We start from the raw sequence: 144,179 nt of genomic DNA on the forward strand, positions 1-144,179 counted from the left end.
CACCTACATCAATTAGGAAATGCATGCATTGAGAGGTTTGATGGGACTTTTCAAATCTCAGGGTGTTTAAGTCATTTTTTTTTTTAATCAGATAATACTTGTAATGAAACAAAAGACAAACATTTGTAGGTTGCAAGTCTCAGATCCTGTTTATTTATAAAGCAATAAATATTAGAATCACAAATAAATTGCACGGGTGTGTAAACAAACTGTACAATGACTGAAGAGTTCAGGAAGGGTTGACAGAAGACTTCAAGAAGCATATCATCATCATCCTGAGTGGGAAGTAAATTGAGGGAAAAAGTGCTTAGAAGCACTTGCGGTGGACAATGGATGGACCAGCTTCGTCGTACTCCTGTTTACTGATCCACATTTGCTGGAAGGTGGACAGGGATGCTAGAATGGAGCCACCAATCCAGACAGAGTACTTGCGCTCAGGTGGGGCAATGATCTAGAATGAAAAAAAGCAACAAAACCCTCATTTAACTGTTACGTTTCTGAACAATCACAGCACCAATGTAACAAAACAATAGGTATTTCCTTAAGTAAACAAAAAACTTTTCTATAATAGAATTGATTTTCAGCAGCTGGTACAATAGATGTAATATTCCTTAACAAATTCTATAACCATGTTTTCTTCTTTTCAAACATTTCCTTCTAACCAATATAATTATTCTGATTAAGTGGAATTTCTCCTCATTTTTCCACTAGCTGTTGATCTTACTCTTGAGTTGTTCCTATATCCCAATTTAACAATGTGGACATTTTCTCCATCTTTATCCACATTTTATAGTACAGAGTCAAGCTCCTTACCTTGATCTTCATAGTGCTAGGAGCAAGTGCAGTGATTTCTTTCTGCATGCGATCAGCAATGCCAGGGTACATCGTCGTACCACCTGAGAGGACGTTGTTGGCATACAAGTCCTTACGAATATCAATATCACACTTCATGATACTGTTGTAGGTAGTTTCATGAATACCAGCAGATTCCATACCTTGAGGAAAAAGAATAAAGTAGGTCAGTCAATTAGACAAGAGGTCTTCATGAAAAGAAATCTTGGCATTTCTCCTCATCATTAATATGAACTTCTATGATCTTTTTGTTGCAAAATTATTTAGTGATCATTAAGTGTTATAGAAAAACATACAAAATAGTATTACAGAACTAGCTTAGAAAATTCAAATTATTTGTTAGAAAAGGAAATAATCATAATGCATGTGCAAAGGAAAGATACTCAAAATATACAGTAAGAAGAAGTAGACACACAAGATAAACTCACTAGTATATGGCAAGGGGAGAAAGCTATATAGAAGAGAAAACATGAGGATCAGATTATGTCAGTCTCACAAAAAGCACTAGTTGAATATAATAAAGACAGCAATAAAGACAATGAAAATAGTTGAAGTAGAAGTAAAGAAGACAACAGTAACTTCATTTCACTTTCAGCCTACTCAAAATACAGTCTATACTGTTCATAAACATCAAGGCAAGACATTACCAAGACGGGGAACAAGATATTAGTACTTGGTGGTAAGAAAAAAAGAAACCAGAAGCAAGTGTTTGTAGGTCGCATTCCAATTTCAACAGGTGCTTCCTGAAAAGACTGACACTAGATCCACAGTAAGATGTCAGCTGATGAACAACAGCAGTATTGCTCAGGACTAGGAGTACAAGCATTTGCAATCTCTGTCAGCTGCACTCACAAACAGCAAAGCTTACTGTCTTGACCGTGACAATGTTTAATTACAGTGCATATAAATATACACTCACCTTCATTCCATTTTAGTCTCCTTCCAGACACTTCTTCATGGAGTCAGATACTGTTCTAAGTGTAAGCCTTACAAATACAGCATTGAAAGCTATTCTCGCCATCAGTGACACAGAATCATAGAATGTCTCAAGTTGGAAGGGACCCATAAGGGTCACTGAGTTTGACTCCCTAATGATGGTATTCTAACTGCTCATCTTATCACTAAAAAATTGTGACCTTCAAACCTGATCTAAACTTGCAACAAGAGCCCAGAGCTCAGCTAATTACCAGTTGAGCTCACATCAACCACAGCTTACAAGAACTAGAGGATCTAACCCATTATTTATTTATGTTTGATTTCATGCCAAATTTAGATAAGCAGGAAGAGGAGCGGGACACCTTCTAGATCTTCTGATTCATTTATACCTCCTACAGAAAGGAGAATTTCCTGGGAACACTTACCAATAAAGGATGGCTGGAATAAGGTTTCAGGGCAGCGGAAACGTTCGTTACCAATTGTGATCACTTGACCATCAGGCAATTCATAGCTCTTTTCCAGAGAGGAGGAAGAGGCAGCAGTGGCCATTTCATTCTCAAAGTCCAGAGCAACATAGCACAACTTCTCCTTGATATCACGAACAATCTCACGTTCAGCTGCAGATAGATGGGAAATAAATCAAGGTTTGGATAAGCAAAATACTAGAGGAAGAAGATGGGCCAAGAGAAACATGAGGATTTTCACAGAAGGGCAAAGCTGAAGGACTGACCTGTTGTCACAAAGGAATAGCCACGCTCCGTAAGGATCTTCATGAGGTAGTCAGTCAGATCCCTGCCAGCCAGATCAAGACGCATGATAGCATGAGGCAAAGCGTAACCTTCATAAATAGGTACATTGTGGGTGACACCATCACCAGAGTCAAGAACAATACCTGGGAGAGAAATGTCAGACACGAATTGGAATCACCTAGAAAATGTTTAGAGCCTTTAGGCACAGTAAGCAGCAACAGACATCACAAAATATAGTATTTTTCAGGCAGCATAATGTAGCATCATTCATAAAGATCTTTCACATTCCTTCCACCTTTGCTTGCCTGGGCATTCCTGTTTGGTGTGACTGTTCTCATAAAACAATTGTTCTGTACATATTGTAAGCTAATCCATAGGAGCAGTAACTACATCTTCAACAGTGATTGTCTTGATCTGATAATGGGCATCTTTTGGGCCCAGTTTAAACTCTTAAACTGGCATAATACTTGTATAACTGCAGTATCTTCACAGGACTGTCTCCTCATTCGCGTCATGACAAGTGGCAAGAGACTTCAGTTACGCACTGCCCCTCCAAAAGCAATGCACACAGGTCCACATTGCCCATGGACTACTTTGTATGGGCTTTTCTGCTACTGTTATCATTAATGACTATAAACTAAAAATGCCTAGATCTCTGTAAATTTGAATGACTTATGGTTGGTTTTCTTCCCACTTGGAATGGGAAGGAAGGAGAGTTCCTGAAAAGAAATATTTAAATAATGGTTATTTGTTTATTTTACCTGTTGTACGACCAGAGGCGTACAGGGACAGGACGGCCTGGATTGCCACGTACATAGCAGGTACGTTGAAGGTCTCAAACATTATCTGGGTCATCTTTTCACGATTAGCTTTAGGGTTCAGGGGGGCCTCTGTGAGCAAGGTAGGGTGTTCCTCAGGGGCCACACGGAGTTCATTGTAGAAAGTGTGGTGCCAGATCTTTTCCATGTCATCCCAGTTGGTGATGATGCCATGTTCAATGGGATATTTCAAAGTGAGGATACCTCTTTTGCTCTGAGCTTCATCACCCACATAGGAATCTTTTTGACCCATACCAACCATAACACCCTAAGAAGAAAATACAGAAAAGCATTATTTGAGGGAGACATCACAGTGCCCAAACAATTACAGTATCACAGGCAACTATGCTATTTTCAAGAAAGTCACCAGCAGTCACACCACTAAAAGGTTGTTTGGGAAAAGAAATGAACATTATTAAAATAGTAAGTCAACAGAATTTGAAGTTTACTCATAAAATCCGTTTTCCTTTAACCAGCTGAAAGGCTTTCCTCCCTTTTTTTAATGGATGTCATATTTTCAACTACTTCTTTCTGGTTCAAAAGTTGATTGAAAATAAACTGCACAATATCAGGAGCAGGAAAAGACACAGAGACATACAAAAAGAGTTTATAAATGAGAAGGTACAGAGGGAAATTTGCCTTCTAGTGAAGGAAGATACTCCATATTACTATGGCGCCTCAGCAACACTTTATTCATGACAGCAAAATACAAATCACAAACACCTGGAAATGTGTCACTCGTACTACTGCATGAAGTAAGCAGAGGGAAGGGCAGGTCGTTTGGGGCAGGACAGAAGAACAAAGGAGGGAAGGGGCTAGTGGAGGCGACTCCTTGAAAAAGGGGGAAGGCTCTGTCCTGCCGCGGTCCTGCCTCCGTATTTACCTGGTGCCTCGGGCGGCCGACGATGGATGGGAACACGGCCCTGGGGGCATCATCTCCGGCAAAGCCCGCCTTGACCAGCCCCGAGCCGTTGTCGCACACCAGTGCGGTGGTTTCCTCGTCGTCACACATCTTCGGAGAGAGGCACGGACCTGAAAAACAGCGTGGTGGAGCGTCCAGACCCCCGCGGACAGCCCCTCTGCGCCCTCCCGCCCGCCATCCCTGGGGACACGGGCGGTGGCGGCGGCGCACCGACGGCGGGCGGCTGGAGCGGGGAATGCAGCTCGTCCCGGGAGGGTGCTCGATGGATCAGCCACGCTCGTGGGCAGGGCTTTAGACGGGATCCGTCCGCCGCTTCGGACGGATCAGCTTCGTCCCAGCTTGCAGGACGCTCAGTAGGGCACCATTAGAGGTGCCCTCGGGCAGCGGGTTTACACGGGAGGAAAATCTTTTGAAACCGGGTGGATCGGTCCTGCCCATAGCGCTTCACCGGCGGCGGGGCATCGTGCCCCGTCGGGCCGCGGCGGCTGGCGGGGGGCGGCCGGTGCCGCCGGCAGAAGTAGTGCTAAGCCGGGAGGTGCACAGGCGGAGGAGAGGCGGTACCTGCACCATCGGCATCCGCCGCCCGCCGGTGTGTCCCGTCCCATCCCATCCCATCCCTGCCCGCCGCACTACTCACCAGATCAGCACCGGCGGCGGGGGGACTGCGGAGGAGAGCCTGGATGCCGGCCCTGCGGAGACGCCCCAATTTATACGGGCCGAGGGGCCGCGCCGGCTGGTCCGCCGCGGGACGGGGCAGCCACCTTCTCCTTATTTGGTCGGCTCCGCGCCACTGAGCGGCCGCGCAGCCATGAATGGAGCCCGGCCAGCCCGGCCGCACAGCCCATGTAAGGCAGGCGCGGGGCAGCGCGCCCCCGGCCCGCCGCATGGCCAAATAGGGAGCCCCGCGCACCCCTCGGGGGCAGCGCCGACGGGGCGGGGGGCGGTCAGGGCCCCGCTCGGCTGGGCTCGGCTCCCGCGACCCGGGGTGTCAACGCCCGGAAACGCGGCGCATGCCGGTGGAGCCGGTGTGTCCGGGCGAGGGCAGGGGGACTCGTACGGTGCTGCCGCTGCTGTCCGGTACTGCCCGCCCCGGTGCGCGGTTTTCCACCGAAAACCAGCCGGGCGGGGCTGCTGTTCAGCCAGCGCCCCATGGGATTGCTTTGGCACCAAAAACTGAGGTTCTCCCACTGCGTGGGGGCAGCATCTGCGGCCCGTGCTGCCGTAGGACGGAGCAGCGCACACTCAGGCTCTTTCAAACTTTGAGGGCCACGTGCAGCAAAAATCCTGCTTGTCTCTGCTTTTGGATGACACCAGTAGCACCAAACGGGATCTGCTCATTTATGTCAATATGCACACACTTAAACTCCCCGGTTTTGCTCTTTTAATAAGAACTGTATTAGTAATGCGTGGTGATATGTATGGGATGGAGGATGAGAGATAGGAATAGCTTGAACAAAAACCAGCTATGATATTAATGTAATGTGGCAGTTGTTTTCCTGCTCGGTTGTTGAAACATCCACATTGATAATTTGTTCGAGCAGTGGAACCTAGAAATCCACGTATCTTCAGGATTTTCTTTTCTTTTTCTTTCGTTTTTTTTTTTTTTTTTGTAAGTTAAAATTAGAAAGACTGGAGAGGCATCCCTTGAGTGGGCTTGGCCTGGCATGTGAATGCAGAGATGTCCATGTGTGTCCCCAAGGAACTGCATTATAATACATAGTGCAGTGTCCTTCAGGAGCTCAGCGTATAAACTGCCCAACGTCTGCCTGTGTAAGGCATAGCAGGGGAAAAAGAACTGAGGTTTGGAACAGAAGGGAAGGGTGGGATGTACAGGTCAAGAGGGGAACACTCGGTAAGCTGGATCAACAGCTTAAGCTCTAGTTTGTTAGATGACAGCCATCACACGGTTATATACATCTTCAACGAGGTGGAACAAAAGAGGTTGTGAATGTAACCCAGCCTCAGTTTGGAGGCTTTCGGGGGTGTTCATGTAAGAGCTGTCCTTGCACTGTGGTTCGGCTCTGACAAAGGGGGCCAGAACTGGAAGTCGCCGACTACTCATTTCTAAACTGTATCCAAAGGGGGCGTCAGAGACCCTTCACCTTTTAATTTCTTCTGAAATTGGAGATAGCGGTATCGGTTTCCTCGTTTCTAGCACAATTACTGAACTGGTTAGCTCCACCCCAGCCCCAGTTTATCTGGACGTTGTGCCCGATTATAAGCTCAACTCTGAGCCAGATGTAGCAACAAATTTCTTGGCCATTGACAGCTCCTGCTTTTCTTTAAATGCCTTGAGGAGACACAACCAGTTTCAGGTGAGAGACTGTGTGTAAAGGTGTGTGTATGTATATTTCATACGTGTGGTTATGAAATATTTATATTTATATTATTTATATTTATATTTACATTTATATATTTAATATATAAAAATATGCACATATATTATAGACGCATGTATGTATCTGTGTGTATATATATACGTATTACATTTTTTTCTTAGCTACCTGGGAAAGGAAGGTGAAATACAGTGACATCAAAAGGTCGAAGCAGAGAAAGATGGTGCTTCAGTGCCCCTGCTTTGGACAAATTTTAGCTCTTTTTTTTCCTGGTATTGATAAATACATTACCATATGCTGTTTTCAATTGAAAAAAAAAGTCAGCATTTTTTACTCCATGGTAAGTTGCCATACATAATTTAAATCTGCTTCTTTTTTTCCCTAGAACATCTTTGCTGCAGAACCATCTAATGTGAGGGATTGGCCAGATTCTCCGGCACTAGAGATTAGTTTTCAGTGTTATCTCAGCTGTTCCTCAGCTCAGAGGTGTTACAGTATTTACATAGAAGCCTGCTGCTGATAGCTGCATTGAATTCCTCCCCAATCAGACCCTCCCTGTCACATCCTACATTCCCTTTGGCTAGAGAGGCAGATGCTGCTGGAACTGAGACAGAGCCAGCTCTCGCTGCAAAATCTACACAAAACAGACTGTATTTTCTTGCTTACTTCATAACAAAATATTGGCTTTCTTTTTCCTCGAGTTTTAAATTTCCAGGACTCACATCTAGGATCCTGTTAGACATGAGAGTTTATCAATCCACACACACCCCTGGTACATTGCAAGGTCAAATGAAAAGGGCACCACACAATGTATGTAAACCCCAAATTACATCTGTTTCCTCATAGCAATTTGAAAAGTACCCAGCTAATGTTATCCCTTCAGCCAAAATTATTCTGCTTTCTGCATTAAAATGATATTACAGCCTCAAATAAGCCGAACAAGCAAAGAAAGAAGCAAAACGCTACTGAAATATGTTATGCAATGTTGTCTAGAGGAAAAATACTCTAGCGTCTGACTGGCCAGTGTCCCTGCATGATGTGTACATTTCTCATGACTTAGCTATTGGGAGTGACCCCAGAGACAAAGGAAGTGCAGGCAGTATGAAGAGCAGAGATCTGCAGTGGACATGATCTGCGTGTGCCCCAGAACAGCCTGAACACACAGGAGCATGTAGACTCTGTGTGTACACAGTATTAATGGGGTAGCAAAATAATTTATATATGTGTGGCATATGCACATTGGCAAAACTGGATATCAACCAACAAAACACTGCTGTGACTGCAGCCAAAATCAGAACATGAGTGCTTGCCTCTGCGTGGCTAAAATGTGGATTAAAAAAAGACACTGTGATCTTATGATGCCCAGAAATCCTCACAACTACTACTCAGCTTTTAAATGAAAAAACATTCAGTTTAAAAATAAAGCCTTGATTCTTCAAAACCCATAAAGCATAGAACACTTGTTACCACAGACCTTAGATTATTTGCGGTAGTTAACATTCCATTCAGAAATGAAAATGTGTAGGATCAGGTGCTCTCTGTATTTTTTTTTTTTTTTATCCTTTCAGATTATTCTTTTATTATGTGTACATGTTCCAATAAAAACAATAAACTTCTCATAATGCACCAAACCACTGCATGTACAGTATACCCTTACCTAGCAGGTCTTAAAGCAGACAACTGCTCACTTAAAATCTTCTATTTCTAAACCCAATGAATTATGACATATAAAATCTGTCTTAACACAGAGTCAAATGTTACCTCTCTTAAGCCTCGGGCCAGCATAATCTTCAGAAGAAATCTTATTTTTTCAAGAATAAGAAGCAAATGCCACTCTGACAGGTTTTCTTTTGTCCCACAGCAGCTGTTTGGAGCTATAAGGGCTTTAGAAATATAAGCAGCGTTGCAGCAGAGTCGTATTGATGGGCAGGAGTCTTGATGAGATGGGAATGCCAAACATACAATGTCTGATGAATATCACTGTCACGAACAAGTCACTGTCACAAAGGAGTCATACATGGTTATCTATGTCTGTTGTAGTTATGTATCTGTCTCCGTGTGCATGCAGACATACAAAGAGAAGCCAGAAAGGACAGATCTGCAGTCACCACCAACCTGAAGTTATTCCCTATGAAAAGCTCTATTATGCTTTTCCAATTAGATTTTGAGCCTCCCAAGTGAGAAATCTTTCTCCTGTTCTGCCAGAAGACAGCTTCCCAATTTAATAAACACGCTGTCAGGAAAACTTCTCCAGAGAATTCATCAGGTATTTCCCTTTCTTAATTATGTCTCATTCAGCCTAGTAATAGCCCATGTTTCGTACTTAATACATTCCTTGTCTTCTCAGCATCTAAACTCTTCACATAGCTGCAGGCTGTTATCATCTCTCTGCGTCTTTCTCTCACTCACTCATGTACTGCTGCACATCTATAATTAACCTAAAACATCTTAAGTGTGCACTGAAACGGTGGAATCATGAAGTGGGCACTGGGAGTTAGAGGTGCAGCTAAAACGTCTTGTTATGAAGCTGAATTAGGCACAGGCAACGTAAATGGAGGAGGTGAGAGGCAGCAAAAACAAATATGTGCTTCTCAGTCTCTGAGTCTCCAGAATCGTTATTTGCCACATGCCACTTTTACAAAGAAAGGCTGCGACTCTCACTCCCATTACACTCACTCTGCAACAGAAAGAGGGCTCAGAGAGTGCTGGGAGAGCCTGAAAGTACTGTGCCTGCACAGGAGGAACGTCTGGCTTCCAGAAGTGCTGTGCATCTCTTGCAAGCCAGAGCACGGCAGGCATGACAGGGTAGGACTCCGGCATTCCATACTGTGAAGATTACAGTCTGTTCTGAAATAAAAGGCAGCTCAGGGAAACTGCTTCAATTTAGGCTCCTCAGGCAGTCTTATGCACTGAGGGATATGGAGTAGTTCAAGAGGACAGAAATAAGTCCTGAGTACTTCAGCTGTTGCCAGCATGTATCTAGTTGCCAGTCCTGTGCAGTGAGACATACCTGCCGTACATTAGAAAGCTGATTGACAGTATTTCAGTCTCATTTCTACTGTTGCTTTAGGGTTTTTTCCCAGTTAGAAAACACATAAGACCTAAACACCAGAAAAGGTGGAACATGAAAAACGTCTTTGTGTATGCTTTTTCAGTAACACACGATCATCATTTGATACTTGATGAGTCTCTGGCTGCTAATACAGTATCAATAAATAACAATTCCAAAAGCATAATCGCTAGATGTACCAAAGATGGTATGACATTGTCTTATATTAGGTATAATTTAAAAAATAGTGCTTAAGGCTAAATTCTGCCCAGTTAAATTAAATTTGTGATTATTTTCATTTAAATTATATTTCCTTCTTGCATGTGACTGTAAAAAGCTCAGATTTGCAGAATGGTTACCCAGGAAGCGTAATGAAATGACATGGGATTTCAGCATATATTTCATTAGTATATAAATTATCTAGATTAATACCTAGATACTTAAACATGACAAAGGAGAATAGTGAGAGAGAAAGAATGCAAGATAGACTCAGAAATTTGCAGCCAAAGGCACTTCCTCGCCCTGATTTATGTCTCACTCCAGTTTCAGTTTCCTCCAAGCTCACTGCACTCTTGTTTCTTTGCCATAGATTCTACATCTGACATGTTCTATAGAAAGAGATAAGGACTTCATAGTCAATCTATGTACTGTTTTTCAAATTTAGCATCACAATTGCTACCAAACCAGTGCCGTGAGCAGATGACTATCCATTACGAATGGTGGTGTTTCTAGTACACTTCTGTAACCTTTCAGTTTAGTCTAGTTCTCTGTAAGTCCTACTGCAAGGTCTCTGAATCACAACCATCTGTGGTAATTCATGTCAAAGAAGTTTGTAAGAACTATTCAGAATGTTTCATTCTAGGAATTAATCTTTTCCGTTCTTTACTGCTTCTAATGTCCCCCTCTTCATCAAGTTCCCTTACTTTTATGTTACTATCACTTTCAGACTATCCTCTGTTTCATCACCTTCCTTCTGTTGTAATTCCCATCTTTGTCTTCCTCACTACATAAGTGAGTTCTCCAGTGCTATATTCTCCAGTATGCATAGATGGTTGTTTGCAGCCACTTATATACAAAATCAATAGACACCAACTCTGTGAAAAGGAATCAAACTGCTGAAGAGTTTTCCAGAGAAACAAGAAACATACCAATTTTTTTCCCCAACTAGCATACAGTTGTAGGAAGATGAAATCTAATACTATATTTTGTCATTACCAGCCGGTCTTCTTGTTTATACTCCACCACATTACTTCAACCTTACCAATGTGCATGAGCAGAAGTCTACCACAATGAGTAGGGTTCAATAATTTGAAACAAAAGGAACCTGAATCTACCAGCTGCTGCAAAGCAAAGCACTGTGTGAGTTTCCAGATTGTTTTTCAGCTGCCTTTTATTTTTCAGAATCAGAGACATATGTCTCATAATTACGAGAAAAGCAACAATGAAGCAGTCTATTTTAATTACATTCTAGCTAAGGAATTAACTTCTAATAAAGGAAGCCATCAAATACTGGCTTTTCTGTTAACCTCTGTACATGAATTCTCTTTTATTGCCTGTTAAAGCGGGAGGACCTACATTTCTTAATCTGTAAAGACTAAGCAGAGAGGGAAGTACTGCTTTACAGATGAGAAGCTAAGGTTCAGCAGAATGAACTGACTGAAGTTACACTGGAAATTAGCAGTTTATGTCAGAATTGAAGCCTACTTCTGAAGACTAGTTTCAGCTGTTGAACGAGAAGCATGCTATTGTTCCAAGTGTGAGTACATAAGGCTGTCTAAATCTGTGGTGTACCCAGAAACAGCTTGCTTTGCCACAATTGATAGATATATCCTTCCAAAGAAACATCATTTATAAGACCAATGGATTATACTGCTGCTATTAGGAACACAAAGATATTTGATGAGTCTCATAAAAATGTGATGATTCCAACCTACAATTTTGCAAAATTTTGTAAGATGATTTAGATAAAAGCATCTCAGTTATTAATAAAGGATGTAGCTTGACTATGATATATGGAGAAAACATTGCAGTAAGTGAATTCAAGAGCAGAACTGGAGGATGCTTGATACAAAGATGTTTAAAAGTAAAATTTAAATTAGCATTTTGTATAAAGCTGTTCAACATGCCCTGCAAAGAAATAGCAAACAGCAACAATTTATCCTTCCATTTAAAACATGTCTAAGACATAATTAAAATTTCTGTTTATTGTCATTCTTTCTGTAAAAAATGGCCAGAGAGAAAATGTCCTGAACTTGGGAACAATGATTCATTGCAGGTGGGAATTTGAATCATTACAAAAACCTGGAAAACTTCTTAAAAAGAGGGTTAAAATTGAAAGGTTAAATGCATATTTAAGGAACAGGTAATCTACCTAAAATCTCAGTGATTCAAGATCAGAGGAAGTACCAGATGGCATCAGTAAAATCTCATTGGTAAAAGTTCATAGTTTAAGTCAACTGGGAAAGATGTTGCTAAAACACAGAGTTTTAGTCTGTTGCCTTAAGCATAGTAGATGTTCAGGGGAAAAAAAGGTCAATTTGATGGTTCATAAAGCAATTATTTTCCCATAAAATTCTTCTAAAATAATACAAAAAACACAACCAAAGACAGTCACCACAAAGAAATTCTAGATGTTTTCCTACTTTGCAAAATAGTATCAAAAATATCAAGCCACGTATTTACCCTCAGAGAAATTACTCTCATGATAAGCAACTGTTTCCCATTGCACAATGTCTTGTGTAGACCAAGGTACTGGATAGACACTTGACAAAGCTTGACATGCAGAAAAATTCAAATACAGCATACTGCCTTTCAGAATGAGAAAAAATGGCCCTCAAACAAGGAACTCAGTAAAAATCAGTAAAAAATAAAAGTTACATGCTGAGTGAGGTTGCTAAGTCTCAGATCAGCCATCCTGTGCAGAGAATAGGGGCACGCAGATGGGCTGGCATTGACATTATCCTCCAATAGAGATAGTGAGTGAGGACCAACATTTCTAAGGATTCAGACTATATTAAGGCTGACTGACAGACTAAAGTCAAAAATAACCATGTTTATTTAACTTTGTTTAACCACATGAGATTTGGAGACTGTATCTGTCAGGGCCGTGACTGTCCCCTCCTGCCTTCTCTGGGGCTCTCCCAACCCTGTCTGGCCCAGGACCCCATGTTACACCCCCAGGGCCATCAGCCCCTGCTCCAGTGACACCCAGACTCCGGCTGCCCATGGGCTGAGGTCTACCTGTCCCAGTCTCCACGGCCCTTCCCAGCCATCTAGGGGCTACGTTTGAGCCTGTTTCGCCTCACCAGCCATGTTCCTGACCCCCATCTGAATCTTGACATCTCAGCCCAGCCTTGTCACTATGCACCTGTTGCCTAACCATGGATCTGAACCCTGTTCTGTAGATTGACTTCCCGGATTGGCATCAGACCTGCCTCACCACCATGGTGGTGCCTTTTGATCTGGACTCTTGCTTGGACTTGGCTACCATCTCCAGACCTGTCCTGCTTGCCTCACTTGGGCACTGTGGGACTGGGAACTGGCCGGTGGGACCCCTGCCCTGCGCTACCTGCTGTGTTATCCCTCATGGGATCGCTGTCCGCTGTAGAGAGGCCACACCAAGAGCCTTCCTGCTGATCCTGCTGGCTGCACCACCCATTCATTGTTACTCTTTGCTTTTCTAGCCAATATATTACTTGCCTCTGCTCCATACACCACCATTCAAGGAGGCTTTACGTGGGCATTGGGTTAAAAAAAGAAAAGCAGATACCCAGGACACCTTCAGCCAAGTAGAGCTAGTAGATTGCAGAATCATGTTTCACCTCGTGTTTTCTCCTCTTTTGCTTTTTCATACCCAGAGGTCCACATGCAGCAGAATGAGGAAGAATTCATCTGCTAAATCTTCAAAGGCATTACGGTGCTTGAGATGCTAAGAGCTGAATAGAGCATTAAACTTGTATCTCACATCCCAGCAGAGTACTCTGACCTCTAATCTGTAATAAAAAAGAGAAGGAATATCCTCCTCTACCTCCACCTCTTTTTTCATGCCCAGGTGGCACGTAAAAAGGAACCTGACACAAGAAACAATAACGAGTACATCCTATTTAGCTTCTCAGGAAGAAAAGATGCTGACAATTTCTACAAGGATTTCGGGTTCTGGCTCCCAAGTGAACAGAGTACCTACCTCCTAGCTTCTCCAGTTCAAGCACACTAACTCCAGAAAGGAATGAGGTTTCAGATACATTGCAGGATTTAATGTTTCCTATATATTAGCTCTAAATGTCTTATCATTATTTTAGCATTTTATGTCATGTTCCAGTGCCTAAATAATCTTATGTATTTTAGGTGGAACTTACACACCTATGCTAATCCCATGCCAATTCTCTGGATTCCTGTCTGAGTGACAGGCAACTAAGTATTAGGTACTGCAGCACCTCCAGCCTTCCTTACATTTAGAACACTACACATATTTTTTTAAAGCAGCAATTAAAATCCATGGTGCTTTCAAAAAATACACCATTTTAAAAGTAAAGATCTTTAATACAGAATCTCTTGAGAAATGTAAATTGTGTCAAACCCTTTGGAAACAGAAAGAAACTACTTTGTCTTCTGCAGGACTCATCCGCACTGTTTCCTTTTTCTCGCATTGATGGGCAAGCTGGTTCCCAGTGAAGACCCTATGACAGTCAAGGTAAAACTATCTAAATGGCTGCTGTAAGAATTGAACTGTTGCACCTATAATACTGTAGGGAATTCTAAGTACCCAAGTGCAAGAAAAATGGGAGTTAACTACAGCAAGTTCAGAAAGATTATTCTATGTTTCATAGAAAATCCTTAGAAGAAAGCTTAAGGAGTTGATACAAACTGCACCAAAATACTTAATAAACTTTCATTGACTTTATAGGCTTTGGAATAAGCACAGGAAGAGTTGTCTATGTGTATTGCTTTCCTATGAAATTAAGGAGGACACAACTATCTATAGTTAAATAGAAGACATAAATACCCAAGGATAAAGAAATATTTATTTGGTGGAACTATAACTAGCAAATTTACTTTGGCCTTTAATTATGAGTCACTGTGTAACTTACAAACCTGTTAATTCAGGTTGTCATCTTCGAAGGATACTGCAGGAGTTCAAACCACAGCAAGAACTGGACTATTCACATTAAACTAAGTGATTGAAATATTTTGTTGATTTTATTTCAATAGTACCAAGAAGCAGGCGACATTCCATACAAGCATAAAATAAATTCAGGATTAAATAAATAATAGGATAAAAACTGAAAATTATTATGTCTAAGCATATTCTGAAAATTAGGTCAGTTGGGCTGGAAGCATACAAACTAGGTAAGCCCTTAAAGCTTTAGACATTAAGAGAAAAAGCTAGAATATGCATTGTAATTAGTCTTATGCTATTGAACAACCTGCATCTATCCTAAAGTCGGTAGTTTTCTAGCTCTTTAAAGGCCTTTCAGCTTGATATAACTAAGTTGTTCATATTTATTAGTGAATTTTAAACTCCAAAAATTCCTATGAGGCTTTTATACACAAAGCAATGAGGTACAGATTAATTGACTTAATGATAAAAAGGAAATTAAAAAATGCATCTTAGAAGTACCACTGCAGTCTTTTAAGCATCAGTTCAGTAGTTGCCAAATTTTCCACTTATAACCCCACTCCTACTGGTGTTTTGGGGCATGCGATTTTACAGATTAATATAACAAGACCAAATAGTTGTCATGATGAAGAAATTGCTTTGCTCAGCCAGATTCTCCAGGCTGATCTGCTTGAAAGCTGTAGAAAGTTCTGCTGGTTTCAGCAAAGTTATACCCAGCTGAAGCCACAGAGGAGTGAGATTCTGAGCTCAATTATTAACAACAAGGAAATGAAATCCAGAAGGCTTACCTTTAGGAAAAATATCTATGCAGTATTCAAATGAAAAGAAAAAAAGACAATCTTGGAATTCAAATAAGCATAGAAACACAAGTGGGTTGAAAATCACAACTTTAAATAAATTTTTGTTTTGCCTCCTGCTTCTGGAACTGTTAGGAAAATGCAGTTAAACATAAAGATGTCACCACTGCCAAAACAACTAATATGATGTCATAGGTAGATTAGTTACTTAACCCAGGAAAAAGTCATGTGGGATAGGTGAACTCTAAAAAGAAGAAAAGATCTAAGTCCTATGTAGTACCACAAAAATCTGAGTCAGGGAAAGGAATGTTACAAAGGTGGCTGTTGGGTAGATATGTCTGCAATTAGAATTTCAATAAAGCTAAACACAAGGTTATTGCTTTTGAATATTCATGAGTTTGAATGCCCTTTTATTCATAATGCATATCATTGATATGATCATAACAGCATATTTATACATCAGGCTTTGTCAATTCTTATCTATTTGTCATGCATCACCACTCTTACAGAGCATGAAAGAAAAATTTTAAAGTATTACAAAACTACATCTTATTTAGGAACATTCTCTATATTCATTGTGGGAGATTCTAGATATTTTTTCTGTTCCTGTCATTACAGAATAGAAGAAAAAAGTGCAGCAGTGCTTCTCATCCTAAAGTACCTGGCACCATTCAGAATCAAGCCCTCCTATGACCAACAGGACATAATTTCTCACTGTAGAATTACACACTAACAATACAGACCAAAATAGTTTCTAATACTAGCACAGAACTGTGTAAGAAATTATGTTAGAATGAAGTTAAAAGAACTTTTGTTACAGCATTAATAATGAAGGAAGCTTAGACTGGTTTAAAACATAACAGGAATTCTTTCTATCTAGCAGCAGAATTGTATATGGGCTTGCGTAAAAGGGTGACCAATTTGTAAATGTATTTCATTGTTTACTTTCAAAGGATGGGCAAAAAATACACAAGTAAGAAAATAGAGAAGAGGAAGATTAACTGGAGAAATTATTGTTTCAACGAAGTTTATTGCTGTGCTAGCTTTTCTGGAGCTGTTACAAAATCTGCTTCTTCTATCAGTTATGGAAAAAATAACAACAAAGTACGCTTATAGAACTCTGGTGCTCTGTGGAAGAAGCATGTTTGGGGGTACTGATGCTTGTTTTGGGAATATCTACAACAGTGTTTTCCAAGTGGGGTGCATGAACCCCAGGGGCTGCACAGGACAATTCATTGGGGTGGAGGAGGAAAATATTTTTTGTAGCATTAATAAATAAAATAAAAAAAAATATACTTTTAAAATAGTGTTTCTTGCATCTTTATCTCATTCTAATTTCTATCTTTGTGTATAACATACAGAATGTGTTAGTACAGTAGTAGCTGTATATAATTTATACATTAATAAATACACATACATTGGGGGTACCTGTTCAAAAATTTTTTACTGATAGGATGCACAATCAAAAGATTTTGGAGACCACCAGTCCAGGATACTTACTGCTGAAGGTCAGTAATAAAAATAGGATGCAGTCCAATATCTTATCTAGGTGGCTGATCAAGTGAACTTAATAACATAAGGTTTAACAAACAAAAAACACAACAGCCCCTTAAGACATACTCAGCACAAGGAATTCTAAAACAGTTAACGTCAGGCGGAAAATCAACTTTATAAATACAAAAGGAAATTCGACAAAATAAAGTAGATAAAGGGGAAGGTAGAAAACACAATGAAGGAATATAAAACCAATAAATGAAATCCTAAATCAAATAAAGATCAAAAAATCTCACAGAAAACATAAGAGGACGTAAATTATGATGAATTTAATAAATTTGAGCAATCACCTACCAATTTCTAATTTGAGAGATATGGGGAGCGTAGACCAACTGAGAGATGCTCATAGAAATCACTTGGCATTTAACTCCCAGTGTATCTCTCACAAATCCTTCTGGGACCTAGGGTCACGCACACAGCCCTGACACAACAGGTCCTCTGTGGTACCAACCAGATATGTAATAGAAGCAAAATGAAGAGCAAAACCACTAATGCACCAGTACACCCAGAATGTAGCTGTGAGGCTTAAGCAGTAACTAAAAAATATTTGTACATTTCAGGCTCCATTTTACCAGCTTCCAATTGCTGTTGGAAGTCACACAGTAACTTTTGTCACTGAAAAGATAATGTAGTTATAACATTGATTTCAGAAAGCTTATTTCTGTGCAGAAGAAAAAGTTACCACAGACAGGTATTTCAAAAACAGCTTTCAACAAAATCTGATTTTTCAGAAGTTTGTTTCAATTCCATTTGATTATTGTGGAGCTTTAAGAGAGGGAGAAAAAAGAAAATATCCATGTCATTCTGTTTGTGCTGAATAAGTAAAAAAGAAGTATTTTTTTGTTCCAGCACTTAGAAGGCTCCCTACAGGGAGTCTGTCACGTGAACCACATGCTAGTTTTCGGGTTTGAGTTTGTGTACATTTATTTCTGTTATTTTCCATATCCAGAACACATACTGTGGTCAATCTAAATCTCATTTTTCCACCTTCTGTATTAACATGCATGAGAGATGAATGTTTAATGCCTAAGTTTTAGCTGTCTGCTCTGCCCGAGCAGAATTCACAGCTCCTGAGTTCAGTGTTAATTCACAGGGGAAGTTAAATGTTTCAGAGAACAGAATCAGCAAAAAAACCCCAACCAGTGAATCACCTCAATCAGCATTGTGTTTCCTCTGATCCTACGCTCTAAAATATTAAACGTCTATGTACCATCACCTAATTCAGCAGAAGATGATGCTTGATGGTTGAGGCCAAATGAGGACAATGGTCTTTCTGAAATTCCATTTGTCTCCAAAGCTTAGATGCTCTCTCTTACCAGCTAGATTCACACACTTTCTAAGGGCACAAGCCCCTTGCTATTCTCATTGAAAGAAACAAAAACTCCTTCAGTTATGGCCAACTTTATTTTACAATGCCTTTTTAATAGCAGCAGCTTATTGGTAAAATAGCACATGTAATCTTCCTGTATTCCTACTGTGGTAGACATATCCCTACCTCCCAGAACAAAGTTACAGGCAGTCCAAGGCAGGAGCTCCTACAAGAAAAAGTGTGGCTAGATATAGACAAGATTGAATCTCTTGCTACTCCCTAATGATTAGGTGCTTACTCGAAATGAGAGGTATTTTGGGGCTGTTTCTCCACCTGTTCTTCCCTTTCAGAATGAGTAACTGTTGTCTATAAATTCTGTAAACTGTCTGTGGAGCTTGTTGTCTAAGCTGTAGGCTAGAGAAGACGGACTCTGATTTCCTCCGGGATTTTGCTGTAGCCTTCTTTACCACAGAGTTTCCCAAGGGTCCTACAGAACAAGATGATATCTGCATATGAGAAGCTCTGGAATATATTTGATGATATTAAAAACCAAAGCATCACACCCAGAACATATCCCTGTAGCACCCAGAATGACGCCAAGATCCCTGCTAAAGAAAACATGTGCAGTCATTTAATATCTAGTTAATCATTAGAGGACCATTCCTGACTTTGGGTACTTGACTTTGCATGATACAACTTGCACAAACATCTCAGGGAGGTTAAAACCCAGAAAGCTGAAATTCAGTAGGACAGCATATAGCATCATAATGCCACTCTATTTCCCCAGTAAAGTAAACTGCTCTTCACAGGAAATTAACACAAATGAGATGCTAATGCACAAGACTTCTAAAGTCTATTGCAAAGGAACTAAAGAGGCACTGACACATCTACATGAAAAAATACACACTGAAAGGACATCAGATCAGAATTTAACTTTTCTTATTACTCTGCAATGTGCACTGTAGATTAAAAGATTCACAAACGCCAATTTCCAGTTCAGTGTCCACTCTTCGCAAGTGTCTTAATCAGAACCAGGAAGTGCATTCCACCTCTAAACAGTATCTGCAACTATTTAATTAGATTTTGGCACTGAGCTCAAGATCTGAGGGGTGCGCACATAGCTACTTACTCCAAGTACATGGTATTATTACTCATTTTGAAAACAGTAGCCACAACTTTTATCGTATATTTTAGAACACAAACCTCTGGATTGTTAAGGTTTCTTAAACACGATCAAGAGAAATGTACATAGTTAAAAACTTAAAGTCTGTTTTGAACTGAAAAATTAAGATTAACAGAGCAGCATACAGTTGAATGCTTGTCTGATGCAGGGTTGTCTCCATTGCTTAACATTGGCGCTTGCCGTCGCGCACATTCTGAGCATGCTGCCTCCCCAAACATGCACCCTTCAGCAACACTTCGCTTAATTCATCTAGTCCTATCAAAGTAGTGAGAGGAGTGAGAGGGCACACAAGGCCATGCCTATAGGCCAGCCAAGAAACACTAGCACAATGAGCCAAAATAATCTCCATACTAAGCAGTTGCAGTCTGCCATCTGAAACCCAGTGACATGGAAAAGAAGGGTTAACTTTGACTGCAAGTCTATACAGAGATAGATAGATAGAACTCTGTTTGAAAATTTTATTTTTGGGGAAAAAAAGATATTTTCAGCCAAGAAAAATCTGTTTCCTGTATTTTAACAGAAGTTGAATGTAACAAATACCAAGTCACACATGCCTCCTGGAAAATTTCCCAAAGAAGATGGAAATATTAGATTCACTTTAATGAGTAATTTCCTAGGCTAGGATGACCTGGATGCAAATTTTTTACATAGATTTACAAAGTTGCAATGTTCCTTCAATACATGACAAAATATGGCTACAGATGAAGAATACAGTTTATATTTGGAATATAATACATGAAGAAAATCTCAAGGTCCAGAGTATGGCTAGTCCAATAAATCTGCAGAACTCCTCATGTTGTCAACAGGCAACTTAAGAAGGACATCTCCCATTGCTTATTCTCTGGCTTAATGAGAACGGGTTGCACACAACTAGTATCAGGTTAATTGAGTTTACATATCTGCTGGTCCTTTTCATTATCACCTACTCCCTGTGCTGGGCTTTGAGACTACGTGCTTTATTTAACAGATCCATCAAGCCTATTATCCAGCAAGACTATTAACAGTTATCTCCCCAATGACTGGGATGTGTTGAGAGCTGTCAGAGCATTTTATTTCCGCCTTGTTCATTCTTTCAGCAGTCTGGAAAATTGCAAATATACTTGTATGTATGAAAATGCTACACAATCCAGAGCACAACCTGGCATTTTCTGCTAGCCTTGTGAGATGTCCAGCAGATAAATAAACCAAGAAAAATCAAACAATGGAAAAATAAATTGATCCTACTGAAATACCGAAACAGTTCTTATTTTTCATAATTTGTAATCGAAATTACATGGTAAAAATAAAAATTGCTGAGGAATTTCTTTTAAAATTAAAAACTGTTTACTATGCGCACCTTCGTTATCAAAGGACTGCTGTTAACCAGCCCTGTACAGAAGGTAATAAAGTGGTCGAGCATCAAGGAGAGAAAAAGAGAAGTTAGGGTAGTAAAAAGCAGTGTTACTTAGGCTAATGAGCAATCCCTGTGGGTGGCACAGTATTACTGAGTTAAACAGGTTGCTCTAATTCAGACCCTAATAAAATATATGAACATGACAGCAGGCACTGCTTTAAAATCATGGCAGAGTAAACAATGTCATGAAAAACAACTAACTCTGGGTCTATGGGCAGCCTAACCAGTTCCATTTCTTCCACCAACTTCAGTTTACAAAACATTTAAAATATGACCAAAAAGAATGTTTTCTTGAACAATGTAATTCTACCAAAGTAGTGTTTCTCATGGACTAATTTCATACCAAACACACTAATATTTCATACTAACTAACACTGCTTTCAATGTCCCTGTTCAGAAAACAAGACTATAGGAGGGCTCAGGGAAAGGGTGGTGTGGATTTATTAGCTCAATTTATGCTGCTTTATGTGTACTGAAAAGTACAGAAATTGCTCAATTATTAGTAAATCAGAAAAATATACTGAAAAAACCCTTACCGTTACATCACAACTTTATGGCTTTTCAAACGATCAGATTTTCTCTGCTAGGCATTCACCAAAGCAGGAAAGCAAGGTGAATGTTGTTCAACAAAAGCCCTTATCTCCTCTTTCATTGCCTGAACACGACCAGCCACACTGCACCAACATACAGACATGCCCACAGCTACAGATGTGCCCTCAGGCTTTGGGTGGGCTGCAAGGAAGGGAGGGATTGCTGCAACCAGCAAACGTGTCTCAGGAACTGAGCACCCTCAGCCAGGCGCTGACTCACATTCACACCTGTAAAACTGCAACTGTGGGAGAAACTGTCTTTGTGCTGGCTCGTGTAATCACAACAGGGTGGCTGGGCTGGCTGGAGCCGCCAGGCAAGGACAGAAGTGTGCTGAAGTCACCAGCATCAGCTGGAGACTGCATATCCCAAGGGGAGCTGCCGGCTGCCCTGGTAAAGCGTGGAATGTCACCTGTGCTGCGGAGCTGAAGATGCAGCTTCCAGCCCTAGCCGTGATTTTGGCAGCTGCATTTTAGTTGATATGGTAAGTATCTCCTCATCTCAAGCACAAAAACCATGAGGCAGGGAAACTAAAGACAGACACTAATGCACGTGCATGTCATGTTTTGATTAGTAAAATCTTCTGGAGGAGAGACCTAGACTATCCTAGAGATATTAAAAATGTGTCTTCCCCTTCCTTCCATGACAGGGATAGAGAAATAAGGATGGCTAAAAAAGTTTTACAGCTATCTTTCAGAAAACTCTGCTGTGCCCACTGGAAAAGAGTGCATTTTGGAACAGGCATACGATAGAAACAGCACAGAACCAAACAGGAAGGAAAATGTGTCCCCATACCCCTATGGGAAGGTTTCTTTTTGTATCGGTTACACAAGCACTTCAGATACTCCACAAACCCTGCAATTTCCTTCATTTTGTCTTTTCCATCTTTTTGTTAGAAAAGGAATTTTCACTGTATTTTTCTGCTACCACATTGGGTAATTCTTTTAAAAAGGCAGCTTACAAATGCTGTTGTATAGGCAACTTTATAATTCAACTTTTTATGCTTCAGAAAACTCAGGTAAAATCCACTTAAGCTACGTCAAATCACAGCAGAGTGAAATGCTGGAAGATATTCTAAGTAACTTGTTACCTAGATATCTCAAAGAATATGTCTTGATTTGAGCATTTAGTTTAACAAAACATCTTAAGATAAATACATGGTGATCTGAATTATGTCAAAATTATGTCTGAGTCATGTCAACATTTTCTTCACAGTGTATATGAAAAAGTGGGTTTTTTTCATAAATTTTTTCAGCACTGAAGTTGCTAAACAAATATTATGGTTGTAAATGTAAGTATACAGATGTCATGATATTCACAGTTAGAATGCTGTTCGCGAGCCTGACAGCTTGCCAGCTGAAATTTTAAACACCCAGTCAACTTAAGCAGAAGAATTAATTCAAATAAAGCAGCTGCTCAGGACATAGCTAAACAGTGGCAATATATTTCAGTCTTGACTTTGCTGCCCAGGCCCTTAACATTCAGTTGCAGATGGTTATCTTTTTTAAATCCATTAGAAAACAAACAGGCTAGTCTTCACCCTGAACATGTACTCACTGAAATAATATTGCATATTAGTGCTCAATTTCTGATAGCCTTTCATAAGACTACTTAAATACCTAGTTAAAACTGTCTTCAAACATCTCAGTTGTCAATGGATTCAAGATGTCCTAAATCTGGCTTCAAGTTAGAACATGACAAGGAAGTAGTGTCTTTGTTGTTCTATTGAATTACTTCCCTATTTTAAGCAGATTTTACTAGAATATCTAAAATATTGATGGTCCACAATATCAGTGTGGATATCTGGAAGACAGAGGGTAGGGAAAGATTCCCACTAAGGCTTTTCTGGTTGACTTAAGGAAGAGAGCTTTGCTCTGCAGACATGAGTGTGATAAGGGTCACAAAGACAGTTGCTTCCCTCCCTTCTCAGAGGAGAATGGCAGCCTAAGGTGGACACAGGTACCAATTGGGAAAACAGTTGACCAAAGCAGATGTATTTATATTTCACTTAAAAAATCTCGCTAGAAGAAACATGGAACTATTTTTACATTCATAAATTAAAGCTGAAACACTGAGGTATGTATTTAGCTTACTGCTACACGTTACTGGTTATATCCTCATAATTTGCTCATGGCCTAATATGCTTATTGCACCCCTGACCTAATGGCCCCACCAGTTTCTACCTATTGCCTTCCAGGTCCCAGTTACCCACAGTTACACAATCGTTATATGAAAGTTTGGATAGCAATTTTCAGGACAGCTTTATATTTGTATGTATGGAAATCTGGCATTTTTAGCCACGGTCTAGGACGAATAAGATACAAATTCTTGACCCTAACCCTCATCAGCTTGGGTAGAACATGCTGTCCTGCAATACTCTCCTGTGCTGGTAGAGTTCAGAAACCTATGAGAGGGATTGCCTTCTCCTCCATGGTACAGGAGCAATAGCAATAACTCTCATCAGCTCTTTATTCCACTGTATTCATCTTGGAACACTCTAAGTCATCTTTTCTAAATTTAATAAAATAAATCCAAATAGAATAACTTTAAATCTGCAGGACAAACCCTTTTTGTAAATATTAGATGCCAAACCAGCACTTAAAGGGCATTACATTGTTTAAATTGAAAGGCTTTTCCTATATTCCCATAGGGAGAAAGCGTGAGTATATATTCATTCCTAGTTCTGTATATTGAAAAAACATTTTAAGTCCTGGTTAAAACTATTAGATTACAGAATACACTTCACCTTATATTAAGTAAAACAGCAGGTTTCATACTGGCAAAATTAAGCACGTCACATTTGTGATTATAAGAAGACATTCTCTTAAGAATCAACTTTCTCTATATAAATGTACTACTACACAAGATGTGCTTGTTTATTTCCACTGACATTTGTGTTTCTATAAATGAAGTTTAAAACACTAAACGTGCTGTGTTTGCCCATTTTTTCATTCCAATTTCAAATGATTGTTTCAGCTTAGAGTTACAGAAGGTGCTGTGCATAGGACTGGGCACCAAGATGAGTCACGAACTGCAGCTGTCCTCAGCGCATCACATAGCTCAGACTGACAGAACCCTGGTGAGTGAGCACTGCAGGGAGAAATCTGGGACAACTGCCCCATCAGTGAAGTATCTGTGTATAAAGGAGAAAGATTAGTTCATAGTACATTAGAGATCAAATGAGATAAAGAATGAAGCCTGTGAAACTAATGAGCTACTCAGGAGCATTTCTTAGCCCTGAGTAAGACTAGCGGGTGCCTAAAACATGGTCGGTCTATACAAGGAAAGAAATAGTATGTTACTACATCCCATACCAGGATAGGAAAGCAAGACATTGAGGACAACTTAAATAGCATGAACTTCATAAAGACTATAGTGAATCATTCACTTCTGTGCCCAGGTTGGTCATTTTTCAAAACTGGAACTCAAGTGGTACTGCAGGAAGTACCACTTCCTTTCAACATCCAAACATACTTGATCAGAGCTGCTCAGAATTTCAAGTTTTCATTTCATCTGAAATTGCAAATTTTCAGATTTCCTGAGGTTTGGAACAAAAAATAAAAAAAAAAATCAGAATTTTTAAACACTCTGAAATACTTTGGGGTTTTTGGTGTGGGTTTCTGATTTTTTTTTTTTTTTTTTTGGGAATACTGTACCTTTTACTTCCTGTTTTATTACTTGACTTTTTAATAATGTATGATTTATGTAACGGAAAAGTGCGTTACTAAAGCTAAGTGCTTGAACAGTTTTATTTGTTTGTTGTTTTTAAATTTGATACCGAAGTGCAACACTTTTAACTAACATTTTTGGAAAAGCATTGCTTTGGGAAAATTATCATCAACTCTACAATCACATTATTTCCTAGAACACCCCACACAAAAGTTTCTTAATTCCCTCACTTGTTTTCTGTTCTGTAAATCCCTAGTTTATCTCTTAAGGTTAATGTAAATCACATTAATTACACCATTTTAGATACAATGTTATAATAAATAGAACTGACCAGGAGGCCATGCTTTCTGGCCTTCCACTCCACATGATTTTCTACTACTACACACTGACAGAGATGACAAAATCCAGACCAACACACTGTAGGGTATCAGTAAAAGCTGGTCTGCAAAATAAGAACTATTTCCTAGAAGGTGGATATGTAATGTTCTCCTCTAGTATCTGTATGAAAGTACAAAATCGCTAGTAGACACTTCAGTTTCAATAAAGATTTCTATCAGTCAAAGAATAGTAGTTCTAAGTATATCTTGTTTGATAAGCAAACCCATTATCTCTTCTCATCTTTAGTCATTATTAGGTTTTAATTCAGAGCTATCCAGAGGCAATGTTTGGATATGCATGAGTTCTGTTTAAAGTTAGGTCATGTTTACAGACATTACAATACAGGAGTTACTTATTTAGCTCTGATCATGTCTCCAGAGGTCGTGACAGGCAGCGAGACAATTCTGCAGTTGAGTTTTTCTTCTTCCCAATGAGTCTTGTTTCAGTGTTCTTGCATGTGTCCTCAGCACAGAAGGACTATGGTGAGGTGCTTTCTCCCCTCTCTGACTCAGCACGCAAAACATGTGGTATGTCTCATTTTAGAAAACACAGCATTGCCCAACAGGACATCGCTGCTGCCAAAAACCACTCTGAAAAAACAGGGCAAGTCTATACTGCTGTGGATTAAGGTTTGAAACAGAACTTTAGTGCCTCTGTACTGAGCTTCTCTCTATTCACTTCTGCTGCCCCTGAACTACTTCCTTTACAGTAGTTAAGGTATGTTATGTCCCTAATGACTGTCCCATCTAAAAATAAGTGCTCTTGACACACAAGAGATGTCAGGCCAGCACAGCAGGATGCTGAAGCGTCTCTAGATGCGTAGCAGGGCTTCTCTTACACTGGGTTGCAGCAGTTTAGGAATTCACACTTGATAAATGCAATAAGGGCAGCTTCTTTTTATCTCTTGCAAACAGTGCCAGGACTGATATATTTCTGACCCTTATTTGGCTCTCCAGCTTATTCTTTTATGCTGTTCTCCCGAATCATAAAATTCTAACGTTTCATTAGGCAGACATGCACTGTAGTTGTATATGCTTTTCCATTGACATCTATAGATGAACTATGTAACTGGCAGCTGGCTCAACTTTTTGCTTAGGTCTACATTTTCTTAAGATACTTATGCAGAAATATACTGTTTGTTCTGATAATGTTTCTCAAGCAGAGAGATAATGCTTGAACTCTGGATAGTTTCTTACCTATAGCTGAAATAACTCTTCAGCTTTTATTTTTGTCTTGTTTTCTAGACATAATGGTACAGCAACAGACTTCTCTGCATTACACTTAAGCAATGCTGTTACTTGATTCAAAGATCCTTGTCCTTGCTCTTCTTTTTTTTTTCAAGGTGAGTGAAAATCATAACGGAAGATAAATGAAACTTACTATTTTTCTTAATAGCACATATTACCTTATCCCTGATATGGGCTAGATTAAAGCCCTGCCAGAGCAAGGCCCAGAGAAATAGCCTGTGCTTGTTACCTACCAAAGGAATGGGAAAAGATCACTTTCTCATTACAGTAGTAGTATTTAGTCTCCCAAAATATTACTATTTACAAACTGGGAGTGAGTAGCATTGCAGGTATCATTTATCCTCTTTTCTTGCATTCTCTTCACCATAGTAATTTTGTAAATGCCTGTGTTGGCAAGGAGAATTTTATTTTGGAAGTTTGAGTACTGTGCTTTTTCAGAAATCTCCCAGAAGCTATGAAAATACATGGACTTACAGAGGATGCTTAGCTAAAAGTCTTTCTTAAAAGTTCTTTTTCAACTTGCAATGGAAACAGCATGCTTTTAAAATGTGTTGATCAGTACTATAGCACATAAACATTACACAGTTGAAGGGCTTTTTTTGACAGGTACCTAAGCAACCAGTCCTCTGAGAAAAAGGATTTTAACAGAACTATGTTTGAGAAACCACATAGAAAAGGAAGCACTAAGGGCCATAAAAACAATCTCCAAAACTCCCCCTAAAACATTCATTTTCTATTGATTGTTTGTACTGGGAGGATTACAATGTTTGGCAAAGGGAAACTACACTGCCAGATGTCTTAATGACATTCACAGCTTGTTCACTGCTGTGGGTTGTGATTCATTTGATCACTAGGATGTTTGCTTTTGTCTGCTTGTTCTACAAGATTTTAAGTGTTACACAATTCTATTGAAACAAGAATTAGACGACGTCATGTTTATCCAGTATGTGGTCAACACCTCCTCTAGGTCATCTCTTTTTAAAGAATTCTGTGATTTCGGAGCATATAACAGGTTTCTTGCCGTCGGCAAAGCCATTCTGTCAGGAAAAATTAACTTCTACTCCTAATGAAAATACTTTTCAGGATTCATATCCTTTTATGTCCCAGGAAACTACTTTGGTAGAAAAGACAAAGTTCAAAGACGAACAAAGTTCAGCTTTGTTCAAAGAGAAAAATCATCATGATGATTTTGGTAATCATCAAAGTTCATTACCAAAAATTAAAAATATAGCTGAAAAGCTTTGGGGGTAAACGCCCCAAGCCCCCAACACTGCACTCCAAATCAAAGCCTCAAGAAACTTCCAGCCACTGCTACAAAAACAACATGATTTTCCAGATTTTTGGAAATGTATTCTCCTAATGCTACAATGTCCCTAAAAAAAAAGCAAAGTTCAGCATACATAAGATGGCAACAAGGATAATGAACCACTTGCTCAGCTCAAGCTGCCTCAACAAAACCATCCATCTCTTTTACAGGTGGTGCTTGGTCTCTCAGAAAACTGCATATTAAGGCTGTTCATGCTTTTGCAATTGCTTGCAGTTCAATTGTCTCTTCCTGCACCTTAGCCAAAACCAACCTTCATTACAACTCCTCTCACCATTTTAGGGCAACATTGAAGTCTGGGATGACTCTATACTTGGCTGTTGTTCTATGAGGACTGAGCCTAAAGTGACCACATACACCAGAGACCTGCACACGGAACAATCGCCACACAGGCAGGCGTGTTCACAGTTCACTGCAAACTGTGCACAACTCAAAAAGGTCTCTGCAGCTCCTTTTGACTTTGGGTACTTCTGTCCCAATTACTGATAGAATCTCTTGTCAGTTACATTATTCATTTTATAAAAAGAGCTCCAGAATACTTTTCCAATTCCTAAAATATTACAGCACAATAAATGATTGTCAGACTCAAATATTTACAGAAAATAGGCTGGAAAACAAAGATGACAACCCTCAGATGAGTTAGACCCTTACGGCCTGAAGGCCCTGTATTATTTGACCCTGCATGAACACATGAATGCTACTGCATGAAACTTAACACCCAGGTGTTCAACACTGTAATATTTGTTCTCCCAAGGTGATTTGGTAATAAGTAGTACACCTCCTTCCAATCAAAACAACCAATGAAAGAACACGCATTCTGCTCAAATGATTAGTTTTCTTGCTTGAGAAAACTCCATTTCAGCAAATGAAAACAGTAAGAGAACACTGTGTAGCTACAGCAAGTATTAGGATTTGTTACTCCTGAGCTCCCTTTAACTGAGTGGGGAGAATGATTTCAGTATACGGCAGATCTGTTTCAAGGAGCTTGGCTTACATTTCACTTTACACCATTTCTTTTTTCCTTATTATACTATGAAAATATTAACAAAACTAACTTCAATGCTATCAATAAAAGCTTATAAAGTTAATTATTCTCTAGTCAATTTATTGAGAAAGTCCTTCTGGCAGCTTCACAACTGCAGCACCAAGCATTTTCCCTTTGCCAGCAATAAAAGGTGTTCCTATGGCTATTGCTTTGTTTGAAAATCCACTTGGAAATCCAAAAGTCTCTTTGAACCACTGAATAATTTGCCAAGTTGGCAGATATTCTTAATGAACCTGGGAAAAACCTCTCTCTGATTACTTTATGAAAGATGTACACTCAGAAGCTGCCCTAGAAAAACCACTCAACCATGATGTCATTAGTATCAATATTGTATGTTTTGCAAATCCTGCATTCAGGGAATTACTTTAATTTTTCTTCCTCTTGTGGCTTTATCCTGGGCAATTACTGTGTCCTGTTACAGCAAGAGAAATTTATTTCAAAACAGTAACTTAAAAACAGTGCTATTGAAAAGCTGCATCCTTACTTCATCTATCAATTACAAATAGCATCAGAAGTCAACGATGAGAAATTGCTGCAAGTACCTGAGCCTTATGAAATTTTGAGAATCTGCTAAGGTCACAATTCAATAAAACTTTTGAACATTTTAAAGTCCCACAGTAATTCACGCTTCTCATTGACATACTATTAAATATCTTACTACACTTGAGCCTATACCTAAAATACCACCTCATTGTATATGAGCACAGCTCTGCGCAAGGAATTCTCCATTATAAAGTATTAAGGAAACTATAGCGTGTCTGACTAATACTGAATATACTTAAATCAGTGAGATTTAATGGACAACTCAGTGCCTGAATTAAAGGTCAAATAGTCAAAACTGGTAGAGAGAGCATCTTTACTGAACAGCTTATGAGAAGGAAATTGTGTATCATTTGAGGCCATTAAACAAGTTACATTACTGATACTGACAAGAACTCAGTAGAATATTTGCCAAACATTTTGCTTGTCCACAAAGTGAAAAGTATACCAAACAGGTCACATTACACAAGCAGAAATTTAAAAAAGTCAGTGTAAAAATAGCATTTTATTCCTAACTGCCTTTTCCCTCATCTGTTTTCCAAAACATGTAGAGGACAAACATCCCGTGAATCACTTTTCGGTCTCGTTCTCGGGTTCACTGTCTCCACTATCACTGTCTCTTCCGGGGTGTTCTGGCATTGTTCGATGTTCATCCACTTCGGCCACTTTCAATTCTCCTTCCTTTATCATTTCTTCTCCTGCCTTATTTTCTTCTTCTGCTGCATCTTCTTGCATGTCTTGCACTTCACCTTCTACCTCAAACTCTTGAGTTTGAGTAGTTTCTGGTTCTTCGACCATGGCAGGTGGGGGCAGTAAACGCTACATGTTTAAAAAAGATAAAGGATTTTCAGGTTTTAGAAATGCATCTATTTTGGCATCTATTCCTACTTTAGCTTGAACTGTTCACCTTGTAGTTAGGATTTTGCATTAGATAACAAGTGAACAACAAAGACTTAAAATCTAGAATCCCTTACCACCTGTAGGCACTTAACTCCTATATGAAAAGAAAAAAACCCCACAACAGTCTTATTAGACATATTTTTTGCCTGAAAGAGGGTGTTAAAAAATCAGTACTTCCAATTAAAGGCTGTCAAACACAGTATCCCAAACAACCAGACAAGTAATATGCTTATGGTAAATCCCTACTTGGAGCAACAAGCACATTCCTACCGTAATCTCATCTATTACCATTTCAAACTCCTAGATATGTTTAACTTGCTTTTTGAGGCCATTCACAGGCCTGTCTTCAACAACTCATTCCAGTAATTTCCCACTGAAACATCTTCTAAAATGCTATGTGAACATTATCCGTACTTATATAAGTTTCACCAACAGCTGTAAATGTGGAACAACACAAGTTCCAGTAACACTTAAAGCAATGCTTAGATATTTTTTCACATCATACATCCAGAAAAGTAATTTAACAAATTCAAAGTGTTTTGCTTGCAACCAAAAAAGTAGCTGGCAAAATATTATAAGCAGCAATGGTAGCTGTATTACAGATTTTGGAAAAAAAGTAATACCAAGAATACAGTTAGCTGAAGAGTATGGATGACGGCTATACAACTCCAGGCTGTAGAGAAACCCTCAAACTTCTTGCAACCTTACATTATTTAATGACAAGATGGGTATTTCCTCTGAATACTGTAAAGCATTTCAATGAAATGAAAGCTCAATAAACCTCCTATGGATGATTGTTTAGTTTTGTTTTCCTTAAAGGCAACTTAGCTTCACATGACAAATTAAGTGTTTAATTACAGTGAAGCCTTATCTTCAATTAGATGACACTAATATTACAAAGTTCTGACAAGCATAGGCAAATCTTTGAAGCAATTATGACTATCAGCAGATACATGAAAAGCATTTTTTATAGAATCTGAAGTTATCATACTGGTTTCTATAATCCATCTGTTCACAGAAAAAGTGTATTTCAAAACCAAAGCTCTTCTATGATCCTGATACAAACTCAGACTTCTTCTGTGATTCAGTTAGACGCATGTTGTGCTTCGTGACTACTACTGTTAAGTCTAGTGTAAAAGAAAAGGAAAAATACCATGTTGTACTATATAGGGTAAAAGAAATTTAATACCTGCATTTTCTTTCCTTTTTTTTTTTTTTTTTTTGTTCCCTTTTTGGCTTCTCCTGCAAGGAGAATGTGATTCATTGCTGCAGTAGGAAAGCTGCAGTTTTGTAACCAATTTTAGCTAGCAATGGACAAAATTAGGATTCTAAAAAGTATAACTGGTATTAGCACAGGACTGGGTCCATATTTGGATTAAGGTGTCGAGCAAACCCATCTTTTAGTAAAATTTAGAGACTATGATCTGCTTTTCAGGACCTTGTTGGTTTTGACAGGCTATTAACTTGCATCTGAATGTGACCAACTGCACAGTACACTGAATCTTCATCACATAAAATCTGCATGGTTGAAAGATCTCTAACTATATTAGACAAACTGGCTCCAAAACAGATCTCGTCATGTCATAGGGCTGGGTTTCTAACAGATCAGTGTGAGCTTTCACTACTTTAAAAATATACAGTTACAAGAAGAAGAGATTTTAGTAGTGTCACTCCTCTTTCTCTATCCCCTTTTCTTTACAGCAGACATAATTAGAGCACTTCCCGAAAATAGTAAGTATCCTGTCCATTGGGCAAAGGCTTTTTCTGGGTAGCAAAATGCCTCAAATCTGTCTGAAGCTATGCTTCTCAGAAGAGGGGGGAAAAAAAATAAAATTCAAGATTCACTGGATAAGAACTGCAGAGAAAAAGAAATTTACCATCCGAAAACCTGATATTGAGTTAAAAGAGAAGATTTGGTTCTGATCTCATTACACTGTTCTGTATTAGATTAAATAGCCAGTGGAAGAAGGAAGAGGAGGTGACAGAGAAACATCCTTGTATTAAAGTACCAAATCTAGATCTCACAGACAAGAACCTTGGACTAATCTATTCAAGGACTCAGACCCATGCTCACATTCTCTTCCCACAGCCAGCTAATACAAAGTGAGTAGTGTCCTTTCGCATCAGTTTTCTTACTTTTGGAAATCCTTCAGAAGAGCAAAAACCAACAAGGCTGGTTTTGGGGTTTTTTTTTTTTTTGGTACTTCAGAGTACCATGAAAGAATAAATTGCAGGCAATATAATCATGATAAACCCCAGACATTAAGTGAAAGTTGATGCAGTAGAGGGCTATCATTTAAGACTTCTCCCTTTCTGTTTACTATGAACTCCCTCTAGGCATCTACAGATCCAAGTATGCCAACTAAAGGCAGCTTTCTGCTTAGTATACTATCTAAACTACCTTAAAGCTCTGCTAAAGGTAAAGCTTTGAGCATACGACAAGGTGTTTCTGGCTGGTTCTCAATTCTGCTTCAGGGATTAAACACTGACAAAAAAAGGTATAGAAGTGAGAACGCTATACACTCCAGGCTTGTCATGAAATCCCCTATTACAAAACATCATGGCACCATGCAGTGGTGCTATAATACCACTAGCTGCACTTACATGAAACATAACACACAAGTTTACTTCAAATAAATACTGGACAGGCTAATTCTTTAGTATTAACGAGGAATTTTTAGGCGCTGACAGAGGCATGTCCAGCACTCAGCATCAATTACTTACTGGTTTTGAGGCCTTAAATTGGGGCTTAGATTACTAAAAGATACAGATCTTGCTACTGCAAGATTTTAAAATACCTCAGTGTTGTCTCTGCTAGTCATAAAACCTTTTTGAATTTTAAACATAACAGGAACAGACTCAAACCTCAACAGCGTCTCGTCACTTACTAAAAATCAATTTTATTTTAAATGCACACCTTCTGAGAGTTAAAAGGTCCTTACCTGTTGATAGTGGCGTGTACTTTGTATCATGTGCATATACATATTGTACACAAAGTTAGCCATTTGTGGCATGTTCTTAATAACATGTATTTGGTGAGATGGTCTTTCTCCATTCTAAAAAGGGGAAAAAAAGGTAGACGGTCAGCAAGCAAAGCAAAACAACCATTATTCAAAAGTTAGTTAACTATGTTAGAAAACATAAACCCCCAAAATTTAAATAATGCTTTATAAAGAAAGAAAAAAATAGCTGAATTCTTTGGAAAGATAGGAAGCATAGGTCTTACTCTTTTCATTAATCATGGATTAATCATGACACTGCACCCCAACAAAGCTATGTCAAAAGGAAAGGCTGGGTTCTGATGCTTACTCCATAATCCATTTTGGACTTGAGTCATTTAGCATATTAAATGCCAAATAGCTGACAATCAGATTAGGACTTAGCTTACTTGTCCACCACAGTCCAGCTCCTTCTTGCTCACCCTCACTGACGATGCACACTACATTCTTTGTTGCACAGTGGACCTGGAAGTTTCAATCGAAGGCCTCCCTCCCAAACTTGTCAATAACACTTAAGACCAGGGAAAGATCTGTAACTGAATTTGAGGTTCACACAGGCACTCCTTAAAGCTCCAGGAAGCAAAGCAGATTTTCTTCTATTTCTTCATTCAGTGTCCTGCTCTTTGTGTCCTGTGCTTAGATGCTTAATCCAAACCTTTCCTTAAAGATCTAATGCAGTATTAAAAATGACATTTTCGTACTTATGAACCTAGCTCAGCGACAAAACTGTTTTGCAATTCTGGACCAAATTAAAAAAAAAAAAAAAAAAAAAAAGTTAACTAGTTATCCTGAGTTACTCAGTCAAACATAATCTTACCTCTTTCAATGAGAAATTATTAGCTTTGTGTTATTTTTGAGAAATAAGATCATTTCGTAACAAGACCAAAATTATGTAACACACTAAAAACCTATTTATCACAAGAGAAAAATACAGAATCACTTAGGCACAATTTAGGAAAAAGTAGTCACAGTTATATTGATAACTACATTTTGTGGAAAAACCAATTAAAACCAGCCTGTGTGTACTATGACAAAAGGTAACTCTAGGGACATGATTATCAAAGAGGCACTGGTTTAGCAAAGAAGCAGTCTCACCTCTTGTAGCCCACTTAAAAAGTAGGCAAACACACACACCCCCATTACAGATCACAAAATTCAGAGCAGCTGTTCCTACCTGTCTTGCTGTTGGAAAACATTCTGTGGGAATGATATGGAGGTGAAGTGGTCGAGCTGTGAGTTGGCTGAAAGCTGGAGTTAGCTCAAAACAGTTCTGAAACAGCGATACCCTTGCAAAGATATAAAGCCCAAGCCTGGCTCTTGACATGGCAACAACTAAACGTCGGACATCCCTTCAGAAAACAAAAAAAAAAATCAATCATGTTCTTTTTCACTGATGACATAGTTGCAATAAAAATAACTAGAAGTATACAGAAGCCTTAATTAAAGGAAATATAAAATCAGCTCCTAAAATACTACTTCATTTTTTTCCCTATATTCTGTTTCAATAACTACCAAATCCTAGAAACATATAGAACCGTGTGTGTTTGTATATGTATGTATGTGTGTGTACCAGTTTACTGTACTGGTAATAGGAAAGGGTGATATAAAAAAAAAAAACCACCCTTTACTATTTCCCTAGACTTCACAGGTTAAGATTTACATTAAACACAAATCACAATAGCATTTCTGCATCTCTGAATGAGTAAACATGAGTTTGATAACTCATCTAACTACTGCTGATTAGACAAGTCTTCCTCCACTCCACCCCAATACTGAAGTGTTAACATTTTAAACTACACATAATAATGCAACTTATGAAGTGATCAAACACTTCTGATACAAAACAAATTAAAAGCTCACTTACAAGGAAGAATCCATGAGAAAATTTAAGCCTGCATTTGTTTGGCAAGTATTACATTCCTATCGTTCTACTAGGGTGAAACCAAGTTCAGCCTATCAGCAGTAATATAAACTAATTATAGTATAAGAGCCATTACTAAAGGATAAAGTGGTTGTGAAGAGGGTACCAGGCAGTTATAAAAGAAAGTATGTCTGAACTTCATTCAATGCATAGCATTAAACTTCATTTCTACTACATACTCAAATAATTGAACACCTTTATATGATGTATTATAAGCGATCTTTCTGATAAACATGTAGTTTAATGACACTACAAGAATATCTTCTTACATACCTAAGGTGGCCTACAGCTTTGGTACGCACTAGTGAAAGGAGAATATAATCATTTTGTTGACCTTGGAATCTGTCCACAGTTGTTACCTAGAGAATCAAAAACCAAGAAAAAACCTCCATAGGTTAAATTTTGCCATTTCAATTAAAATGTGACACCAAAATTTTAACATCAACTTTGGACTGACATTGCAATAAATGGGAAGAGAAAAGAAAATACTTTAACTCTGTTTTAGCTGGCCACTAACCAAACATCATCAGCCTGTTCTTTCTGGGAAATGTTGGGAGGAACTTTTGTCTGACTATTTCTTCTACATTTTTGTTCAACTCAGATAGGTAACAGTGGAATGCCAATACCAAAAGATTGTGAAAAGCCATCAGTTTTATAATACAGAGTTTAAACCTTCAGAATTAGCACCAGACTTTTACATATATATAATTTTTGTTTCATCACATTTGTCATCATATGTTTTATCAAATCATTTCCACTCTGGGTGGATTTTCTTAAAGTTGTGGGTTTGGGAATTTGTGGGTTTTGAGAACAAAATAACTGGCAAAAGAGTTATTCTGTCTCAGGTAGTCTGTAGCCTTTCCAACTTCATGGACTTCACTATGTATGTCAAATTATAAACAGGCAGAAACAAGGCCGCTACTCTACAAAATTCAATAGAATGTAGGTTAATAAATGTGTAGTTACCAGGGAATACTTGCACAGAAATCTGTGAATCTATTAAATTAGTCTGCTGTATAATATGACAATTTAAAACCAAACAAACCAGAACCACTGCAATGACCAGTATATTTTCAAAGTCACCTTGTTTGGACGTCCAATCAGTGGATTATTTCCACACCGCTGATTAATGACATCACGGATCAGATGTTTCTGTCCATTGTATGTTGTCAGGATACTTATCCTGTCCGCAGGATAACCAAGCAGGCACATATACATGAAAAGTGCCACAACATACTCAGCTTCACCAAGATTCTTAAAAAAAAAAAGGAGGGGTTACTCAACCTGTTAGGTTGGAAAGAATAATATCTATGACATTATCACGTATTTAGAGAAAAATCTCAGTGCTGAAATGTCTCTAGATCTGATGCTTCAAAATGGCTTTTATTAAGTGAGCAAAGAATAAAAGAACCACAAGTAGGTTTAATAACTTCATTCCTTTTGAGAGAACTGCTGAAAATACCTACATCAATATTATTGTTAGTCATTGATTGACACTTTCCAGTATTTACTCAGAAACTCCCAGTTATTTCAACAAGTTTAAATTCTAAGTATTTAATAATCCTTTAATATAATAATAATTGTTTAAAAATTTAAATCATATTTAGGGACTATAAAATATTTACACATTTCTATCTAAATGCATTTATATACTTATAGCTGTCAACGCAGAAGAACTGCCAACTTAACCGTATTACGCAGCTCAACCAATACAGTATTTCTTTTCTTCCTTCTTAAAAGGTCACATGCCAAAACTCCACATTATCTAAAACTGTGAAATTATTATTTGTTAAAAAATATTAGAAGATGGTAATCTACAGATACCTGTATTGAAATACAAGGGTTTAAAAAACACTTAGCACCAACACAACATCATTTCAAGTAAGCATGCAAAATAACTGCAATGACTCACTCTCTGGTAAGCTGAAAGTAAGAACTAGTTGAACTAGAATAACTAAACTCCTTTCAACTATTAATTAGGAGACAGACATCTAGATTATCAGACCCAATTATTTCTACTGCAGGCCAAACCTATTCAATTTCAAATGACCAGTTGTTATTTCACGTTTTGTATATTGCAATTTTTTCTGTGCCATTACTTATAATGAACAATGTTTGTCCCAAACCATCACTCTACTGTCTATTTGAAACGGGCCAAAACTTCCTGACTGAAGTTATTCATAGCCTGTTTAAATCCATCTTCTGTCAACAAAAATAATCTTTCATGTTAAAAAGTTGTTCTCAATTACTGACATTTATTCCTACTCTATTTATACTGGGAATCTTATCCCCACTTGGCGTATGTTTGACTAGGCTATTTTTTCTTATTAACTGGGCTCTGCATTACTTGGAAAATGCAGTTGCCAGGCATATCAAACACCTGTGGGTGTAAAACTATTCTACAAATTTTAATCCTCTTTAAGTCTGGAAAGAAATGTCCAAATTCACAAAGAGAAATTATACATGGCTGCAATCTTACCTCATGAAAAAAACTGTCACCAACATACTCTGCTAATATCTCTCAATCCTCAAGACCACAAAAACCCCCCAAAGTCCCTCTCCCCCAAAAATACCTCCCAAAAACCTGTAGGAAGTATTAGAAGAGTCTGCTCATGAAAGTGCTGTTGTAACGATAAAGGTGTCAGTGTTCTTGCATGAGTGTTCCCAGTCTTCTTTGGCCCAGGGGTGGTCTAAACCAGTGCTCAGACTCTCAATTATCAGAATCCCATTTTTAAGGCACTAACTCCAGTTGCTCCTGTTCCACAGGACAACTTTTTAACACTTGTACATTATAGTGTTAAAAATAAATATAGCATAAAAAACAAAATAAAAAGAAACTCTCCCCTCCAAACAACTCTGCCTTCACTCTAGAAGTTAGATAAAGTGGATTATGACTCACCACTGCTTTCTTCACTAACAGCACACTAGTTTGTATTATAAAAAAGTGGGAGGAACCCAAGCAAAACATATGGATACCTTTCATATCTTTAAAAAAAATACATTAACATAACTCAATGATCTTCACAGGGAATAAATGACCATGAGTATTATAATCTTAAAGCATACTGTTTGCTTTTCACAATATTAAGCAAAATTTAAGGTGTTAATTCCATGTTAATTCCAAACTTTGATCCTTCATGTACAGAGGAAATGCTACTACACTATCATGGCAGTACAGCTGAATCACAGCAGTATTTAATTTGCTATAGGCCAAAACAATGTTTTGTAATGAATTATACACCAAATCTCACTCCTCCCAAAACACCGAGAAAACACAGAACTCAAGCAAAGTCATTCACTCTGAGCAAAAAGCAAAACATAATACATAATCATTTTCAACATACAAAATCCATTAAAAGGAGAAAAAGAATCATGCATACGCATGACTCAATATCTGAGAACATTAATTAAAACATCAATTTACTGTATTTTGACAGTCTGTCTTCATGGCAAATTTAATAAGCCATATCTAGATTAAATAAAGTATACATGCAGTATTCCTGTCACCTGATAGAAATAAGGATTGGGTTCAGACTCTCCCACACCATTGAAGTCTTCCACATTTATAAGCTGGAAGTCATACAAAAATCCAGCATTGGCTGTTCTGAACTCTGGCAGGAGCTGCACGTGAGGCAGGTTACCCAGGTTCTTGTAACGCCAGTTGTACAGGTTACATAAACTGTTCAAAAACACAGAGACAAATCCCCAATAGTTAAACCAGGTTCATGAATTCATTCAACACAATTCAGATGCACACACCCCCTTGCTTTCACCATTAATATTTCTGTAGGTTTTCAATTAAAAAAATAATTTTGCTGGACAGCTATGCGTACATAAATGAATGTATGGATACAAACTATCCAGCTATATTCAGTTTTTTAACTCTGGTTATGTCTCACAGAAAGCTTCAGATTTCACTTCAGTGCAGCACACTCAGCCTTAAGACTGTTCTACTTGATCAGACTTACACTCAAGGGTACACATTTTGCAAATAAATCTAGTAGGAATTTTCATGGGTAACAAAACTTAAGGAATATTAATGCTTCTTCACAAAAGGAAAGGAGTAAGAGAAAAAGGATTTTCTGCATTATCCATTGTAAAGTTTCTTACTGCAAAAAGAAATTTATTTTCTTATTTTGTATATTGCCATATATTAACATGGGACATGAAGGGAAGCAACTGATATCTACTCAATTCTGAATCAGCTCTGGTATTTATAGAGACAGTAATATAACCAAAATGCCTCATTCACAAACGCACAACAAAATCCAGACCAGATAAAGTAGCAGTTAGTTCATGGGAAGCTACCTATGATCTGAAAAGACAAAGCATAGGAAGGTATGGAAAAAATCCTAGATGATGAAATGGTTTATGAAGTGACAGAATTCTACTTTCTCTTCTCTAAGAAATTTGCTGAGATGTTGCAAAATAGCAGATGGAAAATAAACTTCATTTATCATTATATTCAGCTATAATTTGCATTTGTAAAATCAGACTGACCTGTTTTTCGTGACTAGAGAATAATATTCTACCACCTCCAACAATTCCTACATGAAAAAAATTAAGTTCTCCTTCATTTTATACGAAAAATAAAAAAAAAAAAAAAAAAAAAAAAATTTTTTCAGGATTCAAAATTAAACTTAGAGTAGCAAGATTTTATAGTAATTTTCTCTTTGGTTTTATTTTACCTCCTTACTATGACACCACAAATATGCACTTTACACAATAAATAAAACACCTACATTATCACAGTAAAGTGACAAATACATGGATAAAAAAAGAAAAGAGTTATCTTACTAGAGAGATGCTGTATCTCTTTAAATATATAAAAAAAGGCTCAACACCTGTGTGGACAACGTGATTATCTTCAATCAAAGCTGAAGCTATGCTGAAACAGTACAAGAAAAGCACCCTTTTGCAGAATTTAAGGGACATAGAATTATTCAACTCTAAATAAATAATATCTTTATTTGGCCTTGAATACATTAAATATATTAGTTCAGAAAAGGAAGCTTCTGAAGTTTCAGCTGTAAAAAAACCAAAACCCCATAACAAAATTTGACTACTAAAATTCCTTTAAATATAATTTTCATTAAAGTACTCGTACAATAGCAGAGTACTACTATATTACAAAACAAGGAAAATAAACCTGACTGTATTTTAGCAAAGTAAAATCCACCTTCCTAGTCTAAGCTGAAACAAATGGAACAAATACAGTTTTTCAAACTAACAATAAAAACAAAGTTTCCAAAAGCATATGTGTACTTTTTCTATTTTTATTTTTGTACTTTCTCATAGGATAGACATGACATTTTCTATGTCTCACCTTGCTCTTGCTCTTCCCTGGGCATCCAAATCAACAGTCGGCACTCCAACACGAACAAATCGTGTAAAAAGAGACTGCTCCATGTTGGAGTATTTTTGAAAAGCCATGTTCTTAATGACTGGTGGCAGCTGATGATGGTCACCAATCATAATCCACCGCTTCAAACGACTGAATCCATCCTGGGGGTTCTAGAATTGAACAATTACACAATTGTAACTATTACATTGTAACTGAGGTACTCAATTACAACACATTAACAGTCAAATTGGCTTAGTCTAAGCCCTAAATTTCAACATTTGTTCTTAAGCTACACTGATCTGCAGTCATTTTAAAGACTTAGCTCCCTTCCAATCTACTGCCAGAAAAAGTAGTAGTGTTTTAAATAAACTCGCTTCTTATAAAGCGGCAGGTAAGTTTATCTACTAAAATCAGTAGAGAAACATCAGTATAAATATCATATTGTGTTGTTTTAAAAGCCAAAGGTAACATGTTGTCAGAAAACAAAAGGAAAAAAAAAAAAAGGCACAATTATATAGAAGTTATAGTAAAAAAATCTGATTTCTACATAGTAGCGTTACCCTACAACAGTCCTTTAAATTTTTTTTTTCATTCTGAGATAGCAAATATGAACTGCCTGAAGCATCTGAAACAGTTTTAGTGCTCACCCATCTGAGGCACAAATTGAACCTGCCTTTCAAGTGTCTCTGTAGTTTACATGCTTCACCTGTTTACCTCTGGAATTCCCACATGGCCTCTTCAACGACCAGAATGAGCCTCTAATTAAATCCCCACCCTGGCCCTTGGACTGAATGCTCTTCAGTATGTTTGGTATATCTCTTTCCAGTTCCTCATCATCCTTTGTGTACCGAAGTTACACACTGACAGAGCTCATGAAAGAACATTGTAACATAGGGACAAAAAGGGAACAGATGTGTAGAACTGGAATTCTGAAATGTCCATCTGCAAGTTTTACAATTCAGACCCTCATTTCTTACACAGTTCTGTGATATTTCCCTTTCCCCATTGGAGCACTACTCAAGAGGAAGCCCAAAGTTCCTTTTCTTGCCATCCTGAAAAGAAATGAAGCCCTCTCTGATAAGAGAGTAAGGAAGGAAAACTGAATTCTGGACTGTCCATCTCATCAAGCCTGAAGATGCCTTAGTAAGAAAGTAAGTGGATAGAAATTATTTTCAGTGGCATGGGAAAAGATTTCTTTTTTTTCCCCTCCCAAAAGGCTACTGCTTTGGAGAAGACCAATTATTCTATATAATTATTCTTCTCTGATCAGCTATTTCAACCTCAAAGAGCTCTCCAAAGAACTCTGTTTTTAAAAATTTCTTAGTCTGAATTGTAAGTGCAAGAAATCAAGTACTGCTCTGTAAGTCTAGTTCTTCGGGTTTTGTTAAAAAAAAATAAAAACCAGCTCAATTTTCAAGGTCCATTTTGATAGCTCTTGTAAATAAGGTCACAGAATAACCCACACAATATGACTCTGATGAAATGGTCAGCTTATGCATTGTTCGTGTACACTATTTCCCCTCACCAGCCTGATGCATCTGGTTATTCAATGTTCATTCAACCATTTGAAAAACACTCTAAGATGCTTATTTGACTAAATATAATAATTTCATAATCAATGAAAACCATGGTAAAAGCCACACAGAATTTTCTCATTACAAGCACTGCAGTACGACTTTGTGTTACAATTTGTCGGAAGCCTCACTCCAGTGGTTTGCTCTCCAAACACCCAAACAAGATGGAGAAGTATGTGTTTCTGTTCAGAGTTCAGGCAGTATTTGGGGTTTAGGGGGTGAATTAGCCACCTACCTGCTCAGAATTATCAAAACTATCAGTCTCTAAACACATCAAGGTGTAAAATACTACATTAATATCCCTAAAACCTAAAATCCTACAGAGTTAAACAGCAACTGAGAACAGGAGTTGGGCTTTAAGAGCAACTTAGATACGCACATTTTTTTGTGCACTAGGCCCATACTGAGGTACTTCCCTGCAACTGTATTCTAATATCCATTGGAACAGAGCAAAATTATGAGATACAATTACAATTATACCAAGTATTTCATGGAGTTTCTATCACGGCTTTTTCAATACACATTTTCTTTTAGAAAGAAAATCAAAAAGCTTGGATGTGGTTTTCTTAGAAGACTTAATTTATTGCTTTTCAATGAAAGTATCTGCTCCAGGCAAAGCTTCTGAAACAAAACTTAATTTTAGAATACGAGTAAATGCAGACTATGTATTTTTCAGAAAGCCACTAGAGTAAGAATCAAATCAATAGTCGAGACTGTCTTCAGTTTTACTGACTTTCCACACATCAACTTGATTCGCAGCTACAGTTTGCACAGAGGTCCTGCGGGAGGCCATACTTCCAGAGGTGAAATTTTATCTCTCAGTGATCTGAGATTACAGAGATAGAGCCACAGATGTGCAAGAAGCACATTTACTTACTTACTAAATCTTCTAGCTCTTAAAAGAGGAGTTGCTAAAAGCAACCACAGATAATCTTTCCTGGAGACACAAAAAATGACAAGAAAGTCAACGTGTCTTGAGTTCACAATGATCAGCACAAATGTTTCTAAGGAAAGATACTCAACTTCAGAAGTAACAGTGTCGGCCCTCTATTACAACAATCCCTTACATTACAGAGCTGTTGCTACCTGGCTTCTTAAAGACTACACTATAAATATCCCCTGTCTCATGTTACCTCCAGTTTCCTTCTTTCCTTCCCTGCATTAGCAGTACCTTTCCAGCTGCAAGACTTTCATTCAACTGTATCACATCTGCATTCCTTTATCTACTAATTGCTTGCTTGCCAAACACAGTACAAGCTGCAGTTGATTCCAGGCTAAATATTTACCAATTAACCAGATAAAAGGTACATTATTATTGGGAAAAAGAAGTAGTAGAACCAGTAATCACTTATTTTCTTTCTGTGGAGTTGTAACATCAATTAGAAGGTCTCCTCTCTACTTGGCTCCAAGTTTTCCTTGAAGTTCTCAGTGCTTGGTATCTCTCTCTGTTAATCCTGACTGAAACTGACCAAACACCACAAACAGATGGGATGATACAGAGCAATTATGTAAGCCTTATGCTCTTGGGAAACAAAACCCTTATTTATATTTTAACAATTTTTACAATCAGAAATAATCACTATTAAATGAGAAAGAATATAACAAAGCCAGGACATACTTTACATAAAATATCTTCACTTTTTTATTTTCAAAACAAAAGCCTGCTATCCTACTATTTAGTCAATAAAACCAAGATATCTAGAACTATTAGCTTACTCCATATCATCAAAACTCAAGGATAAACAACTAATGTAGACCAAACTGAAAGTTCTTACTGTCCACTCAAATGGCAAATACCGGTCCTAGGTTACTTTCTGCACAAGATATTTTCCTTTAAATATTATGTGTTGTTCAAGAACACAGACTTTCATTTAACATTTTTTGTAATATATTTTATGATTCAGGTCTAACCTGCAGCAGGAGAGGTATAAAGGTTTCTATCTCCAGAATCTGAGCAGACTCTTCCATTAAGATGTTGTCATACTGAGGGAAAAAACCAAAACAAAACAAGAGATATGTCCATCAACCAAGTAATACAAATTAATAATTTTATTCAGCCTACCAAAAGAAAACATCAACTACCCATTTGATTTTTGAGAGGTGGAACAGTTACAGCAGGATTTTACCCTTATAGGCAAAATATCATTATTACCAAAAATCAATGTCAGAGGGTGAAATCCTACCACATCAATAGCAGATCTATCTGTACCAACCAATCAGGGCTTACATCTAGAAGGAATCCATGACTGAATCATATGACATGCTTCCCACAGGCCACAACCCATCCAGAAAAGCTTTCTGCAGTGGAGCAAACTATTTTGGTACGCTTGCACTGAAGCAGAAAAAGAGTGCTTTTGTGACCCAATACAGGGCATTATCAGAAAAAAAAAAAATACTAAAAATTATTGGTGGTTGGCTATTGTGAGATACAAGTCTGTACTAAATTATTACCTATGGCTAATACTGCAGAGTGAGAACAGCATTGCATAGTACCTTTTCATCAGATTGTTCATTTTTTAGGTGAAGTTATAAAGGCCACAGTTTTTTTCCTGAATTCTGCCTTTATTTTATTACTCAATCATACCACTGCGGATCATCATCTACACTATTAAGCATTTTTGTATATACAGTAACTTACAAGTGATCTCATTTTTTACTTGAAGAAGTTAAACTTGTCTTCAGTAAAATTAAAAGTTGAAACATACTGGTAAAAAAACGCAACTCAAAATAACCTAGTTGCTTAGATTTAGTACAGACAAAACAAAAAAAATCATTACTTTGAAACCTAATTCAACCAGGTCGTGTCGTTTCAGAGCAGCATGAGTACAAGTCATAGCAATGATTTTTGCTTCTTTCACCAACAGGTATTTGGATCTATCCAGGCCACTGCGGAGAAGTTCAAATGCTCTGAATTCCTATGCAAGAGAAGAAAACCGTGAAAGACAGAATACAAAAAATTGTTCCTTATAAAATGTATTTACTTCAACTATCTGGCCACCTTCTTAATATAATTAGGCAAGAAAGTTCTGAAGGTATCTACTGTTAGCAATCCCATCTTGAATAATATTTTAATGCTAAACTTGGAAACCACAGTATTTCAAAAAACAATCTTTTAAAAACAGAAACAATTCTGCAACCTGTGTGCATATACAAATTTGCAGACAATTATTCAACCAATTCTGAGGAACCCTCTCAGAATCCCCCAAAGTTTTGTTGTACTATATCTTCTTGTTTTCCATCGTAACACCACATCAAATTCAGTATTAGAAAGACCATTTAAGTTAATATGACTAAATGATACACAGATCACCTTTACCCAAACTTTTAAAAGCCTCTAAAGCAATTCTGCGAAAAATAGAAGATAATCCATTTAAGCTACTTCTAGGTTATCTGATTAAAGACAACTCACTGTAAACACAAAAACCCTGTGAGGATCAGAGGAGCAGTGATAGGCAAACCAATCCTAGTAACCTAATCAATGAAAACGGAACACCCAAAATGCCTGCTTCCTAAGATCAAAATAAAACAAATTAGACCCTTGTACCTGCTGTGAAACATGCCAGTATTACCCAAAGGTGGAAATTCTCACCTTAGCAGCTAATAAAGCTGCCTAGAGTGATATACTCCTTGTAGGATATAGGGCAAAGGAGAATTTTGGAACTGTGTAAAGTTTTTTTGTAGGATTAGCCAGACCCACCTACCTTTAATAGTTACATGTCTTACCTCAAGCTGAGTGAATATTTTCTTAACATGTCTAAAACACCCTTCTGCAATTTCCATATCTTCTTCATAGGATTTGCCTTTGAAAACTGGTTGAGGAGCATTTGCAAAATACTGGTGAAAAGGAAAGAAACTGGAGACATCTGTAACATCTGGCACTTTTCCACCCTTAACTTTCACTTTGCTGATATACTCCTCCCAACGAGACATAACCTATGACAAACAAAAGTGTCACATTGACATGTTTTAATATCAAAGTTGTTGGCAAGGTGTAGTCTTGCATACACGGTATTAAGAAAAATTATCACAAAAGCAAGGTATGTCTAAATTAGCACTTGAGCTTGTATCAGGACGATGGTTTTGAAGCTGTGGTGGGTTGACTTGACTTGGGGAAAATTGATTTGATTTATTTCCAATTAAAAATGGAGTACAATGGTGAGAAACAGACAGAACCAAAACCACCTTTCTTCTCCACCCCCTCTTTCTTCCCAGGTTCAATTTCACTCATGTTTGTAGCACTGCATCTTTGCCACCTCACACTTTTCCACTGCTCTGACACGGACTTTCTACAGGCTGCGGCTTCAGGGCATATCCACCTGCTCTAGCATGGGGTCCTCACTGGCTGTGGTGTAGCTATCTGCTCGGACACAGTCCTCCATGGCCTGGAAGGGGACAACCTGCTTCACCATGGTCCTCTCCATGAGCTATGGGGGAACCTCTGCTCCTGCTCCTCCTTTTCCTTCTGACCTTGGTGTGTGTGGTTGTTTCCCACATCCCCACTCTGCCCCAGGTGCTGCCCAGTGGTTTTTTACCTTTTCTCATAGATGTTTTTACAGAGGCACCACCAGTGTCACTGATGGGCTCAGTTTCACCCAGCAGCGGGCCCATTTGAGCTGGCTATGTCCGGCATTGGTCAGCCCCTGGCCTCTTCTCAGAGATTATACCTGCAGACCCCATCTATTAAAATCTTGCACATAAACCCAATACAGAAGCAATTTCCTTATTACCTCCACTTACAGTACTTTGGTTGAAATACCAAGTGGGACTCCTCTTGGAGGAAACTGAACCAAAAGATGAGCTCTACCAGTGCTCCTAGCACACTCCAACACCTAATGTCCATTTAATGTTTAGGCCCATGCTACAGCTAGCCCCGAATAACTTCAGTAAAAACATACACAGTGTACGCATCTGATCCTAAGTACCACTCTATAAGTCTGCTTAAGCCACACTAACTGCTAACGTAGACCATGTCACTGAAAAATACATGCAAGGGAAATCAAGGATATACAACATACAGAAAATCTCTGGGTTTTATACTGCGCATCTAATTTCATGCTGGTATTTAATGCTATAAACGCATTCTAAAGCAGGACCATCAAGTTAACTGCTCTAATGGTTGTCCAAAATGTAAAGCAGACCACATAGTTTTCCATCTGAAGGAGAAACTTCAGGTTAAAATCTTTGCCAGCAGGCATGAACAACAGCACTGCTAGCCTTTTAATTGGTGAGTCATCATGCAGGAGTTAAAACAATAGCAATACAAGTAACTAATGCTGCAATTACAGCTTTAGCTGTTATTGTATTTTAAGCCACCAAAGAAAATGCGGTTTGTTTTTTTCAGGCTCAATTTTGAAAATTCACTCAAATTTTTTACAAACTGTTTCATAACACATTGAGGTCATACAGTCTCTGTAGGATTTCAGTCCTTACTTGGTATAAGAAAAAGTGCCCAGCTGTTTCACAAGTGTAAGAAACATCGCCTGGGACTCCAAGACTCTCTTGCAATCGCCCAACTTCCCGTAGAAGTTCAAGTCTTCGAGCCAGCACATAATTAACTCTTCCATACCTACAAAATGGATTAAACAACATAATTTGTATTTAAATGTAGCTAATTCAAACCGGTTTATTTTAAGTATCACAAGAGTTCACACACCAAACACCATCCACCCACCCCCAAAAAAGACAACCCACAAGTTTGGAACTACCTGGTTCCAAACACCAAGAATACGCTACATGCTGACTATTTCTATCAGTTGAGTCCTAACAATTTACAAAGCCATGCAAGAGCCATTACTGTAAAGTTCCTTTTATCCTATCACTTCAACAAAAGCTTCGTAAGTGTTAGTAAAACATTCTTGTGACGCATCTGTAAAGTAGAAAAAACATTACTTACAGCGTACTGTTTAGGAGCTACCAGTCCACTACATGTTACATAAACACAACCAAGTTATACAAGTCTATGGACCTTCATAAATAGAATCGATACCCAGAGTTTCAGTATGGCAAGGTTGAATTCCTTTGGCAATATACAAAATGTCTTGTAGTAACACTTCGCCCACCAGGGCTAATAGACAGGTCTGCATGCACACATAGGATACGTACATACCTGACATACCCTATGCTCATAGCTGCCTGATGATTAACTTTTATGACTTTTATTATTAGTTTGTAACCTATTCCTTCCATTCTTCCTCCTCTTACAAAATTCAAGGCCAGTTTTTTTTCCTTTATAAATCAATTTCCTTATTCCATGCATTCTCCCCCTCCCAGAAGCAGTACAACAACAACAAAAAAATAATATAAGAATCACATTTTCTAAAAAAGAAAACAGATTAAAAAAGGGTATCAACAGGTGATATTAAAGAAATGAGAGGAACAGGACACTTTCTCTTAAAAATGCATACACAGTTAAAAGCTCAAATAAAAACATGTCAGTATGACACTTTTGTGAATAAAGGTTAACTTTTAACTTATTAAGCTTACTAGTAATAAAACATGCTTTCTGCACAGAAAAAAACCCAACAGACATAATCCCTGGTAATCACAATGGGTTCTATTGTCTTATTTAGAAGGGTGAGAGTAGTTAAAGCTGGAGATTTGCATTTACTAAGAAACAAGTAACTATGATATTGTTGACAACTGGAACAAAACAAGTTCCTTGGGCACTGTGACAGTTTAAGATCCTTAGAATACTAAATAGTTTTTTCATCTTCAACAAACCCAATCCATTACAATTACAAGTGACTGCAAGCAGTTGTTTGGGGTTTTTTTCCCCTCACACTTCCAATGTCCTCTTATTTCTCCCAACTGAAGTCATATGTTCTCTTTTACGACACCCTCATTCATTGCTACAAAATTTTCTTTAGTTGTGATTCCCTTTGTGTTTAAGTGACAGTACCAGTTTAATCGGCTCCTGTCCACCTTATGTTCTTATACCCCTGTCCTGCTTTGCTGTGCCGGCAGAAGGAGCAAAAAAGGAACACTAAGCTTGCAAGCAGTAGAAATTCCTTAGGCAGTATTGTGACCTCTAAAGCAGTCCGACTCAGAAAAACCATGAAATCAGAAGCAAACAAACAAAACAAACAAAAGGCATATGAGAAATAAACTCCTCTTCTCACAGTAGTGCAGCCCACCTTCATGTATCTTGCTCAACCCTTATCCTCCCTCCCAAACTGCCAGAACCCTTAGAACTTGCAGTAATGCCCCACAGGTCTGGAGTTACCTTGAAAAGAATGAAAACAGACAATATAGAGTGCCTCAAAGAAAACTCTTTTTAATGATGAGCACTACTGCTCAAGGAATATACTAAAGTCTGGATATTACTAAATAAATATCTGCCATGCCATCGTTTCACTAAGATTTTGGCTATCAGATTTCTGGAATAATTTGAGCATGTTAAAGCATTCAAATTTATTAAAAAAAGATCACAAGGTATTTATTTTGCTAAATGAAACTCAACTATGCACATGTGCGTAGCTTCTAGTCACTATATATAATTTTTACTACAGCTTTTGAAGTCAAAGTATTGCTATAATAATCCAGTACTGGACAGTTCAGTTATTTCCAGTGCATGACCATTATACCCCCGCTTACATTTATGAATGTATGTAATCCTACGGACGTCAATTGGACTAACACATAACAAACATACTAATATTTACAAGAACAGGTTCTTAAGTCTTTAAGTCTTTGGACTGACAGAGTTGATAGCTTTCCTTATGTAGGTTTTCTTCAAAATGTGTTACCAATGAAATAAGTGACTGCATTTAAGCGATATTCTGAAGAATTAAAACCAGAACATTTAATTTCATGTTCATATTTATTAATGCAATATTCACCATGCCAGTAGAAGTGATATATTTGTACAAAAAATTGGCAAGTGCAGAAACGTACCTTTCTCTCACAAAACAGATTAATCCTATAAAGTGTGTATGGGCCCAAAAGATATTGAACTACCTTTACTTAAGCAGTTTATTTTGTGAACAAGCAACGGCCTGATTCTGCCTTTGGATTCTCAAAGGGAACACAGTTTCGCTACTAAATAATAACCAAAATTACTTAACCCTGTATTGAAAGCAGGTGCACTCTGCATTACTGGGATCCAATCATATTACAAGAAAGGCAAAACTTGTCAAGCAGAGCTCCTTGCTCATTTACAAGGGAGGTAGAATGGATTCAGGACATACATCTTGCTACAATGTTTATGTAAATGAGTTTATCATCAGCACCTCCTTTCTCACCTGCTGAAATCTTTCTCTGTCTCTAATTCCTCTTCTCCATGACCCAGACGCAGAAGGTGGCGCTCATCAATGTCTAGAGCCATGATTTTTTCAAACAGCTGGTTCAAGGCCTAAAGATTGACAAGAACAGGAGAAAAGGTAGTTTTTAGAAGTTCAGAGGCTCTTGCAGGGGAAAACTAAATAATTACTGGTAAGCCAGCTAGGAAATAATGCCTATTTTGGGATAAATGGAAGCAAAAGCAAACATGAAATTAATACTGAAATTAGAGCTCTTAATCTTGACAACAGGGAAATTAGCCTACCAAAACTCTTGTATATGCATGCTTCATAACAATTAAATTTGATTTTACATTTTTAAAACAATTTTAAAATTTCATTCTATCCTGTAATTAATTTACCTGCTAAAGCTATCAGTTTTGTAAACTGTCTCAAGAGGAACACTTTGCAAACATTGATCTTGTTACACGACTAAACCATTTAACTTTTACTGTACATGAGACAAGCATGATCTGGTACTGACTGGGAGGTGCTGTGACTATTCCACATGGGTAAGTAAATTTTGCTGAACCAAACTGTAAGGTGTGTTATATCTCTTGCCTTAAACTCTTTGATAAACTCCTCTTAAACTCATCTCTGCCTTAAACAGCTTAATATAAACTGTCCAATTCAGTGTATTCCAAAGGAGTAAGTTTGCAAGCACTGGACCATCAGGTTATGAAACTAACAACAAATATGAGCAAGCTCCACTTGTACTTCAAGTCAGGACTACAAACCTGAAATTCAAAAAAATTAATTTCACATTGTGAAACTGGCAAGATCACATACAAGCAAACTCAAGTTTTCCTTGTTAAAAGACAATTGTAATCCAAACCTACTGATCTCAATACCTGCTGGTTTTCACTTTAATTACAGGAAAATTTCATACATGACTGACACTTTACCTGATTAGAGTGAGTAACTATAAGAGTTCTTTGTTCTGGGAAATTATGATAAAGATTGGATATTATCTGAACTGCTACATCAGTTTTTCCAGTACCAGGTGGACCCACTACCTAAAATCAAACCAAAACAAAAAATTAAAACCGAAAACACACAATTCATCAGAATATCACAGAATAAAGAAATATAGCCAGCTGGGAAGAAAACAGAATGATCTCACAGGACACTGACATCATACATTAAGGACAACAAAAAAATCTTCTGTTTCATGTACAATTGCTTGCTGGCTTCTATGATCTTCAAGAACATGTATACACAACATGAAAGACTTAGGCTAATGATGATTCCTGGCTAAAAGGAATACAGTAATCCAGCAACTAATTTCTGGCTTTTGTGAACTTCAAGAACAAATACAATATATCATAAAAGACTGAATTCAGATCAGTTAGGGAGTTTCCTGCCTAAGAGGAATATAGTAACCCAGCATCTGAAGCACTATTCTGTTTTGCAACCCATGAAAACAGACCTCAGAGAAAAAAAGGCTGTTTAGCCTCAGGACAGGATAAACATAGGGGAAACTGTGGGGAAAATAAAATAAATAAAATTAAAAAAGCACACAATTGAAAAATAATAAGGTGAGGCAGATAAAAAGAACAGGGGAAGAAAAAAAATAAGTCCATTCTTTTTATATACTCAAAAATCTACAACTCATGATCTAGAAGTGATACTGACAGTTAATGTTTTTATAGGCTCAATTATACCAACATTAAAAAATTGACACCTGAGACATTTTAAAGGTATCAAAGCATTACAGAGCATCTCAACGTAATTTGTTCAGCATTAAGAAACACAAAATAGCAGGTTTCATATGTCTTCACACAAAATCAGAAATTGCTTTGAAATCACACTTTAAGGAATCTCACTGATCTCAGGATTCAAAAGCAAGTAGGACTGTACTTCTCAAAAATATTGCACAGAAATACATGACATAATGAAACAAAATAAAACATAGGCCTGTATCACATAACTGTTTTCTCAGTCTGCCTTCTCTCTTCTGCCTGCAAAATAGTGGGTGATGTGAAAAAAAAAAAAAAAAAATTAAAAAAATTCAGAAATACATCCTCATAACCAAAAAGCCAATTTTGCCATTTGTTTTCCCTTGTGACCTCTAACTTCTTAAAACAGCACCAAATGCAGTTTTAGCAAAAAAGTCCAAATTATATAATGACTCTTGTCTCAAGTATTTAGGAAAGTTGATGGAGTACCAGGCACAGGAAGTTACTTTTCTTCTTTAAAGCCCTCCAAAAGTGAGGTAGATGGTAGTTTATAATGCATTATACACTTGCATTTGAAGGCCATTAATGGATCAAAATATATTAAATGATACTAATAACAGCATGCAATGATATGTAAAACTTCAATAAGACAAAAATAAAAATGAGGGGACTTGGAGACCTCTCTAGTATTTTGTATGTTAATTATATACTACAAAATGGTAATTAAGATTTTAATTTCCCAGTCTTCTCTCCTATTAACAATACTACTGATATAAAACAATACTCCTATACATTGGCATGGGTATTCTTGGACAAACACTTCAATTATGTAGAACCCAGCAGATCAAATTATTCCAAAATACCCCTTCCAACACTGTTTAATAACCAAATTTAAAGCATTTATCATGGTGGTATTTTCACAGCATTAAAAAAAAAAAAAAAAAAAAAAGGCTCTCATTTCTAAATAGTCCTTAAAGGTGATATTCTATTAACAACCAGAAAGTTCTGCTGTGTTATACTAGAAAACATATCATACTCAAAAACACTGCCAAGAATTGATACAAATTCCCTTTGACTTGCATCTTTTGTGTGCTAGCTTCAAGGACTATAAGTAGTCATAAAACATAAGGAGGAAGGGGACAAGGAAGAGTACGATACTAATGAATACCAATACAAAATCTAAAAATTGGCATTACTGCCGATATAGATCAAGAAGAAATTAAAAGCACCAGAGAGAAGTTATTCAAACATTCCACTGCACCACTACAAGGACAAACTGTACTCCATTGTGAGACTTGTAGTCAAATTCTAACTTAGAGCAGTAAATCTTAAACACCTTTGCAGAAATTCACTGATCAGAAATTATTTTCATAACAAATCTACAGCTTTGCTTTGGTTTGTAACTTCTTAGTTCTAGAATTCAGTAGGATATAAAGGACTGCACATGAGACAAGACAGCAGAAAAAAGCTCCCTGAAGACAACTGAATGAATTTCATTTCCTTTAATGGAGACAGATGAAACTAAAAATGACGCAAGTAATCTAAACCAGCCAAAAATGACAGACATGCCAAAAACTTTGCAGTCCAAAAGTAGCAATCCAACCACTGAAAAAGTAAACTCAGTTGTTGTAGAAAGTCTTCAGCTACTGAAACACAGGATACAGTTACACATCAAGTATGTTTCTGTATGATTTTGTGAAGATGGGAGGATGTTGAACATTTATATGTTATTTTTTTCATATTTTAAAACTATTACTAGAAGTGACCTTAGCAAGGCTATAGAAATAGGCATTACTGGTATTTCAATGCATGTACCTAAAGCCAGAATAAAATAAGTAAGAGCATAAAATCCTTAAAGATATTCTTACCATAGTCAGCCCAGGCTGCATTCCCGCACGTATAGCTTCAATCTGAGTATGGGTAAATTGAATAGTATTGCTGTAACAAAGCAAAACAAGATCAGAGAATTGACAGATTTTGCCAATTGTTTTGGTAAGAGCAATTGTTTTTACCGAGTTTGATTTAATTTAATTGGCTACACGTCTCTCCAGAACTGTATTGCTTGCAAACTTATATATAAGTTAAACCAACATTACAACTATCTTCTTTATAGACATGACAAATTTGCAATTTTGAAGCAAGACAGTAAATCATATTGTCCACATGACAACAAAATCATCCCACCTAAAAGGCTGTCTGTCTTTAGTTTCTGTCATTTCCTGAGAATGCTGTAAAATTCTTTAGGTATGATTCTCCTAGTATTCGAAGACCTGACACAATACTAAAAGACAGTATTTCTCATTGTTCTTCAAGTGAATTTTTAAACAGAGAAATGACAACAAATAGTTTGATTTAAATGTGAAACAAAACGGTCTCATATTCAAGTATTCCTGAAAATTAACTATTATGCACATTTTACCATTTGTAAATAAGTTCTCATCTACTGATTACCGTTTTGGCTGATTATATGGATATGGTCCCCTGTTTGGAATGACATGAGGCTCTACAATCAGTGTTTTAGCTTCTTCAGGTTTTTCTTCATTCCCATCCTCTTCTTTTCTTTTCTTTCCTTTACCTCCCATGATTGGGAAAGTTATCCTGCAACAAATAATTTAAGGCTATGCTTCAGCACATTCGGTACGATACCATACTGTCTTAGAACTTTATACAAAAAGATTTTTATCTCCATAAAGACAAACTCTCACACAATAGGGAAAAAAGAGTTGCAAATGTGGATAAGGAAAGAAATGACAAATAAATCGATGAAGCAGATTTTAAGAAAACATATTTGACAAGAAGTATGTCAAAAGTCTTCTTTACATAGCTTGACAAGCCAGGAGCAGTGCTGAGAGCCAGCTGGAAAAATCACTGAAGGCAAAGAAATCAAAAATGAAAATGGAAGGGGCAGGAGTGAAGTTTTAATAGAAAGTCACTGGCACTGTCTGTTCAGCAGTAGTAACTTGATTTTGTTCTAGAACCGATGCTTTCATCAAACACAAGATACATCCATGTTCTCAACTGCTCCAACACATGAAGCCTTTTATCCTCCCTTTTCAATATTTTTATAGCCTTCTGCATCATATGTCACCAAGCTTCTCCAATTTGGAAACAAATCATAGTGAATTCCAATGGCTATCCAATTATCTCCAGACAACGATGCAGACATCTTTAACAGCAATAATCTCTTTGTCTCTTTACAGGACAAATGCAGCAGTAGGAAGACCAATAGCTCTTTATAAACAGGAGTATCTGTATTTTAACCTATGAACTGAAAATGAATACTAGTTCATCACGGTAAATGGTGTGTGCTATCCTGTCTTAATACCTTCATACTATTTTTATAAAATTATATAGTGTTAGTACCTTCACTGCACATATTCTACATGCAGTGTTTCAAAAACAGCATGGAAGATTACCTTCCTGTTTTTCAAGGTTCAATTTAGCCATAACAGCTAACTGGTGCAGGGGGGAAAGTCATCTTTTCCCTCGCCAGTCAAATCTACTCATTTAAAAGGAAATGTATTTCAATTGTCATTGAAGTATATGAGGAGGTCCACCAGGAGGGATGGAACACTCAAGTCTAAAAATGCTGGACAACAGCAACACTGAAACAAAATATGTAAATTTCATTTAGCAGGCATACAGGTAGGCATCCTATTTCAGAAAGTATTTCTAAATAGAATAAGCAATATTGGATTTCAGACTCAATTCTTTAATTGAATTGTCTCCAAAAGCTGAAGTTTTAACTGATACTGAAATTGCTGTTCTTCGCTTGCTTTAATGAAACACGTTAAGTAAGCTATGTAATTTAAAAATCTTCAGGCTGAACTTGAAGAAGTTAGATAGCATAATGCAGAAGTGAATGCTATGTCTCTTCATTTTATCTCATACTGTTGCCTTTCCTATATATTCAATCAATGCTCTGATGCATTTTTATACAGAGCAGAAGCTGGTCCTGAGCCTAACTGTAGGTACAGCTAACCCTGTTATATAACTACTTCAATTTTGATATTAACATTTTTCTTAAAATAAAGCACCTCCCTTCAACCACTGAACTCAACTCCACCTAACACCACACTTCTGCAAGAATACCAGACCAGAAGAACTTGAAATTCTGAGATCACCTGAAGGGGGGCATTTGCAGAACTGGATTGTCAACAGTCACTTTAATATTGTATCCAGGAAAGCTAGCTTTTAAGTGATCAATGGACAGGAAAGTGTCATTAAAATCCAGAGTTGCGATCTGATTTGGCATTTTTGAATAGTGTGCGCTACTTGGGTCTCCATATCCGAGAATGATGTCATGCAGCCAGTCAGGAACCACACAATCTGTGTTCATTAAATTCCTAATAGTCTCCAGAACAGCCTGCGAATTAGAAAAATGGTTAAAACATGATTGGAGAGATTGACTTCTTACTAAGAAAACAAGACATAATGACATGAAGACTAATCAAGTCTATTCTAAAATGCTTGTATATAACAGTCTTTACCCGAGAGGTGTTTGCTTAAATTGAGTATAGAATATATATGCAAAAAACCATCAGTGTCAAAACATGTGTTCTCCAAATATTCGACTATTCTGTTAGTAAAGAGGACCATAGACATTAGTAAAATTTTCATTCCAGTACACTCAGAGGAGGGAGAGGGAAGAAAAAGACATAGAAGACCCTCATGCAGCTTAAGATTTCTCTATCAACCCTGTAAATTTCATCCTGGAGCCAAGTTAAGTTTCTCTCTAAATTAATTTTTCTACTCACTTGTGGTTATGTCAATATTTTCTTTCCTTTCCCCCTCCCATGAAAACACCAGACCCTGGACTTGCACAGAGGATGTGTATTTCAACTAAGACATAGCTGAACTTTAGTTTTCCTGTTAAAGGGCTACTTTAGTGGCAAGTCTTCAACAAGAAATCTTACTTGAAAGTTAGTATTAGGACATCACACATCTGCTCTTCAACAGAAGAGACAGAAGATGGGAGACCTTTGCTGATTTCCATATCCTCCAACTTACCCCGCCATCAAACATGGACACAGATGGCAAACATAGGGCATCAGCAGTCCATAACAGGATATAACACAGATTTTCCAAATGCTGATCTTGTAAAGAATAATCAGCCAAAACAAAGAATGGAATTTTATTCTCATAGTCTAAATTTACATATCCAGCTCCAAAGAGTAGCATTGTCTGCCCTTTTACTGCTAGCGTTGTATTATTCAGGAATCAAAGTGATCATTATTCCTGCTTAAACGGTCAACCTCTATAAAGGGTATTTTTATCCAGCTGAAGTTAGAAAGATTTGCAAATAACATTGAATTCTTGCACCTAAATTGATAATAATGTGCTAAATCTGGAAATATCTTAGTATGTCTTGAAAAAGTAATACATGAGACTTAAGTAAAAGTCAGCATAGAATGGTTTGCATTGTGATTTGCCTGTGAATTTGCTGTAAGGACACAGTACACTCACATCTAACAGCAATTCTGAGCAAACTTAAGTATTGACTTTCCTTCTGAGTACACAAAAGTGCATACATATGTGAATAAAATCACATCTACACTACTAGCACACCAACTGGCTTTGGCAGAGGGCACTTGTGCTTATATTATAAAATGAACCTGCCAGACATACAACATTTAAGTTTTTTTATTTTGGTTGGTTGGGGTTTTTGCTTTTTTTGGGGGGGGAGTGTGGGTAATGTAAAGTTATAAAGGACTCTTTATGAAGCACTTCCAATATACCAATCCAGAGATGGATGGCACCGAAATGCTTTGTGCAGACCAAAAGCTACTGTTTCACACCAGAGGCATCTTTCCAGATACAGAAAAGTCTAAGTCTTTATGCCTCCCTCTTTATCCAGCTGCAAAGAACATGCTGCAGAATCCTTTACAATGAAAATCACCTCAATTACGCGACGCATGATTTTAAGGCAGTTTGTCATTCATGTTGCATTTTCATAATGGAAAACTCAAGGAACATTAAAGATTCAGAGGTCTAAGCAGCAAAGAAACTGAGCATGCATACAAGAAATATTTTCAGGGAAAAAAAGCACCATTCACTCTACAAAGCTCCAGTTCGCATACAATCTCTATAAGGACTATCAAATATATCAGTGCTGAAAATCTCATCTTACACCGTCCAAAGCCCAGTACAAATCCAATGATGCTCCCAAAAGGTAACAGGTTTCTCCGATTTCCACCTTTTGACTAGCTACTCCTCCTTTTCCTGCAGTCCACTATCACATTAGGTAACAAAAATGTTCCACATACTCCCTTAACCCAAAAAGCCAAATAAAATTAATCTGTAGGCTACCTGTTAATAGACTGAAATGATAAACCACTCAAGTGAAGTAGGAGTGGTCTGCTTTTCAGTTACTTCAATGCTTCTCTGAAAGGGGAAGTTACCACCAGCTGACGTGCTCTAACCTCCTGAAGTGATCAGATGCCACCCAAAAAGCCTACCTATATGCACCTAAAATAAATGTCTCAGTATTGCTGGCATATTCAGACAAACTCTTACCCTAAGAGTTAATGAGCAAGCATCTTACCTTGAAATTGTTTTCTTTTGGCTTTCTTCTCATTATTATATTAAATGTCTCATAAACATCTTCTGCTCCATTCTGGATTGTATTGGTCATGTCCTGTTGATACTGGTTTGGGTCCAGAAATACTCTGTATGTTCTGCAATCCCCTTTAAGTCTTGGTTTGGGGTCAGGTCCTGCCCATAATGAAACAGTAAGAAAAGAATTTGAATTAGTGCTAAAAGCAGATTATCATTCAAAAAAGTGATTCCTAAAATGAAATTTAGAAAATTCATATGATGAAACTCATTTCTTCATGGCATTACAAACATTCTTATTTCATGTTTTCATCCCATTTCTAACAGAATTTTTAATTATAAGCTATTTTATTCCTAAAACTGAAATGCACTGAATTTATTTAATTAATCTAATTACATCAGATTTTACCAGAGGAAACTAGTTAACCTTTCTACAGCTGCTTATGGAATTGCTTTGCTTTTTTCAAGTGGGTAATGAATTCAATGAGCACTGGTTAAAGGAGAAGCAAGTCAACGACTAGGCTGTTATAAAAAAGGAAAAAAAAAAAAAAAAGGAAAAAGAAGATATTTCAAACAGGTTTTGGTACATCTTACCTTCTTCAATAACACGTCCTTTCTCATCCAACATGCCCTGGATTTCACAGCCTCTGACATACACCAGGCCAATTTGCTCAACAAAAGGTTGTCGTCGGTCAAACTTGGTGCCATAAGGTTGTGTGGGACGTACCGTGATTAAAAAGCAGACATCATGTTTACGCAGACCTGATTCCAAAAAGGACCATTCAGTGATTTGATCAAATACCGTTTCCTTTCTCTACTCCTTTATACATACAGACACACACACATATATATACAGACACACACAATAGAATCCACAAAAATTTAAGTAAAACCGCACCTGTTTAAAAAAGAATGCGTTCTGTTTCAACATATGCCTTTAACTTAGAGGATACAAAACCACAGGACACTCTCATCTTTTCCACTATTCCTGCACACTAATCTCAGATATGAGAAGGAGAAATTGACTGCTTTTTTCATTACAACAGACTCATCTTGAAATAATCTCAGTCAGGTTACACACAACCTAGGTATTTTCAGTCTTACCTCAAGTGCATCATTAATCTTTTATTCTCATTCCTTTTTTTTTTTTCTCATACCTCTTTTTTTTTTTTTTTTTTTTAATGACAATTTAAGTGCAGTGCCTAGAACTGGGCAGAAAATCCTAAACAAAGTTTAGTTATCTACTTAGAAAGGTAAAAGATCACTTAACCAAGTTACTTGTCTTCCAGGCTACACTCCAGTTTATAAATCCCAATATGACTTGGTTGAGTGTTTTTATTTTTCTCCTCAGCAGTAACATGTTGTTGTGGAGCCACATTTGCTTCTGAGCAACTAAGACCTCAGACTCTTTCCATTCTGCAGAGCTACTGCCTAACAGGTCATTCCTACAACATGCATTTGTGCAGTGACTTGTTCTTGCATAAGTTTAGTATGTTAATATTCATCGCTGTGAACTACACCCTACTTTTAAAATGCAGTTTCTCCAATTCACTAACATAAACACTAATTCTTTTCTCCAGTATACCTACAGAGTCACACAGGTCCAAGACACCTTCAAAATTTAGTAAAAACATGCTGTATTTTTCATACAAGAGAAATAATTTCTCATAACACACAGGATATTATCCAACCCAAAGCAGCTTCATCAAGACCCTGTTATGCCAGGCAACAATTCATGAATTCTTCACCTAGTTTTAATTAAGTTAAAGCATTACTGCTTTTGAGATCACAGAGGCTGTTCTAGTATTTAAGAAGCTAGGTGTGCCACTGTATAGCTACCTTCAGTATGGTGAAGTCTGCTGCCATCCTCCTAGGTCTTCTACTTTAATAGAAATCTACATTCCCAAACTTGTATCTGCTTATTTATGATATGCTCCAGCTTTAGCATTTGTGTATGTGACCTGTAATCACACTATGCAGCCACAGCACATTTAATAGGTTTCTCTAACAAAAGAGAAGGGACTGACATTTACTGATAATCCAAGTACAAGTACGTGCTTCTATGCCACTTGCCAACACAGGCAATTAAAGTTCAATTCCTCAAGCAAAAGAATTGTCAGCTGTGTACACTTCTAAACAACGGTATTTGGTACTAACAGTACAGTCATCATTTCCTAACGACAGTCAAATATACTGAAAACTACTAAAATGCACTGGTTTGAATTTAATCACAATCTGTGCTCTCTGCCTGAATATGAGACAGGTATCACATTCCCCACTATCTTTCCAATATGACATTAATAGCATGCATATTAATTTAAAATGCTAACTTACTTTTCCACATTCCCTGTAAAGGGCAGAATTTTCCACTAACAAACTGAATGACATCAGTCTGAAATAGGAAACATTCTGTTTCCAATGAACATGTAAATACTTTAATAATGTCAATACAATCTTCATTTTAGGAAAGTATAAACTTCTTAGACTCAGAATTTGAGCAACTAACTTTTAAACACTGTGTAAAGATTGGCAAATCTGCATCTCTGATTAAAATAACCTGTCTTGCAAATAAGACTACATCAAAGTGTACTTTGACGAGCACCTATTTCGATCACTTTATTTCAAAGAACTTAAGTACCTTCCCATTCATCTTTGATGTTATCTCGGACATTCAGATTAATGGTAACATCTGCTCGTACTCGCATGGGCCAGTTTTCACCAATATTGGGCTTTGCCACCTCCACCACTGTGAAAGAGACAATGGGCTGGGCCATCCTAGCCCATCCACCAAAGACCACACCTCCATATTCCGATAACCTGTAACAAACAACAAAAAACCCAAAAATAGAAATTTTAAGTGATTATCTGATAACAGATTCAGTTCTTTTTCTAAACTGTGAAAAAGTTTACCTCACAGTCAGCTCTAAGACAAAAGTAGAAGTCTTAATTTTACATGCTACTGATGTAGATTCACGTAATCCTGCATTTTAGAACTGAAGCATAACATGAACTGACTTATTCTTATTTTTCAAGAAACGAAGTCAACTTATGCTGGCATTATAAAAAAAAAAATGTACTGAGTATGAGAGATATGGCACCAAATGATCCCTTGAAAACTAAAGAGGATCAAAATGTGGCAGATGGCAAATTCAAGACTACTTAGTAACACCTCTCATAAACCAGAAATGTTGGTGGTAAGGTTCCAGATTTTGTAATGTCAGCCAAGGCTTAGTACTTTTGCGAAACTAACTCATCTGCCTTAACACAACAAAGGTTGGTTGTTCGCATCCAACATACTGTCTTAACACATCTACAGGGATGCATATCAACGCACTCCTATAAAATCATCCCAAAGGATTGCAAAACCTTATGGATGAAGTAGTATCTGTGTAATAATTTTAAACACATTTGTTACTATGTATTTAGTATACACACAATATAAATTACTCATTTTCAAATGCACTTTGATTACAATTGAAGCTGAATTACTGGTTTGCATCAGTAATAAATATTACCATGGTTTCATCCTACTGACACTATCTTCAATGTCCTGTCTGATCTCGTAGGTAGACTCTAAGCGGAAAAGATTGAAGTTCCTCAGCAGATAATCATGGAGAGTCAGAAACTGTAGATTCAGTTTGGGAAGTGCAAGACAGCCTAAGGGGGTAAAGGTAGAAGGGAAGAGGTATTTGATGGATAAAGTACATAAATTAATATATTTGTTCTAAGAATTCATACCTACGTTATTGTATAACTGCCATAATTGTTATCCTGGGAGATTCTAAGAACTACCCCCTTTTATAAATACAGGCCCCTAAAAAGCACACATTTTTCAGGTTTTCTTGAAATGAACCTGCACAAAATCAAAGTAATTTTCATCCTTCTGGCAGTAATGCAGTGAACTATATAAAGAGTGAATCCTTCCCTGTATTCAGACAGCAGAACTGAATTTATAAAAATCAAATGCAGGGCAAAGTAACAGTACTTTGGGAATGCAACAATTAAGCCAGCATTAAATGATAATGAAAAAGGTTCATGAATAAAACCCATGCATTATCCAACAATTTCCCAACTCCAATCATTTATGTTTATTAGAAGCTACAAAAACCATTAATGTACAAAAAAGTTTTAAGTCAAGAAATCAGTTTTTAACACACAACTTTCCTCACAAGTTTCTGTTACTGATCATAGATTTTTATTTTTTTTTTTTTTTTTACCGAGAATGAAAACATGGGAAGATTAGATCTAACTAAACAAGGAGTATTAAAATTCCTAGACAGGTCCTAAAGCTTGCACACCTTTAGGATAGTCTTAGATGCAAATTTTCCATAATAAAAATTCTTACATGTTACTCATTTAACACTACCAGACTAATGTTCCAGCTTCACATCTATGCTTAAGACCTATGAAAACATCAGGCTTTTGTAACTTGCAATGTTATCCTTGAAACCTTTCACTGGTATATGTACTACATATTGGCTTTCACGTGCGCTGAGATACGATGGCAGTGAAGACGGTAGAACATGGCAATTTCTATTCTAGAAAGCCTCATGGTGATAAAATACTTCATTTCCCAACACCAAGTAACAAACCCAGTCCAGAAAGCTAGTTACACGCACAAAGGGCAGGGCTTGCAGCAACACGTCTTTAAGGCTGCACAGCATTTATCAGACAGATTTTCCTTCCCTCATTTTTTAGAAGAAAACAGAAATGACAGCATATGTTACCCAGATTAGAAGCAAATAAATGTCTTTGTGTAAACACAGGCCTTTGGATTTCTCTTAAGCTCCACTATGAATTTGCTAACAATTTCACCTCAGAGTTCCCGATTCACAAGTCAAAAAAGTTAACCTCACTCCAAGATACTGGAAGATGCCACAGTACTGCATGTAAGTTCCAAAGACAGAATGAACGTAGACATCTGAACTGCTTTTTTTTGCAGCACCTACTGTCCTCTTCAGCATTTACTGAACTACTAATCATACCTTCTCCAGAATAATATTCAGTTGGTACAATATTTTCATCCCAAATGATCTTCTCTGTGGGATAGAGAGGCATCTGGTTGAGTTGCTGAATTTGAGATATTCGTCGCTCATGACGGGAAACCTAAAGAAAGGATGCATTTTAAACTTCCGTAAGTCAAAAAGGGAAAATAAAGCTATTTTTGAAACATGCACATTGATACATACAACTGCTGGTGGTTACTTGCCAATTTCTCTCTTTTAATACATTTAGGTTTGTTTTGATTTTGGGTTTTTTTTGTTTGTTTGGGTTTGGTCTGGGTTTTTTTTGTTGTTGTTGTTTTGGGATTTTTTTGTTTTGTTTTTTTTAATAAAATATAACTAAATACAAACAGTGACGTCAGAAGATGGACACACACATAGTCCAACTATTGGTCACAGTACTAGAGTCAACCAATCATCTGGCTACTCAGCAGACGCAAAATGACAGAAGAGAACTGAAAATCCTCAGTCAAGGATTAGCAGAGAATCGACTTCAAATAAAATGTATCTGCCTTTCCATTAAGCATGTCATCAATAGTTAAGGCTATTAACTCACACTGCTCATTCAGCAACAAGTAGTCTTAATTCCCTTTTTGGAAGAAAAAAAAAAAAAGAAATCCGAACAAGTATTTCTCCATGGCGTCCATAAACGTCATGTCTAAAGCTTAGGAAATTAAGTGAACGATTTTTAAAGAAATTAACAACCACAAAAAAGCCTATGAAAAAGATTTTTAAAAACAGCTATGCCATTCTAACACTGATATCAAGAGTAGAATCCCACAGTAATATTGTTATGCACTGAATATCCAAATAACCGTGATGTACCAAAATGGTACTTCCAATGGGCTCAAGGAATCAAATAGGTACCGAGTATCTAGATCTACTTTAGCCGACTTTTTATTTCTAAAGGAGACAAACAGGTTATTAGATAAACTTTTCCAGAAGAATTAAACCGTTTCCAAGATTCTGGTGTCTGTCAATACCTTTACAACTACACCAAACACACACGTACTAGTTTCTCAGGAAAACTACCTTTATAAATAAGCACTTTCAAATGCTTCATTTATATGGTTTTAAACCCCATTTTAGTATTACTGCTGTAACACTGCTGTGGTTCATAGGTGGTTCAGCTAAAGGTCCTAAATGGCTACTTTACCACAGTGTAGTTGCTAGATTTAGCTGTCTTGAGTTTGCAAAAGAAAAAATGCAAGCAATATTAATTATGTTTTTACCAGCAGCTCCAGCAGAAACTCCTTTTCATAGCTTGAGTCTTCCCCTTCTGGAAGAGATGGCAGCAGGCAGAGGTATGATGCCACCTGGTGAAGAACGTTTGAGCTGCACAGCAGAAGGAAAAACAGAAGTTTGGGCCATGTGCAATAAAACCAGAGAGAGCATGTACCATAGTTTTCTTTTTTCTTAAAAAAAAAAAAACCCAAAAATTCAACTATTAATTTCAAAGACCGCCAATTACAGATGAGTATTTTAAGTGAAGTTTGAGACTATTTAAAATATTTATTTTTGGAATTCTTACAAAGTGATCTAGAGCACTTCCATGGGTGAAGTATGTTCAGCCACAGATATAAGCTGAACCACTCACCCACAATAAACACAGCAAGATGTATTTTTTATTGTTTCAAGATGTGTACTTGAAGGCAGAACTAAACAACAGAGCACACATTGCCTTTTTTCAAAATACAGACTGTTATCCTTTTAATCACAGCATAACAATACAGCACAGTTAATACGGTGACACACTTTTATAATCTCTGTTGTAGTTTTTGTACAGAACAGAGTAAAAAAAGCTAAATTAAAAAAGTTGGAGGTTAACTACTCTAAGTTAATTACTACTACAGTTACTTTAAGCAGCTAGCTATTTTCCAGAAAGTTAGGGTCTTCTCACATTCATTAGAAAAAAAGGAAAATAAAGGTATTTTTCTTATACTGGAATTCTAGTACTTTGCTACTAGTGGACATAAACTCTCCCCGTCTCCCTATTTCAGCAGATGTAAAGGCACCATGGGAAGTCAGAAAGACCTGAGAAGTCAGAAAGACAAAAGGCTAGCAATTTGTTGAATTAAAACATACTGAGAACAAAGAATTGCAGTTTCATGTTAAATTTCATTTTGGTAACTTACCTAAGGGGTCCAAATAACTTCACCAGTGAATCACGAGTATCCACTGCAGCTACATTTGAGAGTGCAAAGTCATATAACTCCGGGAAATGTGCAAACGCTGCTCTCTACAAAAGAGCCAGGCCCCAAAACAGAATGTAAGCATATTAATGAAACAATAACAATCTAAATATTAATAAAAAAGCATAGCTTATGACTCATAACACATAGCACCCTGTGGGTCCTACTAGGATAGAAATAAAAAGCAGGGGAAATCTCCATTTTTCTTAGTTAGCACCACCTATTTGTTACCCCTGTGCTTCTGACGCTATCCTTTTTTATACACCCTCCTATCACCATTTGTTCTGTCCTTAAAATAAAACATAACGGGCAGGCAACTAAATAAAACAAGGACTGCGTTGTTTAATTTTTTTGTTAAAATCGATGGGGGAAATTCTGAAAAGTGTAGCTATCTTTGTATGACTACAAGTGATGTGAATTTTTGTCTGTTACGTACAAGGGACCTCTACTGCTACCACCATATGTATGTACTGATCTTGAAGAAATGGTGCCACCTACTGCATAATCATAAGTTCCTACAACACTTAATTTTCCATTCTGAATGGATTTAATGGCAGCAGTTCACCTCGACAATATCAAATCAAAAGTGGTGGTGTTCTGCTAGAGCATATTATTTAGTCATAGTCACACACATAATATTGAAATGTTAAGTGTATTCAATATGGTACAGAAAGTCAAGTTAAAATTATTCCTGTAACTCAATAGGAAAAATAAGGGGTTTGCTTTGGATATTAAATTAATGCCTATTCCAGACACAAATTGGACTAAAACAACAAAACCAAATCCTTCCCCTCCCATAAGTGCTTCCCTGTCTGCCTACCTGTAGAGAAGTAATTCTGTCATAGTGAATTGTTGTCATCTCATTCTCTGTCAAAGCATTTCCAGTCTGATCATTGATTTCAAAGCCAGTGTAGAATTTAAGCATATCTAAAAGCTGAGACATCATCCATATAAATTAGTGGATTAAGAATAAGAGACACCCTACCACAAACAAAAACACAATTTAAGAGGACAAAGCTGGCCACCATGCACAAACAAGGGCTCCTCAAAGTTCTAGAAGAAATGGACTAAGGAGTTGTGTCTACGTTTTATACTTGGCTGATACACAAAATAATGTTGTTTAGGTATCTCATCTACAAGCCACAGAAATTACAGCACTGCCTACAACCAATGCATTTTCTTTTACATACTAGGACTTGAAACTGAAACTAATCACACTAAGGTGATCTAGCCAGAGGTTCACTGAGACACTGAACCCCACTTATGGCTTGCTGCTACCAAAGAAGAGCGAGGTCTTGCTCCCTTCTGCCCTCTCTGATGCAAGCTCTGGAATTCATCCTACCTTTCAATGAAATTATTTAACTTGGGAGAAGAAAATTATTCAGATCTGCTGCTGGTTCGTGTTCCATCAGTACTGACCCTCAGAGAAACTGAACAAATGCCAGAGACTGGGGACACCAAGCAGCAGGAAAAGCAGCTGAGATGCAGGAAATGGGACAGATCTTCAGATCCTGCCACAAAAAACAATATACTGTCTATGGACTGAGTAAACTGAAGGACAGTAGTGAAAAGACAAAGGCACTGCTAGGTAGAACAGTCTAAGGTCAGAATGAAGCACAGAAGAATGCACTGGTGACAACTTCTTCAACATGTGGGGTAAAGCATGCCAGAAGCTGCACTGTTTTCTAGGTGGCACTTTTAAGAACTGTTCAAAAACTGAACCAGAAATGTAAGAGCAGTCACACACATAGGTACAGTTAGGAAAGAACTACTGTCCGAAGGATTTAAATCAACGTGTTGTTTGCATCCATCAGAAAAACCTGTCTTAACAAATACAAAACAAAACAATTGAAGGATTTAGAGCTACATCAGAATTAAAAAGTTATTTTCAACAACTTTGTATTTCACCTGGCAGAAGAGATGACCTTCCTTCTCTCTTTTAGCAAGACTGGACAGGTAACAGTGAACAACAAGGTGGGAGTCATCCAACACTGTATTAAACCAGCGCCGTGTGGGAAGCAAAGCCTGTGGTAAACAACCTCACATTAATACAAGCAACTCTTCAAAATGCAAGAAATTGTGGTTCCTCATGATTTTCCATTTCAAGAAGGCATACCAAGATGGATTGCTGCACAGCTATTTACGTATGTAATACCCTACAGAGGTTTTCATATTAAAGAAGCAAGACACTGATTTTATGCAGGTAGGCTACTATCAACACAACTTTTTGTATGACTAGGAGCATGGCACAAACTTGCCATTAGTGAGATTGCATCCTGCCAGTAATAAAAGTAAATTAAAGCAATCGTTCTACTACTGAGTGTCTACTTAATGACTGTGCGTTACAAAAGGTATGTCAAACTCTGAAACATTATTTTAAACATTTATTTTCTATACTCATTCATTTTAAACTTGTCTTTCTCAAGACTACAAACTTTAGGTTACGTATAAGGAAGAAGTTCTTCACTGTGAGGGTGGTGAGGCACTGGAATGGGTTGCCCAAGGAAGTTGTGAATGCTCCATCCCTGGCAGTGTTCAAGACCAGGTTGGATGGAGTTTTGGATGACATGGTTTAGTGCGAGGTGTCCCTGCCCATGGCAGGGGCGTTGGAACTAGATGATCTTAAGGTTCTTTCCAACCCTAACTATTCTATGATTCTATGAAACCGTGTTTCTTCTAAATATTGTATGGTATCTTCTTTGTAAGATACTCAAACTAGATCTCATATTTTTTCAAGTCTTAATTAAAAACCTACAAAAGATTTTCGTAAACGAAACAGAGATCATTTCTTCTCCATGTAAATAGCTTAAGCTGCTCTATGTAGCAGCTGTTCAACAGCATACAGCAGTACACCTCAACAACTCTAGTTGTTCTCAGTGGAATCTACAGACTGAATTTAGAAAGGGAAAAAGTATCAACATGGTGTTTAGAACTAAGACAAAGAAAATGAAAGAATATGTAGTAGAAAATGTTAAATTATAATAATTATTATAATAATTATAATAAAATTATAATTATTATAATTTTTATTATAATATTATAATTATATAATTATATAATAATTATAAAAATATTTGCACAATAATTATAAATAAATGCACAATAATTATTAAAAAAACCCAAAACCCCACACTCAAAAAATCATAAGAACTTTCCATGGATTCATTCTTTTCGAATTATCAAATCACCGAATTTTTATGGCAGTCTATATACAGTAATATGAATATTCTGAAAAAAGCATAGGTAAAAGAGTCCATTAACACAGTACATGCTACCAAGGAAAAAAAGACTTGGATTTATAGCTAATTTCTCATTTGCTTGTTCCAGTCACTTAAAGAGGCTTCATAAACTGCCTGAATTCTAACCTTCCTGAAATACCTAGTGAGAACCAACATTAAATGTACTGCCTGTAAGCACTTTGGCTAACAGCCAGACTAAAGTTTAACTTCAAATACGTATTTTGTCTTAGGAGAATACACTATATCCATAAGACAACAAGCTCTAATTTAAAGAATTCATTCTATTGCAACTACAAGCACAGGCAACTTCAGTGATTTAGCAGAGGACAGTTAGCCTGTATGAGTTGAAGATCAAGCCATTTTACAATTCCCTACTCTTACTGTTTCAGAAAAGTCTTATTTCAGAATGTCTTCTAAATCTCAATTTATTTTAAACAAATTGCTACTCATGATAAATTCTAAATCAATGCATTTTAGTTTTAATTCTGGAGCTGCGAAGCTTAGAATTGTCCCACTTTTTCAGCACCTGCTTAAAAATTTCACAAAACCTTGCTTGTCCTCCTGTTATTCTGTAACAAACCTAGGTCATCAGAAATGTTACTTTTAAATATTGAATTCCAGTCAAATAGAAACAGATAGCCTTTCAGAACTAGTGATGCTGGGATTATGCCCTACAACACAAGAGGTACTTTTAAGTGACATGTTGCACACTGAGAAGAATACTTCTGGGTTATTGCCAGCAGATTAAAGTGTCACACAATTTCATCAATTGACAGAATTATTACCATTACTCCAATTAATGAAGTCCTCTTTGCTGAGCAATTCAGGATCCCAGCTTTCTCTTAACAGTTCATCTGGTTTATAAACCTTACTAGTCAGTTCCCAATGTGGATGCACTGTTAAAACCTTCTATTTACAGATGGAAAACCACTATTAAGCAACCATATGCACAACTGAGACACAACCACCTGCTAGTTGGAATAAGGCTGTAAAAATTACTTTATGCATTTAAAACCTGGAACACCAGAACACCTGGAAACAGGTTGAAACAATTCAATAACTCACCTCAAGATCTAGCATGAGTTCAATGAATCTCTCACAATAATGAACTTTGTCCATAGAAATAGGACCTAGATAGAAAAAACTGGTTTTTTTGCAATTGATCCACACATTTGAACTAGAACTATTCTTTAAAAATGTAATAAATGCTACTAATATATCATAATATACTAATGCAACTTTTAACAAGATTAAAAAGTTAATTAGCACATTCTTCTCTTTCTGAAACAATCCTTTCTTTCATTGCAAACCAGAAAAATTTTGGATACAAGAAAGTAATGGAACCACAGTTTCAGGAGTGATTTTAACCACTCTGAAAAAAACCACCAATGTGACATACAAAATGCACACTTCCGCTAGATGCCAATGGCCTGCTAAGCTTCTTAAGAAATTTTAACTCTGCGTACTCAAAATACCTATTTAAAAGCCATAATCACAGTGTGTGCAAAAGGCCTTGACAATATTCAAAGATACTCAGTGGTGACTGCTGAGGAGCCTTTAAAATCACATCAAAACACAAATGAAATCTGCTTTAATGAATATGTATTTCCAAAACCTCCAAATCACTGTTCATATAAATCTTCCTAAAATGGGTCTTGCATAATTAGAAAAACAGAGGGGATAGGTATACTTTCTGAGGAAGCTACAATACACAATTTCCCCATACAGCTCAGTTAAAAGCTGAAGTTTGCTAAGACTTTAAGAGCAAAAGCAGAACTCTAGGAAGTGATTTTACCCAAATTGTGCTGTGCTTAGAGCATAATAAGCCTTTTTTGTCAAAAGGCTAACACCTTCCTGTACAAATGCTTTTCCTTTCTAAATCAGGCATATAATTTTGCCTGTCACAATGACTTATAAATCAAGAGCAGTCAAATTTTACAGAATTTCAACTTCACTCAGGCATTTGTTCTTACCATAAATCAAGAGTAGTAACAGAACAGAGCCTTATTATATGCATTTATACCACCTGTTTAACAAAGCATCTAAGCACGTATGAGATGTTTTAATGCTGTAAGAAGGCTGTAAACACACAACAAAGAATTTTAGTGCCCAGAAATATTTTTTTTATTAAGTCCATATGGACCAGAAGAGGTTTAAAGTAGCTTTCTGCTGTTTAATTTTTAAAGCATATACAGATGCGAATACTAATTTTGACATGATATTCATGCTGACAGGCATGGATTTCACTAAAACCCTATCCAGAGAAGGTCTCCAACCTCAGCTTGGTATCCTTAGGAGTAGCTGCTTCAGCAACAGCAAAGAATTTAAGACAGATTACCAGACAGCAAAGCAACATAAGAACCACAGTTACCTGAGACAGGTATTGACTTCAGCACAGAAATAAATTTCTGGATGAGCTGTGAAAGAAATCTTCTCTCCTGATACGCTCTAAAATCAGATACATGACAAAAGCATTAATATTCCTTAAATGCAGACTAGAAGTACATTGTATCTTTCACTAACACAAAGTCAGCTGCTTTGAAATTTATGTAACAGTAGCAGGTTGCTTTGAAACACATATAATATGTTTAGATTGTACCTTTTCTCTCTGCACTCAGGCAGACAGATTAGCAGTCTACACTTCTAGGCACAGAACTGATTAACAACCCATGCTTCTACTGAGCCAAAGAGAAGTATGTCACCACCTACACCTTACCAGATTGTAACACAAAAGTATTGGAACATTTACCTTTGGTGAGATACTCATAAATTTATTCAAATACTTGCATAAGCTATATGCTTAAAAGCTAAATATTTGCTAAAGGTCATGAAAAAATATGAGTACCTACATGAATATTCTTTTATGGCTTTCACCCTATAGCTCTAAGATTTGGTATCACAAATTCACTGATCAAATAAAATATTAAGTTCTATAACAGTATTTTGCATAGAGACCACATACGATTAATCCCTATGTGCCATCATCATAGTTGTTTCTAAAAAAAAAAGCCCCGCATTTTTTAATTGAAACAATTTATTTTAGCTGAAACACAATGAATGCATTAAGGGCTTTCAATTTATCAGGAAAAAAGGCTTCTGTAACATACCGCATTCTTGCCTCCTCATCCATTTTCTCATCATTTTTCTTAATTAGATTCCAGAATTTTCTTAGTTTTGGTGTCTTTTTCAGCTCTTGCTCCAGTCGTTTCTGAAATGTTACAATGTTATTCAGTCACGAAGAATCCTTGTTTTCATGAGAGATAAAAATACAATCCAGTCTTCTTATTAAAAGAAAAAATATACAACAAGAATAAATGGCTGTCTCAGATAAACTAAGTATTTCTGTAAAGCAAGAATGTAATTCTGCTAGAGAGTAGCTATGGCAGGATGTCAGCTCCATTCCATAGCCCATGTGATTTCATGGCCTTGTCTACAAATTATAGCTTGAAGAAGCTATAAGCAACACAGCTTAGTTTTATGAAAAATTACATAATTAATAATTACATTGAAATTAGCAATAAACAAGAAAGATAATTCTACCAAGCACACAAATATATAATTCCATGGCAAAGCAGGCAGCTTTAACTAATCAGACTTCCACAACCGTATTCCATAAGAAGTCACTTTATAGGACTTGAATAAATGCCTAGGAGATTGCTTTTCCAGTTTACAGTGTTATGCTTACAGGTTGTAGAGCCATCCACATCAGTAAGGAAATGAGCTGCTGCACCTGAGCTCTGATCAAATCCACTTCCTGTTAGAAAGTCACAGACAAAATATTTTTTTAAATTCTTTTGTTTTCTGAAGTGCCTGTCTTACAAAATACCCCAATGTATATTACCATCTGACAAAACCAAGTACATTATTGCATTAGATTTCACAATTTCCTAACAGGAAACTGCACAATAGCCCTACCCAGTAACACTTATAACTGTTGAAGACTTTTGCATTTTGGGTTCTTTTCATGGATTCTGTCAGTTCTCAATACTTGAGGAGGAACCCCTTTCAGGTTAGTATTTTTTGCATAGAAGACAATGAGAACTGATGTTCCTTCTTCAGCCATTTCTTTTTCTTGAACTGAGCTGTCTTACTGTGCTTTTTCTGTTTTCATGCTATTTTCTCTCCTGAAGCCTTTATTTATCAAGCTTCTCCCACTTCATCTCCACTCTTCCCATCATCCGAGATAACTAATTTTCTCTGTAATTCATGTAATTTCAACTGTCTTTTCAAATGTTTTCTCTCCAACTCTGCCTGTGAGCTGGAACCATAAAGCCAGAGTCAAAAAGACAGGTAAAAGCCCTCTGGTACCATCTTTTCCTTAAACAGGAATTTTGCTTCATCTGTCTTATAAGAAGGGATTGCTCAAACTAAACTGCTACTAACACTGAATAGCATAAACACATTGGAAACATTACGGTTACTTTTAACATACCAAACTGTTGAAGCAGTGATCAAGGAAAAGCAGCAGGACTGTCTGTTCTTGCAGAGAGTATTCACTGTCGTTTTCGACCAGGGATGCTTCCAGTATGCATTTGAAAAAGAAGGGAAAGTGTTCTGGCTTTTTTTGGAATGTCTAGAAATAGAACAGGAAGTTGATTTTGAGTCAGGTTGATACAAATCATTTCACTCTTCATTCACGTAACATAGCTTAAGTTCTCTAAATCCATTTAAATCTATAAAAGGAAGGCTTAGTTTTTCTCTTTTTCATTTATTCTGACCACGTAGCACAAACAAAACTGAGTAATGATATCCTCCTGACCAGGGATCCTCACACTATAGGAATCCTTCTTTTTTTTTCCAATATCAGAGCAAGAACTCTGCAAATGCGTGACTTGATTTATCAAGTGCCAAAAAAGCAAATGCTGATGATGATGTAACAGTATCACACAGCAGAACAAAGGACTCATACACCAGAAGGAATGTGGTGACTTTTCATTTGTCCATTGCTTTCTCCGAAAAGAATACACACTTTAAAACACCATTATGTGACATTCCAGATGAGGTACCATGTACTTTTAACACTACAAGCTTTGCTACCTTCTGTCAGTATAAGCAAGCACACCACAAAAGCTGCAACTTGCGAATCAAAGTCAATCCCAGCTGTAATTGAAATCAGTTACCTCCCATGCAGGGACATTCTCTCTGAACTTCTCATTCACCATACAGCAGATTGACATTAAATATGCCTTACTGGACACCTCTGGAGAATAATTCATCCATAGGTAATTTTCAAGGTACTGGCTGTGAAGAGACAAAGAATATTTCATTAGTTGCTGTCAGCCACATAATCTGTCACCCATTTAAAAGAGCAGCTATCCACAGGGGTTTTCTCCTCCTTCTCCTTACAGCTATCTTCATAGTTTGCAAGTAGTTCTCAATGTTACCTCTCATCTAGGTCACTGCAGCAAAACTTGTTAGACTCCGTAAGTGCTACAAAGAGACAGATGAGTTTCTTATCAGGAAGACACATTTACCAGAAGGTTTTCATACGTGCCAAGTGTCCACAACTCAATAAAGTCATAACACAAATGTATGCTGATTTTCCAAAGGGAGGGAAAAAAAAAAAATAAAAAAACCCTTCACTTATCTAAAGAATGTCACATCACGCAACATCTCCTAGCACAAAATGCAAAGGACAATTACTGTCGTCTCCCTAAATCCACAGAACTCCGTATATCATTTCACCCAGGAATTCTAAAACCTTCAATACATTTTAGTAAAAATACTATTATGCTCCCAATCGAGGTTAAACCGTACATGAGCAAGAATGAAAAACAGGAAAATCTCATATGTGTGAAGACAGGAGAGCCTGAGAGACAGATGGAGGGAGTCAGGAGAAGAAAAGAGAGAACATGACTTAAACGACAAATGGTAGTAGATAGGGCTATAGTCCAGAAAGTACTAAAGTTACATTACAGGCCGGTAACATTAAGAATGTTCACAAAAAGAATAAAAACCTCTAACTCCACGGTATTGCTGGCATACAAATTCCAGAATTCATGCTACCAGCATGCCATTTGTTAGTGTCAAAACCCAAACATTGCTTCTATTTTCTGTTCCACCTGTTCTAATATAGAAATAGAAAACATATGGAAGTTTGTCCTACTTTTCTAGTTAGTGGTACTACTTACATATTTCAGGCTTTTGAAACAAATAGTTTATCTCAACAAAAAACCACTTCATTTTATCTGTTCGTAACATTTGAGAAATAAAGCAGAGCCAACAAAACATTAAATATTGTGGTTTAAAATATGTAAATATTGCCAATATTTATTTTACACCATTTTAGACATGCTTTATAAGTTCTTCCAGGAAAGTCTGAAGTAGATGTAAGAATCTTCTAAACATATTTCCATTTATTTTCAAATGAAAAAACATGTTAGTGATGCTGCTGCAGCACAGTTCACTTTTACCCTCACAGTAAGAGACTTAATCTAAAAACTTCCTCTGGCTTCAGTGAGTTCTGATTTCAGGCTTGATAACACATTCCAAATTACAGACCCAAGGTTTTTTACTTATTGCAGTCACACTCTCTTCTTTGGTGCTTCACTTACACTAGAAATTCAAGATACTCTGATATGTTACTTATGCTTATGAAATTAACTCCTCCTTAAATTAAGCTCTCCTCACTTCATTTTTCTAGGTACACAATTCGAGGCTTTAGTGAATAGGAACAAATGAGAATACCAACTCAAACTGACTTACTGTCCTGCATTTGCTTCTCATCTTTACAGGTTCCTATGACAAAATAACTTAAAATTTCACTCCAATTAGCTTACCTGAATTCAAGAAGCATTATCTTTCTAATAGCAAACCTAAAAAGGAAAAAGTAATCAATTAATGAAGGTAAGAAAGCCTCCAACACACATCATAGCTGCATGGAAAATAGCTATGTTTTCCTTTATTTTGTTATATAACAAAACCTGTGGAAATCTAGGAATTATTTCTGCTTCCCCCCACCCTTTTTTCCCCCCTCCATTTTCATGCAAGAGCACTTGAATGCAGAAGTAACTGTTGTAACACCATGGAAGCTAAAGTTCATGCAGGTTCATTAAGTAAAAACCACAACTATGTATTTCATTAGTTTGCAATGGTATCTCTTCTCAGTGACTGGAAATAGAAGCTTACTCTGATCCTGTATGGCAATTCTTAGACTACTTTCATAAAGGAATCATAAAGAGAATTCTCTCCAGAGCCCAAACTTCCCCAGAAAAGCTCCAAACAGCTACGGTTACAACTCTTCTGTACACACAGCTACAGAATGCAGTTTATCTTGAATTCTTTTGTCTCCCCCATCTAACATTTCAGTTAACTGAAATAAGACTTGCCCTTTATAAACCAGGTAGCAATAATGAGAGAAAAACCAAGACCTAGAGGCAGCACACTCAAGTGTTTTTTTCTAATTTACATACCTTAGTGACAAAAGAAGGGGCCAGCCTTCTGTAACCATCACAACAAAACCAACATAAAACACAGCAGACTATCAGACCAAGGAACCAAACAATATTATGTGCAACCATCACATTTATGAGCTCATGAACTTTCTTTTTGCCTCACTCAGACTTTGAAATACCATAACGATTAAATGACTCACATGCACTGGAGTAATTTTCATCTGCTTTCAACATGTTAATGCATTTTGAAATATTCTACAAAACACTAGAAACCACTTCAATACGGATAATGTTGGAATGCTTGTCTGCAAGTGAAAGTGGTTAGCGTACTTACTTAGACCTGACAATTTCTTTTGTATACACGTCTTCAATAACCTATGGGAAAGAGTATTTAAAAAAAGTGGTTAAGAATTTTATATACTTCAAGTGATTAAAATGCATTAAGACATCTTATGCACGGAAAGCTACTCTGAATTAGTTACTCTCTGCTCACTGCTATTTGATCAAAAATGTTGTAACAATTATGTCTCAGCTCTGAAGAGTCCAGAAGCTTCACAGATACATTCTCACAAAGAAGGTGAACCAACTTGAGGGTAAGCACATGACAGAGAACTGACAGGACCTTCATTCAAGTTATTCTGAAGGAATAACCGACATCTCACCGAGATTTTTATAGAAACGTCAAACAGATATGCAAATTCTTTTATTGTTAATCTTTGGCTTACTGTTGAATTTAAAGAACAGTCTTCGAGAGTCAAGCTTGCATCAACTCTGTCACCTGTTGTCACTGTTTCTTTTAACTGACATTTAACTAAATCCAGACATTTTTACCTAGTTTTTCCAACAGGACTGAAAGAATCTGCACTACCTGTTGCAATAAGATCACTCTCACATTATATGACACAGAGATGCAGTTCAGCTGCTTGTGTACATCCTAGTTCTAACAATCACAGATAAATACTACCACAGATACTACAAAGAGAGCAAGTAAACTGAAGCTGGAAAGGGAGATTTAGCCAAATATTCACAAGGGAAAGAAACCAGATATTTAAGAAACCCGCACTAAAAAAAAAACCAACCAAACAACCCACAGAACCAAACATATCATGACAAATCTTAGACACTCAAAACGCACATATCCACCAGAACAGTAGTAAAGTTGTCTGATCAAATTCTCTGAAGAAGCCTTTAGAAAGAAGTATACAGTTCAGTAGTACCTGCATCTTTCATCCTTCTTTGATTTCTAAGAGTAGCCCCTCCTTAAACATCTTTTAACTGCAAAGGAGATGCTCCAAAATAAGTTCTTTACCGAAATAAACCAAACAGATAGCAGGTAGGAGAACTGTATTGCTATAGCACACCACACACCTTCATAACAGTGCCTACATTTATAAACTACAAATACATAACAAATTACAGAGTGTTAAGCAGCTGCTGACCTTCCAAGCAGTCTGCTACACTTTTATATAAAATAAGCATCACTAGAGGCTGGCACATCAGAAAATGATTGATCCTCATTCTTTTAGACCCCAACACAATTCCAGTAGAAGTATTTACCTTTGAATCAAAAGGCAATTTTTTCTTCACATGTGGAGCCCAGTATTTATTTGCTAACTGCACGGGGAGAAACAAAAAAAAAAAAAAAAAAAAAAGTTAAATATACACATTTCCAGCTGCAGCGATATAATAGCTCTATAACATATCCCATCCCCAAACTTTATTTGACTAGTACCTTGCTTTATTTGAGCTTATGGTAACTACAGGTAACAAAATTAAGTTTTCCAACAGCAATGCTTTTCAACCATTTAAGGTTTTATGGCTGAACCTTTTCCAAAAGAGGCGCGAGTCTCTGTAAAAACTCCAGCTGCACAGGCTGCTGTATAACAATTTTTTTCCTTAAGTTACTTCTAGCAAATTCCTCAAAAATGTGCCATGATCTTTCAGGGACAGCAAACCCCAGATTGCAAATTATTACACTCCCATTGTGGAATTTCACAGAGAACTAGAGGCTATAGTTAACGGTCTAATAACTTAAGGGTATGCGCTGTGGCCACCACTTCACCAAAACTCCTAAACTACGGTGGCAAGAGCTTCCTAACCTGCTTTACTCAGCCTTTTGTGGTTGAAGAGGAAGGAAAGCAGCATTCCCAGCACAAAAAAAAAAAAAAAAAAAAAAAATTGAACACTTGTAGGAAACCACTTAAACTAGTCAGCTACAAGGAAATATCAGCAACTTTTCCCGTGCAACAACAAATCTGATCTATTCAATAGTGCTGCTCTGGTACATTTCTCTGGTCAGGAAACGCTGGGGGCATACACCCTTTCCTACGTAACGCAGACGCTAAACCTCTCTTCCCTTCAGCCAAAAGGTCCTCTCCCTATCACGGACGTGCCGCAAGCACTACTTAAACACCGGGCGCCGCCGTTGCCGGAGCGGCCTTGCCAGTACCTGGCTCCAGCTGCGGGATCGGCGGCCCGCAGACCGCCGCGAGTCCTACCTGGGTCACGTACTCCGCGTTGATCTGCGACACGGTGGGCGCCACGATCTTCTTCGGCTGGGCCGAGGACACCGGCGCCGCCATTGTGCCGCCGGGCCGCGCCCCCGCCGCTCTCAGCCCGGGCCCTGCCCCGCGTACCGCTGCCTGCGGCGGCGGCCCAGCCGCAGCCACCTCCGGGTGAGGAGCAGCAGAGAGCGGAGCGCTTCCGGGGCCAGGAGCGCTAGAGCGGCAGCACGGAGGGACGGCTCTGGTGCCACCTGCCGCGCCCTCCCTGCCACTGCTGCCGCCGGCGGGCGCGGAGCGGTGGTGCCGGGGCTCCGTGGCCTATCCCGGGGCCGGCCTCGGTAGCGGGCTGCCTGCCAGGCCCAGCCGTCCCCAGAAGCGCACCCGCCCTTTGCAGGGGACACCCCAATGAGCAGCTCAGGAGTCTGAGAAAAGGGATGCGGTTAGCGCAGCAGGTTGCTTCTCACTCAGCCTCCCAATGCTCTGTGAATCGACTTAGGATGGCTCCTTCTGTTCTACTGTCATCTAGGGCAAAGGTTTCTGTCCATCCAGCGTGGAAAAGATCTGCTCTTACCGACATCAAACAACCGCCACGCAGAACGCAGTGTGGCTGCGGTATCTGTGCGATTCACGGCCCTGAAATCCAGGAAACCCGTGGAGGAGAGGAACAGTGGGGAGGGAGAATAGCACGTTCACAAGAGTCGGCATCTTGGTAATGATTTAGAATAGTTTGCAATTAACTTACTCTATTTAGTAAACAGATTAAATAAGGAGGAAATGAAGAGCCTCCCTAGAGAAGTTGCGGCGCTTTGTTTCTGTGCTCGTTATCCAGCACCTGCCACTCACGTACTGCAGACTCCAGGCAGATGCCACTGGAGCCGGTTTGAATATGACCTCCTTTGCTTTGATATCAAGGTGATCTCCATTTCATTTCTTCAAGCGGAGGTTAAGCTAAATATTCTTTTTGAACTTGAATTAGAATGTACAATGGGAATGGGAAAAGTAATGACAGTACCTTGAACAGGATCAGACAGCGGCTGCATTCAAATAAATATGCCTACTGCGTGCCGTTGCTTTAAAGGATCCAGAAGATTTATGTTTTCTGTATGAACACTAGTAAAATTGAAAAGTTAACAAACATACAAGTAACAAATTATGTAAATAACAAGGACTGAGCATCATCTTCTTTCATGATTGAAACCTTCAGAGAGATCTGTATTTGATGAAAAGTATGTGAATGCAAATACACTTAAACCAACGTTTCCCACCTGATGCTTAAATTTTAGCGAAAACCAGCACATTGAGAGCCTTCAGTTGAACTTAAGCAACCTAGAGTTTGTGGTTGATTGATAGGCTTATTGAAATTATGCAAATATAAGTACCCCTTTTGGTGTCTGACCTTTCTCCATCGCTTGGTACAACTGCTAGCGCTTGCATTCATGGACAGGTGTAGAAAATACAAGTAAAATTTACCTAAGCTCTGAGCTGGCTGGCTGAGCTGTATTAGCATGTTGCTGCACCTTATTGAACTATTGAAGCTACAAATGAGTCATAAAAAAGGACAAAGAAATATAAGTTCATTCATTATAATAGGCTGAAAATAGGAAATCTTCTGAAATTTGCTTTCAAATGGGAGCCCAAAGTTTGACTTGTGTATAAGATGGTCCATGGGACAATTAGAAGAGGCTATGATGGTTTGGTATCAGAGGCGACAGTAACTGATGACCTTAGATTTCTTTTTTAATCACATGCTCAAGTGCTATCCACAGGGTGACATTGTTTCTGGAATTATTACCATGCCAGAAAGTAGGCAGGCAAACAGATTTTGGACTTGATAAATTTTCTAAAACAGCTTTGCAAGGCTAACTTAAACCTCTGACCTCTGCTTATGCGCATGTGTCAAACCCTATAAATTTCTGTATCAAAGCTGTGAAAGCTAAGGAGGAAACTCCGTTTACCTAACTTTTGGCATTTGGGTGTCCCAGTGAGGAGGTTAGCTGTCTTAAACCTCATTACAGTCAATGGGGCAACAGCGGTCCTTGCAGAGGGCAAATGAGAACTAATTTAAGAAGTGCTCTGACTCACTCTCTGAAGTAGCTTCTGATACTAGAAACTAGTATTAGATGCCTAATGTTAGGCAATATGATTACATCCCTCAGTGGCGATGTCAAATAAAGTGATAAAGATCTCCTCCTATAAATAATGCATTAAATATTTCTCTGTAAGGGGTATTGTTTAGTTGCAGAGTGCTGGGACAGTAGGACTACAAATGAATAGCTAAAGTATAAATTAGTGCTTTGGCAAAATACATTGCTTTCAAGCCTCAAGAGCAGCTGAACGTTTAAAGAGGAGTTGTGGTGAGACTGGCATAATGACACCCAGAGTTGTACTTACGTCCCTATCTGCAGCTCTCACCCCAGCTTGCAACACCTCAGCTTGCAACTGTCTATTAAGACTGGTCTCTCAAATGCTATGCTCGGTTTCCCCCAGAGTGGAGGCACATCTGTCACTTTCCACCCCAAACTGCTGTGTAGTTGGGGGAAAAATAAACCCTGCATCCCATTGTCCCCACAGCCTTCTGTGAAGTCCCCCATCTTTCTGTACTCGTTGACTTTAACACGTCAAGAAAATAAAATATTCCTTCTCTTCAAAAATCTGTTAATTCATTCATGAAGACATGTATTATTAAATAAGTCACACATTTGAGTAGATGCAGTTTTCAAGACTATTATTCATTTCTAGGCTACATGCAGTCCTACTCAATTTATATTCAATGCTGCTTTCTTGCTTAATTAGCTCTTTTTGTTTTGGATGCTTGCCCTTCTATATTCTTGTAGCTAGGAGAAATATGCTTTTCTCCTCTTCTTTGTAAACTGTACAAGCCAAGCTCATCACTAAGCTGGACATGGCTTTTATCTCAATGATACTCTCTGGAACGCAGTATCAGTGGGTCAGGAAGTATCTAGTGATAATCAGAAGGTGTTGATTCTATGTTCTGTCCTGTCTACCTTTTAGATTATTTTAGGTTCTACATAGAGTCACAGAAATTATTAACTTCTAGCAATGAAAACTCCAAACAAGTCATCTAGAAATATTTCTAATATTAATTTATCCTAAGGTTTATTATTGTTTCAGGGTCTTCAGTGAGACATGATTCAGCAGCTACATACTTCTAATATAAAAGTTTCACTTTTTACTGTTTTTCTTTCTCTGTCACACACACACACATATTTATCCTTTGAGTCTTTTATCTTTCAGCTTCTTAGACATAAGTAAACTCTGCACTGAGAGATGCGGAGTCAGTATGGATACTATCTTGGACCTACGTAAACTCTGGTGGGAAAGCTTTGTTTGAAGGATAAGCTTTGTAGCTTATCCTTCATAGCAGTTAACATTCACATAAACTAAACATTCAGCCTGTTCATTATAGCTTTAATTCAGTCACGTCACATTGCTTTTACTATTTTATTTATGTGCGTTCTTCTAGTCCAAAACTTTGTCACTGTATTCATCTCACTAAATATGGGTACTCACTCAGTATGTGTACTTCCACTCAGCAAATATGGGTACTTTCAGAAATGATGCGTCAGTTTAGTAACAGATGCTTCTTAAAATATTTAGAATTTTAAAGTGTAAAGAAGCCATCAGTAGCATTCTGATTTGTGTATAAATATTTATTTAGCACACGTTCTGGCCAATGTACTGCCCTTGATTTTTGTGCAAAACTCACATTAACTTCAATGGAAATTCTGAGCTCATGACTAGAAGAAAATATGGTTAATTCAGCAACCCAGCTGCTTTTACATCCCAGAATAGCAAGCAGTGCCTCTAGTGAAGGAGGTGGGGAAGTAAGAGAGCTTGTGTCGTTCTTAGCTTTCTGTTGCTGGGCTCACATTTGGGTAACAGCTCAAGTTAGAGCAGCTCCAGGCTATTCTAATTCTCTTAAGAGACATCTAGTTAGGTTCCTACCAACTGGAGCAGAACAGTGGTATGAAGACAAGAGAATAATGGCCAGTAAAGCTCTAGAAATATTTGCTCAAAATCCTGCAAGAGGCTGTTATGTGGTAAAATTCCTACGGAACAAAAAAATTAATGTGAGATAAATCTGTTTGATGGAGGAATAGGAGGTCTTCATCACTGAAATGAGATTCTAAGGCAAGTAATTTCCTTTCTGCTAGTGCTAGAGAAATGTTGTGGGAAGTTGAATCTATTTGCAGCATCATTGTAAAGTAGATTCTCAATCACATCCTTTCTCACAATGTAGAAAAAAAAAATACAGATTGCAGACAAAACTGAAGCATATCTAATATGCAGCATAAAACTTCATCAGGAGAGAACAATTTTAAGATGCTGAGAGCTAGCTCCAGTCTCCTAAAGCTTTCATCTGTGCCTTTCTCTATATTTTCTAGGCTTTTGCTAGGCATTTCCGTTAGCATGCCAGGATTTTAAGAGAGGATAAAATGACAGTAAAACAGAATAGCTATTGAGAAGACCAAAACTCATATTGGTGTAATACTGGAAAATAATTTATTAACTTTTAATATTTTACTGACAAAAAACCCTGCATCTATTATGATATAAACTATTACATGACAAATCATTTTAGCTTATTGGCAAATTGACATTTTTCCTCTAATTGCACAGCATCAGACACACTGTTCGATGCCTGAGGGAATTCTTACAAAGCCATTCGCACTACCCAAGTAACTGCTACTATACAGACCCAGAATATAAAATACAAGATAAAGTGCGCTACAGCAAACAAGGTTGCCAAGACGCTAATCTTGGATACTAATCCAAGGTTGATCCCAGTGTTATGAAAAAAATCATAACTTGTTTTGATCTTAAAATTATCCTCAAATTGACTGATACACTTGAGGTGTCTAGATGGCTTAGTAGATTTCTACTCAGTTTAGTAGGGCTGTATTGTCATTAACAGGAATCTCTCTGCTCAGGATCCTCTTATAATCAAAATAAAAGTCAAAATTGCAGAAATCATCTGAGTTCCTGTAGCTCAGCAAGCTACTTTTGCAAGCACACACTAAGCATTAAAATTTATACTTTTCTAAAAAAATGCACCAATAAAATAATACAAATTTGCATACCAGGAAGATAGCATTTTCCTGGACGACAATAGAAATTGAGTGCAATGCATTAGCACTACAAATGGAAGACACCATGGGTACTTTATTATATAGCAGTGGCCACATAATTCTCTGTATTCCCCTGCTTCACTATGTCAGCAAGGCACATTCCAGTGCCACATCCAGAGAAGCAGCCACACGCAAAGATGGATAGCCACCATTTCCATATGCTATTGCTACCCTACGTACCCAGACCACTTTCAATGGAGAATCACCAGCCACAGTGTACATCACAGCCAGTCAGCTGCTCCCATCTTCATGTACTCACATCCTCAGGCACCATTTTGCATGCCATGGCAGCACATGTGCAACAACCAGCTCCATGAACCTCCGCAAGTCACCTGTGGGGTTTCACAGATCCATACGAATTTGGACCAGGGACACTGGAAGGATTCCAGTGAAGAGGAAAAATTTCAGTGGCATATCCAAACTGTGTCAGGTGTATAGCAGAATCAAGCCACACATTAGCGTATCCTAGAAGCAGACAGGAACTGGAATGGCAGAGTACAGGAGTAAAACAGCATTCAAAGGCTTGAGGTAACTCAGGGCAGAAGAAAGACATTTTCATGTTAGAATGGCAGTTTTTGAACAAGGAAAGGATCGATTCTACTTGTGAGTGATTTTGTTGGCATAAGGCTGACTTCTTCACTTGCATGGACTTTGAAGATTCACTTTTTTAACAGATGCTAAGAAAGATGCTGTTTAAAAGCTACTTGACAGAACTAGTCATTATATGAAGAAGTACAATTAATTTGTTCAACCTGGAGAAAAAAAAAAAAGGTATGTAAGAGCATAGAAGAGTCACTTCTGTAATTTCAATTTTCCTTATGATAACTGCCTCTCAGACACATCTCATGTATAGCCATCAGACCGTAAAACTAGGCTATTAAGTTAAAACTTGCACTTTAAAAATCCACAAAACCTTGTGCTAGGAATATGAACCGTGACCCGTTTAGTTATTTAGGAGATCTAGGCATTTTCAACATTATTACAAGGAGCCATTAGAAAGACTGAACCCATAGCCTTTATTGATTTAAGAGTCATCCAACTGTACTTATCTAAGTGTTACTCAAGAGAGCTACTGTTGCGAGATGATGACTTTCAGAGTTTTACATTCATACTAGAAGGCAGCCAGGAAAACTAAACATTAGGTCCAGCACCTCAATTTGAAGCCTAAGGTCTCGTTAACTTCAATTATGTTTCTTTTGTGTTTGTCTCCCATTTGCCTCAATAACTTTTCTTGTTGGCTCTCAGTATAACAGTGAGAGCAGACCACAGCCAAATGAAAAAACAAACACTCGGTGAGAAGCAGGTACAAAAGTGATTAAGCAGTTTTTCTGTGGTTTATGATGGCTTTTCTTCCTTTCTGAATTTTCCCCTAGACATACATAGGAATACTGATACATATATTTTGCAATTTTTCATTTTCTGCAGACATTGCAAGGGTAGCACAGCAATCAAATCATAAATATTTTAAAGTTATCCATAGCCACATTTCCTAGATAGAAAATGAATGATGTGATCAGTTACTACTGCAGTTATAGTGAATTTAGTATTGCATACTTTGTCTTAAAAGAAAAAGTACTTTTACCTTTTTCTGTTTGTTTTAAAATATTTGACCTTTCATTTATTCACATAGAACTACCTCGAAGCTGTATCCACATAATTTGAGAAGTTCTCCTTGGCGAGAGCTCTGAGGACCCACTGTTTTCCTGTTTACAATATGCATTGGTTCTGCATGTAGTCTTCAAAAAAAAAAAAAAAAAAAAAAAAAAAAAAAAAATACACTACTCCAGTACTATGAGATTATTGCTATTCGACATCGGCTCATTCTAACAAAACCACAGGCAATGTCTCTGCCACCAAATATACTTCAAAGATTGATGGCTTGAACTTGCCTTAAAGCATTATGGAAAATGAGTAACATACTAATGAACAATATAAAGTGCTACTGTTAACACTGTTTCCCCATTCCCAAAACCATTCTAGCTCAAATTCTCAAAGGTACTTGGAGAATTTTACTGTTAACTTCAAAAGAGACAGGATTTCAACCTTAGATTTTTTTTCTCCTCTTAGAAACTGCTTTACCTCTTTCTAGCTAGTTTATGCTATAATCCCCCAAAACAATGAATTTATACTGTCACAGAACTTCTTATAAAGGGGTAGAGACCCAGATAAAGTGGCCCTCACTGCCCTTCTGAAATCCCATGGAGCCCAAAGATTACATTAGTTTCCAAATTAATCAGATAGTAGCACCTCCCATACATGTCTATTCATCCCTGAAAAGCAGCTTTCTATATATTGCCTTTCCCTTATTTTACTCAAATTGGTATTTTCAAAACACACCAAGTGTAGTGTTCTCTGAACATTACTCTCAAACATAGCTTTTTTTTTTTAAATGACTGTGACTCCTTAAGAAAGATGTTACTATCTTTAAACATACTTCCATTTTATAACAAAAGATATATTTAAACCTATTGTTCTAACATCAAATTTAGTTATTTTAATATGTAGTCTTAAACTTCCCTGGAAATTGAATATTACATAGCTTCAAAACTGAATTGCACGTATACAATAAAAGTACAGTATAAATAAAATTGTTTATTACAAGTATTTTAAAACCTCTACAATACACTTTCAAAACATTTTATACAGTATTCTGTCTTTCAATATGAAACAATTCAGATAGGGAGAAAAAATCTCAACATATAACCATAGTCATTATTAATGTACTGAAATTGTCTGTCATACAAAAATCATAGTAACTACAGACTGTTTCCAAGTACCTTTCCTGGTTTTATTCTCTCTGAAAATAGGAAAGAATAACATGTACGAAAATAAAAACTCCCATCACTTCATTTATACCAAATACTAAAAAGTTCATGCCACAGCAAAACCTAGATAAAGCACTTCAAAAATTAAAACAGAACAAAAAAAAAAATATTTTTTTACTTAAATATGGATCTATTTAAATAGTAAAAAGAATGCCATGTATCTTGCAGATGTTAATTTAGAAATAGGATTAGCAACTTAAGGTTTCAAGTTGCGTAACAAAGGAAAATATCCTAAAAGGTAGCTTTTCAGGGAAGGGGGAGAGAAGAAAGAAAGAGACTTCATTCTTGTTCATAATGAATAAAGCTCCACTGCACTTACACTTTTTGCCAGCCCCACAGGCACAACAGGCAAAGCTCTCTACTTACCAGAAAGTATAACTACAGATTCTATTAATACAAAATCAGAATTACCTAATTTGAACTAAAAGTCATTTTCAGTCTCTTATATTTAATGTAACAAGAACATGACTTCCTGACAAAACTGCTCATCTGAGTTATTATCACATCTTAGAGAACATTTCTTTTACTGGTGCAATATGTACGCTAGGAGACTGGAACAGATAGTAGTCCCGTTTGTAATGTTAATGATAATTTCTTGTCCTCTTTTTTTGAAGAAAAATAGTTCAGTATTGTATGAATTGGCCAAAAAAATCCAACCAAACAAACGAAAAAAAAAAGGCTAGAAAAGGCAAGGAATATGCAAAGAACTGGAGATAATGAAGTGGTAGAATGGATTCATTGATTGTAAACCCTGCTATTTTAGCACTGCCTACTTACATTTTAAGAAGGGAAAAGATCTAATTCCTTATGCATAGATCTCCAAGCACATTACAAAGCAGTTAATTTTTTTCTATTAACAGTTCTATAATGCCACATCTACATTTTTTCTCATTAAACTTCTTCCCCTTTTTCTACCTAATTCTTCTTTGCATCTTTTATCTAAATATAACCATAAGATTCTTTTTTTTTTCTTTTTAGTATGAAATACACACAGCAAGTACCCTTTGCTTGCAACATACAAGGAGCCAGAAGAAAGTAAAAGGACCATTTTTTCTGCATTCTGGACATTACCTTTTTATCTTTACTTTTCTGACAGTTATCATTGGACAACATAATGTCATAAAACTATATATATATAAAGGTTTAACTTTTAAAATACCTGACTTCTGGAGGATTACTGCAACATTATTAATACAGTAAGAATGTGTGTTTATAGATTAACTTAGGAAAAGAAATGCAAAGTGGCTTTTTTGTTGCTTTTTTTCTTTTTTGTTGCTTTTTTTCTTTTTTGTTGCCTTTTTTCTTTTTTGTTTTAAACATCTCCTCACATTTATCACAAATTATATCAAGTAGACAGTTCTGAAGACAGTACATTAACTCTTCAACAGGTCATCTCCATAATAGAAAAAGATAAGTCTTTTCAGTCAATTGTTCAGTCAAACATAAGCCTTTTAATAATTATGCAACCCAAAATTTTAACATACAGTTTCATAGGACGTTATCCAGTTTCGATAAAAACAGTATGTTCTCTGGCTGCTGCTCAGTGGAACTCAGCTTTAAACTCTCTTTAAAGTGAATAAGGTGATGTCTTTTCAAATGTGGGGCCTGCCTGAAATTTTTACCACAAACTAAACATTCAAACGGCTTCTGTCCAGCATGCATTAGATAATGTCTTTCAAGTTTAGAAGGCGATTTAAAAGTTTTAAAACAGATACTGCATTGATACAGTTTGTTAACAACTTCACTTTTTTCAGTACCTTCAGAAAAATTGTGCCAATAGCCATAACTGCTTTGCACAGTTTCCAACGATTTACTACACAAATACAGCTGTACGTTTCTACTGCTGTTGTCAAGAACAAAGTCCCCTGACTCAATTTCAACTTTGATTTCAGCTGCTTGGTTTGATTCAATCAGCTCAAATTCTTGAAAGCCAGATGCCTGTGAACGTGTTTGAGAATAACCTGAATAACCCACAGGCTGAGAAGACTTAAATTCAATGTGATCTCCCTGATGATTGAAAAGTTTGTTCAGGTCTTCAAATTCTACCTGGCAAACAGGGGTTTTATAGGGTCTCTTTTCAGTATGGGTGAGCTGGTGTCTTTTTAAGTGAGCTGACTGTCTAAATGTCTTCCCACAAACATTACAGCCAAAGGGCTTCTGTCCCGTGTGTATAAGATAATGTCTTTGAAGTTTGGATGAAGATGGGAAGATTTTTTCACATCTGTCACATTTACACACTTTGTGTCTGTTATGTATATTTTTAGCAGAAGCTGAAAAAGCACACTGAAGTACTTCTGGATTATCAAAGAAACCATCATCTGATGAACCATAAAAAACATCCTCTTTATTATCCAGTGAATCATTGATGTTTAACATGCTTTCACCAGTAAGCATACCTTTTAAATTAATTCCAAAGTCGTGAGGTTGTGGGTGCTCTTGCCAAGGTAACGGCACAGCAAATGTTCTTTTCATCCGATTACCAAGTGCTTTGTGCATGTCAAGCTTACCATGGCAATCCTTGAAAGGTTTAGTGGAAGCATGCTGATCAGAACACTGATCTCTAGCTGCAATCAGGTCACGACTCTTAAAGTGACCCGACTTTATTTTTTTTCTGTCAGTCAGAGAAAAATGTGTTGCCTTTCCTCCAGTACCCTTCAGCTTCTTCGGGATCTTATTTTCCATGCTGACTGAGTGGCTGCATGCCTTTATACCATTATTTGAACTTTTGCCATCTCTCAGATAACATTTGTGCAAATTTAGGACCTGTTCTGTTTCAAAACACTGCTCGCATGCAGGGCACTGAAAGGGTACAATATAGATCAACTGAGCTTCATGTGGGTCATTCTCCTGTGACTCACAGGTGTCAGCATTCTCAAAATTATCCCTCTTCTCTTCCAACAGGTTGCATGTTCTGGGATATTTAAGAGTCTTTGCTTTGTATACAATATTGGGAAAAATCTTATTTCTGGCATGGAGCTGTTTGTGCTTTATGAGTTTACTCTGGATTTTAAACCCTTTCTGACAAAAGCAGCACTGAAAAGGTCTTTCTTCTGTGTGTGTGAGCTGATGGATTTTCAGGTGTGTTGACTGTCTGAAAGATTTGCCACATGAAGAACACTTAAAGGGTTTCTGGCCAGTGTGAATCAGGAAGTGTCTTTCTAGCTTAGATCTTGACGGAAATGTCTTGTTACATGATTCACAAGCGTGACTTTTCTTTCTCCTTCTGGCACCATGTACAAAATCTACCTTCAGACACTGATGCAGCATCCAACTCTCTTCAGTTGTAAAACACTTCCAGCACATAGAACACCGAAATATGCCACAAGTGACCATGTCTTGCTCAGAATTTACAAAGGCTTCTGCTTGCTTGGTATCGTTCTGGTAATTTTCACTATGAAGCTGCTGATGCTTTAAGAAAGTGATTAAGTTTCTGAAGTTTCTGTAACAAACAGTACACTTAAAGGGCAGATTATGGGTTAACTGATGCCTCTCCAGGTGGACTAGCTGCCTAAACGTTTTATGGCATACATGACATTCAAATGGCTTTTGACCAGTATGTATGAGATAATGCCTAGCTAATTTTGATGGAGTTTCAAACTGCTTATAGCAAATGTCACAAATATATGGCTTTTTCTTGGGTATCCCATCAGCTGTTACACACTGCTGAACTTTTAACATTTTTAAAAAGCAATTACACTGTGCCTACTCTTCTTCAGACAGGTATTTCAAGTGAAATCATCAACTGTGCGCTAAGATGGAAGGCTGTAGAAGCAGCAAATTTTCTTATGAAAAATATTCTTAAATCCCACAGGTCCCTAAAATAAGAAAGAGAGCATTATTTTAGCCTATATTGCTACATAATTGGCTAAATTTGTCTTGTTTTCTGTAAGAGACCAAAAGCATCCAGATTAGAATATTCCCGATTTAACTTTGCTTAAAATGCTTAAAATTTCCTTGTAACAGAGCAATCACTCGTTATATTATATGATATGGAAAATCTACACTACTTTCCAGAAGAAACAAACAAGTTTAAGTCAAGTTTAAACTATATTTCCAAATAATATACAGTTCAGCTACATTATGATATTTCAGGTTATTTACAAATAAAGCACATTCTAAAAAACAAACAAAAAAACCCCAAAAACAAACAAAAAAAACCCAATAAACCAACCCCCCCCAAAAAAAACCAAACACACCAAAAAACCAAAAAAACCCCACCACCCAAAAAAAAAAGCCGCACCAAAAAAAACCCCCACCAAACCCAAAAACCACAAGAACTTATTGTAATAAGTTTTGCCCCTGCAGCAGTAGTTCTAACTTCCAGATATATTTATGAATGCAAGAGAAAAAGAGAAGAACTAGTAATTCTTGGGCTTCAGAAATAAAAATTAAATGAATGAAGCATTAGTGAGAAGTAAAAATTAATTTCAGTGTATTGTTAAAGTTACTATTCACATTTCTGCATCTTATCATCTGTATCCAGTAATCATTTTTGCAAACACTGCAACCAGTCAGCAAGAGCAACACACTAACCACAAACTACAACCAGAATGAAGATAACCCCCCAAAACAAGGATCACTCTCACCACAGAGCTAAAAATATTGGAGTTGCAATAGCTAACCATACACATACTCCAAGGTCATCATAAATATAAAGATTGTTACAATAATTCATTGTAATTGTTTTAGTCTAAACCAAAATCATGAAATAGTCAGTTTTAATTTTTGCTTGAATTTTCAACAGACAGAACACACTTGGGCAAGCTACTGTTTCTCAGTTAAGGCATAATGAGCTAGAAACTTGAAAGAATGACTTTGCAAGTACCATAGTTCATGAAATGTTATTAAAATATTTATAGGAACAGATAGAAAGCACGTCAAGCAACCATTTAGTCCAAGCCTTCTACTAGAGGCCAACTCATGTCTAGACAGTCTCCAAAGCAGTCTTGATTTCTGCTGAAGGAGATTCCTTAATCTCAGCAGGGCTCCTGCTCCAATGTCCCACCCTCTCATGAAGCTTCTCCTTGCACTCAGCTGAGCCTTTCTTCACTACAAAGTTATTTTCATTGTCTTTTCCCCTGTGAACCTGGAAAATAAGTAACAAGTGTTCTCTGCCACCAACTTTGTGTATTTAAAATCTCCTTTCTCTCATGTGGGGTTTGTTTGTTTTTTCAAAACTAGAAAAATTCTTTTTTTTCTAAAAGTATTGGGTTTAGGTCAACTAAAAAAAAAATAAAAATATAACAGATTGGTCTTTTTAAGCATCTCTGGACTTACTTAAATTGGTCACATCCTTCCTAAACTGCAGTATCTAAATCAGATTAAGTATTCCAGTAGTACAAACAACAGAATAAAAATACGTCTACAGCATTATATATATATATCCCCTTATAAAAAAACAAAAGAGATGGAGGGAGCAATCTTTAAAGCAACGACATAATAGTTAGGACTTGTAATAACTTTAAGATGCACAAGACATTTCTACTAACTACATTTGTGGTATTTTGATACTACAACTCACTAGTTATATATTCTTTCTACATATTAGCAGAATAAAAAAAAATCATTTATTCAGTGTCTCCAAAAGCTCTGTCTCTTCACAAAGAGTTAATGTCCATAGGTTTTAAAAATCCAGAAATACCTGGAAAGTCCATTTAAAGTCACTGCAAAGAATAAAAGCCTACTGCAATTTACAACAAAATTCAAGACACATGCACAAAAGACTTAAAATATCTGGTGAACCAATATTTCCCATAAGCTTAACAGAGAGAAACCTGGTCATCTGGTAGGATCATTCCACTTCTAACAGGTGTTAAGAGGAGGAACATGTTCCTATGTAATTGTGGGCCTTATTAAATAACATTTAGATGTATGCCTTAGATGCAATCGTCACTACACTAAGAAGTTACCTAATCTCGCTGAAGTAGTTCAGGATAGCATTTATCAATGCCGAAGCAGTTGAGAAAGTCAACTTTCCTTTTCCTATTCTCTTTTCCTATTGAATTTTAACAGCTACTCAGTTTCAGTCTTCTTTTGAAGATGCAAGAAAACACAACACTTTTAGGAGACCCCCTGTTCTTCCCAGTTGTTGTCACGTCATGTGAAAGCTGGAAGTTTAGAGAGAGTGTGTGACACCAAATGCTTTCTAGGTTGTGCTACTGTGAAACTAGAGACAGGTAGGCGAAGAAAAGCTTCTCTGCTATGCTGAAAGTTTCTGCACAGCTCAAGGCAACCTCCATTAGCAGGGAAGGAAAACCTCCTGAGAAAGAACTGTAAAGACTGATGAATTTTAGTTAACATACTGTCATACAGATCTAATTTACACATCAGGAAAACACTCAAACAGTATAGTGACATGCAAAGAAAAAAAAGTCCGAAGTAAGAGACAGCTGTGGCATATTACACAAGGGATTTTGTATTTAGCTTATAAATTTTTTAAAGATTCTATCTGGTGAATGAGGAAAATGCTCTGTAGTACAAGGTGTCAAAAGCAGAGTAGAGCTTGCTGCAGTCTTCATGCCCTGTGAAAGACGGAAGGCTCAGATAAGGCAAACTTAGGGGATGCAAGAGAAGGAGAAAGGAGCTAAGATGGGCACTACAATGTGGCCCAAATGTATTTTCAAATCGTATTTACTCAGGACAGACTTTTGCCCATCTATTTCAGGGTGCTCTGTGTCTTGCACATCTAAGGAATAAACATGATGCTGCTAACCATCAAAGAGCAAAAGACAAGCCTGGAATATTGTCTCCTGGCAGCCTTGGAAGTACACAGGCTTGTCCTAGTTAGAATCAGAAAATGTACTTCCCTACGTGATAAGGATTTAGTTTGTGGCATAGGTCCAATCTAATTTTAAATTGGCACTAATTTGATCTTGGCTGTGAGGTCATGCAGGAAAACAGGATCAAGAAGTAATGTAGGCCATTAAAGGTCCACAGAGGACCCTCCTAAATCTAGTATTATTTAATGTTTAAGTAAAGATTTATGTTTACTAATATTACAGATGGCAGCAAGCTGCAATAAAATGGAAACACAATGAAAGAAAATTCTGAATTCTCATCTAGTCTTTACTAATCAGAGAGGTTTAAAAAAATAAAAAGGGGATGGGCACTTTAATAAGAAGAAATGCAAGATCTTCAGTTTAGGCAAGAATAATCAACTGGAAGGGAACAACTTACTGGGTTATAGTTGTGCATAAAAGACATTGAAGTCGAAGCTAGAACAGAAGTCGAGTATGCCAACAGCATGCCATCCATACCAGAATGCATAAACAGAAGGAAAGCTTTGATGGCACAGAAATCTTCCATACTACTCACTACTGTGTAGAATTCAGTTGGAGTACTCTATCCAGATTTGAATACTGTCCTTCAAATTGAGTCAAGCATATGAAGTAATTAGAATTAATTCAGAGAAGAGGATCAAGAATCATCAGAGCTTAAATGCATAATATACAGGAAAAGTTTAAAGTAACTGGGAATGTTCAAGTTAAGGAAGAGACCTGAGTAAAAAGAACAAAAAAAAAAAAAGGCCCAAAACAAAACCAAACATAAGAGCCAGCTTTAAAAAAAGTTGTTCCCCAAGCCATTTATAGATGTGACTAGAAATGGCTTCAAATTATAGCACGAAGGATTCAACTACATTACTGTCCTTAGAGTTGCAAAGTTTTTCTTAGTGAACATATGAGTTATGTGGGGAGATCGCTCTACCTCCAACACTGGAGGTCTCCAAAACTGGTTGTACAAACACCTCTCAAATTCCCACACCCATACAGCTGAAACTATACAAGATAAATATTCCGCCTTGTTTTCCTATGACTCATTAACGTAATTCAAAACAAGACATTTAAGAATTGAAAATTCAATATATTTCTAAATTTGTCACTGAAGAATTCTTCCAATTATTAGTATACCCTCAGATCCTTGAGATAAGCTAACACTTCTAGCTTTCCAGAGTTACAAGAAAATTAATTATAACAATAAATGTGTGAAGAAGCGTAAGGTGCCTCTTCTAACACTAACTACAAATCACACTGTGAAATATGCAACAGAGATAGGAACCTGAGCGCTGAGGCAAGCACATCACAGGCTGGATTGCCTCACCAGCTTCCCCTAGGGAAAAGTTTAGATTCCTGCGAGGGGGCAACAAATCACACCAGAAACGTAACCTTCGCCTGCATGTTACACAAGCATCTACACCTCACGTTACGGCTCCTCAAAGCTAACACCTCTCATTCTTACATATTTTCCCTGTATTTTTCAAAGCATTTTCTGAAGCGAAACAAAATAACAGACACATGACGCCACGGCAGGGCCGATTTCAGGACAAACCCAAGCTCTGCCGAAGGGGCCCGAGACCCCCGGGACAGACACCACCCCCCAGCAGGATATACTTGAAGCCAGTTAGAAACTTAAAAGCATCTGGTGAAGCAGCGCTTGCAGCCGGCACACCGCGAACAAGCACACGGCCGCGCGCGGAAAGCGGGCTCCCCACTGGGGCCGCACCGGCCCGGCCTGCCTCCCGTCCGCCCCGGCTCCTCCAGCCCGCAGCGACACCCCTGCCCGCCGGCGGGCCGGGCACGGCACAGCATGGCTCCGGCACCCGGCCGTGCCCAGGGGCTCCGCCCCGTTGCGCTGCACTGCCGGCCGGCAGCGCCGTGCCGAGGCCGTAACCAGCCCAGCGCCCCGGGGCCGCCGCGGAACCCGCAGCGGCGCTGGCCGCCGGCCGAGGGGAAAGGCGGCAAGCGGGGACCGAGGCGAAGAAGGGAGCGACCTGCAAAAAGAGCTAGCGCACCTCCACCTTCCTCATCGCTCCCGGGTTGCTGCCGCCTAAACTCTTCCCCCCGGATGGCACCGGGACGCCGGGAAACCCGGGCCGGAGCTTTCCGTTCCCCCGCGCAATCCGACCCCGCCTCCCGTCGCTCTGTGGACGGGCTGAGCCTGGGCCGAGGCCGGGGCAGGCGCCTCCCGGCTTTGTCTCTGTGCAAGCGGAAAATATCCCCTGGCTCTGCTGATCAGTTATCAGTCGCTGGAGACACGTTATTCCATACAAATAAGACATCTTTTCTACTTCAGCGTCCTAAAAGCAAATAACCAGTTTCCGGTGGTTGCAGGGTCTGCAGCTAAAGCATACCGGCGGGGTTGCCGCGTTGTGTGACAAACCCATCATAAGGCCAGACCCACTGGCCTAAAAGGCCTTATCCTCGCCCAATGCTATGCTCCTCACTCGTAGGGCAGAACTCTTCCTGCTTGCAATGAAACAAAGAGAAAGACAGAATCATAGTAATTTATGTCTCTTTTTTAAAAATAATTAACCTGGAAATCAGTTACCTTTCACTGATGTGTAGCTTATGTAGCACAAGCCATTGCAATATGATGCCAGCTGATTAAACAATAACAAAACAGAATTTTATAATCAAAATTCCAGTTTTGGATAGAAGGTACACCCAATCACATCTTCCACATGTTGATATATATATCTTTTATATATCTAAATTTGTTTACTCATCAATTTTGTATACATCAATGAAAAAGAAGTTGGCAGCACTCACAGGCCTAAACATAAGATGATTTTGCAGGCCCTGGTACTTCTGCAGATCTGTCCTGGAGATGTATTTTTTGATGTCTAGAAACAACTGACTGTAGAATAATCACTGCTTCTTAGTTTAGAAGTATTAGAAATCAAATAAGTTTCATCACCAGTGGTACTAAATAATCTGACCTAGCTTGCAACACATAAGCTGAATTTTAACATTACAGAACAAAATTTATTTGCAGTTAAGCTTAAATGCTCAAGAAAACAGCTTAAGTAGTGTTGCTTATTACTTCAATAGCACACAATCATTTATTAACCTCACTGGAAGACATCCAAGTCTTGCAGTGAAATTGCGGGTTGGGACGGCCTATAGCTGAAGCTTGGTAACACTGTATGATCACAAGCGGGCCACTTAGCCTTCTAGATGTCATTTCCCACCTATAGAAAGTGCATGATATTGCCCAGGTGCATCTCATAAAGCTATTCAGAAAAGTTATTAATAATTTAATAATTGCAGATCACCTGATTATATATCTCCCCCCCCCCCAAAAAAAAAAAAAAAAAAAGCATCTCTTTCATTTGGAAGTATATCCAGCCTTACCAGTCTGTTCTTCACAAAACCTCTGACCTGGTCTGAGGCCAGATACACAAGCAGCTGAATTCTGCTTGTGCCTGGTAACAAACTAATGTAGCAGATCCACAGCTGGTGTAGATTGTTGTAGCTCTCCTGGTTTTAATGAAGCTGTAGCAATGTATACCAGTTGAGGATCTGCTTGTGTAGTTCTGGGAGTTAGCAGAGTGTAATCCAAAAATACTAAATTCAATCTTAGCCCAATTATAACAAAACAGGTGAACTCATGCAGTATGTTTTTGTAGGAAATGCTGTGAGCATACGAAATCAATTATTTGCTTTTATATGCCACAGAATAAAATATGCAGGGTTTGTAGAAAATACAGTGTTGCAACATTGTAGCAACAATGAAAGACCTCCTATGAGTGGAAAGTGCATTTATCTAAAATCTAAACTAACCTCAGTCATCCATTTATACCTTCTTTCCACATCTTGGTTTTGGAAATGCCTTTTTGCAACCTGACCATGGTTATTTTCACCATCCTGTCCCACTTCCAAAGTCACTGGGATTTACTCACTGCCCTTTGCCTCCTCATCTGGTCCTCTTGCTAAGCTGTAGGGTAGATACGTGCTAAAATCTTGATGACCCGCTAATCTACGTGCTATGAATACAGGCCATTCCTGGAACTGTTCTCCAGCTGCTTTTTCCTTCTGATGTTTCCACACCCAGATACTGCTATTCATTAACCACACACATTGATCTTAACATTTCTGTAACAATTCTCTACATACTGAGAGTGTGTGTGTTTTGGTATACCCATCATCCCTGCTTTATTTATCTAGATTAGGCTATATGTAATAGATAAAACAGGAGGATACTGAAATAATCTGCATGATTGTTATCTGACTTGCCACTCAAGCTGCTAAACAGATCTGGCTCTAGTGGTAGCTGTAGTGTTATATGTAAGATTCTTTTTTTAAAATTTTTTCTTTCAAAGAAAAGAAAGCATAAAACATAACTAGTGAAAGAATTCCTAAACTTTCGTTAAAGAAAAATTGGACAATACTATAGTTTCAATAGCTAGAACTGAATTTTGGGATCCTGAAATGCTGAGTTGTCCCTTCATTTGTGAAAGAAAACTTTATTTCCAACTTAGTACAACAAAATAAACTATGTAACTCTTTTACCCCAGTATTGTAAATGCATATTACCCCACTTCTTATAGTATACACACTATCTGGAGTAAGTATTCACATCTCAGTTTTAATGTTAACAAAAAATGAGTTATTACTCTTTTTGTGGGTGTATGCTATAGTATGTTGATATGGAAAACTAGACCTTGTTCAAATAAATTTGAATTTTGTTTAATTTTTAGGAATTACAAGATTTTGCCTTAAAATATGGTAAAGATGCCTCTGCAAACTCACAGTTGGCAATTCAATTACATGAGCTGCAGGGGCAGTCTGTGAGTTAACTGCAACGCCTTATCATTAATGTTATGTCTGCTTTTGTAAGGTGTTCCCTACTTTAAACACATGCTGTATATGCAGTGTGTTGTAGTGATTTCCCTGGTGTTGTTTTTATTGAATTCTAGGCTAAATAGGCACATAACACAGTATATAACTTGCTAATGTGTCAATTAATGCCATCTCAGGGTGCTGCAGTAAATTGGAAAGACTTTTAAAACTGTGAATATGCATTTCATGCTTATCTTATGTTTCTCCCTTTTTCTCTTGTCCTATTTTCTGCCTTTCCTCCCCACCCCTTGCCCAAATAGTCCATCATAAAGCCCTCTGGTGCATAACAATTAATTGCCTTGAGGGGAGATAGATAGTTGTTTAATGAATCTCAGAAATATGTATTCTACACGTGGAAGTATCATATTTTATTTGATTAAGCACTATGTGTGGCAGAAGCTCTGTAAACTTTCTCTGTATGCTCAAAACAAAAAGCAAGTTTTAATGACATTTTCAAAGAAGGTAAACTTTATTCAACTAGACTTATAAAAAGCTAGAGCAACATTTCGAGAAAGAGAAATTTTAAGAGAATGTGGTGAATTTTTTTAGGTAGCACATTTAGTTCTGTGAAATGTAAGAATAATTATATTTAAATACCTTTAAAATACAGTTGTGATACAGTCACTTCCACTAACTTTTTAGCTTTGTCTAGCAATATGTTTTGCTTTGTCTAGCAGTATATTTCAAGATAAATTTCATATCTGGTATAGTGTATTTAAAACTAATACACAAACCAGTTTATTTAGATGTTCATATGTTGAGTAAAAAAAGCCACGAATTGCTGGCTCACAGCCCTTAATCTCTAGAATCCCTTAAGAATCCCTGCTTTGAAATTAGTTGCAGGATCTATCAATTATATCTGTTTAAATGGACAAATTTAATTACTACAGAAGAGCAATTGATTTTTAAATTACCACTGATTGCACCGTGGGTATCTCAGTGGGAAGACAGGTACATGCAGTCTCTCAAATGGAATGAATGTATTAATTAATCTACAGATTGACATACTCTATAGAAAGTTTTCCTCTTCACCTCATTCCTGTAGATTCATTTATTTCCATTTAAATCAATTTCTGATGATTTAAAAGTGAAAAATTTCAAATGCAATATCAAATCGCACACACTGTGTATAATACATAAGTTTTTGTTTCTGACTTTGCACATTTGGAGCCATTTCTAGCCTAGGTGGCCTCTGTGGGATAAAGCATTCTTTACTACACTGAAACATTAAACTGTGCTATACCATGCCAAGGTGTATGTATGTATGCAGGAGTGGAGCTGAAAATGACTACAAGTAAAATGGAAATTAATTCCTTTTGTGGAACCAGTAAAATGAACATAAGCAAAAACAGAGCTGAAGAAAACAAGTCCTCAGTACTGTGTCCACTGCTGGGCTCCCCAGTACAAGAGATGGACATACTGGAATGAGTCCAGGAAAGAGCTGCTAAGATGATTAAAGAGCATCTGTTATTTGGGGAGAGGATGAGAGAGCTGGGACTGTTTAGCCTCAGGAAGGGAAGGCTTAGTGGTGATCTTATCAATGTGTATAAATACATAATGGGAGTAAAGAAGCTAGAGCCAGATTCCTCTCGGTTGTGGCCACTGAGAGGACAAGAGGCATAGTTTAACACATAGGAAATTTCACCTAATAATGAAAAAAAAAAAAAAAAATCCAAAACAAATCCACTTTGTTTTTTGCTTTGAATATAGTAAAACACTGGAAGAAGTTTCCCAGACAGTTGGTGGAGTCTCCATCCTTGCTGATATTTGGGACTTAGCTAGACCTGCTCTGAGCCAGCCACCTGCTCTAGCTGGCTGCTCTGGGCCGAGTCTTTCACTAGATAATTTCCAGAGGTGCCTTCCAGCCTCAGCTGTTCTGTGATTCCATGGATATTGCTATCAGATTTAAGGTTTATGTAAGGGACTTCTAATACTTCATTTTTAAAACTGCTTTCTGGTCATGAAGTGTGTAGGTTCTTACATTCAGAAGTAGTTAATTTCTGAGGCCTAGTTAGTCAAAGAAGCATAAGCATCTACCTGCCTACTAATGGTACACTTTTAGAGTAAGACACAGAATTCAGCTATATTATATTGTAACTTCTTAAACCTATGGTTTCACTGAGAATCTTGATCTAAGTCTACAAAGGACTTGAATTTTCCTGAATTTTACAGCAACAAACTTTTATATTTTTTTCAGGGCAGACCTTTTTATTTGTCATTGATTTTTCTGGAATGGTTTTGTTAAAGGTTTGAAGAGCACCGGAACTAGGACAAGGGAGAGAAAAGAATCTGCTGTTGGAGTGGATGGAGGCTTGAAAGACCAAAGAAGCTAGCAATTAAACTGGCTTCTGGTTTTGTGGGGCCACAGCTTGAATTAAGGAGAAATAAATAAGCTGAAAACACAGTAGTTAAAATTACTGATGTACAATTTCTGTGCCACTCCTGGGAAACAAGTGTCAATAACAATATTTGAAGCCAGTTATTCCTGGATGTTGTTGACAATACTGAATGATTACTGAATCAATTATAGTTGATTCTATTTTAGAATTGATTTACATTTGGTTTTGGCAAGCTGTAAGTGCATTAAAGAACAGTTGGTCATAAAAAACCAACCTTTTAAGTGATCACATATATGTTACGTTTAGGTTAACTGGAGGTTTAATAGAGGTTGGTCTTTAGGTTTTTTATTTCAAAAGAAAGGATGAACTTCAAGAAATTAGGAGAATTAATTAAATCAAAGAGTGGTCAGCAAGGAAAGCTAAGGCTCAGTGATGGGAAGTGTAGTGGTAAAATAAGATTTGCCAAAAGTCAGACGTTATGAGTCTTAAAAAATATATAGCAAAAGGTTCTTCAGCCATGTAAATTTAAGAGAACAGTAAGTGAGATCCCTGTGCACTGAAGATGAAGGAGCAATGGAGGATAAATTATGCATCATTCAAAATGTATTTGAACATTTTACTGTGAGGGTGGTGAGGCACTGGAACAGGTTGCTCGAAGAAGTGGTGACTGCTCCATCCCTGGTAGTGTTCAAGGCCAGGTTGGACGGAGCCTTGGGTGACATGGTCTAGTGTAAGGTGTCCTTGCTCATGGCAGGGTGTTGGAACTAGATGATCTTAAGGTCCTTTCCAACCCTAACTATTCTATGATTCTATGATTCTATGATTTTGCATCAGTTTTCAATATGGATCACAAAACAGGTGAAAGGAGAGGGAGACTGAAAATCTCAAGTAGAAGCAAAACTTGAGATTAGGCCAGTTAAGAAAATTGTACGTATATTTTTCCAGAAATATAATGGAAGTAGTATATGAAACACCTGACCACCTGTGACAGCAGGAAATTGGATTTGATGAACCAAGAAATCCTTTCTATTCATAAATTCCAGTGCTCCTGTATTGACTTGCCCAAAAACTCCTGTCCGTCAATACAATTAGTTTTTTCTACACCGCAGAGAATCTTACCTGGGATTTTCATGGTTTGTAATGTAAATGTTTTCATTTAGATTTGCTCTTGTAATTTAGAAAGAATGGACACATCATTGCATGTAAATGCAGTGGGATGCAGATGGTGTGATTATCTGTCCAGGGTAACTAATAATCAAGTGTTTTAAATTGCAAGATCAGGAGTTTAGTAACAATCTAGACTCATTCTTGCAAGCCTTTCCACAACCAGATGCCTGCACATGTCTTCTAAAAGTCAGTAGAGCTATCTGCAGGTGCAAGAATCTTCATCATAAAGCTACTTGAAAATCAGGAACTAAGAATTCACATAGAGTTACAAGTAGCCTAAGTGTTTCTGACAACTCCAGTAACATGTTGAAATTTAATAGATGTGCTTAATGTCAGCTGTTGTCCTATTGTAGAGAGCATAAAATTATTAACCTGGAGAAGTTTTGGCTTCTAAGTATAGACTTTTACTTGCATAAGATCTGTAGGATTAGATATTAAGATAAGAGACACTTTCCATCTCACAGTGCTTCACCCTGCTGGTTTCACCTTTAAATTACCTTCTTAACATGAGTAGCAAGACCAGTTAAGAAAATAGAAAATTTGTAAATTTTACACACCATCCAAGTCCTACAATTATCATAATATATTATGGATACTCATGTCAGCCTACACTTTATGCATCCTTGACTACTCCAGAATTGTCATGAAAGTCTAACACATTTCTACTTAAATGTTAGCCTGCAGCTGTTTACAGCCTTCTGCATTTGAGAACTAGAAGATGGTGATTTTTCAGGTTCCCGTTCCTCCCTTTTTGCCTATCTTTTACCATATGTTATTGAACTTGTCAGCATTCTATTTGTAGTTTAAGTATTCTTAAAGTTCTTTAAGCAAAGAAATATAGCTTGGATGTCTGGTCAACCTTAAGAGCTCTCTGTCATCCTCTTAAAATCTGGAAGTAGTAGTATTTCCATTTTTGACAATGTGAATTTCATCTGTTCACAAACCCTGTCTTTGACCTAATGAGGATGTTGAGACCTTTCTATGACAAAGTCCAAACTATCTTGTTTGCTTGACATCAGTCATCTGACATCACTGCGCAGATTCATGGCATAAGCAAGCCACCAGGCGTAGGCATGAAGTTCCAAGGCCTGCCTTCGCATAAAGTACATCCTTGAGTTAGCCAGAAGAAACAGCTTTCTTACTAGTGGTACTGAGTGTCTTGCCCAGAGCTAACCCTCAAAGCTTTCAGTCAGCAATCAAACACTATGAATAAGTGACACGTTTGGCTTCAAAACTGACACTGACACTGCTTCTGCCCAGCAGTGTGATCACTACCACACAGGAATTCTGAAAACCCTTATGCATTCCTTAGTTTGCAACTTTTTCTGCTTCATTGCTTAGTCAGAGAGCAAATAATATTATGAACAACTTCCTGGGCTTTCCATTCAAACTGTTGTTTCAGTAAGTCAAAAAATGAAGGTGCTTCAGTCGAAAGAGTCTGTCTTTGGTCCAGCAAAAGCATGACACAATTTTGCCATACTATGATAAATTCCAAGTTTACATGGGACATCGGTTATAAAACTACCCTCTTTTTATAGTAATAACCTAGTAATTAAAAAAGAAAAAAGAAGACTTCATAACCCATAGAAGTTCTGCCAATGAACAGATGAAGAAGTAGACAATCCCAGCACCGAAGAGTCACCTGGCAGAGACTAATACAATACATAGAAATATTAGAAACCAAAACACCAGTCCGAAGAGAAGGTTTCCTTTCTGTAAGTGAATGCTGACAACTGGAATGGAAAGAAAATTGTTCCATATGTCCCATTACTTGCCCTAGTACATTTTGGGAACCCAATGACCACAAACCAACAGGACCTCTTTCTTATGTTTAGCTAAGATTATGAGTTAGAGAAAAGGCACTCACTCAGCAGTTGCAAACATCTTAATTTCAAGATGAATGAATGGTTAACTGAGAACACATTGCCATAGTTACCTGCTAATGAGTAATAGTCAGAATTGGCCAATTCATAACAGTTTTACTGCTGTTCACCACAGTCCTGCACCATCCTGTGTTTTTGTCAGTGGACCACAGGATTCCTCTCAGTCCCACTCAATGTTTCAAGCCAGCAGAGCCATATCTTCATTCATATCTTCAGAATCTTTGGTTTAATGTCACAGCACAACTTTGGATATTTATTCAGGACCCTATCTATACTAATCACTGTAAGGAATAACAGGTCTTCAGTGTTTTCTTCATGCCACCTACCAGTGTCTTGAAAATGGCACCATTTAGGGAAAAAACCACAAACAAACAAAGAAAAAAACCCCAGTAAGAATTATGGAGTAAAGCAAAAGAAGTAATAGGAACCATTTAGTTTCACTTCTGGTCTGAGATTGTATGGTTTTCTGATAGGGATCCAACAGTGCATGATGTGATAAATCCTGCAATACATGTAGTACGCAGCAGAGCACTATAATGTAGGACCACAGTATTCAGCACCTTTTTTAAAATACTGTAGTGCAGTATAATCTCAATGCAAAGGAAAGATGTTTAGATGTGTATGTATGGGTGTAATGGATGGGAACCTAGCTGAGAGTTGATTCCCTCTCATGACTGAGAGACGTAACAAAGGATGTTGTTTGCCACAGTGTATTCAGTAGAGTATATATGTTTATGTTCATCGTGACTTTGTTGGAAAGAGACAGGAAAACATAGGTGTACAGCTGTTCTATGACCTTCAACTTGGCTGCACTGGGGCGCCTGGCCAGCGCTCTCAGAGTGGACAATGGTGAGATCATGAGAAACTGCACAGTCCCGTGAGTAAACAATTAGAGAGCTGACATAAAGCCGATTGTTTTGATAAGGGTATAAAAACGGGACCCTCTTGTGGCCATGAAAGAAGCCTCACCTATGGGTGGACGCACCATGTAGGAATTTTCCCAATTACCTGAGACTCCTGGCATCAGCTGCAATGGCGCTTCCCAGCTGGTAGTGTGGGCCTGGATGATGATTCAGTGGTAATTGGTGATGTATTTCTTCTTAATCTCTGTTCTTTCTATGCAGTAATGGTCTAATGCATTGCTAACTTTCTTCAGTACTTATATACCTATATCTCTGAATTGCTTTATTGTAGTTATTCCCTGTATAGAGATATTTACCTAATTCACATTAGTGTGCTTGCTTTAGTGTGCTTATTGCCTTTAGTGTGCTTGTTTAATAAACTCTGCATATTATACAGCTAGTGTGTGGTACTTTGTGGTGTACCCTGTCTGTCAGCAGAACAATGGGCACAGTGGGATGGGATCTGGTGTCATAAACCATCTAACCCTCAGGAAAAAACTGGCAAATTAGAAATGCGGATGTAACCGTAGAAGACCCTGAACCTAAAAACGTAGGATACTATTTTGATGTATGCAAGTGAAGCAGAATGAAATATTATTCAGTCTGGGTGTTGCAGCTTCTCATGTGGTTCACTTCTGTAACTGAGAGAGAAGAGGGATGTGCAAAGAAAATGTCTACTGCAGTGCAACTTGCTGGAGTACTTCAGCATCATAGTCAGCAGCATTTATTAAAAAATACAACACCGAAAACTGTGTAATTATTTTATTCTTAAAACTTACCAAATACATATGACAAACAATGTAAGTTAATCCTGACTTATTTTGCTTGCATGTTGTTGTCATCTACTTTCCTATTGTACAGCCAGCTTGTGACAATATACTTAACAGATATACAATTGTTTTTAAATTTGATTATACCCTTTGCACTTAAAGTGCTAAGGTTGTGTTAGTACTTCCATTATAAGCTCCTGTTTGCCAACCACAAAAATATGTTTCTGACCTAGTCTGGCTACCTAAGATTGGTGTCTAAAGACTAATTACATTATGCGTCATTAAAAATGTAGTTTTATGAGCATTTCCCTACATTGGCACAGTTAATAACAGTTTTTAGTACCTAGACGAAAGGCTGGCTAGTGCTCCTTTCCTGTATTTATAACTACATATATTTTGTTCCTCTGCATGTCCTTCTATACTTGGCTAATAGAACTTTTCAGGTATTGTTATCTCCAGGAAGATTCCAGTTATGTACTGAAAAGAAAAACTAAACAAAAAGAAACTTCATATTTTGCTAAATACTCCCAGATATGTAATCATAGATTCGTTTAAAAAAGGGAGAGCTTAAGTACTGCAGTAGTTTGCATGCTAAGGATTATGAAATTATAATGATGAGATCAGGAAATGTTTTGGAATAAATTTAATTAGTAATATAGGGCATTTATTCTTCATTTTCTTACATATTATAAAATCACCAAAATTAGTGCAAAGCTCACAGAAGTGGAACTGGTGAAAAACTACTTGGTGAAACCACCTTTTTACAAGAAAATGCACATTCACTAAAATTGTAATTTTTTTTGAGCCATCTATCAGCATAACACAACCTTTTTTGGTGAAGTTTATCTCATGTCAAGCATGTGTGTTCCTGACTGAAACTGGAAAGTGACACTGCCCCTCTTCCTGAAGAAAAAATAGCTACAGCATTCATAGGGAACGTGGAAAATCCCAGTTCAGATCTCTCTGAATTTAGTGAAACTGGAATTTAAACCTACGTGTACGTATGTGATGTGTGCCTGAGGCATGAGGCTGCTGAGAGTTGCTGTTTCACTTGTCAAAAAAATAGCTCAGAGTTAACCTACTTTACTGTAGAATCAGATATTTCCTGAAATCTGCCCAGCTCTAGATGCATGTAGCAGCTGTTGTCAGTATAAATTAAAGCATTGCAGTTCCATAAAATATTGTGCCATGTTTACACAGGTACAAATGATCACACATAATGTGAAGTAGCAGGAAGGCTGACTTCAAGTGGTCAAACTTGCTTCAGGTGTGCACTGCATGTAGTCAGATCTAAGAAACCAGAGAGGTGATTTAATGTAATTGAGATGATATATTATCATTTTAAAAATAACTAAAATTTAGATGCCAGTGTGTGTGAATGGTTCAAAGTATACGTCAAAAATCTTGTATTGTCTGAATATGTGCTCAACATATATAGTGCAATCAAAAATCAGTTGTCAGAGAATCCATTGACAATACTAAAAATGTTATACCCAAAATATATTAAAGCTCTTCCTCATCTCAAACCAGAAAGCGTATAAGCCAAAATTTGCTAGTGGGCCATGTCTCGTGCTGTGCCCGTACTTACTGTGATTTTTTTTACGTCTATGAAGTAGATGAGGGATGTGCTTTTTTTCTTAGTGATGAATCTGCAGTCTTATTGTTAATGAGGAAGATTCAGGTAAAGCATCTAGAATTTCTGCTGTAAGGTAAACCCTTATCTATTCAGACTGATCAATGGGCATTTCAGGATACTGTGGTTTCTAGGGCAGCTTGGTGTGTGACAACAGAGTGAGATGAGGAAGATCAAAGCCGAATACTTAATTTTTCTTTATTTTATTATCTTTCTTTTTCCTTTTTCTCCCTGAATTCTGGAGAAGGATTTATTTTCAGAGGGAGCCATCCATAAACCTTGGTTTTCTAATTTTTGGGGCCCTATTTCCAGCCTCCTCCACAGGACAAATTAACCAACCCACCTTCTCCATGGAAAAAAAGAATAAAAAGAAATGTTAGTTGATTTCAATCTATCAATTTTGATCAGAAATTTAAGTAGGAGAAATGTGAGGAAGATCAAACTGTCTTATTTTCATTCTGAGTTTGAATTCTAGGACAGACCCGTTAGTAATGAAGAAGTCAAACTTCCTCTGTACATAAAATACAGTCTTCTCCAGATTAGATTTCAGTTAGTTTAAAGCAGCATAAACATATCAAGTCTCTGTACAAACTCAGTTTCAGCATAAGGCTAGTAAAGGGTATGATGAAAACAGTGACTTGAGAATTTTGAAAACCTCTGGCATAAGTACTTCAGTTAAAAATGAAGATGTAGTAAGGAGTATAGGGAACTTAGGAAACCACTTGGGGTTAATATTCCAATAGAGAACATGAAAGATTAGTCTGAAATGAAACACACTTTTCATATCTCTAGTATAATCAAAGAAAGGAAAACAGTTGGTGAACATGTCACTCACTTTTTAGACACGTCACAGCTGTCCACGTGCTTGCCACATCACCCTGTTAAATTTTTAGAGGTTTTAATATGAATATCAATCCTTCTTTTCATAAATGTAACCTATAAATGCCAGGAATCCCTTAGGAGTTTTCTCAGACTTTATTTAATGCCCCACAAGAAAGGATGTAAAAGAGACCTTTCTTTTGTAAAGTGATCCTATAATTCTGTTCAATATCCATCATTTTCAAGGCCAAGTAATCATATTTAATGGATCCTAAATTACTTTCTGTCAGGCACGGATTCCCTCGATAATATTAACTAGTACAGAGGACTGACACTTGGGGGACTGAAACTAAGAGGTTTTTTTATTGCAAGCAGCTTACAAGTACTTAGACAAGGGTGGCACTCACTAGCCCTGCAGTAGGAAAGGGTCGGTGTTGACCTGCATGTTGACCTGCGCTTTCAATGGGTTTTAGTTTGGCTCTAAATACTTGAATTGGTTTCTGCCAAAAAGCAATGCCTAAGGTGACCTGCAAAGGATTTTTATAATTTTGTATCCTTTTATCCTTTTGTCTTCTATTTTTTCTGTCATTTTTTGAGGGGGGTTGTGTATTAGGCCTGGATTACTTATGGTATATAAGACGTCCTCAGGGAGCAGGAAGAGCCAGATGCTGTCTAAGGGAGAACGAGCCAGGAGCCAAGAGTGACCCAAGGCAGGTGCAGAGCTGTGATTACACTAACAAAGGTCCAGTCCTGTAGTGCCCAGCAAGGCTGGTGATGGTGATGAGGATCAGCCAACAGTCTGTTCCAAACAAACCTGTAGTGGTGAGACAGGTACAAGTCCAAACTGGAAAGTCAAGTCAGTGGGTCAGAGTCAGGTCTGGATCAGTGGGGTACATGGCCAGGCATGGGCAGGGGCCCTTGACAGGGACCAAAGGCAAAGGCAAGGGTTTGAAAGCAACTACCAAGCAAGGACCATACAACCATCCCCTTTCTTATAGCTCTTTCTCACACAACTCTGTTCTCAACAGTCTGAACCCAGATTATGCAGCTGCACCATGTCTACATTGACTTGAGAACAGGCAGCCAAATCCCTTGAAGCAGAGGCATGGGGCTGCACTCAGGGTACTGGTGAATGTCTGCAATTTTCTCCTACTTCAGTTTTTGATACTTTTTTCATACTGATTAGCTTTTTCTGCTGAAACATTTAAGAATCCAGATGAGCAGTGTCATGTCTAGTCTTTCATCTTAAGGTTTGTGTAGAGGGGAGATTGCTGTGCTGTGCAAAAGGTGGCTGGGAAGGAATCCACTCTAAGAAGCACCTAGAATTTTGTGTAGAGAGATTTCACTCATTCAAAAGTTATGGCATTGATATTTTAACAATCACAGTCCCAAATATTCAGTAGTTATTTAATAAATATTTAATAAAATCTACTTAAAGTCATCAGTCAAACATTACCAAAACACTTTCCATCTCAATTTTTTCAGTAGAGAATGGTGCTGGAGATTTCAGGCTATGAAAGCGTGGGGTTGTATGGCCTGGATTGGGTTTGATAAGAAGTACATGATTTTCTGTGGTGTCAAATGGAAAATAATTTATTTGTTGCATCTATAGTATAGTTTACTCCAGTAGTAATGAGGAAGGGACCTGCTCTGCATTATTGGAATTAAGGAGCAATAATGGGATACACTGAACACCTAGTGTTGCCAATCTATTTCTTAGTATGATGTACTCTAAGGATCCGGGTAATGTTTCTTGGTTTGTTTGCTAAAGAGTTCCCTTTCAATATGAATTAGTCATTTAAAGGCTGATCTTGCTCTCAATATGTGATTGATTACAAGGGTGGGGTCAGTATTATTCAATCTGATGAGAAATATAATTAATCTTCCACATATAAATGATTTCATGGTTTAGTACTGAGAAAAATATGACTTTCAGACTTCCTCTGTGCTTCAGTTTATTTCTGTAAAAGTGAGAAAGCAAATCTTTTCTTCATCTAAATATACTTTAAAATAAAATTTGTTATTATTTGTGCTGAAACACTGTGACAATTAATGTCATTCAATTCTTATGAACAAACATTCGTGCTACCTGTACAGGAGAAAGTACAATAGCTTCTGTTGATTCTTCCAGAATCACATTCCACAGATAGCTACAGGTGGTGGTACTAAGTCTCAAGTCAAGAAATTTCCAGTACTTCTGCATTCAAAGCTCTTTCTGTATCATTCCAGTAACAAACTAAATAGCCAATAAAGATCCTTCCCATCAGTCACGTTTTATCAGAAGTTTCACTTTCCTTTTTTCTTTTATAGTTTCTGCTAAGTTTTACACTTCTGTATTCTCAGTCAAGTTCCCATCCTTGTTTCTGGTGATATTGTTTTACACAGATCATACAGATTGTATCAAATTGTACAGATATTCTTAGGAATCTAAACAACAGATCAAGGACTTTGAATGGAAAAAGTTTTTCCCATCATCTCATTTTGAGACTGAAAGACAGGTTTCCTGGTAGTCATCTATAGCTGAGAGTTTGAAACAGTGATATGAACATTATGCAAAAATCTACGAATCTGGACATAATAAATAACCTTTCAAAATATCACATGGAGCACAATGAAGAGAATTTGGGTATCTGTAAATTTATCAGCCTTGCTTTTTTTTTTTTTTTCAAGTATTCAGGTAGAAACAAGTACTTCTGTTGATTGGATTACATGAAAGACTGAAATAAATTAACTTCTTTAAAAATATTTTTATTAGGAGATAGGAGTAGGATAAGACTGTAGGATCAGCTATGAAAGTAGCTGAAGGAGGCATTGTGAATTTGGATGGTCATAGGAGAGTAAAAGAGGGATAAAATGAATCTGAGCCGCACCAACATATTTTGCAAACACCCTAAGTTCCTTAGACTTAGGACAAAGAAGGCAATGGGCAACCATTGACACAAGAGAAATAGCTCAGAAGTTTTATGTGAAATGAATTTTCTTAATGCATGTTCTTTCCTTGAAGATGTACATGAAGGTGATGATTTAGTGTATCGGCCTTGGGTGGGGAAGTCATTTGAATTTGTTTTTTCTGATTTGGAATGGCCAGAGAATTCAGAACAGGAACTCTGTGCTGAACGCAAAAGACAAAAAGCATATATCTGACTTTTCATACCCTAGGCCAGTACCCTAAACAGGAGAAAACGGGCTGCTTCATGGGAATTTCAGCACCATTAAGGTTTTCAAAAGTATTTTACTCATTCAAAATGTAAAAAATCACTACAGAAAGAGGAACTGTTATTGTCTATTTAGCTATACCTTCTTCAGCCCTGCATTTACCACTTTTGGCACTTTAAAGCACAATCCATTTCATACACATTTTCCAGGAGAAAATCAATACAAAACTCTAATCTGAGCTATAAGTAGTTGCTACACTGAGCAAAAAAAAAAGTTTGATACACTGAATTGCTCAACCAAATAAATAATTTAGGTAAGTGAGTCAATGGTGCCGAAAAGTAAGTCTTCATTAATGGACATCACTGAGAGAGCAAAGAAAGCAAAATGAATCATCAGTCCATTGCCTTTAATAATATGATTAAAGAAAGAAGGTACTGAATTATTAAGAACGGTGGGGATGGAAAAGAAAAAGAGCAAAAACCATAAAGAGTACCAGTTTGCAGAATGATGATGAACTGGATACTCTTGCTATTCAGAAGGGGGTTGTTTTTCTTTTATATTTTAGCTCTCAGGGATGACAATTATTTAGGCCTTGATTCTCTACCTAGCAATATCACAGGCATCTTCTTCCCCTCAGTTTCATATAAATCAACGAGTTCTGTGATTTACATATGTAAGTGTATTAGCAACTGAATCTGGAGGAGGCTCCTGAAGTAGTATTAAAATCAAGTCCTGTTCCATCTGAGGTTAATAGCAGAACTCAGACAGACCCTAATGAGGACAGAAACAACCTCCAGGATTTTGAAGCTAGGACAGCAGGGTAATTTACGTAGATTTTCTTTTTACAGAAAAATAAAGGCTGAATACCCAAAATGTAATTCTGGGAAAGAATATTTTCAGATGATATTAGTATCCTTTGAATCCACCTTCCGAATGATTACACAAAGCCAATTCCTTCAGATACCTTGCATTGCTTCCAGAAAAGCTTTACTGCCCCTTCCTATTCCACTGTTCAGCTGTGTATTGTTCTTTATATACAAGCTTATAATGTATACTTAAATGGGATGTACAGTTCAAAGATTTCTTGTATGCTGGACTGGCTTTTCTCTCACAAATGATCTGAGTCAGCTCTCTGGATATAGAATCCCTAAGTAATTATACATTTGGATTTAGTTTTAGATTTGCAACTCTTCAAAGGAATGTTGCAAAAAGCTGAGGTAAGTCCTTGTCCGTGACATCTGCATAAAGATTTGCTCAGATTCACTTGGTTATCTAAGTACGTGCCTTTTACATGCCATTAAAGTATGATGAAAGGGTATGCTGGGGATTATATATTTTAATTTGATTTGATCAGTTGTTAACTTTTATTTCTTCTGAATTGGACATTCTAATAGCAAGGATAACCTCGTTTGGTGTATTACAGAGACCTCTGTTATTATTATTACTAAATTCCATGGTATAAAAGACATAGATTTATTTTATTTTATTTTATTTTATTCTATTTTTCTCATGCATAACCATGTAGCTGTAATGCTATAACCTCTGTCCTTACCCGTCTTTTAGCTGCCCTGTGTTGAGGGGTTTTTATTTCATTTTGCTACATCATGTCTAAATTGGATTGTCGCTCTCCTAGGAAGAACCGAGAGAATTCTGTATGGTTTTGGTACTATAAAAATAATAATAATAATTGCTGCACTCTGATCCCACTCATAAAAACTCCTATATCCCCTGCCCTATATTGAAAGTATGCATTATAAACTGTCTGAAGAAACTGCAGAAATTGACTACAGAAAGAAGTGAATATGGTCACCAGCAGATGTGCTCAATGTATCAGCATCCCAGCATCTTTTTATCCTTTTATGTACCTGGGAGAGGAACTGTTTGATCCTTTGAGCAGGTTTCCAGGACAATCCATCTGTGTTTTAATACTTATTTAAAAGAGTGAGGAGAGAGAATGACATGTGTCAGTATCTGAATTGCCCTTTCAAATTTCACCTAACCTGCAGGCTATGAGCGAGGCACTCCAGCTTTACACTGCTGCTGAAGACTATCTACGGATATTGGAATATATTGCTTAATGCACTGCAGACAGAAGTTTGTGTACTGTAGTAAAGACTGTGATATCGAAATCTCTATATGGCGCAGTATTCTGCAGTATAAATCATCACACATTCCAGAATGAGCAGCAAAGGAGGAGCTGGATAGGTATCTATTGCTTATTATCTCTTCCTCTGCAAGAACAGTGGCCCAGCAGATGAAAGTGATGACAATGTGGTAACAACAAAAAAAGAAAAAAAAAAAAGAATGTTTGCTTGTTTTCAGAAGTGGCTTATGTAGGAAGGACAGGAGATTAAAAAATAGTATTTCAGTAGTTAAAAATGTAGAGATCCTGTCACTGACTGGGATCCAGCAGTTTTTAGTTCCAGGCTCATCAGGAGTAGGATGTATCCCACAGCAGTTTCTCCTTCTCCTTCCTCTTCTCCATCTTCTGCACTGGTTACATACATGACCATGAAGCACCAAGACCCTGATTAGTAACACTGACCCAGTCAAATAATTTCATACCAACTAAATATGCATTCTCCAACTGATTCCTTTTTCCTAAAGTATGACAAGTAACAAAAAACCCCAAGGTGTAACTGAGTGGCAGATGTCCATAGATCCATCCAGAAGATCAAGGATTGTTATGGCGTCTGTTTGCCAGAGTTGGTAGAAATCTGCTTAATAATTTCTCCTCCCTCACTGTGGCATTTCTGGCTTGTTTAATATTGCCAAACTGTTTTTGTCTGGCTCAGTGAAGAAGCTTTCCCCAATGTTTATGTTCTAGCTGAGATACTTAACCCATTCAATGGTAAATTTTAGAGAGTATCCAGACCTTGGATTCTTTTATATCAGATTCACTTTCATACAGTTTATTGGACCCAGTTGCAACCACTAAAAAGCCTTTGAGAATACGTTTCTAATTTTCCTGTCTTGAGTTTTTCCTATGTCTCCTCACACCTAGTATTTTGTGTGGTTGCACCACCGGAGCTGAGCACTGTGAATTCCAGCATGTTACTGATTGTACAAATTCAGTGTTTTGGCTGGTAACGCCTAGGTTTTAAAGCACAGACTGAATACATACCCGGACTTTCACTTTGTGAAACTTCAGTGAAATAATATTAAATAATTATCTCTGTCTACTTCAAAGACACAGTAAGGATTCAGTGACAATAGCAGTTGTCAACTTTATCATTTCACCCAAACGAAAGCTGACAGCTTCTAGATGATCTGCTCTCTAAATCCTCTAGAGAGCACTCTCCCTCTTGAGCCTGATGTGTGGGTTTTGGAATTGCAGGTGAATAAGAACTTGGACACAGAGCAGTCTCCATTAGTTATTCTCATTAGGCATTTCATTAAGTTCTAACAGCCTGGGTTTCCCATGGCTGATGCTTAATGATGATGTTTCTTTTATAATGTTTGATTTAAAAAAACAACCACCTTTGCATAACCTTACTGGGATTACCTGATCTAGTGGGCTCTCTACAGAAGCATTTTTTACTTTCCGTCTGTCTACATTGATAAAAATGAGCCTGTATGTCATACGGAGTCAGCTTCTTTCCTTTTGCCCATCAAATGCAGACAAGGCATAACAAATATTCATGACAAAAAAGCAATAATCTAAGACTTTGAATTACTTTAGCAATTCCAAATGGTCTCTGGAAAACAGGGATGCAACTGGAATCATAAATGAGGCCTGATTCATCACATCTGTACTACTGACAGGGAAAATGTTCTAGAAAATACCTTCAAAGGATGTAAGTGTGAATGTGTGCTTCTGTGTGTGTGTTGAAGATGGAGAAGTATTAACCTGTTGTAAAAAACCTTCTGATTCCTTTAAGGAAAAGCTAATATGTAGCAAGCTACATGCAAAACTAGGCAAAAAAGTGGGAAACAGACATCAGACTATTATTGGACAAATTCCTACAATGTTGTTAGTCTTGCAATGCAAGATGTAATTTCCACACTGTATTTTCCTAAATCAAGATTTTCAAGATCACTAGTATTTTGTGATGTGAATAAACTTCTACAAAGGATGACAAAGGCTATCAACTGTGAGACTAGTGACTGTGCCACCTGCGACCCTTCCTGTCTTTCTCACTGCAGACTAGATATTAATGCTGTACTTTAAATATATGAGACTGCTTAAATCACATTGAGACCTCCTCAGGGGAATGTTAAACAAACAGAGAACCTGTTAACATAACATTTATCAGCACACACACTGGCAGAAACAGTCTCAGAGATTCTGAATAAATCACAAAGCTGTTTCTGTCTCCTCATTTTTATTGTTTTTCAGAAGACAACCTATATGGACAGACAACTGTCTTAAGTGATCAGTGGTAAAAATTTAGTAAATGTCAGATAAATAACAGGATTTACATGTTTTGGTAAAACTCTGCAATATGATCAATTTGGCACTCATTATTTATAAATGTTTCATAGTATTTATATTTAAATACTATACTATTTTCTTACATAGTAGCTACGTTGTGCCTGTTCCAGACAAAGCTGAAAGAGTTTGGAGTTATTCCATCACCCAATATTATAGCAATTTCCATCTTTTGAATCTGTCTCAAATGGAATAAAACTGTCCAATCATGCTGTGCAACAATATTTTCTCAAATGTGTATTGGCTCTTTTGGAGACCTGTTAATTTATATTCTACATATTAAACTGCTTTTCCAGAGGGAGGAAGTTGGAAAGGGCTGGAGGGGAAGGAAAAGAATCTTGTCCAATATTTCACAATTCACTCAAAATGTAGTTAAGTGCTGAGTCCCTGTCAGCTTTCATGCCTATATTTTAGCCCTTATTTCAAAACATATGCTGTTCCAGTCTCTGCAGAACTCTCTACTGGTTGGTACCTCTCACTCCACCTTTGATCAAGTTGCACACAGTCACTCTGAACTTTCAGGCAGCCTTCATTTCCTTTATGAACCCATGCAGATCAGGCCTGGTGGGGCTGCTGCAATATAGAAATCACAAGATTTGGGCTGTTTTTTTTTTCACAGTGTGGTATACTAATTTAAATCCCTCCCTCAGCATAGCTTTGCTCTTTGCAAGGCAGCCACAGTTACAAGTCTCTATATCTGCCTCTGGGAATAAAGGCTATACAATTTCTAAAATAATACTGTTCAGGCTTGATGTAAGAAAAACCAATACATAACCAACCAAAAGTATTTTTTGAACCACCTTTAAATCTTGCTATCAAGACAGTCTAAACCCTCTTAATGATTTATATGTTGCTCAAAACTTGCAGGCAGTCAGAAGTCCTGGCGATCCACAATGGTGTCCCAGAACTGTGTGAAGCTCTAAAGAAGAAGTAGTATTTTGTGGTGTCTTCTAAGCCTATTTTCCAACCCTAACTAGAGCTCAGAGCAGTATGGAAACATTTCTACCTTCCTGAAATCAGGCAGCAGTAGATCAAACACTGTACATACATCAGAGCTTTACAGGGAATTGTTGGTAGGTCACTGATATGCAAAGCTAACCTTTAATTGTCTTCAAATGTTTCAGGATCATTTAAACTGCAATTCTACAGGGAAAGGAAGATGGAAGTGTGAAATAAAGAGACTATGGGCCTGTTCCATTAAAAAGTTACAGACCATTTACATAGGAAAGGAATGCATGAAAATCCTTTACAATGTGCCATGTGATTTATTAAATTCCTTTTCCCTGTGTAATCGGTTAACTGCACTTGAAAGGTGTGGATTCCAGAGATGAGAGAAAAAGGCTGAAGAAAATGAGGTAGAGCATTGTAGCTTGCTGAAGATTTGTGCCCAGCAGACAGACAAAAAGGTAACTGTTGTGAACACAGAAAACATTTTTGAGGCTTGGTAGCCTGTCTTCAAAGGGCTCATTGATGATGAGCTCATGAGTGCTCCTGTGCTGGAACAGTATTGCTTATACTGGAACATGAAAAATGTTGCTGGTTTAGGGGTTTTCTGGTTTGTCGTTGGTGTTTTTATAGTAACCCCAGTATATTAAAAACCTGGGAGTAGCACAATTGCAATGCTGAACTCCATAGTCAAAGAAAGATCTATCAAAGCTCAGTATGACTGAAAAGAATTTCTCCTACTTACTGTTCTTTCTCCAGCATCTTTTCTTTGTATGCCATAAAAGCACTGGTGTCAGGCAGTTTCACCAGGGGGTAGAGATTTCCCCTTTTGCTGTCCATTTAGCAGTGGCCTCTGGATGGCTAATAATCGCTTGCTTATTTTGCTCTGCCTCTCCATTCAAACTGGAACTATGTTATTTGTGCCCCCCCAAATGCTTGTTGGCTGTGTTTTACAGGTCAAGGCTCAGGATCAAAGACCAGCATTGGTCAGGAAGGGATAGTTTCATTTTTGATGTGGAGAGAACTTCCTATCAATAGCTTCTTAGTGTAGCTTACCATAAATGAAAACATATGATGAGAAGATTGAAGAGTGGAGGAATATGTTTTGAATATGCAAAGTGGTTATGAATATCCTGCAGTTGGTTATGATTCACTAACATTTCAAGTGGGTATCTCCTCATAGACAAAATTGTTTAATATCACATTAGATAAAATTTTTTATGGCAAGGCATGTTCTGAGCAGACAAGCCATTGAAGAACAGTTGGAGAGATGATATCAGTCCATATAAAAATATATGTGAGACTAGAACTTTTAACTATACATGAATGAAAACTCAGATGGCTAAGGAAAACGTAGGTAGATGGCTAAAGAAAATGTAAGAGAGAAGGGAGAAGGAAAGGGAGAATCAGAAATAGAAAAATATATTTGATAAATAGATAACACAGAGAAGGGAGGGTTTTTTGTAGGAAACAGGAAGTCACTGCAGAGGGAGAGAAAATCGTAAAGCATCTCTGGTGTCTACACAGTCATCACTGAACTCTAAAACTCTAAAACTGTATGAGCTGGCAAGGCAAGATATTCAGCCAGTATGGAGAAGAACAGAGAACCTGCATCAATCTACGTTACCATGGGTTGTGCTGGAGTCCAAATGAAGAGGGTAAGCTGAATGAACTCTGTGTGGCCTGAGGAGTATATAGGACATGCAGGACAGTCAAATCTGGACATGTCCTGAGATACGTTGGAAAGATTGAACAAGTATGTATGAAAAACATGAGAGAGTGAACTAAGGTATGTGGGTTGAGCTGGCATGGAGGTAGAATGAATTTCTGCACACACTGAACAAATGGTTTGGTTGTATTTATGATTTAGAAGATGAAAAAGGAGCTTTTTTTACCATTGTTTTGCTTAGCAACAGCAACAAAAACTAGTACTCAGCTGGGCCTGTCAATTGCTCAGCTCATTAAAATATTAAGAGAGAACACATCTTAGCAGAGCTCTGAGCCTGCAGAGCTGCCAAAATCAGCTTCCCAATACCCAGGCAAGGAGTGCTGAGAGTTTTTCTCCTTTTTCTTTTCTTTTACCCCTTATTGTCATCAGACTTGAAGCAGACTGCTTCCTACCGTTAGTTTTTACCAGCTACTTTTCTTGTGTCTCAAGTAAAGAGGCCTGGGGCACCACGTTCCAAGGCTTCTTCAGCAAATAATACAGATTAACATCCATCCCAGAAGACATGTTGTAACAGGTTTCTTTTCCTCAGGTCCTCATGAAGTCAAAGCAATGCAAAGGTTCCCCTGCCTTCCATGACAGCCTGATTTATGTAAGAGGAATAACAGGACCAAAACTAAGAAGGTAACTGAAGGGTCTGAAGATATAGTAGCTTCTTTGATTTTCTGGATGCCAGAATACACTGTTTAACATAGAAATGTGAGTAATTTCAAGTAATTTCAAGACAATTTTCACTGACTTTATGAAATTGTGTTAATGCTGCTATGGTGGGTTGACCCTGGCCAGCAGTCCAGCAGCCCAGCACCCACACAGATGCTCTCTCCTTTTCACCCTCTCCCCAGTGGGATGGGGGAGACAATAGTAAGAACATAAGTGAGAAGCCTTGAGGGTTGAGATAAAAATTGTTTAATAGGTGAAGAAAAAAGATGTGGTGTCAAGTGAAGCAAAGGCAATCACTCGCCACCTCCCACAAGTGGACTGAGGGGCAGCCAACCTCCAGCCAGAAGCCACCTTGGAAGACAATCTCCCCTTCTTTGCCTTCTACCTCAGCTGTTATTGCTGAGCACTGTGCCATATGGCATGGACCATCCCTTTGACCACTACAGGTCAGCTGTCCCAGCACTGTCCCCTCCCAGCTTCTTGCCCACCCTGAGCCTACTCGCTAAGGGCAGAGAGTGGGAAAAAGAGAAAGCCGTGATGCTGTGCAAGCACTGTTGAGCAGTAGCCAAAACACCGGTGTGTTATCAACACTGTTTTAGCCACAAATCCAAAAAAGCAGCACCATATGGACTGTATAAACAAAGTAACTCCTGTTAATTCCATTCAGACCCAGTACAGTTGCTATGATGGACATATTTGCTCATAAATTCTGAATATAACTGGTACCACTGGAAAAAAGAACAAAATGAAAGAGCGAAAATACTGATTTTAAAATGTTGCTGTTTTCATTTCACAGTGTGATGCATTTTCTCATATATAACTCTCATGCCTGCCCTCTATGTATAAGGTGAGAAGGTAAAAAACTAGTTTTCTGCATTCTCCTTATTTCTTTTGTGGCTCCCTTTTCATTTATTTACCATGACTGCTTCTCTTCTTTTTCTCATGGCCTCATTTTTCTGTTTCTCCCTGGTACGTTCCCTTCTTCAAGTTATCCAGATCCAGTAAACCAGTAGGTTTCACCACTGCCCTCTTCCAGCTTTGGAGCCAGTGCATTCTCCTCTGTCCATGTCACATGCACATTCTTTCAGTGTCCTGAAACCAGTATCATAAAATACTTTCCAGTATCCTAAAAGCAATATAAGGGTTAGCCTCTTAGAAGATATTACTGATGTTTTGGATCCTTCATTTTCTGTGCTGATGAAAACTATGCTGCTTACTGGCATTCACTTTGGTCCCAGTTGGTCAAAGTGTATAAGCATGCATCTAAACATCTTGCTAATATCAGGAAAGTATATGTTAAGCATCTTGCTGAATTGGGGTTTTGATAGTTTTAATGTACTTCAGGGAATCATTTCTTACTGTTAAATCAGTATTAAAGCAGGTTAGCCCAACGTCAGTGCAGTAACTCAATATCATCAAAAGTTCAAAACAGCTCAGAAACACGAACAAGTTGGTTTTTTTTAGCACTGAAGAGATTGTACCTGAAACAGCAAAGACTGTGAAAACAACCACAAAAAGAGAAATAATTTGTTTTCTTTTTCCCTTGTATAATTAGCCACTGGTCCATTCCTGAAAAGGAACACTGTTCAAATTGTTCAAAAAAATAATCAAGGAAATAGTCTTTCAGCATACATGGTTTGAAATTTGGGGTTTTTCTGTGAACACAGCTCTTCTGGTCCTCTGCAATCATTGTCAGCTGTTGATCAACAACATGACAAGCTCCTACCAACGTGACCTGCTTTATGTTACTTTTTATTCATCAGAGCAATTGATGAGTTTTGTTGGAATGCTCTTCTTCCTGCCCGAGTTCCTCCATTTCACAGCTGTAGTGGAGCACACATCTCTGCCCTTCTTAGAGTGAAGGATTAAACACAGATAATTTCCACAGATAATTTAGTTTAGTTACCACAAGTTATTTTCTGTTGTCCATCCCTCTCTCTCCAAGGCTTCTGGGAGAGCTGTTTGACATCAGCAACACGAGGAATCAGGATGGTAGCTCTGTAAATAAACTTTTAAAAGTAGTTAGGCAAGCACATCTGAGGCACATAATTTCTCTCTTGAACTTGAAAGTGACAATTACAAGGATGAGTAGTGGTTCTGATGTTTAAGGAAGACAACAGAATGAAGTATTTAATTGAATTTATCTGGATTCTAGTCCTCACAGTGCATTGACGTGTGGCCTTACTTAGAGCCAAAAGAGGGACATCAACACGTGCCACTTTAAGGAAATTTAAGCTCACAGACCCTAGAACAACATCACAGATTTCCCCTGAGCCCTGGTATAGACCACGTTTATGAATGTTCCTTAGCACCTCTGCAGAGGAACAGAAGAGAATTTGCGGGAAGGTCAGAATAAAAACTCTTATAGCTACAGTAAACTATGCTTCAGCTGCTTTTAGCAGAGGGCAGCTCTAAGCTGACTTATGCTGAGGTGGAGGTGAAACATCTCTTTTGTGCCCCATTTGTATCACTGGCTGCTGTTCCATGTCCCTAGGTGTAGAAGTTTGTACCCATTAGCAGCAGTGACACTAAGCACTCAAGACTGGGTGGACAGATTAAAGCTTACAGCAAGAGCCAGCAACTCAATAGGTCACTGATTAATAGTTACAGTATTCCAACACCTAATGCTGATTCACAATTCTTCTCCAAATTTTGCAGTAAATGCATTTGATTATGGCTGTCCCACAGCCCAGTGAATTGTATTGCACAAGAGAGGAGAGCATTGTCTCTTTCTCTGGGTTGGGTTTTGTGCAAGGCCCAACCTGACTTAGGTGTTTGATCCAAGGAGAGGATTCATGACTATGATTTCTGAATGGCACCCAAGGTGAGAGCGAGGGATCTGAGTCATTTCTGCCAGCTGACTTGGTATGCCCCTACTCAGTATCCTGGGAAATCGATGTAGCCCACTTAAGGAACGCATTCTTGGGATCTGTGTCTCACAATGTGTTTTATAAATAAACCGGGTGTGTAATCTAGGTCTTTGGTTTCTACTAGAAGACAAGGCAGCTGTGTTAGTTACTGTTCTTTTATCTGCTTTCCACCTGTAGAGTGCAGCATCCTTGCTCCCTCAGCTGTGACCAACAGGTTGTGAGAGAACAGTTCCTGCCACAGCCTCTAGGACAGCTGTCTCCTAACAGTCAGAAAGGACTGGTACAGCAAAGAGACATACTGACGTGGCCACTTAAGGTAGTTGTTTTCAACCCGTTTGATCTTCAGAGTAAGCTGCGATGGCCCATGGCTGGTGAAAAAAAAGGAATGGATGCCAACACACGATTTACAGTAACAGAACCTGCCACAGACTCTAGGCCCTGCCTCCCCACTGTTTGTTTGTGTGCTGGGCACTTTCAAATTTCAGCTGGGAATGCAGCCTGGACCTGGAAGCTAACACAGAAGATAACACAGGCAGGGTAAATGTCAGCCACGGCGTTTGGTGACTACACTTCTTGGAGCTGTACTTCTCAAGAAGGTAGGGAGGCCTTGAAATAAATGCCTGTGATGACATTCTGTGGTGCTCTGCCTGTCAGTGCTGCTTCAAATACTCTATTTACCAGGCCTGCAGAATCAAATGATGCCTATTCTGGAATCTCAGTGACTACTAGGACAATCTGCCCTTGTTTGCACAGCTTTTAAGTCCTCTGTCCTGGGAAGTGTCCCCTTCCAAAGCACACCAGTCCTAAGTGCACTACTATGTGTCTAGATCCAGCCCCAGGCCTTCTGTGCAGTGCTGCATGTGCTAGCACAAAAGCATCTCCAGCAGCCTGTTTCTTTCAAATGCCTCACAAGTGCCAAGTCACAAAATGTTAGGTTTTGGAGGAAAGAAAACAGCTGTTTATTTTATTTTATTTGAATGATAGTGTAGATTTCAATTCAGCAAAGACATAAAGTATGTTGGTAAATTGTGAGTGAATGTAGGTGGGTGTGTTGGTGGGTGTGGGGAACATATGGAAGAAACTGCAGCATGGGAAAGCAACCAACAGAAGGGTTTTTAGAAGTATAAGAAAAAGCAGACTTCTCCTCTTGGCTTCCCAGGGATGTGATGGAATCACCGTCCATGGAAGTATTCAAAAACCGTGTAGATGAGACCCTTAGTGGCATGGTTTAGGGGTGGTCTTGGCAGTTTTGAGCTAAAGGCTGGACTTCATGATTTTAAAGGTCTTTTCCAACCTAGTTGATTCTATGATGCTATGGTTCTACATTGTAACTCTCCTTTCAGCCGCAGTTCACGCTAGTACCTTTTTCTCCTGCCCTTCTAATTAATAAATTATACCCAGATCTCTCTCTATTTGCTTTCAATGTAATTCTTGTATTTATAGTTCTGGGACCGAAAAAAAAGTAACCCGAAAATGCCCTCAGTACCACAAAATCAACAAGAAAACGTAGTTTCCAATGCACCAAGCTGCACGGTGCGGCTCTGTGTGTGTTCGCTGTGCGTGGCGCGTCGCGCACTGACCCTGGATCGCGGCCGTGGCCATCAGTCACTGTCCGCAGCCGCTGTGCCCCGGTTCTGCACGGCGGCAGAGCCCCGCTGGTCTCCCCGCCCCGCCTCGCCGGGCCCGGAGCTGCTGTTGCGCGGCGGGAGCGTGCGGGGGCAGCATTGCCCGCGGAATGGCGGCGCAGGAGGGGTGCGGGGAGCAGGGAAGGAGGGGAGCTCCCCGCCGTGCTGCGCCTGCTCGGCCGGCGCCGGGCCGGGGCCTGCTCTGCGGCGCGAGCGGGGGCTGCCCCGGCCTCGTCGTGTTTCTTTTTCGAGATTAAAAACAAGGAAATAAAATAAGTATACCGACGGCAGCACCAGCACCCCGTGGTCAGTGTAGCGTCAGGGACGCCGCTGCTTGGGAGCGGCTAAAAAGACTTCCAGAGGGGTTCTTAACTTGTGATGAGCTTGACCTGTAACATACTAAAAATGTGAGGCCTTCAGTCGAACAGCAGATCCAGAGTACTGGCTGCGCAGTGCTCTGAAAACGGGGCAGGTATTCAGGAAAACAGGGCAGGATGGCGCAAGTACAAGAACAGAACAAAACTACGATACAAGGTTAGGATAGGATAGGATAGGACAAAACAGGAGACTGTTTCAGTTAGAAGAAGACTTCAGAGATCATCCCGTCCAACTGCCTCACCACTTCAGAGCTGACCAAAAGTTAAAGCATATTATTAAGGGCATTGCCCAAATGCCTCTTGAACCACCAGTAGGTTTGGGGCATCGACCACCTCCTAGGAAGCCTGTTCCAGTGTTTCACTACTGAAGAAATCAGTTCCTCTTTGAGCAACTGTGCAAAGGCTCAGATGATTTTAAGGTCCTTTCCAACCCAAACTATTCTGTTATTCTGTGATTTTTTGACAGGTTTTGCTCTTCAACATTCAGCCTAAGCAGGGTAGCAGCTCCTTCAAAACTGCATCTCATGAGTAAACGAGACAAGGAATAATGAGGGGTTTTCTAACACCTTTTGCAGTAGACTGACTTTACAGTTTATTTATAAGGTCTGCTTTGGTAAACTTTGGAAATCTTGGTTCAAGATTCATATCATAAAACATCTTCCCAAGAAACACTTTGTCAAAGGTGCTTACATGACTTGGGAGCATAGATTCTACTTAGTCAAAATGCAAATCACACTCCCAGTCACCACGGTGCTTTTGAAAATGTACATGGAGTGCTTGGTAAAGGCAACAGATGATAAGTCACTACTGAGTCGCATTGTTGACATGCAAGTGACACCTGAGTAAGAGCATGGAAGGCTTGCTCACCTTACCTCAGACTGATGAAGCTTTGCAGTTTGTAATTCTAGATATATCTGATGCCTGGGGAGTTAGCTGCAAAGCACAGCTTTTTTTTTATTGTGTGCCATCTTACTTGTGCTTATGGTCCTCAACTTGCATTTTTAAGGTCCTTAGTCGTGACTGCAAAAGAAGAGAGCACATGCGGCGTTCTTTTTGTTGAACATACACTGGACACTGTAAGTCAGTATCAGGGAGAGAAGAAGGGAAAATTAAAAAGGAGGCACAGGAACACGAAGAGGGGAAAAAGAAGGGGAGAAAAGAGGAAAACAGTGGTAGCAAAGGAAGAGTTGTCCAAAGACCAAAGGCATACAGCGTCTGATGACAGAAAAGAAAAAGCAATTGCTCAATCCTCCTGTCCTACGTGCAGTTTTTAACCCCTTAACTTCTGTAGAGAAGCACTTTTTAAAATATTTTTTCAATATTTTAATAATATTATTTTAAAAAATTAATATTAGACCCACTGTTTTCTAGTTTTGAGGCTACAGACAAAACCATGAAAATGTGAGACTAGTCCCCAAAATTAAAATATACCTATGCTACGTACTGCTGGGTAGTGCAGAGATGAACTAATCCACATACAGTCTGGACTGTTGCCCTACAGCTGTACAGGAGGCATGAGCCTGGGCTATGATCCAGGCTCCTGGGCCAATCCATACATGCAATAGTATCCCCGTACCCTCCTGAAGTCTGAGAGGTAGACCAGAAAGCAAGTGAAAAACTCAGTGTGTTGTATTTTAAAAAGTTTCTAATTTACAGATGACTCAGGACTCAAAATTACCTACCTCGTCAACTAAGGACAGGAAGAGCACTGGGCATGTTCTCCTTTCCAGCGGTGTGGAACACTTACAGGATACCTCACTGTTGACCTGCCACTGCCTGCAAGAGAATCTTCACAACAGTATAATCTCACCCATTATTGTTGTCCTCGTTTTACAGGAGGGAAGAGGTCATCTATATATATAACTTACAACCACTGCGAAGTTCAGTGTCAACATCGGAATTTAAGAGTTCTTGTCTCTGAGGACTGTGTTCACATCTCTGAACTCTCTTTACACCAGAGAGAGAAGGTTCTTTCTTCACTTGAAATAAAGTGTCTCAAAGTATCATAAGAAAAAAAAATAATATTTTAAATAGAATTTGGCATTCTAGCCAAACATTTTACGAGATGTAAATTGCAACAAGTTCTGCAACAGAAATATTTCCATGGTCCAATGCTTTCTGGTAATTTGAGGAAAAAAAAAAAGACTGAATAGAAAAATCTGACCTTTTCAATAGAAATTAAACACTTTGACCTGATTTCTTTTTTTAGGTAAAACCAGCCACAATCACACCCCCCTCCCTACTTCACCCCCCCATTTAGAGTATTTTATTTTCATTCAAATAGGAAATAAATATCAGTTTGAAACCTTTATAGTTGTAAAATGGAATCGAAGTCCTTTGGCCAGCTGTTTTTATCTCTTAAAATCACTTTGCGACACATATCAAAAAGTTTGGCCACCCTTGATATATGTACATATTAGAGTGTGCACTCAGTGTTTGAAATACACTGTATGAAATTGCGCACAGCACATCAAGAGTGCTCAGCAACGTGCAATTTTAGGGCCGCACTTTATGCTGTAAGACACATTGTATGCTGTTCGCAATCTTTTCTCTCTCACTAAGCGCACATTACTTGAGTTTTCTAGTTGAGCACACACCTAAATGAATTTTTACTTTTTCTGGAGAGGGCTATAAATTATCATCAAAGACTGGATTCTCTTTCTCATCAGCTGTTATTCGAAGACTATCTGCTTTTTCTGAATCATCTTTACATCAATATCCTTTATAGTAAAGCATGAATTCAGGGATATAAAACCTAGAAGCCCAATTAAAAAGGCATTACATACAAATTGCTCACTGAAGGTAGTGTGGTTTTTTTCTTTTTAACAAAATTCTGTCCTCTTGCAGGGTTTTTGTGTGACTTTCTTTGTTTCCTTTGTTTATTTTTCTTTTCATCCATTTTTCCCAATAAAAAAATAGTGGTAGCTGCCACCACTTTAGTGCAACCTCTCCTTCAGTTCCTCTACAGGGGGTCGATCCACCTGTCCCTGGAAAGGGGGACAAAACAGTTTTAGGGAGCACCTGTTGAATAAGCAAGCTGCACAGTGAATTGACTCTTTGCCTGTGTGAGAGAGAGAAATCACATAAAATCCAGAGCTGAAAAAGTAAGTCACTATATGTAGCATAGAATAAAAATCATGATGGAATCCTGAGCTAACTTACGCAGCGCTTTCAGGAATCAGAAAAATGACAGTGTCAAAACACAACATCCGTTTTTAGAAGCCTCCAGGCAAAATTTTATTTTATTTATTTAAAGTTAGCTCCTGTTTTAATAACAAAGAAGTGGCAGCATATTCTACATGAAAGAAAAAACTTTTCCTAATGTTTCCATTCCTCATGTGAAGCACCAGAGCTGAAGTAGTTGAGCTGTCTTTCTCTAAATAATTACATGAGTGGCAGGATCTCAACCTAAGAATGCTTTTTTTTTTTTTTTTTGCACTGGGGACTATAGCATAAAGAGAAGAACATTTGGCTTGCCTAATCTAAGCAGCAATATGGGACTTTCAGTATTTAAATAGTTAGTTTTAAACAAGATCCACAACAATGAAAGGCAAGTCATGAATCTAAATCTTGGTACACTGTAGTGCCTTGATGAGGGAGAAGTACAATGAGAAGCACATCCATGGGCTATAGGTTTCCAGTCAAGACCTGTTAGCCACATTCCTTGTGGCATTGCCTAGGAGAAATGTCCCCTAACAGCAGGATGGCACACAGCTGGTGGCTCCTCTTGCATATTTCCCTCAGGCATCCTCACCTTCAGACTCCAGCCCAAAGCACACTGTTGGAGTAGTCAAAGCGTTAGCACTTTATACCTTGTTGAAAGGATGACAGATGCATTTTAAAGTTCAGTTTTGGATCTCTTTCCTGGAAACTCTCTATTTATTGCTCTTTGTTCTTCATACGTTAATCTTTTATACTTACAACTACCAATAGTGAGAAGGCAGTCCAGGGTCCATTCCTTCGAAGACATCTTATATATAAAGAATAAACCCCTTAGGTCCGTAGACCTGCTGTTTGCCTTTTCAGCTTGGCTTCCCCACCAGTTCCTAATAATACCATTCCTTTGGCACTGACTTCTTGCCTGTGTCTCCCTTCTATTATTTCATATCATTTAACACCTCCTGCTTTGAACCTTAACAGATCCAGCCCCGGAGCTGTGGAAATTTGATTTAGTTACAAAAGGCACTACATTTGCATGTATCTGGGTCTTGCTGCAGAATGGTTGGGTCTGTGTGGGAGTAGGACTGAACTTTGTTGCAACAAGATAACTCCTATGGACCGCTCTTCTTCTATAAGCAACAAAATGAACTACTGTCAAGGCAGCTACCGACAAAACCATGGGAATCAGAGGGAAAGCGATGGTTGCATGAGCTTGCTCCCCTAATGCAATGGCACAACTTCTATCTCAGACAAATGATGTCTTTCTGGTAAAGTAGGGGTATGGCAAAGTACAGATGTACTGAAGATGTTACGGATGTAGTTTGCAACAGCTGTCAGCAGCAGGAGTTTCAGAAGGAGAATATAATCTGCTGCCTGACAGAGCCCAGAAGAAGGATTTTCCCCCTCTATTAGGGCAGAATCTGATGTGAAACAAGTCTTCTCATGAGTAACAGAAAGTAATAACACTGGCTGCTGGGTGATACAGTTTGAAGTTGAAGTCTTTCTGTGGTAACTGTGCTTCAGCCAAAGCAAATACCCCTATGTAGGGGACTGTAGAGAGTGGAGGATCTCTTCTGTCAGCAGCATGACTACACGGGCCTGCCTACATTGACACTGTGTAGAGGAGGCTTCCAGTGCCTGTGTGGCTGTCGTAGCCACGGCCCAAGCAAATTTCACATAGTGGACTTGTAAAGCCTTTTGGGATAGTTGGGGATGAATCATGCTGTAAAATGTATCATTAATGTTACTAGATGTATTATAGACTTCTTCTGTGATCTGAGGCTGCTGCAGGCAGTGTGCTGGGAGAAAAGCTCTCCAGATTGTGCTCATGCAAATCGCTATCTGTGATCACATTCATTCTGGTTCCCACTACAACATTGCTTTCACACTCTTGTGTGCTGCTCACTCAGTCTAAACTTTTTGTTATTGCAGGTTGTATGACTACAACATAGTATCTCTTTGCCAACACCTTTACAAGGGTGAGAAAACATACAAATGCAGAAACAAAGGCACAAGAAAACTAATGGATGTGCTTCAGCTTATCCAGTAAAGGGGTGGCATGATCCTAACCTATGTCTCCTGACTCTGGTGTCCCCTAACAGGTTACTAGATCACAGCAGCTGCCTAGTGGTTCAGGGCATTTAGTTCAGCTTATCTTTTTGTTCTGAAACATTATTTTCTCCTGGAGATCTGCATAATTTAGAGAACACCTGGCATTTTGGAAAGCTGGGAAAAGCAAAAGTGAAATCTGACCTATTTTGAGCACATCCAGATTTTAGTGTGGACAGTTAAATGTCTTGTCAACTGGGTTAAATCATGCAAACAGTATTTCAAAATTATTTAGGATTAAATGATAAAATCACAAAATAGCAATATAATAGGAAATGGAGGATGAGCAGACATATCCAAGAAATGGTTTTCAAACATTGCAAATGAAATGGAGAGTCAAGGAAATGACAAGGAGGCTGCTGCCAGTGACATATCCTGCAAGAAGATCCTCAGAATAACCTGACTATTTGGGAATATAGGGAAAAAACAGACTGTACTCAAAAAAAGAAAAGCAGGAAACCACAGGCAAATCCTAGCCATGAATTAATCCAACAGAAGTCAAAGCCAAAAAATTGTGAGCGGTGAGTCATCAGTAAAAGGGCACTTGCATGTAACATACGGGTTCAGTTCACAGGTACCCAGTCTGTTTTTTAAAATTAAAATTTAAAATATGTCAAAAATATTCAGCGTTCGCATGAAAGTTGAAAAAAAAGAAGCTTTCAAGATCTCAAGTCTGTATTTTGAATGTTTGGCTAATACATCAACACAGGCTGGCTTGCCAGAAATATTAAAATACAACTAAAGAGATCATAAATTAGTAAATTGTCAAGTATTCTTAATATGTATTCTCAATGCCAGACATTTATAATAGTAAAACCAGGTTACTTAAATAATAAGTGCCAGTTAGTATTCAGAGAGTTCAGGACAGTTTAACACACAGAATAAACTAGGATTGCTTCAGCAAACCCATCCTGAAAGAAGTAACAAAGATTTAACGTGGACACATGAAAAGTTTCTGTATTTTAGGATTTCAGTGTTCATTTAGAGAACTACTATACCATGCAGTATAAACCTTTTATTAAATCAGTTCATTCATTTATTTGAAATAAAAGTTTTATTCAATCACTGTATTTTGATAGACTTGACTGCTGCACATAGACAGGAGATAATGGATTGAACAGGATGCCCTTGAAGGAGAAGAGCTGCTTCAGATCACCTCTCTAATACTCAGGAGACATCCTGCTTGCAATGCCCATCAGACTTCCGGAGGCTAAGAGGAAAGATGCACCCATGATACTTGGTGTAACAAATCAGCTCCTGAATCACCTAACTATAAAACTCACAGGGGAAAAAAATAATCTCTCCTTAAAATATCTAAATGTCATTTTTAAATCTATTTAGGAAGATCAGCTCTGGTGCCTTTATAGCAGCTTAGCCACGTGCACTGTAAAGGCTCACTGCTACTGTAGCCATCACTGGGTTTTGAAATGAGTAAAACGTGAAGTTATTAAATCAGTTTTGGTCTTGCAGTCCCATTTGGTCAGTTCACTTTAACATGCTTTCAAGCAATTAAAGAAATTGATATACAGAGATTTTTAAAGGAGGCAGGAGACAAATTTTCACTGACACAGAGAACTATAACGAGACATAGATTTATTTTGGAAAAAAAAAGAAAGTGTAAGCCATATTCTAACACTTGCTACAGCAGAGAAAGGAAAAATTAAAATCTTGGGTTACATTTTTAAAGACATTTTCCCACCTATTACATAGCCCTTCTGTGTTCTGAGTGCTGAAACCTAGATCAGCCAACTTTTTGTGTCATAATATGCATATGAAACATTTTCCTGCAGGCTTAGTAAAAATCAGAGAAACAGGAAAATTGTGTGTATATATATAAAGTCCTCAAAACCAGTGTCTTAGCACAGTGTGTGAATTTATAGTCTTGAGATTAAAACCTGCTGGCTTAAACACTCAGCAAAGCGAGTCATGAAAAAAACCCCCACCCAACAAACCCTGCATCTATAAATTTTGAGTATTAGAGGTCTCTCCATCTTTTCACTAAAACACATGTATGTGTGTCTGTGTGTGCCCGTCTCCCCACCTCCTGTCTTCAGCTAGCACTTTTGTTACAAAGAAAGTGAAAAAGAGCTCTGTGAAACAACTTATTCACAGTAGGACCCAGTAATTATGATGAACGTACACCAGCATAAGGCTGATAAAATGGTGTTATTTCTTTTTGTTATAAAGTCTTAGGTCTCTATATGGAGCAACACTTTACACACCTAGCTTGCATATCAATGCTGAACAAATTGTCTTGTTCTTACTTAAAGCACTGCAGACTCAGCTTATAGTTTTAGTTACACACAACACTTAGAAGCTGTGTGAAGCCTTTCAAGGAGAAAAAGTCAGAAACTATTATTCCCTAGCTATTCACAAAGTAAATCCATTGAAATACTTCTTGTCTCAGGCAATGAAAAGGTTTGCTTTCTGTTGAGAAGAAAAAAAAAATCACACTGTCAGACCAATGCATTCTGTTACGATTTCTCAATGCACCTTTACTAGGGGGAAGAAGGATAGTGTGAGCCATGAATCTTGGAGGAAAACTTGCAGGAAAAGCTGATTTCTTCAGGAGCAAATATTCTGCCACCTTAAAATATTCAGTACAGTATAAAAGCCAGGATCAACATTTCAGTATCCTTTTAAAACTATGAAAAAAATGACTGCTACAAGAGACACAGTTAAATTTATGCCATCTATTTGGCTTCCACATGTACCTAAGAAAAATTAAGCTTCATCCTCATCTCTCTGAAAGTACTGTTGCCTTCTCTTCTCCCGATTCAGTCCAGCTTGTGTCTCTGGTCTGTGCGAACTCCACACTGAGAGAAATGAAACACTGGTATTTCCAGAGAGAAGTAAAAAAAAATATTTACCTTTTAAAAAGAGTAGAATTCAAACAAAACAGGCACATCCAGGTATTAGCAAGTTCTTTTCTGATCGTGGGAAAGAACAGGATCAAATATGTTTATTTGAGTCTAACCTAAGATGATGATGATAATGAACTGATGTATTGTTAACAGATTTTTCCCTTTTTTCTGAAGAGATTTAATTTAATACATCCATGTATTTACACATGGAAAGTTCATTGCCTTCTCCCTTCCAAAAATATTTGAATAACTGTGAACAAAAGTAATTCTTACTAAAAAGGATGGCAGCTCTGCTATGTTACTTGATGTAATAGTAAGGAATAATAATATTTAACAGTCTCTGTTTTCAAGTAACAGTCATCATAGTATGCTGGACATGCAAAGCAACTAAGAGAGGAAGATCCTCTTATCTTTAGCTACTGGGTTTGTGTCAGCTGTTGCTAAGTGTGTATCTGGTAGCAGATAAGAAAATGAAGCTGCAGTGCTAAGTGCGCCTCGTAGTCACCCCAATGTAAATGTACTGCCAGGCAGTTGACTTTTATGGAGATATCTCAGATATATGCTGGTGTAAGAGAAGACAGACAATGGGAGTGCTGGTCATGTAGCTCCAGTGCTCATATACTGGAAGAGAAGCAATGGGAATATATAATGTAGAACATTAGCAGGACAAAGGTTTGATATTTCTTGAAGGTTTAATTTTATAGCCTGTGTCTGAAAATAAGATTTCTCTACAGTGCCTTACTGCCTCAAGCAAAGTCCAAAAGGCTTTCTCTCCTATACTGATCTTGTATCATGCTATGAGTAAAATATCAGTTGCAATGAAATCGATGGGAACTTTGCCTGTGTGTCTGAGCCTGTTTTAATGAAAGCAGTGGTAAAACTCCTGTTGATTTTCTGGAGAAGACAAGCCCTGGGGAATACTGGTAGATCTTTAATAAGAGCTGTCTACCAGATGTAAAGCACAAGGATACCTGCTTTTGCTCAGAAGGCAGGATGGCAAATCCTGTAGTATAAGCATCATCTCCATTACTTTGGTAAAGTGTGCATCCTGAATACTCCTCTGAATATTTCTTCCCTGCTACAAAAAAAGGGTTAAAATCTGGCCACAGGTAAGTTCTTCATGAATTGGTCTGAAGTCAGTAAACTCAACATAGAACTGAAAGGAATCAAGTCTTTAAAACAGTATTGGAGCTAATGTTCTAGTTTCACCTCTATCCAAAAGATATGAAGTTATAATCAGTTTATTGTAACCAGTCCTAAATATATCAGACAAAAGAACTGATGTAATCAGAGCAACTGACATCTCCCAAGAGCCACCTGCTATTATCAGAACATATCTAAAAATAAGAGAGAAAAGAGAGTAATATTTTGAAAAGAAACCTTTATTGTTCATACAAAGCTGACTCTGTCACATATCATAAGGCATCATTAACAAGCTAATATGACTTTGCTTAAATCAAAAATTATTGCTTAATGAAAGTATCCAGCACACTTATGATCAACTCTTTTCTTTGTTCTCTCCCGAATAGAATGTGTGTTTTGATAACAACTCATCTCTTTTAAACTTCTAGCTTAGCCAGCATGTTACATGGATTACTTCCTTGCCAGGTAAATCCACCACAGGTACTAAAATCAGAGCTGGGCTCTTCTTGCCCAAATATTTTTCAAGGTATTCTTGCAGTCCTAAACCAAATAGAAACAAAAAAAAATAATGAAACATCTGTCTTTGTCTCATTTTCTATTGTGTCCTCTCTTTCAAAAATGATTTCTAAATACATTTTTGAAAATTATTATGGAGTATCAATTAACAAAAGGAACTGAAATGCAACACTAAGTTTTCATTTTATGTAGAAGGAAGAATCATCATCTCCCACCTCCTCATCAACTAATTTGAGATTAACTTTACACGTTGCCTAAGGCCGTAATTCAGCAAAACAGTTAAAAGCATGTTTCTCAACCTTGAGTTGAGTGGTCTGTTGATTACAGATAGAGAAAGCTGAAACTAAGTGCAGGTAGTAAAAATAATAAAGGTCGGCTGAAATTCAGTTCTTTGTAATTTTTGGTATCTGGATGACCAGCATCTATCTGTTTGCAAACGAAATTCTGGTCTCAAGTCCCACCGCGGTGCAGCAATCTACTAGAAGTTAAAGTGTGCCATTTTTTAAAACATTCTGAACATGATTTCCCTTTGAAATCAGTGGAAGTATGCTGCGTGGAAGCTATAATGGAGGAAGTCCCATGATAGCAGCATATATGACTGCATATCTAGAATTATAGAGAGATTCATACTGTTAAAAATACAGCATCTGGCTATAAAGAGCTCTAAAGGCACTGGTATGAAGTGGCACAAGCTTGTAAATTTGAAGTTCATTATGGGAACAGAATTAATAATGGATGTCATGTTTTAACCCCAGCTAGCAACTAGGTACCACATAGCTGCTCACTCACTCCCCCCTCAGCCCTGGTTGGATGGAAAAGAGAATTGGAAAAAAGGTAGAAACCCATGGGTTGAGATAAGAACAGTTTAATAATTGAAATGAAGTAAATACTACTACTATAATAAAGAGAGAATAATAATTAAAAAAAAAACCCAACCCAAACAAACAAATAAACCCAAGTGATGCACAGTACAATTGCTCACCACCTGCTGACCGATACCCAGCCCGACCCAAGCAGCGATCGGTTCCTTCTGGGTAACTCCCCGCAGTTTATATACTGGGCATGACGTGCTGTGGTATGGAAAATCCCTTTGGCTAGCTTGGGCCAGGTGTCCTCTCTCTGCTCCCTCACGGCTTCTTGTGACCCTCCTCACTGGCAGAGCATGAGACTGAAAAGTCCTTGATCAAGGTAAGTGCTACTGAGCAACAACTAAAACATCGGTGTGTTACCACCATTGTTCTCAGACTGAACCCAAAACACAGCACTGCATCAGCTACTAGGAAGAAAATTAACAGCTGAAACCAGGACAACGGAGATCTAATTAGGAGAATACTAAAGAATGGAAGAAAACTAAAGAATGGAAAATTGAAACTCGGCATCAAGACATTTCTGGTCACGTTGCAGACCCAGTGGACATGCTAGAAATCCAGCCACAGAATCCTTAAAGAAGACTACTGAAGTCTCTCCAAATGACCCTACAAAAGATAGTTTCCTAATGGTAAGGTATGGCCTGCATGGGTTTTGGTTTCAGTAAGTTATTTCTGTCTACAGCTTCTGTGATTATGGCAATTCTTTATAACACCAAGCGATCTTGGCTAGAGAGAATGTAAAGAGGGCAGAACTTCAACACTGTCAGATGGTTTTTTTTTTTTTTGGCATCACTGCCTGTGAAACTGTGAATAGGCAGTTCAGTCAAAGTGTTACCCCATACAGGATGAAACAGGAATTTTGCAATTGTATTTACTGAAGCCAGAAATCTTCTCTCTTGTTACCTGGGAGGAGTAGCATAAATTAATGCGATAATGGCAGTGCTACCCATGAAATACTGCAAAGACAGTACCAGTCTTCTGAAATTCTGCTGACTTCCTTTTCTACTAACATCATTGACATTAGAGGTGAAAACAGACAAGGGTGATCAACAGTCACCTCAAAGGTCAAAGGACTTCATGTTGTCTGAAAACTGGGACTCAGTCTGTGTATCACAGATATTCAGCAAGTGACCCAATAATTTAGCATCAGCTAATGCTTTCGTTCTAAACTTTGATTTCAGAAAACTTCATAGCTTTGCTGGCTTAGAAGGCATTAAGTAGAAGTGGATGAAGGCAAGCCACCTCAAAAGTCACCAATTCCACCCTATTAAAATGACACTTTTTTCCTCAATTAAAATTGTGAAAATATAATTTTAGTCTTTAACTTTTTTTACAGGCTTAAAAGAGCTGTGAAACAGTGTTAAAAGCTACCGTAACAAAAGCAGGTATTACTTTCAAAGGGAGAATTTGAAAGTTAGGCTATCTAGAAAATAACTGCATTCTTCTATTTTTTTTTTTTAGGTGGCAAAAACAGCCATAAATATTTACATTTGAACATGCCCAAATGGACTTGGTTGCCAGGCAGAAAGTGCCACCTTTCCAAGAGACCACCACCTTTTCTATTGTAAGTGCAAACTGCTGCAGCAAAGCCTACACATATAATTGAAATGTGGATGAAAATCTGGGACATATGCCTCTAAATGTTTTATCATACTTATAAATCAAATAGGTTGATATGAAAACATCCTACCTTAGACGTGCATCTTTATATATTTAGAAATTGTGGATAAAAGTCTGCTCATGCAAATTTTGGCTGAAAGAGGAGACTGAGTCTTCTAAGACATTAAAATTGTACTCTAAAGTCCCTCAGAAGACAATGCACAGTTAGTAAATCTGTGGCAGCCTATATAATCATAGCTGACACAATAAAAAGTTTGACAGCTATGTATTTTACCTGCTATACTAAGTTACTGTAAATCCTCCAATACTAACTGTATCTTTTTAATGATGTGACACTAATAAAGACACGATCTATATTTTTTCACTCATGCAAATTATGTTTTTAGATAAATAAGAGCCTCAGTCATGAGTTTTTTCCGAAGTATGTTACTCTTTGTTCAAATTCAAAGATTTCAATAAATTATTTCCTTTATATCAATTATGGAAATGTTTGCTCAGTTGCATGCCATACTTACAAAAAAGTTGATCTTAAAAGTGAAAACAAATAAAGGACAAAGGGTTACAGTGAGTGTGTTTACTGGAGTTTTAACAGGAGTTATATGTGATTGATATTGGCCTCAAAGTTACTTAATCTGCCCTGAACGTTTCTTAAAGTACAAACAAAACCAGCTGATTAGAAAGCAGGAACAAGTGGTGTGTACTGTGCATGTTTTCATTTCCTGTGACAGTCAGCACTTATTACTACATGAAATTTGCTGAAAGCAGGCAAGCTTCAACCTGTAAGATGGATCCCCGCTACTCCCAACTGACCAGCAGAAGTTCAGGGGACAGATTCCATATGGAGTTTCTTTCTGCACTGCTATGCATTTTTCTATTGACCTGAGTATAGCTGAGGGATATGGACATAACCAAAACTTAAAATGAACAAAAATAGTTCAGAGTCCTTCCCACTCTCACCAAAAATTCTGGCATTGGAATCTATGTCTGCCATTCCTCTGTAAGGACAGGATACTGGGATCAATAGTTTGATGATCTCTCATGCTGACTTAGCAGCCCTTGTGTATAATATGGCACAATCTAACATCATAAACTACTGTTTTTTAAAGGTGCTTTTCACACTAAGTAGATTAAACAATGTCCTGGGAGCCCCTATATGGTCATTCCAAATTAGGAAGACCATTTTTACATCTGTGCTGTCATCGGCTTCAGTAGGATTTAGGCAGTTATGAGGTGAGGCCACAGAATCCAGTTATGTTTCCAAAATCAGGTCTCCATTATTGCTGCCATACCCTTGCTTCACTGGATATTTGCAGGGGAGGAGTAATCTAATAGCTCATGTTGAGAAAGAAAATGGTAACAAAAAGGAAGTTCACATTTAGCCCAGAACATAAAAAAATCACTTTCATATTACAACTACTATCCTTCCTTCACTTTTTAACCAGAAGATATCGTTACATTACTTAGAGCGGGTTTTTAAATCCCTGAGCTAATAAAGCTCCATTGCTTCAGCTGTGGAGATCTGACATGTAGCGTGTACTTTGAAAAGATGCATCACAAGGGATCAGGTTCCTAACAGTTGACTAAGAGTTCCAGTCCCAAAAGATGTGCCCCTGGTGTGCAGAACACTTAACCCTTCGACCAGTACCAACATGACTATTCACAAATTATTGATGTCCCTAAATCCCTGGCAGATTGCAGACAGTTCTTGTCTCCCTTGAAGCCCCAGCATATGGTCACTAATGAGATGGATTAAAAATACATATACGCATTCAGGGCTTTGCCACATGAATGTAAAGCCACAGAAATGGTAGAAGGTGATTGAACTGGACTGAACACTGTTAAATACATGATTAGCCTCTTGTTATGGATCATTTCCATTGATCTATATACAGTTTCACAGCATAGTTTAATTAAAGCTGGCTGGAACAAGCCCCTGCCTTGAATGATCAGGCAGTGTAATGAAAAGGTGAAACACAAAGAAGTGGAGACACCCCTCCCTTTCTTAAACATCCAGCTTACTGTCTCTGGTTTACAACCATAGCAAGGAAGAAAAATGTGCTTTTTAAACATTATCTCTTTTTACAGTTCAGGGTTTTCCCCACACTTCAGATAATATAAAATGATGTAGTGCAATATAAGATTTTAAAACAAATCCTGTACAATTGGCTTGCTTCATTTTAATTTATATCTTTCTGTCCAAAATGAAATCAAGCCGAGTAAACAAAAATATACTGTTGGAATATAAAAGCGAGTCACTTTGCAAAATATGATTTTGTGCTGATTTTTTGTTGCAGCTGTGAAGATTCTAATTGACAATAATGTGGATATTTTTCATAGTCCAATCTTGACTTTTCATATGGTACCTTATGGTTTTCTTTACTATTCTTGATGACATTATTTCACATTGGTCACTTCCCTGTTAAGGGACCACGTTTTCAAAAATGCTCTGTCCACAGCAAAAACAGAGGCAACATCTTGTCTTTTTCTAATTGTGTTTCCATTTTGAAAACATATCAACTAGATTTCCAAAATACTATGAGCCTACCAGTTCCAGGGAAAACTGGCCAAAGACATGTTCCTCAAAGCTCTTATAAATTTCTTCCAAAATTATAAAATTTGAAGTCACTCTTGATTTTTTTTTTTTTTTTTTTTTAGGTGGGAAACATTCATGCACAAAAATATGGAAATCAACAATAACTACACTGAGGAGGATAGAAATGGAACTTCCTTTGGAAGCCAGCCTGACTGTTTATCCTGCTTGTTACACTGATTTCCTTCTTTCAAGTAAGTTCCAGTCTGTCTTTGCCTACTTATTTATATCAGGATAGTGATGATTTGCATACTTTTAATGCTGATCAGGGTGTAACTGAGTTTTGTTAAGGACTGGTAAAAAGGGGAGTTCTGTGGCACCTTTTGTCAGACAAGATTAGGCACAGCTCTAGAGATGATCTAAACAATAATCTTTGATCACTCCGGCATGGGATATTTATCTGAATACGAGTTAAGCAGATACTTTGAATTGCAAGGGAAGTCTGTTGCTGTGATACATGAGACGAACGACCAATAAGAATTTGGATAAAGCTCTGAAACTGCTTTAAACCTGTGATTACCTAAGCCAGTATTTGATACTATGACAATAAAAGATTTTATGTTATTTGCTACATAACTTTCAAAATCTAATCTGTGGTATGAAGATTTCTTAAGTTGTATCTAGGTTTCTCTCCCTTCTTTCCATGTCAGCAATTGATGAATGAGCTTTCCTATGGAATGGTGAATACATAACAACATTTGTTTTAAAAGTAAGAAGCAACTAGCATAATTTAGACTTCAACTCCACTCCTCTTCAGATCTGCATGTCTGCATTTGCAAACAACTGTTTCATAAAAATGCACCTTCGAGCATCCATTATTTTTCATTTCAGTTTGTCTTGCATTTATAGGCCCATGTAAACTGAAGGGCTTCTCGGTTCTTCCATCAAACTAGTTTTAGTTGTAGCAGTGCAAATGTCTTTTTCAAGAAATCATGTAACAGATGAAAAGACAACCTGGACTGGAAGCACTAAAGCCAATGTTAGCCATCCTCTTTCAGCTTGTCCCTAATACCAAGGAACCATTTCAGCTGATTGCAACCTCTCCTGTGAAGGACATGTTAGCATTCAGACTGGTAAGACTGCCATTTTGGCCATAAAATACCGTGAGTTGTAGAATCATAGAATAGTTTGGGTTGGAAGGGACCTTCAAAGGCCATCTAGTCTAACCACCCTGCAATGAGCAGGGACCTCTTCAGCTAGATCAGGTTGCTCAGAGCCTCATCCCAACCTTGAATGTTTCCAGGGATGGGGCATCTGCCACCTCTCAGGGTAACCTGTTCCAGTGTTTCATCATAAAATATTTCTTCCTTTGTATCTAGTCTGAATCTCCCCTCATTTAGTTTAAAACCATTACCCCTTGTCCTATCGCTACAGGCCCTACTAAAATGTCTATTCCCATCTTCCTGATAAGCTCCCTTTAAGTATTGAAAGGCTGCTATAAGGTCTCCCTGGAGCCTTCTCTTCTCCAGGCTGAACCCCAACTCTCTCAGCCTTTCTTATTAGGAGAGATGTTCTGTCCCTCTGATAATTTTTGTGGCCCTCCTCTGGACCCTCTCTAACAGGTCCATGTCTTTCTTATACTGAGATAAAACTGTGGTCTGCCAGTCCTGTTTGTGCAGTGGACTTCTTGTCCCTTTGGAATCTATCCCAAACCTGAAAAAACCAGTTCTGCTAATGTTTTTATGCAGGCTATGGTGAAAAAATAATTAAAGTTGCTGTAGGCTTGGATGGGTACCCACAGGAATTGGAGCAACTCTTTCTACAGCTGAGCAGAGGAAAATGAGCTGTTTCCTTGCATGCCTTACTGATAACTCTTGCTCTCAGAATTAGTGAGAAGTGTGAGTGTGCAAGGTTACAGCCACGGACCTTACTGTTCATGGAGAGATACAAGAAAGATGAGTGATTTGCTTATCTTAACCCAAAACAGTTAGTCAGTGAGGATGCCTGAGCTCTGCACCACCAGCAGCAAGAGGAGAGGGACAGCTGGCATCAAATGACCAGCTCTGATAGAACCCAGAAGTTGCCTCTCCCCTTCAAGCCTCGCCAACCTCTCTGCTCTTCCTTTGCTTCGACAGGGAGGTGTGGGAAGGAAAGAGGGTTCACTCATATTCAGGAAGGGCATTAACGTTTACAGGAACCTCAGTTTTCTAGAGCTGAGTCACTTGTCTGAGTAACTATGGAAGTTTTTTTAGACTGCAGCTAATGCATTTTTTAGCATCTGAAAGAAAATTAGTAGACAAATCAGTTATTTTTAGTTCTGGTTTGATTGTGGGCCTGTCAGCACTGGCAATGCATCTCTTTTATCAAGCTGCCACGATACCTTGTGTTGTTTTCAGAGCAAGGTTTGATTAAAGACCAATTTCAGAAAAGTTACTCACTGTGGGCGTTAATTAGAGCTTTCTGGACTCTGTGGGGTTTAGCTTATGATCCGTTTCACTTACTAAACCCTCTAATTCAAGTTACATGAAAATGGGAATGAACCAACCCCTTTCTATTCTTCTGAAAGCTTCTGTTTAACTCAGTCATGAAAGAACCTCTCTCATTTCCTCTCCTAATACAGAATTCTAATTTCTGTCCTTTCCTAAACAAAACTAAAAATAAAACTTCACATCTACAAAGACTTTTCAAACTAATGAACTGAGAAACATCCTTGGAGCTTCAGAATGGGGTAGGTAAACTTTAGGAAGCCCTTGATTCTGAATAATGTTTGCAGTGGTGCCCAAGTATCCTGTACATCTTATGAAAAACAGGTAAACATCTACTTCCTTTCCTCTGCATTTTTCTGTGAGTGGAGTATTGTCATTCTGTAAGAGAAAGTTCCTGGTATTCCCCTCATCCCCTCTTAACAGCAGACGTGAAAAGCCTTTTGCCTTTCTGCAAGCAAAAGGCCAGCTACTAGCTCAGAAATCTTAAAAAGATGGTTGATGAAAAATGACTTAGTAGTACTTGCAGATTGAAGCAGAATTTATAACATGATATAGTTAAAATTAGGAACTTGTAATAAAATGAATTAAATGAAAATACCATTAAGGTACTATGCAAATACAAGCAGCCAAAAAGCAAAACAAAACCTGACTCGGCCACAGTATTGGATATTTGAAACTAGGCTAGACAAAACATGAAACCAGGTACTAAAAATCCAAACCCATGAAGAAGATGATCTAAAATGGTCCAGACAGCCTTCACAGGAGAACTGAGGCTGAATGAGGTAAGATATTCAAGCAGAGCTCATGGATACTACCATCTTAAAAAATACTCTTCCAAGTACATCTCCTGAACTCCTTCCCAAATTTTGAAACTTCAGCTTAGTTTGAAGGCTGGTACAGACCCTTCCTAAAGCTGTACAGTATGACGGACACACCAGGAATGCTAAGGAGGTAAGCAAATCAGGTAATCATAATCATCAAATGAGGTTTTACACTGATATTTGTAACAATTACAATTTCAATACCAAATGCCACCCCTAAGACAATTATACACCACCTAACTCTCTGGATATACAGAAGTTACCTTCCAAAGTACACACAGCCAGTCAAATTCAGTGTGTTGATCTTGCACATCAACAGCAAGATGCAGAAAAAAAAGTGACTTCTTTAAAGATAAACAAATGTTGCTGAGCTCCTCTGCACATTAGTTATGGTTGTTTCTCAGTAGAAAGAATTAAGATTTAGTTTCCATAATAATTCTTTTAAGCTGCCAGCTATAGCTTAGAAAATAGCAGAGCATGAAAACTCATTGCTTTCTGTTTTCCAGTGTTCTGTTTTTAGCCATGTCCTATATACAGATTGAGAATCGGCCTATACAAGGTTATAAATGTGCACTTTTGTTTAAAATGTCATTAACCTTCTGCACTAAATAGAGAAACACTTAAGCATGCCCTTCCAGTACTCACAGTGAGGTCTAAATATAATTTCAAAGAGAACAGAGAACTAAACTTTCCAACTCCCACCAGGGAAGAACCTGTGCTTTTTTTAAAGCCATGACAGAGTGCAAAGATCACGAGTCTGTTTTCCCTGTGTGCTATCTTTCAAACATGTAACAACCCAATCTCTTTACGGAGTGGATGGTTATTGAACTTGTATGCCAGCTGTGTTCAGGATCTCTGGGGAGGATCGGCTGTAGTGACACCAAGCAGGGATGAGTTATGAATGGAGACTGATTATTACAAACATATGAAATGGTAAGGACCCATTTTTCAAGAGGCATCTAACAATGCACTTCACAGAATGCGCATGCACTTGTTTGCTCATATAATCACCTGAATGCGGCCGTGCGGACAGATAAAACTGCAGGACTCACTAGAGGCTCACACACAGGTTTTTTGTTGTATGCAAAATCAGAGAAATGTGGACTTTCTTCATTTATTGTTTTTCCAGATTAATTGAAAACTTGGGTGTGAAAATGATCAACTGTAGCAGCACCTGTGCAGTAATTATGGAACCTGATTTTTCACCTTTAGGTCGCATTACAGCTACTGACTCTTGGCCTGTAGTCCAAGAGCACACGGTGACACAGATTTGCAAGCTGTAGGACAGTTGGTAGCTGTGCCCTCCAGGTAGGGTTGAGGATACTGGTGGGGCAGTGTGTGTGGGAAGCTTGGCTGTGCCTGCTGGTAATTCAAGAACTTTTTATCTCCAGGGCCTGTCAATCTGGCACCTTTCGCAAGTGTTAAATTCACTTAAGTATATTTTTTTAAGAAGCTGTCATGAGACATACTGAAGCAAATATGTCCTTCAGTGGTTACACATGGACTTGGTTGTAACAATGTTCGTTAAGTGCTTCGACATCCCCAAATGATATGTTTGGTACAGCTTCCACATTTGTTCCATTTATTCAAGTCTGCTAAATAGTCTCCAAAGCCAATGAGCTTAAGAAATATCATATTGGACACAGTGCATCCAAAAGGCCTGACCATGAAGAGATGTTTATATAACTAGTGGACACCACATACATCTGCTGGTGGAAGAATTTAGTCTACAAATAATAGAAAAGGTTTCTGAAAGACTTTGTGGTAAGAGTCTTTACAC

At 38.0% G+C, this 144,179-nt stretch overlaps 4 protein-coding genes across 7 annotated transcripts in view; all 4 read right to left on the reverse strand.

The window, feature by feature from the left end:
* Positions 1–122: 122 nt before the first annotated feature.
* On the reverse strand, positions 123–4,955 carry ACTC1 (actin alpha cardiac muscle 1). Its single transcript, XM_030483517.1, has 7 exons — positions 4,915–4,955; positions 4,239–4,387; positions 3,299–3,623; positions 2,519–2,680; positions 2,214–2,405; positions 814–995; positions 123–451 (listed from the first exon to the last, which is right to left on the reverse strand). Exons 2-7 carry the CDS (start codon positions 4,365–4,367, stop codon positions 308–310), a joined length of 1,134 nt encoding a protein of 377 aa, XP_030339377.1. The 5' UTR covers positions 4,368–4,387; positions 4,915–4,955; the 3' UTR covers positions 123–307.
* A 24,641-nt stretch (positions 4,956–29,596) lies between these two features.
* On the reverse strand, positions 29,597–79,555 carry AQR (aquarius intron-binding spliceosomal factor). Of its 3 annotated transcripts, XM_030481672.1 has the most exons (35): positions 79,380–79,555; positions 78,439–78,495; positions 77,216–77,256; positions 76,267–76,302; positions 74,608–74,728; positions 73,920–74,060; positions 73,173–73,241; positions 72,595–72,695; positions 71,859–71,935; positions 70,553–70,617; positions 68,157–68,273; positions 67,069–67,182; positions 66,192–66,295; positions 65,289–65,391; positions 64,039–64,159; positions 62,569–62,710; positions 61,692–61,870; positions 59,648–59,815; positions 59,043–59,212; positions 56,623–56,864; positions 54,950–55,096; positions 54,367–54,436; positions 51,725–51,835; positions 50,784–50,893; positions 47,974–48,109; positions 46,267–46,476; positions 45,321–45,458; positions 44,455–44,526; positions 40,952–41,139; positions 39,133–39,304; positions 36,709–36,879; positions 35,899–35,984; positions 34,879–35,053; positions 33,648–33,761; positions 29,597–30,624 (listed from the first exon to the last, which is right to left on the reverse strand). In XM_030481672.1, the coding sequence occupies exons 1-35, from the start codon at positions 79,461–79,463 to the stop codon at positions 30,376–30,378; spliced, it is 4,401 nt and encodes a 1,466-aa protein (XP_030337532.1). In that variant the 5' UTR covers positions 79,464–79,555; the 3' UTR covers positions 29,597–30,375. The 3 variants fall into 3 exon arrangements, with proteins under 3 accessions (XP_030337532.1, XP_030337535.1, XP_030337534.1); XM_030481675.1 differs by lacking the exon at positions 33,648–33,761; XM_030481674.1 differs by lacking the exon at positions 67,069–67,182 and having other exon boundaries at positions 30,105–30,624.
* An 8,658-nt stretch (positions 79,556–88,213) lies between these two features.
* On the reverse strand, positions 88,214–96,235 carry ZNF770 (zinc finger protein 770). 2 transcript variants are annotated; one of them, XM_030481677.1, is made up of 2 exons: positions 96,149–96,235; positions 88,214–91,175 (listed from the first exon to the last, which is right to left on the reverse strand). In XM_030481677.1, exon 2 carries the CDS (start codon positions 91,036–91,038, stop codon positions 88,849–88,851), a length of 2,190 nt encoding a protein of 729 aa, XP_030337537.1. In that variant the 5' UTR covers positions 91,039–91,175; positions 96,149–96,235; the 3' UTR covers positions 88,214–88,848. The 2 variants fall into 2 exon arrangements, with proteins under 2 accessions (XP_030337537.1, XP_030337536.1); XM_030481676.1 differs by lacking the exon at positions 96,149–96,235 and having other exon boundaries at positions 88,214–91,428.
* Positions 96,236–133,775: 37,540 nt separating this feature from the next.
* The window catches only part of DPH6 (diphthamine biosynthesis 6), a 203,501-nt gene continuing 193,097 nt past the window's right edge, over positions 133,776–144,179 (reverse strand). The window contains exon 15 of the mRNA XM_030483179.1: positions 133,776–134,097. Within this exon, the coding sequence (XP_030339039.1) occupies positions 133,982–134,097 (116 nt within the window). The 3' untranslated portion in view covers positions 133,776–133,981. The remainder of the gene's footprint in view (positions 134,098–144,179) is intronic.

The sequence above is a fragment of the Strigops habroptila genome, chromosome 4 (genome assembly GCF_004027225.2).
Source record: "Strigops habroptila isolate Jane chromosome 4, bStrHab1.2.pri, whole genome shotgun sequence".
NCBI classification, from domain to species: Eukaryota; Metazoa; Chordata; class Aves; order Psittaciformes; family Psittacidae; genus Strigops; species Strigops habroptila.

Bases quoted from the DNA above. Each gene is read 5' to 3' on its own strand.
- ZNF770 (XM_030481677.1), bottom strand. From the start codon at position 91,038: ATGTTAAAAGTTCAGCAGTGTGTAACAGCTGATGGGATACCCAAGAAA.
- AQR (XM_030481672.1), bottom strand. From the start codon at position 79,463: ATGGCGGCGCCGGTGTCCTCGGCCCAGCCGAAGAAGATCGTGGCGCCC. The intron at 67,183-68,156 runs GTGAAATACAAA...ATGATGTCTCAG, and splicing joins AAGGTCATCTCTTCTGCCAG to CTTTTAGATATGCTTAAATT. The intron at 39,305-40,951 runs GTGAGACATAGA...GTTTTTGAACAG, and splicing joins CAGGGAAGAGCAAGAGCAAG to TTTATGTAACCTGTACAACT.
- ACTC1 (XM_030483517.1), bottom strand. From the start codon at position 4,367: ATGTGTGACGACGAGGAAACCACCGCACTGGTGTGCGACAACGGCTCG. The intron at 3,624-4,238 runs GTAAATACGGAG...TTTTCTTCTTAG, and splicing joins TCGGCCGCCCGAGGCACCAG to GGTGTTATGGTTGGTATGGG. The intron at 2,681-3,298 runs GTAAAATAAACA...TTTCTCTCCCAG, and splicing joins CGCCTCTGGTCGTACAACAG to GTATTGTTCTTGACTCTGGT.